Source organism: Hevea brasiliensis, chromosome 4, assembly GCF_030052815.1.
Source record: "Hevea brasiliensis isolate MT/VB/25A 57/8 chromosome 4, ASM3005281v1, whole genome shotgun sequence".
In the NCBI taxonomy this organism is placed as follows: Eukaryota; Viridiplantae; Streptophyta; class Magnoliopsida; order Malpighiales; family Euphorbiaceae; genus Hevea; species Hevea brasiliensis.
The window spans coordinates 12,541,679-12,685,857 of NC_079496.1; the positions used below are offsets into that span (position 1 = coordinate 12,541,679).

A 144,179-nucleotide genomic window follows, 5' to 3' on the forward strand; every position below is an offset into this window, starting at 1 on the left:
AGGAAGCTTCCAGTTTTCTTTTTGAGGAAGCATAAATTAATGATTAATAGCATCAAAATTCTTAAATGACGCAGGAATTGCATCAAATTAATTGAAGTCTAAACCCTATTCTATTAATTGAAAAAAACAAAAAGAGGCTTTCTTTCAGAAAAAGGAAAGAATTCCGTATGTGGGTTTTGGTTGATGTAATGAGAAAATAACAAGGCATCATGAATTACTTGTAGATGCTTGAGGACTTGAATATTCTCAGCTGCCACTATCATTACTTTTAAAACACAATCATTCCTTATAAATTGGGTGATAAAACATTCAGTGATACGCACCCTGTGCAAACAGCACAACATGAATTCCTTCAAATCTCTCCACAAGACTCCCAACTCCATTTACCGCCACAATTTATTTTGAGCTCATGTATTTTGCCTCTTGAAACAGTGTCATTGATTTCTCTTGAGGCATTCTCAATGTCCATACCAACCCAACACAAGTACCTGACAAGGTTCCCGACCCATGTTCCTAAGTACCACCACTTGTGCCTCCCCAGACCTGTGATATGTTCAGCCACCACCACCACCAAATCTAAGCCCAAGCCAACCCAAGTATTAACATATACTAAAAGAGGGCAACCTTTTACTTGTGATATATATATATATATATATATATATATATATATATATATATATATATATATATATATATATATATATCAATTAAAATTATTTTTCTCACTTCAATTTATATTTTAATTTTAGTTGCTTTCAAATTATTTAATTATTATTGAAATAATTTTTAAATTTATTGTTTAATAACAATGTTGTGACAATTTTCCCTATTGCATTTCTTTGTTTTTAGTGTCTTATTTTTAATTTTTTTTTATTTTATTATTGGAACAAATGCTTCTTTTTTAAATTTTATGTCACGACCCAACCTATGGGCCGGACCGGCACAAGGACCTGGGCCAGCCTAAAGCCCCCGAGGCCCGTAATAAGCCTAACTGTTCATTAACTCAGCTCTAAGGCCCATTTGGGCCCAATTTCAAGAAAACAAACGGACAGAATCCGGCCATAAAATGGACTTTCCAACGGGGAGTTTTCGACTCACCCGACCTATAAACACAATAAATACTCAATTGGGGAGCTCAGCTCACCCTCCACATACTCATCAGCATAAAAATAAATAGGAGCTCAGCTCCCTCATCCAATCCCTCAAACATGCATATAATATTAAGTTTACAGGTCCAAAATAATAATTTAGGTTATAGACCCAAATCAAATAAACATTTCTAACACATGCGGAAATTCTAAGATTTAACAAGTTTATACAAACATTAGTAATCGACCTGCGAGGGAGAAAGCAGGTTAACCTCAAAAATATCCTCCTGTGGCCTGGAAAAATTTTTGAACAGGAGTGAGCGTTCGACTCAGAGAGTAAAATATCAATTTTAACCATAATCTCTATAACTATTTAGAACTAATGCAACCTGTGGAGTGAAATGCAACATCAACAACAATTTCACATCATAACATCAAAAAGGTAATTTGGAGCACTCACGCACCCTGTAACATCAATCATAATATATGGGGTGATCCCTATCTGACTCTCTTAAATTCAACACAGTGCAGTGAAGAACTCATTTCGGACTTCCACTTAATAACCAAATCGGGGTCCCTGAAGAACTCAAGCCGTGTCTACCCGAAGGGCCAGGGTCCCAATGAAGAACTCAAGCGTGTCTACCCGTCCTATCCATAGTCCACACCACATCACACGCACGCCAACGCACGCTGCTTGCTCCAAATTACCACAACAACATCCATGGCACGCTAACAGTTATGAATGCAACATAAAACGTGCCTAGAGTTTAACTACATAAATATATGCATATAAGTGATGCATGGGCATGCTGAACATATAATAATATCGAAATTACAATTAAAATTAATATTTTACTCACAGACTTAACAACGGTCACTGTGGCGGCTGGGCGGAGGAAGAAGGCTGTCCCGGCTCACCTGACAATTACATTACATTTATTTAATACAAATGACTCAATACAAATCAAGAAAAGACCAATTACGTCCTAAGTCGTCAGAAAATCGTGAGTCTCCCTATACCTAGGACCTACCCAACCTGCAAAAGGGCTCAAAACACACTTCTATACTCACAATCCATATATCCACAACTCAATCACATCACACAGCCCCTCTTGGGCCAATCAAATCAGCCATCCATCACAATATGTAAAATTTCAATTTAGTCCTTATAATTGATCATTTTTGCAAAAACTCCCCAAACAAGTTCTAAAAATTCTAAAACTTTGCCCCGCGGTCCTTAGCAATATTACTAGGCTATTGCAAAAAGAATCATAATTTTCTAAGCTACCACGAATATTTTACGGATTTTTAATCCTATTTAAGCACTAGAAAATTACGAAAAAGCAAGGTTTGGGTTTACCTTTGCCGATTTCGACTTCGGGGACGCGCTCGGGACGTCTGACAATGGGGGGTAGCCAAAACCTCGGTCGAATTCGGAGACTTTTCCGGTAACGGGTCTGTTTGACCGGAAATTCTCAGACCCGGACAACTGTCGAATTTCTGCGAATTGAGGATACCTACACGAAGCCCATAACACGGGGGTTAGCACATAAATTTTTCAGAATTTTCTAAGCTCATTAAATGCTCGGAAATACAATGCAAAGTTCCGTGGGACCCACCGAAAAACGGTGTCGGAAAAATTCAAAATTTATATCGCCGCGAAGCTCTCGACGAGTGGAGCGTGCTGGTACCCTTGGTTTTCTCGTGGGATTCACGGTTTTCGAGAAATCTAGCCCAAAAGTCGAAATGGGCTAAAAACTTCCCGAGCAAAAATCGGACAAATTGCTCGATGGATTTCGGTGTTCTTGGTGTCTATGGAAAGCTCTCGTCGAGTAGATAATTTTAAACATAAGACCCGGTCCAATTGGTGGTCGGATCGGCCGGATTTTGGCCGGAGAAGTCGAAACGCCTTGCGAGGAGGGAGTTTGCGCGTTTTTGGCGTTTAGGCGGCGGCAGTGGTGGAGGTGGAGTGGCGCCGGTCGGTGGGGTGGCGAGGGAGGTGGTGGCCGTGGCGAGGCGAGGAGAGAGAAAAGAGAGAGAAGGAAAAGAGGTCGGCGCGAGGAAGGAAAGAAGAAAAAGGAAAAGGCCGGTCGATTCGGCCAGGTCCGATCCGATCCGGTTCGATTCGGCGGTCGATTCAAGATACAAAATTTTGAATTTTTACTACGCCTCGGGACCAAAAGCGAGGTCCAAAATTTGAAAAATTCAGAAAACTTCGAGAAAAATCGTAGACTCCAAATATATTTTTAGTTTTGCCACGTGGTCTTTAAATTAATTTTTAAAAATCATCAAAGTTTATATTTTCGAAAAATCGAACCCGATTTTTAAAATCCGAAAAATCTCAAAAAAATCCCTATAATTTAAATAAAATTGAAATACCAAAAATGCTCATAAAATTTAAAATTTTGGGGTGTTACATTCTTCCCCCCTTACAGAAAATTCGTCCTCGAATTTTTACACAAGGCAGAATAAAGCACATGATTATACATTGAACAAATAAGGGTACTTGCTACGCATGTCCCGTTCTGACTCTCAGGTGCACTCTTCCACTGACTGACTCCTCCACAAAACCTTAACCATAGGGATCTGTTTTGATCTCAGCTGTCTCACTTGGTAGTCCACTATGGCTACAGGCTGCTCCTCAAATGTCAAGTTCTCTTTTAGCTCTATCACATCATTTGTAGTACATGAAAAGGATCTGGAATGTATTTCTGAGCATGGAGATGTGAAACACGGGATGAGCGTGAGAAAGGTTGGGTGGTAGCTCCAGCGGTGAGCAAGCTGCTCCAACTCTATCAGTAACCTCAAAAGGTCCAATATACCGAGGTGCCAACTTGCCCTTCTTTCCAAATCTCATGACTCCCTTCATTGGAGAAACCTTCAGGAATACATAGTCGCCTACTGCAAACTCCACATCCCTCCGTGCAGTGCATAACTCTTACGCCTCTTGAAAATGTTTTCAATCGTTCCCTGATCAAAGGAACTATCTCTGAAGTGTACTGCACTAGGTCTACGTCATGCACCCTCGCTTCTCCCATTTCCGTCCAACACAGAGGAGACCTACACTTTCTTCCATATAGCGCTTCATAGGGTGCCACCCTTATGCTGGAATGGTAACTGTTATTGTAGGCAAACTCCACCAAAGCTAGTTGCTCATCCCATTGACCTCCAAAATCCAAAACACTCATGCGAATCATGTTTTCCAGTGTTTGGATTGTCCTTTCAATTTGTCCGATGCATGCGAGGTGGAAAGCCGTACTAAAGTTCAACTGTGTGCCAAGTGCCTCCTGCAACTTTCTCTAAAACCGCGAAGTGAACTGGGGCCCTCTGTCAGATATTATGGAAGCCGGAACTCTATGCAATATGACTATTTCTTGAATGTAGAGTCGGGCGTACTGTGCCACAGAATATGTAGTCTTCACAGGCAAGAAGTGAGCTGATTTGGTTAGGCGGTCTACAATTACCCATATCGAATCATATCCTCGCGTGGTACGAGGCAACCCAGTCACAAAATCCATGGTAATCATTTCCCACTTCCATTCTGGGATAGGGAGCTCTTGCAGCTTCCCTGACGGTCTCTGGTGTTCAAACTTCACCTTCTGACAAGTCAAGCACTTAGACACAAAGTCTGCTATGTCTCTCTTCATACCATTCCACCAGTAGCTATCTTTCACATCATGGTACATCTTGGTGGAACACAGGTGGACAGCATGCAGTGTGTAGTGTGCCTCTCGCATGATTTCATTCCTGAGGTTGTCCACATCGGGCACACATATCCTAGAACCTTGCACTAGGGCGCCATCATTGGCAAATCCAAACTCACCACCTTCACCTTGCAGTACTCTTTCTATGATCTTCATCAATTATTGGTCTCTGTGCTGGGAAACTCTAACTCTGTCCCTCAAGTCTGGCCTCACTGAAAAATGAGCCAACAATACCCCCTCATCTGACAGATCTAGGATTAAACCTTGATCCATCAACTCATGTACCTCCCGAATCAACGGTCTCTTCTCTCTTTGAAATGTCGCCAAACTACGGAAGATTTTACGCTCAAAGCATCTGCTACAACATTGGCCTTCCCAGGGTGGTACTGGATGGTGCAATCATAGTCTTTCAGAACCTCCATCCATCTCCTCTGTCTCAAGTTTAAATCCCTCTGTTGGAAGATGTACTTCAAACTCTTATGGTCGGTGTATATCTCGCACACTTCACCATACAGATAGTGTCTCCAGATTTTTAGTGCAAAGATTACAGCCGCCATTTCCAAGTCATGGGTGGGGTAGTTACGCTCATGCCTCTTGGTGTCTTGAAGCATAAGCCACTACTTTTCCATTCTGCATCAAAACACACCTAGGCCAACTGCAGGCGTCACAATACACGGTGTATCCTTCACCACTCATAGGTAGTGTCAACACAGGGGCGGTGGTTAGACACTCCTTCAGCTTCTGGAAACTCTTCTCATAGTCATCTGTCCAAATGAATGGAACATTCTTCCGAGTTAACTTAGTTAGGGGAGATGCTATCCTGGAAAAATCCTGTACAAAACGCCTATAGTAGCCAGCTAGACCCAGGAAACTTCGCACCTCGGTGGTATTTGTAGGCCTAAGCCAATCGATTCTGACTTCAATTTTCTTGGGATCCACTTGAATACCTTCACTAGAAACCACGTGTCCCAAGAATGAGATGCTTTCTAGCCAAAATTCACATTTCGAGAATTTGGCATATAGCTGGTGCTCCCTCAAAGTCTGCAACACCATCCTCAAGTGCCACACATGCTCTTCCTCGGTCCGAGAGTATACCAAAATGTCATCTATGAATACGATGACAAAACGGTCCAAAAATGGCTTGAACACCTTGTTCATCAAGTCCATGAAGAATTTCTTGGTGCATTAGTGAGTCCAAAAGACATCACCAAGAACTCATAATGACCATATCTTGTCCTGAATGCCGTTTTGGACACGTCCTCATTCCTGATTCTCAACTGATGGTAGCCTGATCGCAAGTCTATCTTGGAAAAGAATCTAGCTCCTTGAAGCTAATCAAACAAATCATCGATCCGAGGAAGTGGATACTTGTTCTTCACAGTTACCTTGTTCAGCTGTCTGTAGTCGATACACAACCTCAATGACCCATCCTTCTTTCTCACAAATAGAACAGGAGCACCCCAGGGTGAAGTGCTCGAACGTATGAAACCCTTGTCCAAAAGCTCCTGTAGTTGCTCCTTTAGCTCTTTCAATTCTGCTGGTGCCATCCTGTAAGGTGGCATGGATATGGGATTTGTACCCGGCACAACATCAATGCAAAACTCTATTTCCCTTCCTGGTGGCAACCACGAAGCTCCTGCAGGAAGACATCCATAAATTCTCTGACAACAGGAACATTTTCCATGCTGACACCTTCTATAGATGTATCTCTCACCAATGCCAAATACCCTTGGCATCCACGCCTCAACATTTTTCTAGCACTTATTGCTGACACCAAATTATATGGAGCCACGCTCCTGTCACCATCAAAGCTAAACTCTTCCACACCAGGTATGTGGAAATACACCTTTTTGTTCCTGCAGTCTAAAGTGGCATAGTGAGTTGCCAACCAATCCATCCCCAAAATTACATCAAAATCCATTACGGGTAGAGGAACCAAGTTTGCTGGGAGGATCTTTCCATCCACTACCACTGGACTACCCGGAAAAACCATATCTACATCTATGTTGTCGCTAAGTGGGGTAGCTACCGACAAAGGGCACTCTAAAGTTTTAGGGTTTCTACCCAACCTCATGGCACACACAGGGGAGACAAATGAGTGCGTAGCACCCGGATCTATCAAAACACGAGCTTCATAGGAACAGACCAGAAGAATACCTGCCACAACTGCATTTGAAGCTTGAGCATCCTGGTGGGTCAGGGTGAAAACCCGAGCTTGACCCCTACCCTGAGTGGCAGAATCTTGATACTGACTTCTACCTCCTGATCTGCCTCCAAATCCACGTCCCCCTTGTCCTCGGCCTGTTGTGCCCAGATTATTTGCTGCCATCTTTGGAAGCACCAGATACAAGCGTCGAGGAACATTTACAAGAACCTTGTGACCCCATCGTGGCTCATTGAACACGGGGCATTCCCTAGCAAAGTGACACAGTTGGCCACACACAGCATACTCTGAACCCATCATACAAGGTCTGAATGTCCTCTTCCACCTTGTGCACAAGGTGCCAAGGAGGATCTGAACAGGACCAGGCTGCTGTACCTGAGCTGTACCCTTCTTTGGATCTGTACCATGGTCTGAATCCTCGGGATTTGTGTCTGAAATCACTTCTCTTATTCTTGCTTCTTCCTCTGTAATTAGTTTGGCCACCACTGTCTGTAGTAGCCATGTGGGGAACACCTGAAGAACCCTCTGCTCTGTTTTTCTTTGCCCTTCCGCTGTCATCCACATCATAGCTAATCTCTATCTGTCTGGCTCGATCAACTACCACGTCAAAAGACTGATCAGACATCATGGCCAGGTTTGCATATCTCCTGTCAAGCCCCTTTAGGAATCTCTTCACCTTCATAGTTTCTGTAGCTACTGCTGTAGGGGCATATCTGCTCAATTCCAGAAATTCTGTAGCATATTCATCTATAGACCTGCCATTCTGTCTTAAAGCCTCAAAGGCCCACTGTTTCTGATCTCTAAAGCTTTCTGGCACAAACCGATTGATGAACAGTTCCACAAACTGAGCCCACGACAAACCCTCCATCCGGGGTAACACGTAGTCATTCATCCATTGTCTAGGCATAGGCCCCATGACATGCTGTATACACTCTATTAGTCTTCTATCAGTCAACTGCAATTACATTTCTGCACATGCAGGAATCCAAAAATCGATATGCATCGTCTGACACATCATAAGTACCAGGCACCAATTTCTTGAAATTTATGATCTATTTGTAAGGTTCTCCTCTTGGTGCGGTGGACTGCTGCTGCTGTGGAGGGTGGACCATATACTGCACCATCATATCGATGGTTCTCTGCAGACCAGCTAGAGTAGCTGCCATGGGGTCCATGGGACCCTGTGCCATAAAAGGCGATCTGTCTTGGTGGCGGTGCTCTTCTACTTGGCGACTCTAGGCCTCTTACCCGCCTCCTCGGGCGGCGCCTCATCTGTCTTGACACCTCGTCGAGCACATGCAGTTACAGTGCGATGGCGGCTCTCACCTTCTACGCATTTTCCTGAAATTCAGCAGCATTAGCCCACAAAATTCAAAACTGCACATTACACAGCTCTATAGACTCATATTTATACACAATATATGGAGCAGGAACTAGAAGCAAAGATGACAATACAAGACGAATGTGGACCCTACTTTCCGCATGTGACTCCTATTAGACTCTTCTCAACATTTTAGACAAACATTCCCTAAGAATCTGGAGCCTAAGCTCTGATACCACATTTGTCACGACCCAACCTATGGGCCGGACCGGCACTAGGACTTGGGCCAGCCTAAAGCCCCCGAGGCCCGTAGTAAGCCTAACTGTTCATTAACTCAACTCTAAGGCCCATTTGGGCCCAATTTCAAGAAAACAAACGGACAGAGTCCGGCCATAAAATGGACTTTCCAACGGGGAGTTTTCGACTCATCCGACCTGTAAACACAATAAATACTCAATTGGGGAGCTCAGCTCACCCTCCACATACTCATCAGCATAAAAATAAATGGGAGCTCAGCTCCCTCATCCAATCCCTCAAACATGCATATAATATTAAGTTTACAGGTCCAAAATAATAATTTAGGTTACAGACCCAAATCAAATAAACATTTCTAACACATGCGGAAATTCTAAGATTTAACAAGTTTATACAAACATTAGTAATCGACCTGCGAGGGAGAAAGCAGGTTAACCTCAAAAATATCCTCTTGTGGCCTGGAAAAATTTTTGAACAGGAGTGAGCATTCGACTCAGAGAGTAAAATATCAATTTTAACCATAATCTCTATAACTATTTAGAACTAATGCAACCTGTGGAGTGAAATGCAACATCAACAACAATTTCACATCATAACATCAAAAAGGTAATTTGGAGCACTCACGCACCCTGTAACATCAATCATAATATATGGGGTGATCCCTATCTGACTCTCTTAAATCCAACACAGTGCGTGAAGAACTCAGCTTGGACTTCCACTTAATAACCAAATCGGGGTCCCAGCGAAGAACTCAAGCCGTGTCTACCCCGAAGGACCGGGTCCCAGCGAAGAACTCAAGCCGTGTCTACCCGTCCTATCCATAGTCCACACCACATCACACGCAGGCCAACGCACGCTCACTGCTCCAAATTACCACAACAACATCTATGGCATGCTAACAGTTATGAATGCAACATAAATTGTGCCTAGAGTTTAACTACATAAATATATGCATATAAGTGATGCATGGACATGCTGAACATATAATAATATCGAAATTACAATTAAAATTAATATTTTACTCACAGACTTAACAACGGTCACTGTGACGGCTGGGCGGAGGAAGAAGGCTGTCCCGGCTCACCTGACAATTACATTACATTTATTTAATACAAATGACTCAATACAAATCAAGAAAAGACCAATTACGTCCTAAGTCGTGTCGAAAATCCGGCAGAGTCTCCCCTATACCTAGGACCTACCCAACCTGCAAAAGGGCTCAAAACACACTTCTATACTCACAATCCATATATCCACAACTCAATCACATCACACAGCCCCTCCTGGGCCCATCAAATCAGTCATCCATCACAATATGTAAAATTTCAATTTAGTTTTTATAATTGATCATTTTTGCAAAAACTCCCCAAACAAGTTCTAAAAATTCTAAAACTTTGCCCCGCGGTCCTTAGCAATATTACTAGGCTATTGCAAAAAGAATCATAATTTTTTAAGCTACCACGAATATTTTATGGATTTTTAATCCTATTTAAGCACTAGAAAATTACGAAAAAGTAAGGTTCGGGTTTACCTTTGCCGATTCCGACTTCGGGGACGCGCTCGGGACGTCTGACAATGGGGGGTAGCCAAAACCTCGGTCGAATTCGGAGACTTTTCCGGTAGCAGTGCATCGGCCGGAAATTCTCGAACTTCGGACAACTGTCGAATTTCCGCGAATTGAGGATACCTACACGAAGCCCATAACACGGGGGTTAGCACATAAATTTTTCAGAATTTTCTAAGCTCATTAAATGCTCGGAAATACACTGCAAAGTTCCGTGGGACCCACCGAAAAACGGTGTCGGAAAAATTCGAAATTTATATCGCCGTGAAGCTCTCGACGAGTGGAGCGTGCTAGTACCCTCGGTTTTCTCGTGGGATTCACGGTTTTCAAGAAATCTAGCCCAAAAGTCGAAATGGGCTAAAAACTTCCCGAGCAAAAATCGGACAAACCGCTCGATGGATTTCGGTGTTCTTGGTGTCTATGGAGAGCTCTCGTCGAGTAGATGATTTTAAACATAAGACCTGGTCCAATTGGTGGCCGGATCGGCCGGATTTTGGCCGGAGAATTCGAAACGCCGCGCGCGCGAGGAAGGGAGTTCGCGCGCGTTCCGTGCGTTTGGCGGCGTGGTATTTGGAGAGGTGGGTGGCGCGCCGATCGGGTGAGGTGGGGAAAGGTGGTGGCCGTGGGCGGAGGAGAGAGAAAAGAGAGAGAGAAGGAAAAGAGGTCGACGCGCGCGGGGAAGGAAAGAAGAAAAAGGAAAAGGCCGGTCCGATTCGATCGGTCCGATCCGATCCGGTTCGATTCGGCCGGTCCGATTCAAGATACAAAATTTTGAATTTTTACTCTGCCTCGGGACCGAAAACGAGGTCTAAAAATTCCGAAAAAATTTCAGAAAACTCAAAAAAATACGTAGACTCCAAATATATTTTTAGTTTTGCCACGTGATCTTTAAATTAATTTTTAAAAATCATCAAAGTTTATATTTTCGGAAAATCGAACCCGATTTTTAAAATCTGAAAAATCTCAAAAAAACCCTATAATTTAAATAAAATTAAAATACCAAAAATGCTCATAAAATTTAAAATTTTAGGGTGTTACATTTTACAAGATATATCTTGAATTTTTTGACATCCTAAAATTTTTTTTGAATTAGTTGAATTTTCTAAACCAAAATAAACGCTTGAATCTCTTTTAAAATTTTATATGGTGTTTTATTTTATTAATTGAATTTTTAAATTTGTATTCATTTATTTTAAAATTTAAACCACTTATATGCTCTTAAATAAATGATTTTTTTTATAATTTTTTCTTTTTATTTTATTTTAATTATTTTTGAATTATTTAATTTGCATTTATTATCATTATTTTTTTAAATGGTTTTAAGATTATTTTATTTTATTATAAAATAAATTTTACTTTATACACAAACATTAAATATCATACTTTCATTTCATTGTAAGGAAAAATATAATAATAAAACATTATTAATATATTTGAACAGTATTTCCTTTCATTTTTTTTTTTCCTATAAACACTACTTTAAAATGGTAAGATTTTAATTAAAATTATAATTCTTTTTATTATAATAATAATAATAATAATTATTATTATTATTATTATTATTATTATTATTATTATTATGTTAAAAATATTAAAAAATAATATTTCAAACTTTTTATAATATCTTTTAGAGTTGTTAGTCCAATAAATGTATAATTATAAATAATAAATAATTAAATTTACTTCAATTTAAATGTAAAAATAATATTAGGCACGTTTTTCTAGATGTGTTAAATAATTTGCTCTTTTTTAACAATTATTATTATTTTCTTTTATACCTAGACTATGCTATTAAATATTTTTTCTTATGAAATTATAATTTTTTTTATGTATTATAATAAGTAAATAATAAATATTATATCATTAATATTAGTTTACCTTAAACTAAACTCTACACACATAACTAATATATAATTTAAAAATTTTATTTCATTTGAATTATGATTTACACTTAAATAATATGTAATATAATTATCAGATGTATTTTTAAAAAAATATATTTTTTTATTAATTATATTAATATAATAAATTTAAAAAGGAAATAATACCGCAGCATGGCGCGGCTTTTAAGAAGCTTGTTAACTACTGAATCTGAACCTAGGCTTGTGAGCCTACCAGCCTTATGCACATCTGTTGCCCCTCCTGTGCCCAGTGATTCTAGTTTGCAATCAACATGGTCTCATCGTATATGGGTGGCAACTAGGTGCACCTCTGTGCTAATTTCCCTGGCTAAGGCCATAGTGGCTCCGGCTGATTCCTAGGGGTGGCCACGGTTCAGGAACCGTCAGTTCAGATTCAATAAAATCATGAACCTGAACCAAACCGTCATGGGACGGTTTGGAAGACGATTCTTGAACCGCCGGTTTCGGTTCGAGCCCTGGTTTAAAACGGTTTAGAGGACGGTTCGAAAAATAACAATTCAAAACGGTTTGAAAGCGGTTTAGGGGCGGTTTAAGAGCAACTTAAAGAAAAAAATTAGAGGAAAATTTTATTAATTTAGAATTTAAGTTATATTTGTAAAAATATTTTAATTTTTCTTAGAAATCTTTCAATCAAAATAAAATAAGAAAAATAAGAATAAAAATAACTTATTTTTAAGAAAAATTTAAAAAGTAAAGACTTGAACTTATTAAAAAACTAGAGATAAAATTAATTTAAAAAAAATTAGAAAAAGGTGCATGAACTTAATTTCGCCTATGTATCCCTTTAGGATTTAGAGAAATCAAAATTTTCAGTTATAAGTTGAGAGAAGGGAGATTGAGGTGATTTGGTTATGTGAAGCATAGACATAGGAAAGCTTCAATTAGACAAGTAGAGAATATTGGGTTGAGGATAAAATGAAAATTGTCACGACCCAACCTATGGGCCGGACCGGCACTAGGACCTGGGCTAGCCATATCCTCCAAGTCCCGTAGTAAGCCTAACTATTCACTTAACCCAACTCTAAGACCCATTTGGGCCCAATTTCAAGAAATCAACCGGACAGAGTCCGGCCATAAAATGGACCTTTCAACGGGGAGTTATTGACTCACCCGACCTGTAAACACAATAATAATCAATTGGGGAGCTCAGCTCACCCTCCACATACTCATATCATCATAAAAATAAATGGGAGCTCAGCTCCCTCATCCAGCCCATCAAACATGCATGTGATAATAATTTTACAGGTCTAAAATAATAATTTAATTTACAGACCTATATCAAATAAACATTTCTAACACATGCGGAAATTCTAAGATTTAACAAGTTTATACAAACATTAATAATCGACCTGCGAGAGAGAAAGCAGGTTAACCTCAAAAATATTCTCCTGTGGCCTGAAAAAATATTGAACATGAGCGTTCGACTCAGAGAGTAAAATATCAATTTTAACCATAATCTCTATAACTATCTAAAACTAATGCACCCTGTAGAGTGAAATGCAACAATAGCAATAATTTCACATCATAGCAGCAAAAAGATAAATTGGGTCACTCACGCACCCAGTAATATCAATCATAATATATATGGGAGCTGATCCCCTATACAGCTCTCTTAATTCCAACTGTGCCAGCGAAGAACTCAGCTCAGACTTCCACTTAATAACCAAATCGGGGTCCCAGCGAAGAACTCAAGCCGTGTCTACCCCGAAGGACCGGGTCCCAGCGAAGATCTCAAGTCGTGTCTACCCGTCCTATCCATAGTCCACACCACATCACACGCACGCCAACGCACGCACACTGCTCCAAATTACCACAACAACATACATGGCACTTTCACAGTTATGAATGCAACATAAAACGTACCTAGAGTTTAACTACATAGATATATACATATAGGTGATGCATGGGCATGCCTGAACATATAATAATATCGAAATTACAATTAAAATTAATATTTTACTCACAGACTTGACAACGGTCCTTTGTGGCGGTGGCGGAGGAAGAAGGTCATCACGACTCACGACAATTACATTACAATTATTTAATACAAATGACTCAATACAAATCAAGAAAAGACCAAGTACGTCCTAAGTCGTGCCGAAAATCCGGCAGAGTCTCCCCTATACCTAGAACCTACCCAACCTGCAAAATGGCTCAAAACACACTTCTATACTCACAATCCATATATCCACAACTCAATCACATCACACAGCCCCTCCTGGGCTCATCAAATCAGTCATCCATCACAATATGTAAAATTTCAATTTAGTCCTTATAATTGATCATTTTTGCAAAAACTACCCAAACAAGCTCTAAAAATTCTAAAACTTTGCCCCGCGGTCCTTAGCAATATTACTAGGCTATTGCAAAAAGAATCATAATTTTCTGAGCTACCATGAATATTTTATGGATTTTTAATCCTATTTAAGCACTAGAAAATTATGAAAAAGCAAGGTTCGGGTTTACCTTTGCCGATTCCGACTTTGGGGACGCGCTCGGGACGTCTGACAATGGGGGGGTAGCCAAAACCTCGGTCCAATTCGGAGACTTTTCCGGTAACGGGTCTGTCGGGCCAGAAATTCACAAACCCGGTCAACTGTCAAATTTTCGGGAATTGAGGATACCTACACGAAGCCCACAACACGGGGGTTAGTACATAAATTTTTCAGAATTTTCTAAGTTCATTTAATGCTCGGAAAAACACTGCGAAGTTTCGTGGGACCCACCGAAAAATGGTGTCGGAAAAATTCGAAATTTATGTCGCGCGAAGCTCTCGACGAGTGGCGTGCTCTGGTACTCTCGGTTTTCTCATGGGGTTCACGGTTTGCGAGAAATCTAGCCCGAAAGTCAAAATGGGCTAAAACTTCCCGAGCAAAAATTGGACAAACCGCTCGATGGATTTCGGTGTTCTTGGTGTCTATGGAAAGCTCTCGACGAGTAGATGAGTTTAGACGCAAGACTCGGTCCGATTGGTGGCCGGATCGGCCGGGAAGGTGAACGGTCGGCCTTGCGCCGTCATAGGCCGTTTCAGCGTTCGGCGGTGGCGCCGTGGGGGAGGGCTGAGGCGGAGCGGCGGGAGTGGGGCGGGAGGTGGCGGAGGCAAGAGGAGGAGGAGGAGAGAGGAGGAGGGAGGAGAGAGAAAAGAGAGAGAGAAGGGGAGGAGGTCAGACGCGCGCGGGGAAGGGAAGAAGAAAAGGAAAAGGCCGGTCCGATTCGACCGGTCCGATCCGGTCCGGTTCGATTTAGGATACAAAATTTTTAAATTTTTACTCTGCCTCGGGATCGAAAACGAGGTCCAAAAATTCCGAAAAAATTCCAGAAAACTCAGAAAAATTCATAGATTCCAAATATATTTTTAGTTTTGCCATGTGGTCTTTAAATTAATTTTTAAAAATCATCAAAGTTTATATTTTCGGAAAATCGAACCCGATTTTTAAAATCCGAAAAATCTCAAAAAAATTCCTAAAATTTAAATAAAATTAAAATACCAAAAATGCTCATAAAATAATAAAATTTAAAATTTTTGGGTGTTACATTCTTCTCCCCTTACAAAAAATTCGTCCTCGAATTTTACACAAGGCAGAATAAAGCACATGATTATACATTGAACAAATAAGGGTACTTACTACGCATGTCCCGTTCTGACTCCCAGGTGCACTCTTCCACCGACTGAATCCTCCACAAAACCTTAACATAGGGATCTGTTTGGATCTTAGCTGTCTCACTTGGTAGTCCACTATGGCTACAGGTTGCTCCTCAAATGTCAAGTTCTCTTTTAGCTCTATTACATCTGGTTGTAGTACATGAGAAGGATCTGGAATGTATTTCCTGAGCATGGAGATGTGAAATACGGGATGAACGTGAGAAAGGTTGGGTGGTAGCTCCAATCGGTAGGCAACTGCTCCAACTCTATCAGTAACCTCAAAAGGTCCAATATACCGAGGTGCCAACTTGCCCTTCTTTCCAAATCTCATCACTCCCTTCATCGGAGAAACCTTCAGGAATACATAGTCGCCTACTGCAAACTCCACATCCCTCCGTCTAGGGTCTGCACAACTCTTCTGCCTACTGAAAGCTGTTTTCAATCGTTCCCTGATTAAAGGAACTACCTCTGAAGTGTACTGCACTAGATCTACATCATGCACCTTCGCTTCTCCCATTTCCGTCCAACACAGAGGAGACCTACACTTTCTTCCATATAATGCCTCATAGGGTGCCATCCCTATGCTGGAATGGTAACTGTTGTTGTAGGCAAACTCCACCAAAGCTAGTTGATCATCCCATTGACCTCCAAAATCCAAAACACTCATGCGAAGCATGTCTTCCAGTGTTTGGATTGTCCTTTCGGACTGTCCGTATATCTGAGGGTGGAAGGCCGTACTGAAGTTCAACTGTGTGCCAAGTGCCTCCTGCAACTTTCTCCAAAACCGAAAAGTGAACTGGGGCCCTCTGTCAGATATTATGGAAGCTGGAACCCCATACAATCTGACTATTTCTCGAATGTAGAGTCGGGCGTACTGTGCCACAGAATATGTAGTCTTCACAGGCAAGAAGTGAGCTGATTTGGTTAGGCGGTCTACAATTACCCATATCGAATCATATCCTCGCGTGGTACGAGGCAACCCAGTCACAAAATCCATAGTGATCATTTCCCACTTCCATTCTGGGATAGGGAGCTCTTGCAGCTTCCCTGACGGTCTCTGGTGTTCAAACTTCACCTTCTGACAAGTCAAGCACTTGGACACAAAGTCTGCTATGTCTCTCTTCATGCCATTCCACCAATAGCTATCTTTCACATCATGGTACATCTTGGTGGAACTTGGGTGGACATTGTACAGTGTATAGTGTGCCTCTCGCATGATTTCATCTCTGAGATTGTCCACATCGGGCACACATATCCTAGAACCTTGTATAAGGGCGCCATCATTGGCAAACCCGAACTCACCACCTTCACCTTGCTGTACTCTTTCTATGATCTTCATCAATTGTTGGTCTTTGTGCTGGGAAACTCTAACTCTGTCCAGCAAGTCTGGCCTCACTGAAAAATGAGCCAACAATACCCCCTCATCTGAAAGATCTAGGATTAAACCTTGATCCATCAACTCATGTACTTTCTGAATCAACGGTCTCTTCTCTGCTGAAATGTGCGCCAAGCTACCAGAAGTTTTTCTGCTCAAAGCATCTGCTACTACATTAGCCTTCCCAGGGAGGTACTGGATGGTGCAATCATAGTCTTTCAGAAGCTCCATCCATCTCCTCTGTCTCAAGTTTAAATCCCTCTGTTGGAACATGTACTTCAAACTCTTGTGGTCGGTGTATATCTCGCACACTTCACCATACAGGTAGTGTCTCCAGATTTTTAGTGCAAAGATTACAGCCGCCATTTCTAAATCATGGGTGAGGTAGTTCTGCTCATGCCTCTTCAGCTGCCTTGAAGCATAAGCCACTACCTTTCCATTCTGCATCAAAACACACCCTAGGCCAACTCTGGAGGCGTCACAAAGTGTATCCTTCATCCTTCACCACTCATAGGTAGTGTCAACACAGGGTCAGTGGTTAGACACTCCTTAAGCTTCTGGAAGCTCCTCTCACAGTCATCTGTCCAAATGAATGGAACATTCTTCTGAGTTAATTTAGTTAAGGGAGCCGCTATCCTGGAAAAATCTTGCACAAAACGCCTATAGTAGCCAGCTAGACCCAAAAAACTTCGCACCTCAGTGACTGTTGTAGGCCTAAGCCAATCAGTTACAGCTTCAATTTCGTTGGGATCCACTTGAATGCCGTCACTAGAAACCACGTGTCCCAAGAATGAGATACTTTCTAGCCAAAATTCACATTTTGAAAATTTGGCATATAGCTGGTGCTCCCTCAAAGTCTGCAACACCATTCTCAAGTGCCACAAGTGTTCTTCCTCGGTCCGAGAGTATACCAAAATGTCATCTATGAATACGATGACAAAACGGTCCAAAAATGGCTTGAACACCCGGTTTATCAAGTCCATGAAGGCTGCTGGTGCATTAGTGAGTCCCAAAGACATCACCAAGAACTCATAATGACCATATCTTGTCCTGAATGCCGTTTTGGACACGTCCTCATTCCTGATTCTCAACTGATGGTAGCCTGATCGCAGGTCTATCTTGGAAAAGAATCTAGCCCCTTGGAGCTGATCAAACAGATCGTCGATTCGAGGAAGTGGATACTTGTTCTTCACAGTCACCTTGTTCAGCTGTCTATAGTCAATGCACAACCTCAATGACCCATCCTTCTTTCTCACGAATAGAATAGGAGCACCCCAGGGTGAAGTGCTCGGACGTATGAAACTTTTGTCTAACAGCTCCTGTAGTTGCTCCTTTAACTCTTTCAATTTTGCTGGGGCCATCCTGTAAGGTGGCATTGATATGGGGTTTGTACCCGGAACAACATCGATGCAGAACTCTATTCCCCTTTCTGGTGGCAACCTTGGAAGCTCTTCAGGGAAGACATCCATGAATTCTCTGACAACAGAAATATTTTCCATGTTGACACCTTCTATAGATGTATCTCTCACTAATGCCAAATACCCTTGGCATCCACGCCTCAACATTTTTCTAGCACTAATTGCTGACACCAAATTATATGGAGCCACGCTCTTGTCACCATCAAAGCTAAACTCTTCCACACCAGGTATGTGAAAATGCACCTTTTTGTTCCTGTAGTCTAAAGTGGCATAATGAGTTGCCAACCAATCCATCCCCAAGATTACATCGAAATCCATCACTGGTAGAGGAACCAAGTCTGCTGGGAGGATCTTTCCATCCACTACTACTGGGCTACCCGGAAAAATCATATCTACATCTATGTTGTCACTAAGTGGGGTAGCTACCGACAAAGGACATTCTAAGGTTGTAGGGTTTCTACCCAACCTCATGGCAAACACAGGGGAGACAAATGAGTGCGTAGCACCCGGATCTATTAAAACACGAGCCTCATAGGAACAGACCAGAAGAATACCTGCCACAATTGCATTTGAAGCTTGAGCATCCTGATGGGTTAGGGTGAAAACCTGAGCTTGACCCCTACAGGTGGCGTAACCACGATCATCGACTTCTACCTCCTGATCTGCCTCCAAATCCACGTCCCCCTTGTCCTCGGCCCTGTTGGCCACTGAACTGACTGCCTGCCATGCTGGAAGCACCCGGATACAACTGACGAGGAACATTTGCAACAGAACCTTGTGACCCCATCTGTGGCTCACTGAACACGGGGCATTCCCTAGCAAAGTGACCTGGTTGGCCACACCTGAAGCATACTCCTGAACCCATCATACAAGGTCCTGAATGTCCTCTTCCACACTGTGCACAAGGTGCCAAGGAGGATCTGAACTGCACCCAGCTGTGCCTGAATCGTGACCACCGCTGGATCCGCACAGTGCGAACCCTCGGGATTTGTGTCTAAATCCACTCCTCTTATTTCTGCTTCTTCCTCTGTAATTAGTTTGGCCACCACTATGCGTATTACCTATGTGTGAAACACCTAAAGAACCCTCTGCTCTGTTTTTCTTTGCCCTTCCGCTGTCATCCACAGCATAGCTAATCTCAATCTGTTTGGCTCGATCAACTACCACGTCAAAAGACTGATCAGACATCATGGCCAAGTTTGCATACCTCCTGTCAAGCCCCTTTAGGAATCTCTTCACCTTCATAGTTTCTGTAGAAACTGCGGTAGGGGCATACCTGCTCAACTCGAAATTGCAGAGCATATTCATCTCTGGACATGCCATTCTGTCTTAAGGCCTCAAAGGCCCACTGCTTTTGATCCCTGAAACTTTCTGGCACAAACCGATTGATGAACAGTTCCACAAACTGAGTCCATGACAAATTCTCCATCCGAGGTAATATGTAGTCATTCATCCATTGTCTAGGCATAGGCCCCATGACATGCTGCATACACTCTATTAATCTTCTATCACCAATCTGCACTCTGCTGTCTGCGCAGAATCCAAAAACCGATATGCATCTTCTGACACATCATAAGTACCAGGCACCAACTTCTTGAAATTGATGATCTGTTTGTAAGGTTCCCCTCTTGGTGCGGTGGACTGCTGCTGCTGTGGAGGGTGGACCATATACTGCGCCATCATGTCGATGGTTCTCTGCAATCCAGCTAGAGTAGCTGCCATGGGGTCCATGGGACCCTGTGCCATGAAAGACTAATCCTGAACTGTTGGCAGCTGCTCTTCTACTTGAGCAGCTCTAGGCCTCCTACCCTGCCTCCTCGGGGCAGGCGCCTCATCTTGTGCTGACACCTCGTCAGGCACATCTGGTTTTGGTGCAGTGGCAGCTCTCCTGCTTCTATGCATTTTCCTGAAATTCAGCAGCATTAGCCCACAAAATTCAAAACAACATGTTACACAACTCTATAGACTCATATTTATACATAATTATATGAAGCAGAAACTAGAAGCAAAGATGATAATGCAAGACGTATGTGGACCCTATTTTTCCGCATGTGACTCATAGTAGACTCTTCCCAACACTTTAGACAAACATTCCCTAAGAATCTGGAGCCTAAGCTCTGATACCACATTTGTCACGACCTAACCTATGGGCCGGACCTGCACTAGGACCTGGGCCAGCCTAAAGCCCTCGAGGCCCGTAGTAAGCCTAACTATTCACTTAACCCAACTCTAAGGCCCATTTGGGCCCAATTTCAAGAAATCAACCGGACAGAGTCCAGCCATAAAATGGACCTTTCAACGGGAAGTTATTGACTCACCCGACCTGTAAACACAATAATAATCAATTGGGGAGCTCAGCTCACCCTCCACATACTCATATCATCATAAAAATAAATGGGAGCTCAGCTCCCTCATCCAGTCCATCAAACATGCATGTGATAATAATTTTACAGGTCCAAAATAATAATTTAGTTTACAGACCCATATCAAATAAACATTTCTAACACATGCGGAAATTCTAAGATTTAACAAGTTTACACAAACATTAATAATCGACCTGCGAGGGAGAAAGCAGGTTAACCTCAAAAATATCCTCCTGTGGCTTGGAAAAATATTGAACATGAGTGAGCGTTCGACTCAGAGAGTAAAATATCAATTTTAACCATAATCTCTATAACTATCTAAAACTAATGCACCCTGTAGAGTGAAATGCAACAACAGCAATAATTTCACATCATAGCAGCAAAAAGGTAATTTGGGGCACTCACGCACCTAGTAATATCAATCATAATATATATGGGAGCTGATCCCCTATACAACTCTCTTAATTCCAACTGTGCCAGCGAAGAACTCAGCTCGGACTTCCACTTAATAACCAAATCGGGGTCCCAGCGAAGAACTCAAGCCGTGTCTACCCCGAAGGACCAGGTCCCAGCGAAGATCTCAAGCCGTGTCTACCCGTCCTATCCATAGTCCACACCACATCACACGCACGCCAACGCACGCACACTGCTCCAAATTACCACAACAACATACATGGCACTTTCACAGTTATGAATGCAACATAAAACGTGCCTAGAGTTTAACTACATAGATACATACATATAGGTGATGCATGGGTATGCCTGAATATATAATAATATCGAAATTACAATTAAAATTAATATTTTACTCACAGACTTGACAACGGTCACTGTGGCGGCTGGGCGGAGGAAGAAGGTCATCGGCTCACGACAATTACATTACAATTATTTAATACAAATGACTCAATACAAATCAAGAAAAGACCAAGTACGTCCTAAGTCGTGCCGAAAATCCGGCAGAGTCTCCCCTATACCTAGGACCTACCCAACCTGCAAAATGGCTCAAAACACACTTCTATATTCACAATCCATATATCCACAACTCAATCACATCACACAGCCCCTCTTGGGCCCATCAAATTAGTCATCCATCATAATATGTAAAATTTTAATTTAGTCCTTATAATTGATCATTTTTGCAAAAACTACCCAAACAAGCTCTAAAAATTCTAAAACTTTGCCCCGCGGTCCTTAGCAATATTACTAGGCTATTGCAAAAAGAATCATAATTTTCTGAGCTACCATGAATATTTTATGGATTTTTAATCCTATTTAAGTACTAGAAAATTACGAAAAAGTAAGGTTCGGGTTTACCTTTGCTGATTCCGACTTCGGGGACGCGCTCGGGACGTCTGACAATTGGGGGGGTAACCAAAACCTCGGTCCAATTCGGAGACTTTTCCGGTAATGGGTCTGTCTGGCCGGAAATTCACAGACCTGGTCAACTGTCGAATTTCCCCAAATTGAGGATACCTACACGAAGCCCACAACACGGGGTTTAGTACATAAATTTTTCAGAATTTTCTAAGTTCATTTAATGCTCGGAAAAACACTGCGAAGTTCCGTGGGACTCACCGAAAAACGGTGTCGAAAAAATTCGAAATTTATGTCGCCGCGAAGCTCTCGACGAGTGGAGCGCTCAAGTACTCTCGGTTTTCTCGTGGGGTTCACGGTTTGCGAGAAATCTAACCCGAAAGTTAAAATGGGCTAAAACTTCCCGAGCAAAAATTGGACAAACCGCTCGATGGATTTCGGTGTTCTTAGTGTCTATGGAAAGCTCTCGACGAGTAGATGAGTTTAGACACAAGATCCGGTCCGATTGGTGGCCGGATCGGCCGGATTTTGGCTGGGAAGGTGAACGGTCGCGCGCGCGCTGCGCGTCACTTCTGGAGCCGTTTTCCGGCGTTCCAGGCGGCGGCCGGCCGTGGGGGAGGGCTGAGGCGGCGCGCCGGCGAGGTGGGGAGGCAGGGGAGGTGGCGGCGCGACAAGGGGAGGAGGGAGGAGAGAGAAAAGAGAGAGAGAAGGGGAGGAGGTCGGACGCGCGCAGGGAAGGGAAGAAGAAAAAGAAAAGGCCGGTCTGATTCGATCGGTCCTATCCAGTCCGGTTTGATTCGGTCGGTTCGATTCAGGATACAAAATTTTTGAATTTTTACTATGCCTCGGGACCGAAAACGAGGTCCAAAAATTCCGAAAAAATTTCAGAAAACTCAAAAAAATTCGTAGATTCCAAATATATTTTTAGTTTTGCCACGTGGTCTTTAAATTAATTTTTAAAAATCATCAAAGTTTATATTTTCGGAAAATCGAACCCGATTTTTAAAATCCAAAAAATCTCAAAAAAATTCCTAAAATTTAAATAAAATTAAAAGACCAAAAATGCTCATAAAATAATAAAATTTAAAATTTTGGGGTGTTACAAATATAATAGGTAGATTTAAACTGACTTGGAGGAGAATAGTATAACATAACCTAGAAGCATTACATATTTTCAAGGATTTAACCCAAAATCGTTTAGATTGGAGAAAAAGAATCCATATAGCCGACCCCAATAAATTTTTTGGATAAAAGTTTAGTTGAATTGAGTATTATTTGCCATTTTTAAAAAAATTATATGATATTTGATAATTAAAAAAATATAAAGAAAAAAAAATCAAAATAGAGGGTATTGAAAATTTTATTGAAGCAATAAAATAATAATAGAGTAATTGAGATTGTATTAAAAATTTCAGTGAGTATAAAAGTAATAAAGTAGGAGAATTGTGAAAGTACTGAGAATTAAAAAGAGTGTAAAAAATAATTATTTAGAAAATTTGAGAAAAATTGAAAGAGTATTAAGAATTAAAGAGAGTGTAGAGAATAATTGTGTAGAAAATTAATAATATATATATATATATATATATATATATATATATATATATATATGAATTAGGAGTAGAGTGAAGTATTTATTAAATTTTTTTGTATTTAAATCGCCGGTTTGGTCCGGTTCAGAATCGTCGGTTCAATCCGGTTTAGAACCGCCGATTCACGGTTTCTAAAAATTATGAACCTGAACCAAACCGTAGAAGAACGGTTTCAGTCCGGTTTGAAGTCGGTTCCGGTTTTGACCGGTTTCAGTTCGGTTTTGACCGAACCGTGGCCACCCCTAATTCCCACATATGGCTCCAGCCCATTTTAGCAGGCTATATTGGGTATATTTTAGCTGACCTTGGCTCTGGGGTATACACTGGGAAATTGACAACTTAGGTGACGCATCAACACCAATTTTTGATGCTTAGATTGAAGCATTTCAAGGTCACCACAAGTGGCCATGGACAATCACTAGGTGTCAATTTGCTAACAACTTACACGCCATAACAAGGGCAGTAACATTCTGTGTATCGCCTACAGATCTTGCTTGTAATGGCCCTACATTCCATGGCCTTGTTGGTGTATGCTCTGGCTGTCTAATGTTCAGCCAGCAGTTTCATGCACAAGCTCATGGCACCAAGAGCTAGTTACCACCATTAGTGGCAGCACTGCAGGATCTTGGATTGCTGGTCTCACGTGCACAACATACTGCTCATCACCGGCCACCTTATAATAATAGCTATTGTACAGCGAATGGCGTTTGGAATGAATTTTTAGATAAGCAAAAGGCGTTTGAGACACTAGAAATGGTCTTGTATTTTCAACTTGGGGTGCGCCCCAGGTCCTGGTGTGAGCCTACTTCTGACAGGGCCGAGGAGGTTGAAGCCCCTTCTCAAGTTGCAGTATAGTGTTTTTTTTTCCTTCCAAGCTGTATGGCATGTGGATAGAATTGTTTACCAGATGCAGGCACACAAAGGGTGGTTTTATATATATATACTTTTTTTCTTTCAGTGAATAGATTGAATTAACAGATTGGCATTTACAGTAGCATAACAAGGAAATAAATATGTTCAATTCCCATTACAGGAAGCAACAGCTCATACAAACACAACTGATTCTGCCAGATATATAAAAAACATGAAATAATTTGCTCATTTTATCTGTTTAATATCCATGATTGAAGTCACTTTCCGATTCAGTTTAATTTACAAGTCTCACATTCACAAGCAGCACACAGTGAATAATTTTTTTGCACCACATTGATCAATTTGGTGACCGGACCTGTGCAAGTTGCATTTCCAAGGAAGAAAACTAGACCAAGATCACGGACATTACAATAAAACTTCCTCGACAACCTGGGTAAAAAGGAGTGAAAGGAAGATCACAAGGAAAATACATCTTAATTATTTAGCAGTTTCAAATATTCAAAGGGTAAATGATTAGATACATATGAGCTTATAACGGTCCAGCTAGAGCGAATATGCTCATTGAACAATTTAAAGCTCAAGCATACATTGTTATTGAATTAGAATCCTATTGAAAGTTTGCTTAGTACCAATACATAAAATTATAAATGAATTAAATTTAATTTCGATTGTTGCATTATCTGAATTTACTAACATTTACAAGCAATCAATTGCTTTTATATATATATATATATATATATATATATATATATATATATATATATATAAACACTTAAAATAAGTGGATTTTCAAGCCCTTATTTTGTTAGATATCCTTGACAGGTATTAAATGCCAGGCTCAAGAAAATAGGAGGGAAAGCAAAATGAGAGGCCCTTATACTAGATTACAGTAATCATTAGCAAATTGCAGCAATAAAACAAATGGGAATTGATTCTTTTACATTTACTCAATTGAAATTTCAATATATTTTATAGTGCTAATTTCACTTCGACACATGTGAATGGAATAAACTAACTTTAAATTAACATTTGTACCTTATGTTATGGGTGCAAATATAAAGTTCATGGATGAGATACCATGTTAAATATCAGCTCCTACTGAAGAGGATATGGAAGACACACAGGGGAACCAATAGCGGCGCTTGCCATCCTTGTGGCCATCATCAATCATAGCAAGACCTTCCTGCATCAACCAATCGAGATTAATGAGTACTATGAATCCCGTTATACAGGAATCAGGAATAGAAAAAACAGGGCAACTTGAAAATGGATAATCAAAGGTGGTGGCAAAAACTTACATCTAATAATGTATCAAGGGCATCAGTAGCACGACCAGATGTCCAAGAAAGTCGCCCCTCTACCTCATCAACAGTGACATAGCCTTGAGCCTAAAAAGAATGAGAGGAGCGAAATGCAATGTAAATACTCATATCATTGAGAATGTCAATTCTTTATGATATGAAACGTAGAAAAACCTGAGCCAGCTCCAAAATTTCATTATGGTCTTTGTTCAATTCAGTTGGAACAGATCGAACAAGCTTTCTTTTTCCAACAGATATCACCTCAAAACCGCTCCCTAGTATCTGAGAAAATTCATAGTCAACTAATAAACAATGCTAGAAAAGTAACCAGTGATATATGATGCAGAAGTTGCATTCAATTTTAGCAATTAATATAATGGCACTAATGCATATTGCATACTCAGAATGAATCTAATAATGACACTTATCTATCTTACAACTGTTAGGTGTATCAAAAAATTTACCAAATGGACATAGATAAATTTAAATTGTTCCCTCAAGAAAAAAGGAGAACAAACATAATGAAATTTAGGGATAATAGGAACATATAACTTTTCTGACTGCCTTCCAACAAAATACCATACAACAAACCAATAATAACCAAAGAATATGCCCATCATGACATTGCGGCATAAAACATCACATGAATGAAGACTTTTAATCTCCCTCACCAACTTGAGAGAGAAAGAGAGAGATATTTGGCTACTAAATTTTCTTAATAAACCAGATAAAGTACCTAAAACTAAAATATCATAAGACTCAGAGTATCAAAATGGTTTCATTCCCCTAAACCCTTTTGCTATCAGTTGTGTCTTTCGAATAAGAAAAATATAGCAGAATAGGAACGATGTTGCTAAGAATTTAGAAAGATGACATAAAACATGTTTGAGTAACCTTGATTCATTAGAAGATTTTCTCCTCCATAATACACCTTATATTTACATCAGTTTCTAAAAATCTGTACAACCATGATGGCACCTCAATTACCAACCTTAAGCTTACTTATAGCACGCAAGCAGTCATCTTCGGAAACAGCTTCACGATCAGTTTTTCGTTTCTGACGAAGTAGCATGCAGAGTTCCTGAAGGTTGATCAAACCTCCATTGTGAGATCTTGTTGCCAAGCATATCTCAACGATTTGCACGCCTATCTAGCCAAGAAGATGAAATCAGAATAAACAATTTACAGCATGCTGAAAAGCACACAATTTAATAACAGGATACTTTTTAGACACGGGTCAAAAGGAGTGGAGCAAAATAACATCCAATTCATAAACATAAACATGAACAAATTTCATTAAATACCTGAAGTCAGGTACAGTCACTTTTCTAGTAAAAAGTGGCACACAAACTCTTAAAACAGTTGTAGCAAATTTACAGGACACAAAAGTTAGTAGTTTATTACTTTAGTTGTGAATTAAGTAACAAACCACCTTCTTCTTCCCCTTTGTGTGTCTGAAACCAATGATGTATTCTCCATCATGCATTAGATAATCTCAATAAAACAGAAAAATAACGTTTTCCATGTTCCCAATACAGCAAAAAAATTTGGAATATGCCATTTTCATTTTAGAACTCATGCGTCAAACATACACTTGAAACATTCATAAAACAAAAAACATGTAGTTCTACACCTAAAGAGAATTTTGCAATCAGAAAAGCGCCATACTTCAAGAAAAACTGTACAAACCAAGTTCGTAATAGAAGTCACCAATCCCTAACAGCTCTGCCCAAAAACCCTTATTTGAGGCCAGTGGATCCACTCCCACTTTAGCACACATCTCGTGGAATTGCGCCCTGAAAGTTGGGTTCTTGCGAATATCATTCTGCACCAACCCAAATCAAGTTTCAATGCAATTTCCCATTTCCAATCATAAATTTTGACAAACATATCGTCCATATTTAAAAGTCAATTTAAAACATAATTTCCTAGCACGGTAACACTATTAAAAGGATGAAATCCAGATATATGTAACATAGGGTTTATACAATAAGAGTACTATCATCATAATCAAATCAATTGGGTAGCGAAAATTCTCGCTGGAAATAGTAATGACCTTGTGTTTGCGGGCAAATTCTTCTAGCTGGGAGCGAAAAGTGGCGAGCTGTTCTTTCATAAGATCAGTTCTTAACTTCGCTACATTTTCTCCTAATAATCGATATTGGTCCTTCCATACAAATTCAAAAATCAAATTATCAATAAACCAGAATAAATAATCAAAAGACATCATATAGTCCAGAAGAAACAAACCCGAGCAGCAGCAGCTGTTTGTAACCCGCCAATTCCAGGCCTCCTTCTCATTCTTCTCTAAAGATTGCCCCTTTGTATTATGGGTTTGGATCAAATGTCTTGAATCGTTGTTTAGTGGTTTAGCAAATGATGCTTTCTTTCAGTTAGCGTGGCCGATGGTAAGAAACAGAGGAAACCAGGAAGGGGGCGGGAGGGATTCAATACGTTGGTATATATAAAAATAAAATAAAAAAAAAATCAAAATCAGAGTGGCGCAGCGGAACCGTGGTGGGCCCATAACCCACAGGTCCCAGGATCGAAACCTGGCTCTGATAAGAGTGGCTTCTAAACTGCATAAATAGTTTTTCTTTTTGTATAATTATTTAATTTTAATTTTATTTTAATAAAGCTGATATTGAATTTTATAAAATTAAAAAAAAAAAATACTAATTGTGCTTTTACAGATTAAAGTTAATAATCGTTCCTCCATTCATTAATAGATGTGGACAAAATTAAGCCTAGTAGAGGTGCGCAATCAATTGGCAAAAAACCAAACAAGCTAATTGATCAGATTGCTAAAGCTGAAATCAATAAAAATAGAATCAATAAAATTATAGGACTTCACATAATTGATAATTTGGTCTAACTGTAACAAAATTTGTATTTCAAATAGAACCAATGTCTTACACATTGTATATGCTGTAGCCAATGATCTACATTGAGAAGTATAAATCAAATTAGCTATATCTTCTGATTTCAGAGTGAACAACCGTGTATTTCAGCCGCTAATCAGCCGTGACAAAAAAATTCAGTGTAAAAAAGTTCTGATCATTTTCTGTCGCTACATAATTGCATTTGGATTCTATATTGAGAATGAATCCCTGACTATGTTGATATCCCTGTAGCATCTTTTGGTATCAAAACTAGAAGGGCAACTGGAATATAAGTGCAGAAGACTTGGATGGCAATGCCCAATAGTAGGTTGTCAAAAGAGCCTGATGAGAGGTTCAAAAATGAAGCTAGTGCAGCACCTGTGAATGATCCCAGCGTTGAACCCAAGTTGTTTATTGACATAAAGAGGGCAAATAAAGTTCCTTCAATTCCTGGAGGGCATAACCGTCCGGATAAAATAAGGAATGGCATGAACCTACAGGTACAATGCCAGAAGAGTAACAGCATGATGGATATTAGTCATTTTAATCAATTGATACTAATGTGGATCATGGAGATGAGTACAAATGTGTAATTGCTTTTGCGTGATTTTTAAATTAAAATATTCAAATTTGCACCAACAAAAGAAAATATGAACATAGCAAAATGAGCACATACTTGAATTGATTAATTGCATCAGCAAGGGCAGATCCACAAAGCACCGTGATCTTATCTGAAATTCCATAGGCAAGACTGATTCGAGATACCAAGATCATATCTAGGAGGCTCATAAAAGACAACCCAATATGAGCTGACCTGCATCATGTATGAAAAGCAGGATAAAATAAAATTAGGCAAATAGAGTTGAAGAACATCTTTACCAGGAAATACATTCTGCAATGTGAACTACTTACAAGAGAATCTTCCGCAGCTTCATGGTCTTCAGATAGCGATTGTAAGTGAAGGTCCCAAGCATAAGGCCCAACCATCCAACAACACGTGCAGTCCCCAAAAAAGATGCATCTAAGTTCAGGGATTCAGTCTGGTAGTAGAACATGACTGTTGATAGGTTTGGAACAGTGACGTGTGCTAGGAAAAACCAAGTCATGGGTCTGGTCTTCCAAGACCAACGTAAGAGCAAAAGCAAACATGATTAGAAGAATAAAACAAGATGCGGCGGTAGATTATGCCAGAGAAGAAAAAGGGGGAAAAATGAATCCTTATAACAGCTAGATTGACATTAAGTATAGGCACATTTAAACTACAGTTATACCTATAGTGACATCACAATACCAACACAACCATAATCTCATATTCTTAATTACAGGCAAAAAATGGCTAAACATTTAAAGAGGGCAAATTAATATCTGACCTTCAATCATTCGAGAATACTAACTAAGCAATTTAAGATCTGTTAGTGGTTACCTCACAATGATTGGCTGCCTAAAAGCGTCTATCAAACTGTAAGTGGCTGCTTTTAGAGAGTGTAACCAATCCAATGTTAAGTAATTGTGCTTCTCAGGTATCCGAGATTTAGTACTAATAGCTGTCCTTTTTGCGTTATGCTTTTGGCTCTTCTTTCTTCTTGATGCACTCCTATTTGACTTCCTTGCTAAGAAACTATCTTCATCCAAAATAATATCATTCCCATTCACTAGATGGGAACTGCTTACAGAACTAGCAAACTCTGGCAAAACTTTACTGCCTACATAATTCTCCCTAACCAAAACACATGATAATAACTGTATGGCTGGCAGCACTGAAAAAAGAAGGAAAATTGTTTCTATCTGTATGTTGGTTAATGCATATCCTCCTAACAAACTGCCACATATTCCACCCAAAGCCATGGATAACCAAGATATCGACTGGAGATCTCCTGCATATGAGGCCCTGTTTAATGACAAAACTAAGTCATTTTCTTAAGGAAATTAACTAAACTATGTAATTCAAAACAACAATCAGTGAAAGATATAATATGTCAATATTTGCAGCACAGATTGAGGTCAAGTGCATGCCAAATAATACGACCCCTGCAACAAGAGAAGCAACACATAATAGATTTATGAATTATCAACTTATGTAGGAGGGTGAAAAGTTAACACTGCTTACTTGGCAGATGAAAATATTTTACCTACCAAATCAATTTTCATAGTTAGCAGATAACCGTTAGGGTTGCATGCCAATTACTGCATTCATAGTCAACAGGCTAAGCATGCATATGGAAATGGAAAAGATACTCAACATATGCACATACCTCCCAAACCTTACGGCCTCAGCAATCATTGCATCCACCACCACATCTGCCATGGCAGAGCCCAAGTTTTGCACTGTCAAGAAGACAATGAGGTGCCATCTGGAACTTCTCAAGAATGCATTTAAGCCTAGAGCAGGCCATGGCACTAGAGAGAGAACAGTCGCAATTATTAGGTATGGTATCCTTTTTCTTCCCTTGATCGGGATGCAGTCTGACAAAATTCTACAGGCAACATGAAAATTAATAATCCAATAAAAAGAAGTGGAAAATTACTAATAAAGAAAAGGACAGATTTCTTAACTATCATTTCATGTTGGGCACCGATAACATGAGCTATTGAACTTATATGACAATATGCATACACATACTTCAAATGTGAATTTTTTGTGCTAAATGATCTGCCATAAAATATTTTGTTGTCATAATTTGTTGTATATATGATTTCAAAATGAATTCAATGTTGTTTCATTAGCATTCAATAGTTTTAACATACTATTCTAACTTGAAACATGAGAAGTGACAATGTGCACAATTTTTCAATAATAATCTGAGGCGCTAGAAAAGTTGCAACTTTCATAACATTGCCATGAAAAGCAGGAAGGAGTTTCTTCATTTCCATCATACGCACAAGACTACATTACAATAGAAAAGCGACTATAATTTCTGTTTCATACAGAAGCACAAACATGGAAACCAAAGTGCCAAGATGTTGTCAATACCATTGGTCAGTGGGTAAATTAGCAAGGCACTGCATTATGGAAAATCTTCTACTACATAGATAGATGTATATAGTTGAAGGCTTGAAGCTACAATGTATTTCTGCATGAGTGTGGGGAAGAATTATATACCCATATAATGGTTTTATGCTCCATGGGAAAAATGCTACTGAAGATACAAATTGGGACGCCGAGGGTGACAACTTAAGCCTGTCTTTTAGGTGGTAGGAAACAGCCGTCCATACAAAGGATCTGAACCCCTACATTCATATTTTCAAGATAAACCATAAAACGATAAGTTGATGTAATTTCAACAAAAGACGGGAAAAAACAAGGGGAAAAATAGAGCAGTTTTGAAACAAGTATCCATAAAATATCATTAACACAATCCAAATTGGACCAAATTTTATATGATATCACACCAGAGGGATGGCTATCAGCGCAGGAACAAGAAAAAGAAATTTTGACTAATTTTCAACTTTAGAATCCAGTCCAAACTACAACAAAAGGTCTGCCACTTAAAAGGGATCGACTAGAAGGAAGAGAAGCTAGCCTAAGACAAGTTGAGTTGGCTTCATGACAAACCACTCCTCTGGAAATCATTTTACAGGAAGACTCAAATCATACTTAAGATTCATATTCCATATCATTGATAAAAGAAAAAAGAAACATTATCTTCATTATTACCAAAGTGCATTAAAATCCTCTATTTGATATTATTTTTGAAGCAGGTAAGATGGGAATTATATTAAATTATTAATTATTTGAGTTCCAAGGTCTCAAATTGGGAAACAATTGCGAAAATCCAAGACTATGAGAAATTAAAATAGGCTATAACACCTTTTTTTTTAAAACAAAAAGGCTATAACATTAGTCAGGCATCTACATAGGTATGCCATACCATAATATATTTGACCATAAAACTAAAAGAAAGATGTCTCGTAATTTGGTTAATATAGCAAAATCACTTATTTTTCTTCATAAAACGAACTTTTTGTTTCTGAACGAAAGAAAACCTACTTCCAAAAGCCTGAAAGAACACCTATAAAGCCAAGCTAAGAAGCAAACGCACATCAACTTAGCCGCTTCTAAGCGATTAAGAAAATGTTAATTTTGATTACCAAAACGTAAAACTAAACAACAACATTATCAAAATTAACAGAACACAAGAATGTCATAACAATATAACTATCAGCTAGACTTCTAAATCAACGAAATCACCCAGAAAAATTTAATATCATTAAATCCTCGAAAGGACAGAAAACCCCAAAGACAAATTCACATATCATCACATCCCTGCACTTTATACCACTTTACAACCCAACAAAAGAGCCCATTACTAAGTAACACCAGAAGATCAATTTGAAACCAATAAATTCATATCGATAGAACACAGAGATGGAGAAATGATTGAAACCTGAGTGAAGTAAATCAAGCAAATAAGCCATAGAAATGAAGCGCCAAAAGCATTTCCTAGCTGTTTAAGCCATCCTATCATTTTGAAACCAAAAAAACAAGAAAACCTCTTTCCTTCTTCTTTAAATCAGAAAATTTTCCATTTTTCTTCTGTGTTTCGTTATTTTCTCCCACCGAAACTCTCGCTGCTTCAAAGGTTTATTACAGGTCTTTTTTCTGTTTGACATCCATGTCCTTGATGTTTCGGTGGCGCGGGACGTAATATATAGGCTGCGGCGGGCATTTTCGTCATTTGAGAATGTGCAGTTGACGTTGGCACTGTGATTGTGATCTTGTCACCGGAACACGTACTACAAACCTATCACATCTCTCAAAGCAAGCTTTGGGGCCCACGAAGGAACATGACAGTCACGAAGGTTATCGGGTGGCCACGGTTCGATTTTGAATCAAAACTGAATCAAAATCGATTTGATTAAAATCAGATCAAAATTAGTTAAAATTGAAATCGACTTCGAACCAGACCAAAACCGCCATTCTGTAGTTTGGTTCAGGTTCATAATTTTTAAGAACAGTGAATCGGCGGTTCTGAATCAGATTGAATCGATGATTTCAAATCGAATTAAATCGATAATTTAAATATAAAAAAATTCAATAAATATGTTACATCACTCCTAATTTATTTATATATATCATTAATTCTCTACACAATTATTCTCTGCATTTTCTTCAATTCTTAATATTTTTTCAATTTTTCTCAAATTTTCTAAATAATTATTTTTTACACTCATTTTAATTTCCAATACTCTCTCAATTTTTCTACTTTATTATTTTATATACTTACTGAAATTTTCAATACTATCTCAATTACTTTATTATTACTTTAAATTCTCAATAAAATTTTCAATATCCTCTATTTTATTTTTTTTTCTCTTTTATACTTTTTAATTATTAATTATTATATAATTTAAAAAAAAAGGCAAGTAATAGAACTAGAAATTTTTATTCCTCTAAATCTTAAAGAGATATTTAAGTAAAATTAAATTCATACATTTTTTGTTAATTTCTTTAAAAAAAATTAATTTCATCTCTAATTTTTTAATCAGGTTCAAATTTTTATTTATTAAATTTTTCTTAAAGATAAATTATTTTCTTTTTTTTATTTTATTTTGATTGAAAGATTTCTAAGAAAAATTAAAATATTTTTACAAATATAACTTAAATTTTGAATCAATAAAATTTTTCTTTAATTTTTTTTGTCTAAGCTACCCTTAAACCATCCCTAAACCACTTCCAAACTGTCCTCCAAACTGTCTTGAACCGTTCTTTTTCGAACCGCCCTTCAAACTGTTTTAAACCGAAACTCAAACCGAAACCGACGGTTTAAGAACTATCTTCCAAACCGTTCCCTGACAATTTGATTCAGGTTCATAATTTCATTGAACCTAAACCGACGATTCAAAAACCGTAACCGGCGATTCCTGAGCCGTGCTCACCCCTAATCGCCATAGTTGCGTACTGGCGTTTAGAGCCCAATCCAGTCACGGAGGCTGGTGAAATACGCAATGTAATAATATTTCTTACTACTCCTTAAAGCTTTTTTTTTTTTTAACCATTTTTACTTAAAAATTAAAAATAAAAAGAACGTATAGAATCATGACTAGAGTTTGCCTTCAGAAGCTTTCTGGATGCAGCAATGAGTAACAACAAAATAAACAATATGCTGAGCTACAGATCTAGTCTATCACAAACAAGCACATTGATATCCAACATGTTTCTGTAAAACATGGGCCAGCCTGTACTCTAATTTGTTCTACACAGAAGATAGAACAAGCACAATTGATAAGTATAATATACATGATAACAGTAGCATCTAGATGCAATAAGTAGGAACACTTGCAGGGCGATAGACAAATGGTCTGACGGTGTGAGAATAGCCTGATGGATGATTATAAGCGAACTTCACTCCTGTACTTCCTTCCCCGAGATGGGTGCAGTGATCATGGAAACTACTGATAGGTCTTGCCAAGCATGCATCCCAACGGTCACTCTCAGGCATGGTTTCTGCCACGGTATATATCCCCTTTGCATTTGTAAATGCTTGGTAATTTAGAACTTCTCCAGATTTTGTTATGCAAAGAACAGCGACTTCAGCACCTGCATCAAAACAAGCAAGACTACCCAACTTCACATCTTATTGAATTAAACATACTACAGAGACAGTTCATTATTGCTAAATCAATTTCTGATCCCATCCTAGCCAGCAGTTGAGATTTTAAATATATACAAATGTAATGGTGCATTCCCAATGTCACAAGAATAAAGTCATCAGGAAATTCCATGAATCTAGCCTGTTTATATGTTTAATTACAAATACAAGCAAATCATAGTCCATCAAAAGAATCAAGTCATCAGGAGGCTCCATAGCCAAGCATATGCCACCCAGAGAACTCAAACTTCACCAATAAACTTTCTCTATATAGTCATATATGATAAAATTTGAAATGAAAATAATTCAATTGCATTGTAAATAAAACCAATAAGATGTTCTCTAAAGCCTAACACCGATTTAAATGGATAGGAAGAAAATTTTCTGCCAAATCAAATCACATTATCCAGCCATATGGGAGACTGTCACAGACTGATGAATTTTCAACATTAATTTTAAAAGTTAAAGACTTCAAGCCAAGAACAGGATTCAAAATCTATAAGTTTCATGCTAGAGTGACTGAAAATCTCATTCCAATTTGCTCAGTGATAATTTCTACATTTTTCAGCTTATGCACCGTTTTGACATAAAAAATTTATAAAAAAACAAAGAAGACGGGTAAAGGTCATTGAACATGAAATACAATAACATAGAATCTCATCATAGCATAATCCCATTAAGTTGCAATTCCGGATCAAGCGAAACAACACCCCCAGAACAAAAGAAACACCAAAGCAAATAACTACAATCATCAAAATTAATTCATTTTCTCTCTCAATCTCTTTCTTTTTCTATTTTATTTTTTTTAATCCAGGAGTAAACAGAAAGGTGGAAAGAGATGATCTAAGATCCATAATCTAATTTTAGCAATTAACAATTCTTACTGTGTTATTGGCAAATCTCTGGACAAATATCTAACTTCAGAGTGCAGACCAATTAATCAAAACAAACATGGAAGATTTAGAAAATGAAAAGAAATCAAACATTCAAACTCCTAAAACATGGAATTGAAGCCCTGTGGCGCAACTTAACCTTAATTGTGCAAATACTGCAAATCAACATCAGTCACATACACTTACAAGGACAATAATAGAACCAAAAAATTTCTATACAAGAAATAATTAAAACAGTTTCATCATTTCCCAATCACAAATCTAAATTAATTTAACCAAGTATACTCATAAGAGCATCAATCACATCAATCGACCAAGGGAAAAATTTTAAGAACTATCAATACAACAACCAACAAAGAAGAACTAGAAACCCATTGCAAAACCCATCAACAGTTACAAGTCCAAAGACGATACCCAGTTTCGAACTAAGGAACATATCATAGACAAATGCGCAATTAAACAAACAGACTAAGAGAGAGATAGAGACCTTCTAAGATATGATCCTCAGGGCCAACGGACGAATCAGCACAGACATCACAAATAACCCTTCCATGGATTTCACCTGTCCAAGCTTTCACAGTGGAGACGAAGACGATTAATAAAAAAAGACCCATCACCAGATTTCTTGTCTCCATGGCTTGCTTTTCAATCTTCCGAGAAGTCCAGACAGCGAATTTTCGACACTGAATATCTTTACAGTTGATGTTTGGCTGCAGCTGTGTCGGTAGAAGGCGATAACTGATAACTAGTTTCAAAGAAGGTGAACGTAAAAATTAATTTCAAGGTTGATGGCCAATAAATTGTACCAATTTTAATCTATTTTTAGGATTAACCCATAACAAAATAATAACATTTATATTAATAAAATTTTATTTATTTTATATATAAATTTAAAATTAGTTGATTTGTATTTTGATGATGGTTATAGGAAATCTATCTCCCAAATTATTTATATGAAATGAATTCCCATGTGATTATATTTGATTTAATTTTTTAAAAATTTTTTTAAAATTAAAATAAAATAATTTTTTTATTTTAAAAATATTAATTAATAAAAAATAAATTAATTAAATTAAAAATCTCATAAATTTTAATCTTCAAACGAAAAAATTTATATAAAATAACCACATTTCACTATATAATTTCTCATTAAATTAGTGGTTGTGTCTCATTATTTTTATAAATATGGTTTTCTCTACAATTTTTTTTCAATATTTTTATTTTTATTTAAAAATATTTATTGAATTGAAAAATAATACAGAGAAAAGTAATTTTTTAAATAATTTTTTATTACAAAAACTAAAATTATATTAATGAGTTTCCCTATAATAATGAGATTTTTGTTAATATATCGTAGGGGCAAACTTATTTATTATTATGAGAGTCTATTTATAATTTTATATTTTTAGTTTTTTAATTTTAATTAAAATTAAAATTTGAGATTTTATAATTCTAAAGAGTTGATTGATATTTTTTATTAAAATTTTTAATTTTAATTTATTTGATTTATGTTTATTCTGAAAGTGAAGTTCAATAAAAAAGATATATTGAGATTTTTTTTGCCATTTACAAATAAATTTTGATTATTTAAAAAATGGAAAAAAAATTGCAAACAGTACACAAGGACCGTATGGAATTATGAACAAGAAAAGGGAAAAAAGGCATATAGAAAAAGAAAATGAAAATTTCCCGCAGGAAATGTAATATAGTAATTTTTAAGGGACTAAAATGTAATTCTCCATCCAGTCGCTTCATATATGGGTGCAGCACCTAACCAAACCTAACCTCAGCGGATCAGCCGCAATTAGCTTTACCTTTAGCTTCTCTTATATGGCAAATTAAATTGGTTGCCGTAGGTTGAAGTTGATTCTCATTTCAGTAGCCGTAAAAATGGGAGAAAGGAAAGGAAAAACGAAGAAAGAATATATCTTTGATTGGTAAACTAATGGGGTTTGATTCCTTTGGTGTTTGCAAATTTTGGCTGTAATTATTGTTTTATCACTTCTTTAATTATGGGTTTTTTATTTGCTTGAGTTTCTGCCCTCTATTGCAGGTATTCACAGCAAGATAAAAGTTTTATCCATCTACCAATTATTTATTTATTTATTTTTTTTTATGCTAATGAGAGTTGTTTTACATACCCTTTTGCTCATTCTCTTCTTCTAAAATTTTGGCTTGCATCCCTATGAAGAATGATGTTTATATGTAAAAGTAGTGGGCTAATCTCCATTGAATTGATGACAAACAAATTCTGAGGGATGCGCTTCTACCCATTTGGTTCATGTTTATTAGCATATCTTTGCGAAAAGATTTGTCTTACAACGTAGATTTCAAATTTCAATATTGGCTTATGGTCTTTCAATATGGAACGGACCTGTTAGATGCCTTTGTGGAGGGCTGTTAGTGTAACTCAGGAAAATTCATGGTTTTCTTTTTTTTTTGGGAAAAAAAGCGGATTTTGATAGTCAAGATATATTACCATTAACAATGCCTGCACCTTTTTTTTTTTCCTATAATTTTTTCCCCTTCCTTTCATCATCTGCCATTTGAAATTTATTTTGCATCTCTATGAGGATTGGATGTTAATTAAAGTAGTGGACTGATCCATTGATGATTAATCTATTCTGAGGGATGCCAATGCTTCTTTAAGTTGGTTTGTGACTTAGTTGCACAAAGTTAAATTGTGCTTTTGTGTATTGTATTTCATTGCTAATTGCCCCTTATGATCTATGATTGGAAATGTGTGCTTTCTACTAGTGCATATGTTGCTCCATCTCAATGATGGTGATACTTGAGAAGATTGATTGTGTAGTAATTTGTGCTAGCAAACTTGGTCAGATTCTTTTTGTTAATGTTTCATCCATATTTGGATCTATCATGGGGATTATAATTGACAAATAGATAGCTTAATATGGGTTTATAATAGATTTTTGCATATTTTAAGTAAATCACTGCAGTGTGTCCTGCAACTACTCAGACTGGTATGATTAGCAAGTTTGCTGCATAACATATAGTGCACATATCAGTGATGGATGTTAATAGAATTTAAAGTAGTGGACTGAACTCTATTGATGATGCAACAATTCTGAGTGATTATGATGCACTTACTAGTTTAGTTGTCCTGAAATTAAGCCTTTTGTCAATCAGACTGGGCATTGTTGTTTGTAAATTGAAGTACCTGGGATGTTTCTCATCCTTATTGGAGGCCTCTCTGTTTGTGGTAAATACAGATTGCGATTTATGCAGAGATTGAAATCAAATGATGAATTTGGATTATAAATTCTGAACAACAGTCGTTAGACTAATGGTTTCCGAGCTGATTCAATAATCAAATTCTTGTGATGGTTTGATGTCTGCATTAGAACTGACTTATCCTAAAAGATTGCAGTGCATTTGCATGTTATAAATTATAATTATCAGTAGTGGTAATAGGAAAGGCCGAACTGGTGATAGGGAATGAGTTAGTTTGGATGGAGTGGTATTGTCCCAAAGTAATCACTTTAAATATCTCGACTCAATCCTTCAAGTAGATGGGGGATGTGAGGAGGATGTTAGTCATAAAATCAAAGCCGGATAGTTAAAGTGAAGACGCGTCACTAGAGTTTTATGTGATCGCAAGATTTCCAATAAGTTGAAAGGGAAAATTACCGTACAGTCATACCATGTTATATGGTAATAAGTGTTGGGCAATGAAGGAATTGTATGTGTCTAAGGAACCTCGCTGACGCATCTTTTTCAAGCAATTCTCATTGCCAAATCTCCCATCAGTCGGGTGGAAAACAGCCAATAATGCTTTAAAACAATTTCAAAATATTTGCCTAAGCTAGATTTGAAAACACCTCTTTTTTTGCCTTGGATTCAATGCCTTCAAAATTTTGAGATTTCCTTCCATAGTTAATTAAACTAGTAAATCGGTGAATTGGCTTTCAAACTGGTTTGGATTTGTAATTGAATCGGATAAGAAAGTGACTAGGCTTGATTCTATTGGCTCGACGGTTGAACCGGTAAACTGGTGTGACCCGATTGGTTTAATTATTCAATAGAATTTATCTTTTTTTTTAATATATATATATATATATATATATATATATTTTTTTGTTATTTTTGATAAAAAAAAATTAAACTCAAAATATCTTAAAGTTTTTTAAATCAAAATTACTTGAGTTAATTTAGTAATTATGTGTTTTTTATTTAAATATATTTATTTTTAATATGTACTTAATATTTTATAAATATTGAAAAGAGAAATTATATATTTATAAAAAATTTTATACATTATATTACTTAAATATTTTTATATAAAATTTAAAAACACTATTAAAATTTATTAAATATAACTCAATTCATGTTAAAGTTTTATTTTAAATAATTAAAATTTAATTAGTTATGTTTATTTGTATTAATAGGTTTTATATTTAATTAATTTTTAATGATTCACTAGTTAAATTATTGACTCTTTAATTGAATCACTGACCGATTCACCTAGTCCCTTCATCGATCAATCTCCGAGTCAGGTTTAATAATAGTTTCCTTGTCTACAAGTAATGCAAGGATTAGTCTCTCCGTCAAGATAGCAATTCGAACATCGAAGAGTTAGCTTACTCTAATTAATATTGAATTTACGTGTTTGGTTCAACCTTAGATGTGGCTAATAGCTTATGGATATTTAAATAATTAAATTAATTTATTTGATAAATTCATTAAAATTACAGCTAATATTAGATAAATTATTCGTATCAATTCTGAAATATGAGCCCTTTTTTATCATTTAATAACTGATTTAATTTTATTTTTTTACATAAACTATATTTATTATAAAATTTTTATGCCTCCAAATTATTTCTTTATATTAACAAATCATTTATAATTATGAGAAATAATAGATAAATATTAAAATATTTTAAATAGTAATTAAAGTAGTTATAATATTTATTCTTATGTGATAAAAAATATGTACACACATACATAAAAAATAATTATATTTTTAATTCTTATATATATCATATAATAAATTAATAATTATATACTATTTATAAAAAAATAAATAATATGATATATATACTCTTAATAATTAATTTTTATATTAATAGCAAGAATTAGACATAATTTTATCAAACACTTATGATATATTAACTAAAATTAGCTATCAGCTACTAACTATATTCTAAGCTAAATCAAACAACTCTTAATCTCCAATTTCTGATGAATACCATATGCAATATACTTTCCCCTTTCCTTTTATTCATTGTTTAAGGTTTTTGCATAGTGATTGAGAAAACATTTAAATCACATAAATTATAACAAAATATTTCTTAATTCGACTATATTACGTTTTAATTAAGAGGGAGATGGGAAAGGAGGTGATAAGATCAGTTTTAGGAAATTGTAGAAATTTTATTATATTTAATAAAGATAAAGGTAAAATTAGAAAATATTAATTAATATTTCTTAATCTTTTTAAAATAATAAATAATTACAGACAAAATAATTTTAAAAACCTATAGATAAAAAGTATTTTGTAGAGGAGTGTTCTTAATTATGACTGTCTATCATCATTTCCTAGATTTTGCACCACCTACATCAACAGGCAAATTCAAAATTTATAGAATTTGAAGTCTGGTTACTAATAATTAATCTTGCATTATTCTCTTTTTCTTTCACTCCTTTTGTCCCCCACAATGCCACAAGAAGACAATTTCCATTTATAGAGCAAGGTTTGAAACAATGGTGTGTGTAAAAGATGGGAAGCAGATAACTATTACTAGTTATGCTAGATTTCTCAAACCATGTGTTGATAATGTCGAAAATAGAATATTCAGGGACGATTTTAATCATCATAATTTATCTATTTTATAGAATTTATCCCACCAGCTTTGTAGCAACCAGGCACCTTAGATAAGATTGCAATTACCCATCTGAACTCAATGAAACAATCAATCGATCTCCAGCTTTTTTATAATGCAATAATTGAATCCATGTGTCAACATCAATATATAGACACTTATATAAATTTTTAGCCAGTTTTAGGGCTGCTCTAACTAATGGGAGACTGATTTTAGAATTCAATTTATGTCATCTAGCAGCCCAGGGCTCACCACCCTTAAGTGCATTTGGAGACTTTGGTACTAAAAGTGGGAAATGGTCAAATGCCCATAGCTACACTAATTGCAGTGACCCTGAAACAATTATTGCTTCCTGAGAAGCACCTGTTTGTTCCTTTAACAAACTCAGGTTCCTATAAAGGCTTGCCAAAACTACAGGGGCAAGTGCCATCTTTTTCCCTTTAGCTAAATGGATTGCTGTAGGAAAAACTTCCTTTCTCAAGGTATCCCCAGGCAGAGAAGAAAAGACATACCTTAACAGCCACAGTGCCAGGAACGCAACATGTTTTATTTTAGTTTTAATATCCATGAAGTGCCTCATCCAAGCAAAGTGGGTGGTTTTCTTTGCCCTGTTTCTTAGCAATTTGTTTCACTTTTCTTCTAATGCTCCTTCTATCTTCATTAACCCTTCTGTTAGAGGACTTGTAATAGGCTCTCCAGTGACTAGAAACCCACCAGTTACCATAACATCTTCAAGAGTGATTATTGTTTCTCTTCGTGGAAAACAAAAGTGTTGGTCTCAGAGCACCAAAACTCTGCTAACCCAAGTATCAAACGGCGATTACAATGAATCTGATAGATAGAGCTCAAGATGGAATCATAGATACTGCTTTGATTCCAAATGGCTCCATACTTCCTTGCCAAGTGATAAATCCATTCCTCCCATTTCTCATGGGGTCTTACTTAACTCTTAGAAAGAAACTTTGAAGGCCATTCTATGCTACAGTGAGAGAAAATTTTTCACAACAATGGAGTATTTGAAACCTTAACAGCTTGGTTGACATTATTAACACATGGTTTGAGAAATCTAGCATACCTAGTTGATTTGAAAAATCTTTTTCTAATAATTTAAGTGGGAGAAATATTCATTAATAAGTAGAGGATTATTTCCTATTTTATTTATACTTTTATTTTATTGTTATTCCTAAATTAAGTGATAATCCTAATCAGATTAGGATTGAGGTAATTAATGCTAAAAAATAGGAAAATGTTAAAAAAGTTATTTGGCTTTCAGCTCATGCTGTGAGGCTATTGTCCATTGTAAAAAGGGATTTTACTAATTACTGAGGATTTGACTCTGCTCATTGATAAGGGGCTCTTGCCCATTGCAATTTTATGAAGAAAAATAAGCTTTGGCCTAAGATGAAGAAATGACATAATCCAAGAGGAGGGGATTATAGCCTATTATAGTTGAAGATACTCCTTTGTGGTCTAGAAATTGTAGTAGTAAATATATTGGGTTATGTATAAAGAAGATTGAAAGGACTAATTAATGTAATTACTATGAGCAATTTGATGTTGTGAGAGTTCTTTTGGGTGTAATTTAGTTAATAGGTAGTATAACTTTGAGTTTGTAATTGATGATTATATTTATTGATGATAGTGGAAGATAGCATGTTCGTGGATGTAACTTTATATTGAGAGGGTAAACTATGTAAATATTATTATTTTGTATATTTCTTTTGTTATATTATTATTTTGTATATTTACTTTGTTTCTTTATACTTTATACGATTTCGTGGTGCACAACAAACTTGGTCGACATTATCAACACATTGTTTGAGGAATCTAGCATACCTAGTAGTAGTTGTCTGCTTCTCATCATTTACAAACACTATTGTTTCAAACCTTGCACTATAAATGGAAATCATCTCTTCTTGTGCCATTTTAGAGAATAAAAGGAGTGAAAGAAAAAGAGAATAGTGTAAGATTAATGATTAGTAACCAGACTTCAAAATTCTATAAATTTTAAATTTGCCTATTGATGCGGTGGTGCAAATATTTAAAAAATGATGATAGAAAGTCATAAATAAGAACTCTCCTTTATAAAATATTTTTTTATCTATAGGTTTTATAATTTATTTTGTCTATAATTATTTATCATTTTAAAAAGATTAAAGAATATTAATTAATATATCCTAATTTTACATTTATCTCTATTAAATACGATAAAATTTCTACAATTTCATAAAACTGATCTTATCACCTCCCTCCCCATCTCCCTCTTAATTAAAGGGTAATTTAGTCGAATTAAGAAATATTTTTTAATTTTACCTTTATCCCTATCAAATACGTTAAAATATCTATAATTTCATAAAACTCGTCTTATTACCTTCCTCTCCATCTCCCTCTTAATTAATTAAAGGGTAAATTAGTCGAATTAATAAACATTTTATTATAACTTATGTGATTTAAATGTCTTCTCAATTATTGTATAAAAATTTTAAACAATGAATTAAAGTGAACAGGAAAGTATATTGCATGTGGTATTTGTGGGAAAATGAAAATTAAGGGCTGTTTGATTTAGCTTAAAATACAATTAACAATTTGTAATTGATTTTAGTTAATATATCATAACTGTTTGAAAAAAATTATGTCTAATTATTGCTATTAATATGAAAATTGATTAATAAGAGCATATATCATATTATTTTTTATAAAAAAAATTATTTTTCTTGTACATATTTTTATTATTTGAAGAAAAAGGTTTAAACTGAACTAAACAAAATCATATAAATTAATTAAATCCATAGTTAATAATAGGCATAACTAGGGAAGAAATCTGAAAATCTAAGCACTTTTACAATGTTAACATTATCTAATTAAAGCACCTTTTAGGATTATTATAAGCTTTTCCCCTGATCAGTTTTCCTATCAATATTTTTTTAAACTGAGATATTTTATCGAAACAAATTCAAGAAAAACTTATATGAACACGTTAAATCCTGATCGATAGACTGCCCCGAAAATAATTAACTTAAAACATGACACGTTAAGAGCTGGTCCATATTTATGTATTTTTATCAGAAAACAATTTCATAAAGTTCTTCCTGAAGCAAATGTCTCCCATATTCATCTAGATAGCTCTTTGGGAAAAAAAAAAATTGAAAATCAAACTGTAAATTTTGGGCTGAAGAAGAAAGAGTCGGCCAGTAGACAGTCGCACCTCTCCTACCTCGATAATTCCTTTTACAAATGGTAGAATCACTCATGGATTGATAGTCGGAAGAAAAGAAAATAACCAGATGTTAGAGTCTCAGGAGGAGCTGAGCACAATTCAAAAGGCTAAGATAATTTTGATAACACTTGTTGATCACATCAAATCAAATCTGATATGGTCATTTCACAGTCATTCTCTATGACGATGGCGTGTGCATCAGCAGATTAATTTTGCAGCTGCTAGAACCCACCCCAGATGTAGGGTTTCATCTGCATCACCTGGAAATTTCCGCTTTCTGGCTGCACTATGAAAAAAGGAGGAGTTTTGATCGCGCAGTTTATCTTTACTTTCAATTAATAATAAATATCAGTTTATATATAACATAAGCTAGGTTACCAGGCCATTTTGGACTGGGTTTTGCATGAGGAACACAAATATCAAATTGCAATTGAGAATTTAATAAACAAATTGTTCCATGTTTAGATGCCACGTTCACCTATCTTCAAATGTGGTTTCACTTTCATTGAACTCTGCAAATGAGCAAGAAATTAATATATTATAAATTGTAGTCATTTGGGCAATTCATTCTTCACTAGTGTAAGTTACTTTCAAACGATTTACAGCCATCAACAAATCCAAATTGCTTTCTAATTGAAATAATTAATATAACTCATGATATAATCTCAAGATTTGAACATGATGAACAAGATAAAACTATATTCACTTGGCAGATGCAATTAATTGACATAATAATTTTGATAATGTTGCAGTTAACGTGCGCACCAAGTGAACAAAAAGAGGCAGTCAAAATAATATTCATCTTTTCAAAAACTTTTACTGAAAAAATCTTATGGGTTCATTTTTAGTTTGCATTCCAAACAATATATATATTTTTAGAGCTTATGAACCCTTTCTTCTAGCTTGAGTTTTGGAGTGTTGCTTGTAGTTGTAGATGTTCCCACATAGTCATCAACATCTATGGGATCATCAAATTAAAGAAATTCCGGCAGTGTTTGTCTCTCTATTTTTAGATCCAAGTGATACTTCAGATACTTTGCTACACTCAATGTCCTTCCTAGTATCATCGAAATATATCAGATTTTCTCAATCGAAGGGCTTTTTCTTCACTTCTTTAGCTGCCTTGTTAGCACCCCTTATGCGGGATTTTTTTTGCACTTCTTTGGCAACCTCAATGACTCCTGCCATTGTGGAAATTTTGCTTTTCCCCAATGATGTTGGCATCCTTCAAAGTTGGAGGTGCAAGATTTTCTTATTGATTGTGTGCATCTACTTCAGGAATGATGGCTGCTTTTGCAGTAGCAAGAGGAGATATCATTATTTTTGAAAGAGGAATATCATCATCATCACCATCATCACTAAAATCTTGTGACAACCTTTTCTTGCTCTTGGGAGAAGAATTAAGATGGAGAGTGGTGTGGCTCTCTTCTGTAATCTTTATCTCATCTTGAATAAGGCAGCCATCCTTATTTTTTCCTGCTCTAGTTGATTCTGAAACTTCAACAATTCCTGTTCCGTCAACACTGATTTGATCATATTTTGAAGCAACTAGGCCATGGCTTACCTCCTCTGAACTTGATGACAAAAATAAAATCCTGCCATGAATTTGGGGTGATAATTTAGTATTACTCTCCTTGACTGCATCTTTACAAATTATTCTTGCTTGTCTGCACCAACTGAAATACCTTTTTGAAACACCGAGCTTAAAGGATCTTTATGGAATGATCACCAGGAACACTGATTACAACATTTTTGTCCGCAATGTAAAGACCAGAATGATCACCAGGAAGATCCTGATCCAATCCAAATTGCCTTGCTACTCAGTGGCAGATACTTTTCTTGACAACCTAATCCCACCAGCTCTGTAGCAACCAAGCACCTTAGATAAGACTACAATTCGCCATCTGAACTCAATGAAACAATCACTCGATCTCCAGCTTTTTTATAATGTGATAATTGGATCCACATGTCTATGTTAGCATCAGCATATGGATGCCAATAAAAATTTTCAGCCATTTTTCGGCTTGATCTAACTAATGGAAGACTGATTTTAGGATTCACTTTAATCCATCTAGTAGCTCAGGGCTTACCCCCTTGAGTGCATTTGGAGACTTTGGCACCAAAAGTGGGAAATGCTCAAATGCCTATAGCTGCACTAATTGCAATGGCCCTGATTGTTCCTTTAACAAACTCAGGTTCCTATAGAGGTTTGCGAAGACTATAGGGACAAGTGCCATTTTTTTTTTTCTGTTTAGCTAGATGGATTGCCATATGAAAAACTTCCTTTCTCAAGGTATCACCACGCAAAGAAGGAAAGACATACCTTGACAGCCACAATGCCAAAAATGCAATATATTCTATTTCATTTTCAATATCCATGAAGTGCCTCATCCAAGCGAAGTGGGTGGTTTTCTTTGCCCTAGTTCTTAGCAATTTGTCTCGTTTTTCTTCCATATCTCTTTCTATCTTCACTAATGCTCTTGTCAAAGGACTTGTTACAGGTTCTTAGGTGACTAGAAACCCACCGATTACCATAACATCTTTAAGAGTGATTGTTGCTTCTCCTCATGGAAAAACAAAAGTGTTGGTCTCAGAACACCAAAACTCTGCTAATCTGAGTAACAAATGGCGATTACAATGAATATGATATATAGAGCTTAAGATGGAATCATAGATACTACCTCCATACTTCTCTGTTAAGTGATCAATACATTCCTCCCATGTCTCATGGGGTCTTACCCAGCTCTTAAAAAGAACCTTTGAAGGCCATTCTATGCTACTGTGAGAGAAAATTTTAGACAACGATGGAGTATTTGGAACCTTGACAGCTTGATCGACATTATCAATACATGGTTTGAGAAATCTAGCATCCCTAGTATTAGTTGTCTAGTTTCCATCTTTTACAGACACCATTGTTTTAGACCTTGCTTTATAAATGGAAATCTTCTCTTCTTGTGCCATTGTGGAGAACAAAAGGAGTGAATGAAAAAGAGAATAGTATAGGATTAATGATTAGTAACCAAACTTCAAAATTCTATAAATTTGGAATTTGCCTATAGATGTGAGCAGTGCAAAGATCTAGAAAATGATGATAGAAAGTCATAATTATAAGGCAAATTCAACAGGCAAATTCTATCATCATTTTCTAGATATTTGCACTGCCCACATCAATAGGCAAATTAAAAATTTATAGAATTTTGAAGTATGGATACTATTCATTAATCCTACATTATTCTCTATTTCTTTCACTCCTCTGGTTCTCCACAATGGCATAAGAAGAAACGATTTCCATTTATAGAGTAATGTCTAAAACATTAGTTTCTGTAAAAGATGGGATGCAGACAACTATTATTAAGTATGGTAGATTTCTCAAACCATGTGTTGATAATGTTGACCAAGCTGTTAAGGTTCCAAATACTCCATTATTGTTTGAAATTTTCTCATTATAGCACATAACAACCTTCAAAGGTTCTTTTTAAGAGCAGGGTAAGACCCCATGAGAAATGGGAGGAATGGATTGATCGCTTGGCTAGGAAGTATGGAGCCATTTGAAATCAAAGTAGTATCTATGATTCTGTCTTGAGCTCTATATATCAGATTCATTACAATCGCCATTTGATACTTGGGTTAGCAAAGTTTTGATGCTTTGAGACCAACACTTTTGTTTTCCATGGGGAGAAGCAACAATTACTTTTGAAGATGTTATGGTAATTGATGGGTTTCTAGTCACCAAAGAACCTGTAATCCTCTAACAGGAGCATTAGTGGAGATAGAAGGAGATATGGAAGAAAAGCAAAATGAATTGCTAAGAACCAAGGCAAAGAAAACCACCCACTTCGCTTAGATGAGGCACTTCATGGATATTGAAAATGAAATAGAACATGTTGCATTCCTGGCAATGTGGCTATCAAGGTATGTCTTTTCTTCTCTAGCTGGGGATGCCATGAGAAAGGAAGTTTTTCCTATAGCAAACCATTTAGCTGAAGGGAAAAAGATGCCATTTGCCCCTACAATTTTAGCAAGCCTTTATAGGAACCTGAGTTTGTTAAAGGAACAAGCAGCTACTTCGCAAGAAGTAATAGTTGTTTCGGGGCCATTGCAATTAGTGCAACTATGAGCATTTGAGCATTTCCCACTTTTAGTACTAAAGTCTTCAAATAGACTCAAGTGTGGTAAGCCCTAGGCTGCTTGATGGCATAAATTGAATCCTAAAATCAGTATCTCATTAGTTAGATCAGGCCTAAAATTGGCTAAAAATTTTTATTGGAGTCCATATGCTGACGGTAATATAAACATGTGGATTCAATTATCGCATTATAAAAAAGTTAGAGATCGAGTGGTTGTTTTATTGAGTTTAGATGGGGAATTGCAATCTTACCTAAGGTGCTTAGTTGCTATAGAGCTGGTGGGATTAGGTTGTCAAGAAAAGTATCCGCCACATGGAGTAGTAAGGCAATTTGGACTGGATCAGGATCATCCTAGTGATCATTCTGATCTACATACTACAGACAAAAATGTTACAGTCCTCATTCTAGAAAGATCCTTCAAGCCTAGTGTTTCAAAAAGGTATTTCAATTGGTGGAAATAAGCAACAGTGATTTGTGAAGATGCAGCCAAGGAGAGTAATACTAAATTATCACCCCAAATTCATGGAAAGATTTTATTTTTGTCAACAAGTTTAGAGGACGTGAGCCATGGCTTAGTTGCTTTAAAAAGTGATTAAATTAGTATTGATAGAACACGAAATGTTGAAGTTTTAGAATCTACTAGGGCAGGAAAAAATAAGGATGGCCACCTTATTCAACAAGGGATAAAGATTACAGAAGAGAGCCACACCATTCTCTATCTTAGGAGATTACAGAAGAAAGCCACACCATTCTCTATCTTAATTTTTCTCCTAAGATCAAGAAAAGGTTGTCACAAGATTTTAGTGATGATAATGATGATGATCTTCCTCTTTCAAAAATCTTGCACACCATCATTCCTCAAGTAGAAGCACACAAACAATTTGAAAATCTTGCACCTCCAACTTTGAAGGATGCCAACATCACTGGGGAAAGCAAAATTTCCATAATAGCTGGTGTAACTGAGGTTGCCAAAGAAGTGTAGCAAAATCCTGCGTTAGTGGTGTTAACAAGGCAACTAAGAAAGTGGAGAAAAAACCCTTAGAGGTGTTAACAGAGCAACTAATAAAGTGGAGAAAAAGTCAGAAGTATCACTTGGATCTAAAAATAGAGAGATAAAAACTGCCGGAGTTTCTTTTGATGATCCTATAGATGTTGATGACTATGTGGGAATTTCTACAATTACAAGCAAAGCTCCAAAACTTGAGCCAGAAGAAAGGGCTCGTAAGCAAGAAAAAATATTGTTGGGAATGCGAACTATAATTGAACCCTCAAGGTTTTTTCGACAAAAGTTTTGAAGGAGATGAATATTAGTTTGATTGCATGTTTTTGTTCACTTGGTGTGCACGTTAACTGCAACATTACAAAATTATTATGTCAATTAATTGCATTTGCCAAGTGAATATGGTTTTATCTTATTCATCATTTTCAAATCTTGAGATTATATCGTGAGAGTTATATTACTTATTTCAATTAGAAAGCAATTTGGATTTGTTGATGGTTGTAAATCGTCTAAAAGTAACTTATATTGATGAAGAATGAATTGCCCAAGTAATACATCAAAATACATTAAAACTCATAGGAAATTGCACTATTGAAAGGAGTAGTGCTGATATGAATGGCAATTTTGTAAATCTTTGGCATTTTGGGTTAATATGGCATGATAAATTTGGAAATCTTTGTTAATTTAAGGTTAAGTGAAAAGGAATGGCAATGTCCCTTCTAAAAAATTGGGACTGTTTAGTTGTTGTAGGTAAAAAAAAAAAATTATTGCATCTTTGCGTTCGATACTTTGTTCACTTTCATTATCCCATAAAAATTAAGTTATTTTTAACCAATATTTGCTGTTTTGCCTTCCAAATTCATCCAACTTTCTCCCTTCAAGCTCATGTACTTTTTATGCTTCAACTTCATTTAACCAATTTTTTCTTACAAGCTTATGTACTTATTCTTCAATGATTCCTTTCAAGCACTTTAAAATTTCCATTTATTTTTTGCAAGCGTATGTACTTTTTCCCTTCAATGATTAAAGCACACTGACACCATAAAAAGGTCACTGTTTGACCCTACGGATTGCCATTTTGAAGGCTTTCAAGCTCAAGCAAACTTTTATGTACTTTTATGTGCATGCATCCACCTGAATGTTGTTTTCATGGTACAAAACCATAGAAGAACTTTTCTAACTTCAACTTGCAAAAGCATAAAAGAATTTTCATAAAGCTTGGTACCAAAGCCTGTGAGAATCTTCAAGCATGCATACACGTGAATGCTACAATTTTCTTCAAGCATGTTGCCTTTTAATGTAGAGATGCCAACTTTAAGTTAAAAAGTAAAGAAGAACTTTTCTAACTTCACCTTACAAAAGCATAAAAGAATTTTCAAAAAGCATGATACCAAAGTCTTGAGTTTTTTTATACATACTTTTGTAAGTTTGTGTCATTGCTCCCTACGGTATTTTCTCTTCCTTCTTATATTTCTATCTATTGTGTTTGCTTTTGTTCTTTCGATTTCTTCCTTCATTGTGTCTCTAACGTTTGTTAATTTTATGCCTTTTGTTGATTTGCTTTGAATGGTTTTTGAATTGTTCATGTTCACTTTATATTTTCTTTTTTAAAATTTATGATGTTTAATTTGTTTCATTTTCTTGGAGGTAACCTTTGTTGTTTTTATCATGTATTTATATTCTATGATCATATGTTTTGCACATGCATGTTTATTTTCTTCCTCATTCTCATATTGTTGTTGAAAGTTGTGGTGATTATTATGAAACATTATTCAAAAACTTAAAAGGAAAATGCACCCACGAAAAATAAATGAACAGAAAACAAACTCTCACCATCATAGGTTATAGAAATCATGAACATGACACAAATTCCTTTCTTTTCTTTTTGCTTTGCTTTTGACTATTGCTCAATACTATTTGTTATTTTAATTTTTTTTTATTGATTAAATAGATGCTATTATGGAAGTATTATGCATTGTGTTTCCTTAGTTTATTAATTTTTAATATAAATTTTATTTCATTATATATTAATGTTGTGTATTATATTATTTACATTGTGTAGATGAACTTTTGTTTCTATTTTGTTATTACCACCGTAAAGGAGAAGATAACAGTTATAAATTTTTTAATGCCTCTTTATAAAGTTTTCTTTTTAATAATTAATCTTTTCTATTTTTTTATTACCACCATAATGGAGAAGATAATAGTTATAGATCTTTTAATGTCTCTTTATAAAGTTTTCTTTTTAATATTTAAACTTGGAGATAAGCTTTGTTTTTTTGATCAAGTATTTCTATTCTAGATTGAGATTGTTTTGCATATGCATATTTGTAGCTACCATATGAGCTCTATTTTCTTCCTTGCTCTCATATTATTATTGAAAGTAATGGTCATCATATGCAACACTGTTTAAAAACTTAAAAGGAAAATATATCTTAAAAATATGAACATGGCGCAAATTCCTTTCTTTTTTTTCCTTTTTCTTTCGCTATTGACTATTGTTTAGTATTATTTATTATTTTAATTTTTTCTTTTATTGATTAAATGTTATTATAGAAGTGTTATAAATTATGCTTCCTTAATTTATTGACTTTTAATATATACTTTTGCATTATATATTAATGTTGTGTGTGTTATACTATATATATATTTTTTAGATGATCCTTTGTTTCTATTTTATTGTCACCACCATAATGAACAAGATTATTATTATAAGTTTTTTAATGTCTCTTTATAAAGTTTTCTTTTTAATACTTAATGTTTCATAGTTATTTCATTATTAGTAGTATTATAAAAAAGATAATAAAGAACTGAAAAATATGAAATGGGAAAAGTTTGGTTAAAAAACTTAAAGAAATAATAAATCCAAGAAAATATTTTTCTTTCATAAATTTTTTATATTTTACTATTGTTGATGCTTCTTTTATATTATTTTCAGTTTTTTTTTATGATGTGTTATGTAATATTTTAATCATTTTATTTAATATTATTATTTTTTTATTTTAATGTCCTGTAACATTTTGTTTTTGTAGGTTTGTTTGTTGCTTAAGCATTCATCTCTGTTGTCTAATATTATTATCGTCATATCAAGGTTATATTATTTTTAAATTTTATGTTTTGTTTCTATACAATTTTTTCAAATATTGATTTTAATAAAAATATTATTTACACTTGTCACATTTTTATTTATATTTTTTCGGATGTAGTTATTTATGAAAAATTTAATATATCCTTTTTAATTGTGATGTTTCATTAATATTCTCTTTAGATTTTTTTTTAATGATTTGTTTGCTTCTTTTTTATATATGGATATATTTTTTTTAATTTTGTATTGTTTGTTCTTTGGTTTGCTTTTGAAGTTTCTGATATATTATTGCTGACATTGTACAGCTATTAATTTGTTGTTTAGTTTAGTTATGTGCTCTATTTGTTTACAATATTTTTTTTCTGAAGTTCAATGGCGTAATTTTTATATTGAATTATTGCATGTTAATAAGTGTTATAAATTATAAAAGATTTAATATATTCTGTTCTTTTTTTTTTGTCATTTTTTTAAATTTTTAATTGTTGTGATTTTTATGTTTTTTGGTTGCTTTATTTATATAATTTTATTTTCTGATTGTTAATTTTAAAAATATTGTTTATAGTTGTTATACATTTTGTTTATATTTTTATGGATGTAATTGTTTACAGAAAATTTAATATTTTTTTTTAAATTGTGTTTTCCTATGCATGGATGAACAAGAAATTATGTCGAATGATGTTTTTATCAAGTATGAGGAATTTTAAATATTCACTAAAAATTTTTCATTTGGGAATTTCATCTTCTAAATAGAGGTTAAGATAAAAATCTAACAAACCATCTATCAATAAATGATAGCTCTTTGGAGATAAAAAAAAATGCAAAATACACAGTACTTCAAAGAATAGACTACAAATTAGAACTTGAATACGATTACCTGAATGATCAGATGTTGTCGCCTAATGTTGCTTGTCTTTCCATTTCGCCCTAACTGAATAAAATAAATTAGGAATTACAAGGGGAAAAAAAAAATAAAAATGGCACTAAGCAAAAGAAAGCAGAAATTACAAAAGGAAAAAAAAAAAAAAATCCTTTGTCCTTTTCGCATTGATTGAACAGAAGAAATCAGATATTACAAGGGAAAAAAAATAAAAAGGGCATTGAAAAATAGAACTAAATACTTAGTATAAAAATAATAATAATCACTATAATTATAAAAATAATAATATTTATATATGATAAGTGCCACGTGATAATATCAAGTGACAATTTGTCCACATAACAATATCATGAAAAAATATGCCACATGTTAGCACTTTAAGAATACCTGTCTGCATTATACAATAATTAGATATTATTTTATCAAACGCTTATGATATATTAACTAAAATCAACTAAAAGTTATTAGCTGTATTCTGAGCTAAACCAAACAACCCTTAATCTCCAATTTCCCATGAATACAATATGCAATATACTTCTCCATTCACTTTTATTGATCATTTAAGTTTTTGCATAGTGATTGACCAAACATTTAAATCACATAAATTATAATAAAATTTTTCCTTATTCAACTAAATTACCCTTTAATTAAGAGGGAGATGAGTAGGAGGTGATAAGATCAGTTTTATGAAATTGTAAAAATTTTATCATATTTAATAAAGATAAAGGTAAAATTAGAAAATATTTCTTAATTTAACTAAATTACCCTTTAATTAAGAGAGAGATGGGGAAGGAGATGATAAGATTTGTTTTACCAAATTGTAGAAATTTTATCGTATTTAATAGAGATAAAGGTAAAATTAGAAAATTTTAATTTATATTCTTTAATATTTTTAAAATGATAAGTAATTATAGAAAAAAAAATTTTTAAAAACCTACAAATAAAAAGTATTTTGTAGGGGAGAGTTCTTAATTTTAACTTTTTATCATCATTTTTTACATCTGTGCACTGCCCACATCATCAGGCAAATTCAAAATCAATAGAATTTTGAAGTATGGTTACTAATCATTAATTCTACACTACTCTCTCTCTCTCTCTCTCTCTCTCTCTCTCCTCTTATTCTCCACAATGGCACAAGAAGAGACAATTTCCATTTATAGAGTAAGGTTTGAAACAATGGTGTCTGTAAAAGATGGGAAGCATACAACTACTACTAGGTATGCTAGATTCCTCAAACCATGTGCTGATAATGTCGACCAAGCTATTAACGTTCCAAATACTCCATTGTTGTCTGAAAATTTCTCTCATAATAGCACATCATGGCCTTTAAAGGTTCTTTTTAAGAGCTGGGTAAGACCTCATGAGAAATGGGAGGAATGGATTGATCGCTTGGCAAGAAAGCATGGAGACATTTGGAATCAAACCTGTATCTATGATTCCATCTTGAGCTTTACATATCAGATTCATTGTAATCGCAATTTGATACTTGGGTTAGCAAAGTTTTGGTGCTTGGAGACTAACACTTTTATTTTTCCATGGGGAGAAGCAACAATCACTCTTGAAGATGTTATGCTAATTGGTGGGTATCTAGTCACCGGAGAGCCTGTAACAAGTCCTCTAACGAAAGCATTAATGAAGGTAGAAGGAGCTATGAAAGAAAAGCGAAACGAATTGCTAAATACCAGGGCAAAGAAAACCACCCACTTTGCTTGGATGAGGCACTTCATGGATGTTGAAACTGAAATAGAACAAGTTGCATTCCTCGCATTGTGGCTGTCAAGGTATGTCTTTCCTTCTCTGCCTGGGGATACCCTAAGAAAGGAAGTTTTTCCTCTAGCAATCCATCAAGCTAAAGGGAAAAAGATGGCACTTGCCCCTGCAGTTTTGGCAAGCCTCTATAGGAACTTGAGTTTGTTAAAGTAACAAGCAGTTACTTCTCAGGAAGCAATAATTGTTTCAGGGCCACTACAATTAGTGCATGTTGGAGTAAAAGTGTTTAAACGATTGGAATTTCTAGTTTTAGCAGTAGGCAAGAAAGTTTGCAATTTAAAAAGTTGAAAGATAGATAAAGCAACTGATCTGATTTTATTTCATTCAAAGTGCAGAATTTATACAAGAAAAAATTAACAAATTACTCCTACTTTTATGGTTTGTTACAACTGAAATCATAACAAATGTAATCTAAAGTCCAGCAAAAACCAACAAATCTTCATACTTGAGAGATTGCAGCAACAACCTTCAAAGACCAAGTCTTCAGTGATTGGAACCTGGAATGTCAACATCTGAACTCCTCCTTCACATCTAGGTGACAAACACCTATCTTTTGTTTAAGAACTTCAAATCTTTCTTTTGGCAATGGCTTGGTAAACATATCAGCAAATTGATCTTCAGAAGAACAATGAACAAGCAACACTTCATTGGATTGTTGAACTTCTCTAATAAAATGAAACTTGATCTTTATATGCTTTGTTTGACCATGAAACACTGGATTTTTTGAAATTAAAACTGCAGAAATGTTGTCAATCATAACTTGAGTTGCCTAAACTTGTTTTTGCCCCAAATCTTCCAATAATTTTCTTAACCAAATATCCTGATTTACAGCAGCTGCAGCAGCAATGTATTCTGCTTCTACTGTGGATTGTGCTATAGTTTCTTGTTTTTTTGAGCTCCAAGAGAAAAAACCAGAACCTAGAGAAAATAAGTACCTTGAGGTGCTTCTAGAATCATCAACACTGCCTCCCCAATCACTGTCAGAATAGCCTAATAGCTTCAGGTCTCCTTCTGCAGATTTGGAAAATTGAACTCCATGGGAAATAGTTCCCTTGATGTACCTCAGTACCTTTTTAGCTGCTGAGAAATGTTTTTCACTTGGAGAATGCATGAACCTAGAAAGCAGACTAACAGCAAAAAGTATGTCAGGTCTAGTAGCTATGAGATACAAAGGCTACCAATTAAACTTCTATACAAGCTTTCATCTATTTTCTTGGAGTCATCATCCTTGCTTAGCTTCTCACTTGTTGTCATAGGAGTAGATACAGGTTTGCAGTCCTGCATTTTGAATTTTTTTAGCACATCCATGGCATACTTCTTTTGACATATGAAGATACCTAAACATGATTGCATCACTTCCATCCTTAAAAAATAATTCATAACTCCAAGATCAGTCATTTCAAAGACTTTCTTCATCTTATCCTTGAACTCTATAATTAGCTCAAGATGGCTTCCGATTATGAGTATGTCATCTACATAAATGGAGACTATTAGAAGTTGACCTCCACTAGATTTCACATACAAAGTTGCTTCACTTTGGCTTCTGCAAAAACCTAGTTGATGTAAATGACTGTCCACTCTAACATACCAGGCCCTGGGAGCTTGTTTCACGCCATACAAGGCTTTTTTTAGCAAATACACATTATCTTCTTTGCCTGGAGCTATATACCCATATGGTTGCTCTACATATATTTCTTCATCAAGAAATCCATTCAAGAAGGCAAATTTGACATCTAATTGATGAATTTGCCAAGAATATTGAGCAGCAAGAGCAATAAGGAGCTTGATTGTATCATACCTTGCCACAGGAGCAAAGGTCTCTTGAAAATCCACACCATACTGTTGGGCATAGCCTTTCACCACCAATCTGGCTTTGTGTTTGCAAATTGTACCATCAAGATTGAGTTTTGTTTTGAAAACCCATTTGACTCCTATCACCTTGTGATTTTTAGGCCTTTTTACCAATCGCCAGGTTTCATTTTTATTGATCATCTCCAGTTCTTCTCTCATTGCTCTCCTCCATTCTTAAAAATCCTTTACTTCAAAATAACTTAAAGCTTCTGAGATTGCCAAGCTGCAACTTTGATAAATGTCCTGCAAGGATCTTGTGCCTCTTATTGGTATGTCATCAAAGTTTTCTTCATGAATTTGATCACCAATAGAGACATTTGGTTGCATATTATTCTGATTTTGCCAATCCCAGGTTATTGCCTCATCAACCTTCACATCCCTGCTCAAGATAATTTTATTAGTTTGAAGGCAATAAATTCTATAACCTTTAGTTGATGAACCATAGCCAATGAGAATTCCCTTTTGTGCTCTACTGTTAAGTTTGCTTCTTTTTTGTTCAGGCACTTGATAGTAGCATATGCTCCCAAACACCTTGAGATGATGCACTGAGGGTTTGACATCATTCCAAGCTTCATATGGTGTATGGTTCTTCAATGCCTTTGTTGGTAATCTATTCAGCAAATATACAGAGGTATTGACAGCCTCTGCCCAGAATTTGTTTGACATCTTTTTCTCAAACAATAGACACCTAGCCATCTCCATTACAGTTCTATTCTTCCTCTCAGAGACACCGTTCTGCTGTGGTGTGTATGGTGTTGTTAATTGATGTTCTATGCCTGCAATGCTACAAAACTCAGCAAATTGAGTGGAAGAATATTCGGTGCCATTGTCAAATCTCAAGATTTTAATCTTCATGCCACTTTGATTCTCTATAAGGGCTTTGAATCTTTTGAAAACTAAAAAGACTTCACTTTTGAATTTGATAAAATACACCCAGCACATTCTCGTATAATCATCAATAAAAAGAGTGAAGTATTTCTTACCACTCAATGATTCAGTTCTCATGGGGCCACACATATCTCTGTGAATGAGTTGAAGCTTCTCAATGGCTCTCTAAGATTGATTCGTCGGGAATGGCAATTTTTCTTGTTTGCCTTGTTGACAAGTCTCACATATTTGAGCCTCTTTAGAAATTTTATGCATGTTTTCAACCAGCCCACACTTCTTTAAGTTTGCTAAACTCCTTTGGTTGAAGTGTCCAAACCTTTTATGCCACAAGTTTGAAACACCTTGAGTGATGCTACCAAAAGCATGTTCAGCAGCTTGCTCCCAATCAATGGTAAAACTCTTGTTTTTCATTTTTACATAAATTAATTTTCCTCTAGAAGGATCAAAGATGGTGCATTAATCGTCTCTGAACTGTAGAGAATATTCCTTTCCAAGCATCTGACCTACACTCAATAGATTTTGGCTAATGTCAGGTACAAATAACACATCAGGGATGTATTTGATACCTGAATTTGTTTTGACCGCTGCTGTGCCTCTTCCTTTAACTTTCACATATACTCCATTGCCAATCTTCACCTTGGAGCTATAGGTTTCATCAAGATTTTTGAACATTGTAGCATTGTGACACATGTGGTGTGTACATCCACTATCAATGAGCCATGTATTGCAAGTAGAATTGCTATGCAAAGATGAAGCAACAAAAAGTTCCTCCTCCTGAGATTCAAAGATCTGTCTGTGCTTGTTGATTACTTTGAGGGCCCTTATTCTTGAACTTGCACACTTTGGTGATGTGTCCAAGTTGCTTACAATTGCCACACATTGCATCAGGCTTCCACCAGCAGTACTTCTCTAAATGAGTATTCTTCTTGCAATGTGTGCAAGGTGGATATTTTGAACCTTCATTACTACTGCTTACTTCATTTTTGCCTTTGATCTTCTTATTGAAGAGTTTTTTTCCTTTGCTAGGCTGCTGGTTTTGCACATGAAAGGCACCTTCAGTTTGTTTATCTTGTCTCAAGGCCCTCCTTTGCTCTTGTGCCTGAAGAGCATTCATTAATTCTGCAAGAGAAATGGTGGAGAGATCCTTGGACTCTTCAAGAGAGGAGATTTTAGACTCAAACCTTTCTGGAAGTGTCACAAGAACCTTTTCAACAATTCTGTTATCAGGAAAATCTTCACCAAGCAACCTGATTTTGTTAACAATCAAGGAAATTCTGTCAGAATATTTGGCGATGGATTCATCTTCTTGCATGCTTAGAGACTCAAAGTCCCTTTTTAGGTTCAAGATTTGCATCTGTCTAGTTCTATCACTTCCTTGGTACTCAACTTTTAGCCTGTCCCATGCTTCTTTAGTAGTTTGGTATGCCATGATCCTAGGGAAGACTGAATCTCCCATAGAATTTTGAATAAGTGTCTTGGCTTTGAACTTTTTGGTCTTTTCTTCAGAGTGGGCCTTGATTTGTGCCAAGGTAGGGTTTGGTGGTAGTGGAGCCACTGGCCTATCTTCAACTACAACCTCCCATAGATCAAATGCCTCCAAGTAAGATTGCATCTTCACTGACCAAATTTGATAGTTTTCACCAGTGAAGACTTGCGGAGTTAACAAGGAAAGGTTGCTGGTTGCCATTTCTGGTTAAAAGGGTGAGGGTTTTAAAGCAACTCTTGGTTTTCTCTCAAAACTCACAAGTCCTATAAGACCAACTAAGGCTCTGATACCTCTTATTGGAGTAAAAGTGTTTAAACGATTGGAATTTCTAGTTTTAGCAGTAGGCAAGAAAGTTTGCAATTTAAAAAGTTGAAAGATAGATAAAGCAACTGATCTGATTTTATTTCATTCAAAGTGCAGAATTTATACAAGAAAAAAAAAAACAAATTACTGCTACTTTTATGGTTTGTTACAACTGAAATCATAACAAATGTAATCTAAAGTCCAGCAAAAACCAGCAAATCTTCATACTTGAGAGATTGCAGCAATAACCTTCAATGACCAAGTCTTCAGTGATTGGAACCTGGAATCTCAACATCTGAACAGTGCAGCTATGGGCATTTGAGCATTTCCCACTTTTGGTACCAAAGTCTCCAAATAGACTCAAGGTTGGTCAGCCCTGGGTCGCTAGATGGCATAAATTGAATCCTAAAATCAGTCTCCCATTAGTTTGATCAGCCCTAAAATTGGCTGAAAATTTTTATTGGCATCCATATGTTAATGGTAGTATAGACTTGTGGGTTCAATTATCGCATTATTAAAAAGTTGGAGATCGAGTAATTGTTTCATCAAGTTTAGATGGGGCATTGCAGTCTTATCTAAGGTGCTTGCTTGCTACAGAGCTGGTGGGATTAGGTTGTCAAGAAAAGTATCAACCACACCGAGTGGCAAGGCAATTTGGATTGGATCAGGATCTTCCTGGTGATCATTCTGGTATGCATATTGCAGATAAAAATATTGCAGTCTTCATTCTAGATAGATCCTTCATGCCTAGTGTTTCAAAAAGGTATTTCAATTGGTGGAAACAATCAACAGTGATTTGTGAAGATGTTGCTACGGAGAGTAATGCTAAATCATCACTCCAAATTCATGGCCAGATTTCAATTTTGTCATTAAGTTCAGAGGATGTGAGCCATGGCTTAGTTGCTTCAAAATGTGATCAAATTACTGTTGATGGAACAAGAAATATTGAAGTTTCAAAATCAGCTGGAGCAGGAAAAAATAAGGATGATGGCCTTATTCATGATGAGATAAAGATTACAGAAGAGAGCCACACCACTCTCCATATTAATTCTTCTCACATGATCAAAAAAGGTTGTTACAAGATTTTAGTGATGATGGTGATGATGTTCCTATTTCAAAAGTAATGAGATCTCATCTTGCTACTGCAAAAGCAACCATCATCCTTCAAGTCGATGCACACAAAGGATCTGAAAATCTTGCACCTACAACTTTAAAGGATGCCAACATCACTGGGGAAAGCAAAATTTCCTGCCATAACAGTAGTAGGGCAGCTAAGGAAGTGGAGAAAGAGCCCTTTGATTTAGAAAATCTGAGATGTATCGATGATACTAGGAAGGAGGTTGAGTGCAGCAAAGTATCTAAAGTATCACTTGGATATGAAAATAGAGAGATAAAAACTATCGGAGTTTCTTGCGATGATCCTATAGATGTTGATGACTATGTGGGAACTTCTACAACTACAAGCCAAGCTCCAAATCTCGAGCTAGAAGAAAAGGTTCGTAAACTGGAAAAAATATTGTTGGGAATGTGAAGTACTCTTCAGGTTTTTGGTAAAAGTTCTGAAAGAGATGAATGTTAGTTTGATTGCATCTTTTGTTCACTTGGTGTGCACGTTAACTGCAACATTACCAAAATTATTATGTCAAATAATTGCATCTGCCAAGTGAATATAGTTTATCTTGTTCATCATATTCAGAACTTGAGAATTATCATGAGAGTTTTACTTATTTCAATTAGAAAGCAATTTGGATTTGTTGATGGCTGTAAATCATCTGAAAGTAACTTGTACTAGTGAAGAATGAATTGCCCAAGTAATTACAATTTATAATATATTAATTTCTTGCTTATTTGCCGAGTTCAATGTAAGAGAAACCACATTTGAAGATAGGTGAACTCGACATCTAAACATGGAACAATTTGTTTATTAAATTCTCAATTGCAATTTGATATTTGTGTTCCTCATGCGAAACTCTGTCCAAAAAGGCATGGCTTAAGCCTAGTTTTTGTTATATATAAATTGATATTTATTATTAAATCAGAGTAATGATAAACTGCGATAAGAACTCCTCCCTTTTTCATAGTGCAGCCAGAACTGAAATTTCCATGTGATTCGGATGAAACCCTGCACCTGTGGTAGTTTCTAGCAATTGAAAAATTAACCTGCTGATGCACACGCCATAGACATAGAGAATGACAGTGAAATGACTGTATCAGATTTGATTTGATGTGATCATCAAGTGTTATCAAAATTATCTTAGCCTTTTGACTTGTGCTTAGCTCCTTTTGAGACTCTCGCATCTGTTTATTTTCTTTCCTTCCGACTTTCAATCCATGAGTGATTCTACTATTTGTAAAAGGCATTATTGAGGTAGGAGAGGTGCGAGTTGTCTACTGGCCAGCTCTTTCTTCTTCGGCTCAAATTTACAGTTTGTTTTCAATTTTTTTTTTCAAAGAGCTGTCTAGATTAATATTGGAGACATTTGCTTCTGGAAAAACTTTATTTTATGAAATTATTATCTGATAAAAATACAGAAATATGGGCCAGTTCTTAACATGTCATGTTCTAAGTTAATTGTTTTCAGGATGGTCTATTAATCAGATTTAATCAGAATGCGTTCATTTTAAGTTTTCCTTGATTTAATCAGGAGCAAAACTTATAATAATCCTAAAAGTTGCTTTAATTAGATAATGCTAACATTGAAAAATTACTTAGACTTTCAGATTTTTCCCTAGATAAGCTTATTAATAACTATGGTTTTAATTAATTTACATGATTTTGTTTCAATTTAGTCCTTTTTCTTCATGTTATAACAAGCATGTAAATCTAAGGCATACACACAAATCATACACTCACACAGTATAAAAAAGAGAAGAAGAATAACACATGATTTAACATGGTTCAACCGTAAGGTCTACGTCCATGGGTAAGACAAGAAAAAAAAGTTCCACTATGATGAAAAGAGTAAGATACAATCACTCAGAACTCTCAAACCCTAACCCCTATGTGTTTTCTGAATATCTCACAACTTTACCACAAATGATAGAATATTACAATATTTATACTGGTCCATATCGCAGGGGCGTTGCCCCCGCATCCCCAAGGAGATCAATGATAGGCTATGGGCACGCTACCACTATAGATCTCACTTTTTATCTCAATCGTGTCACAACGCGAAACTTTTGAACGGGTTACAATTCAGGTCCATGCAAATATATTCAAAATTGAAGCCACAAAAAATAACAATTCTTCCTCTTGGCTTAAATTTCCTCCATTATAAAAAAAAAAAAAATACAGACACTTTGTCTTACCATATGCCCTTGCAAGGGTACTAATGAGCACTACAAACACCAACCAAGTCTAGGCAATGCCTAAACTTGCTGACTGAGATTCCCTTGGTCATCATATCTATTGGATTATCATGTGCAGAGACTTTCTGCACAACTACAGTCCCCTGAGATACAATGTCCCGAATGAAGTGATATCTGAGATCAACGTGCTTAGTTCGCTCATGGTACATCTGATTCTTTGTGAGACGTATTGCACTATGGCCGTCACAAAACATTGTTGGCTTGTTTTGTATCAACCCAAGATCACCCACCAAATCTTGTAACCATAAGCTTCCTTTACTACCTCTGTTAAGGCCATATATTTAGCCTATGTGGTAGACAAAGCAACTGTAGCTTACAATGTTGCCTTCCAACTGATAGCACTTCCAAAAAGAATGAACAAATAACCTGTCAAAGATCTCCTCTTGTCTAAGTTCCCTGCAAAATCTGAATCCACATAGCCAATAACTGAATCACTCATCTTGGCCCTATCAAATGTCAGACCAACGTCTGTAATACCCTTTAAATACCTCAAAATCCATTTTACTGCTTGCCAATGCTCTTTCCTAGGAATTGTCATGTATCTACTCATAACATTAACAACATGTGAAATGTCAGGTCAAGTTCACACCATAGCATACATGATGCTACCAACAACACTCGAATAGGGAACACTGGACATGTATTCCATCTTCTCATCTGTTTTTGGTGACATTTTTGTCGATAACTTAAAATGGGTAGCAAACAAAACAGTCACAAGCTTAGCATTATTCATGTTGAAACGCTTAAGTACTTTCTCAATATAGGCCTATTAAGACAAGAAAAGCTTCCCAACACTTTTAGCCTTAGTAATTTCCATTCCCAATACCTTCTTTACAGCACCCAAATCTTCCATCTCAAACTCATCACTCAACTGTTTTTTCTAAATGTTAACTTGTGACATGCTTTTAGTAGCAATAAGCATGTCATCCACATACAACAGCAAATAAATAAATGAATCATTTGAAAGCTTTTTGTGATACACACAATTATTATATGAACTACGATTAAAGCCATTACGAATCATGAATGTATTAAATCTTTTTTATCATTGCCTAGGGGATTGTTTTAGATCATATAAATATTTGTTATGCAAGCAGACATGGTTTTTCATACTTAGAATGACAAATCCCTCAGGCTGACTCATATAAATTTGCTCCTCTAACTCACCATGCAAAAATGCTGTCTTCACATCTAGTTGCTTAAGTTCTAGATCATGAAGAGAAACTATAGCAAGTAAGACTTTGATAGAACTGTGCTTCAAAATTGGAGAAAACACTTCATTAAAGTCAATCTCCTCCCTTTGAGTAAAGCCTTTTGCTACCAACCGTGCCTTATATCGAGGTGCTTCAACCCTTAGAGTGCCTTCTTTTTTCTTGAACACCCATTTACAACCTACCACTTTCTGTCCCTTAGGTAACGTTACAAGCTCCCAAGTTTGATTCTTGTGAAGAGATTTAATTTCTTCACTCATAGCACTAACCCACTGATCTACATCTGAATAAGAAATAGTTTCTCTATAATTGCTGGGTTCATCACATTAATTGTCTTAGCAACTGACAAGGCAAATGCAACTAGATCTGCATATGTATACCTCTGCGGTGGTCTAATATGTTTTCTCTCTCTACCAGTTGCAATGCTATATGATTCCTATTGCTATTGCTCAGGTGCATCCTCTTATTGATCAGGATCTTGCACCTTATCCTTTGAATCACTGGATTGAATTGCTGAAGTATGAATACCAAGCTCCACCTATTCTCTAACACCGTGATCTGATTCTGCTATTGACTTCTCCCTCTAGCTATCCAATGAAGCGGACTCATTAAATGTCACATCCTTGTTGATAATTAATCCTGGAGACTTTGGATCATTGCATCACAACCTATAGCCTTTCACTCCAGATGCATACCTTAGAAATATGTATTTTCTTGCCCTCGGCTAAAGCTTATCATCTCTCACATGAGCATAAGCAGGGAAACCAAACACTCTCAGCTGAGAGTAATTAGTAGGGGAACCGAACCAGATCTTAAAAGGAGTTTTGCACTCAATAGCTGTAGATGGAGATCTATTAACTAGGAAATAGGATGTATTAATTACTTTAGCCTAGAAATCCTTTCTTAATCCTGAATGTGAGAGCATGCTTCTTGCTTTATCACAAAGCGTTCTGTTCAAGCGTTCTGCGATACCATTCAGTTGTGGTATCCTTGTACAAATGCAGTTTCTCACTATACCTTTATTGCTGTAGAATGCATCAAACTCACGATTGTAAAATTCCAACCCGTTATTAGTTCTAAGATTCTTGACCTTCTTTTCTGTCTGCTTCTCAATCATCGTCTTCCACTTTACAAAGGTTGAAAATGCCTCATCTTTTATTTTCAGAAAATACACCCACACCATCTGAAAGTAATCATCAATCAAAGTCATGAAGTACCTAGCATCGCTCTTAGAAAGGGATTCTGTTAGGACCCTATAGATCTGAGTGGATATAATCCACCATTCCTCTTGTCTTGCACACTGCCTTTTTATCAAACTTCACCTTGGTCTATTTGCCAAACACACAGTGTTCACAAAAGTCCATAGATCCTATTTTTTGCCTGTTCAATAAATCCCACTTGCTTAACATAGATAAGGCTCTTTCACTCATATGACTAAGACGCAGATGCCACGATTAAGTCTGATTCTGATTATTACTTTTAGATGCTACTGCGGCTTCCCCTGAAACTGTACTGCCCTGAAGAAAATGCAATCCTGAAACCAAATTGCTCTTCATGAGTACCATAGAGCCCTTGCACACTTTGAGAACTCCATTCTCTAGATGGTATCTAAATCCATGAGAGTTAAGAGTCCTAAGATAAATCAGGTTTCTCTTTAGTCCTGGAACATGCCAACACTCTATAGTTTAGACAACGCCATCAAATATCCTCAATCTAATGTTACCAATTCCTTCCATAGATAATGCACGATCATTGCCCAGAAACACCTTGCCACTCATCTGTTTCTAAGTGACAAACCAGTTTCTGTATGGACACATGTTATAAGTAGCACCAGTATCAAGAATTCAAGAATTTTTTCCATGATCTGAACTCACAGATAAAATTTTCCTAGCACTATCATCACCATCAGAATCAATAAAATTATCAACTACATTCGCAAAACTTTCTGCTTGTTTTCCCTTTTTATTTTTCAACTTGGGATAATCTCTCTTGTAGTGACTGTAACACCCCTTACCCGATCTATGGTGTAGCTGAAAAAGGAATGCTACATTTTGCACTAGAGCACCTTCTCTTATCTTGCTTTATTAATTATTAATTTTAATTCTATTGTATTTTAAAACACAAATTTTAAATGGAGAAACTGACAGAGTTTTCCCTGTTTTATTAATATTTGACCAGTTAAAAAAAATCAACAACCTATATAAATAATTTCATATTTCCATCATCATCTCATAATTTCAAGAATCATAATCTCATTCATATCAGAATTTTTCCAAGCATTTTCTCATATTGATCCATATCAAGTTCAACTCCTTTCATCCATGAAATTTATCAAATCCATTAATTTACATAATGTACCAATTATTATACAAATTTAAAATTTACATTAGAAACTCAATTATTAATTTAAAATGTACAAAAGATACACTAATATGGCTCAGCGGACCCTACCAAAATGTACTGCTAAGAGAAGGTGACACAACACGACACTACTGCAGATTTGATCTCCAAATCCTAGTCCGATGTCTACTGAACTTTACCTTTAGTACTTATGCGAGGAAAATCCATCGTGCTAATCATATTGCTTAGTGGTGCAATAAGAAAAAAAATGAACTATATAAATAAAAGTAAAGATTTCATGTCTATATTATCATAAAAAGATGCATTTTTCAATGAATTAGGAGTCACTTCACATTACGTAAATTTTTAGAAACAATTTAGTTCATTTGGGGTCTTTTCCATTCGTTGTTTAATATCCAACATTCTTAATTAATTTCAATGCCTAAGTAATCTACAATAGACTGACTGGACTGGATACGCGGGTATTACAAGCACTGGACACATTTGTGCCTCGGGTCGTCATACCATGGGACACATAATGTCAACCAGTTATGCAACAGAATAGCTATAAAAGCCATAATAGCAACAGAATGGTTTAAAACCATAATTGGGCATAAAGCCATATATAATAAAATGCAACAGAATGGCTAGAAGCCATAATCAATAGAATGGCTTAAAAGCCATATATAGTATTGCTAAACTCATCCCTTCTTGGCATGCCAATCTATCCAACTCATACACAATGTTTAGGCATACATGGGCAACTAGTATCATTAAATATTCACAATTCTCATTATTTCACTTCATGTACTATTTATTGTTCATAGCTTTGTCATTCCATTTATGATGGGAACATAAGTCTCAATGACATATTAATATGATTTATGTGTTCATCAATCTATTTATGTTGAGTACAAGTTACATTCCAAGTCATTTTATGAAGATTTCATGAATTCTAGAATTTATACTTTAACTTCCCCTAGCAATCTAGCCAAGATGCAGAATCCTTTTTTCCATACTTCCTTCATGGAAGTTGTTCCTTATTGTCTTAAATTTAATTTTCTTTTTGAATCAATCAATTTGAAGTTTTGTAACTCTAGTTATGGTCAAATTACCAAATATTGTTCCGAAGCACTAAACCCTGCAAGTCTACTATTGTCAGGATTTTTACCAAATTTTGCATCCCACATCCGAGCATCTTAGGCTTAGATTTTGATTGAAGTCCCTTAAACAAAGTTTTAGACCTTTGTCTTAGGTTTCCAAATCAATTTGATTCACTTCAATTGGAGTTTTTTAGAAGAAGTTATGACCTGTTAATTATCCGAAGGTCATAAGGTAATTGTGCTGGATTGCAAGAATTCCAGCATTGTCATTTCTAAATTGTTCTAACAATTTCCCTAAGTTGCCTTAAGATCTGGGTTCTGGTCAAAGCACAAAAATTGTAGTTCTATATCTTATGAGAATTTTGGCTTTGGAATTACTATATTTGCAGTTTTATAGCTTGAGTTACGGGATTTTTGCCAAAACTAGTTGGATACCTAAATGTTCAGGATTTTTAGATTTGGTCCAAGATCAGGGCAGATTTGGTGGACCAATTTTGCCTAGCAATTTAGTTGAGTTAGGTTCATAATTTGGCTTTAAGTTCTTCATATGAATTGTTCTCCTATGTCTCAGGTTTCCATAGGTTCAAAGATCAGGTAAATTGGAGTTTCCTAGAATGAGTTATACTTAAATTACTAAGTACTATTCATACAGTCATTCTGCCCAAGTTTAGATTTTCCATTCTAGATTCAAGGCTTAATTAGGGTAACTTATAGTCATTTTCTAGGCAGGATCTCTTCATGAAAATTGTAGCATTATGTCTTATGTTTCATCTCCAATTGGTTTCACACCAATTGAAGCTATGTAGCTCAAGTTATGAGCATTCAAACCTTCTGGATTCAAGTGCTCAGAATTCTAGCACTAAGATTCAATCACACTTCCATTAATTACTTCCACCAACCAACTTCATTTCACATTCATTACATCAATTAGTCATTAATTAACCTTAAGAGCATTAATTGCATATAATAGCACAAAATCGCCAAATTTTCTAAAACCCTAATTGCTCAACTCCCAAATTCATACAAATTCAACACACCTATTTAGAGCTCAACCCTAATTATTCACTGACTGAAAATGGCACTATTCAGAGCTCATAAGTTCGGGATGTTACAGTGACCTTACTCCTCGCACTTAAAACAGTTGGTCTTTTTCATTTTTGACTCAGATCTGGCCTTAGATTTCTTCCCGCTAAAAGAACCCTCCCTTGAATGTGTTCTTCCCTTGCTCACCAAACTTTCCCCCTCAAATCTTTCTCTATTATCTAGAAAATTCTTTTTCAACTCATTCGATTTTAGAGAATTACTAACATCATCTAGTGAAATACTATATTTCCCATACAACAGAGTGATAATAAAAGTCTCATAGGAGGGTGGCAAAGAACATAACACAATAAGGACCTGATCCTCACTATTTATATCAATATCAATATTCTTCAGGTCTATAATGATTGAATTAAATTCATCTAGATATTTTTTAATGGGAGTATCTTTGCTCATTCTCAGATTGTAAATTCTTTTTTTTTTCAGATATTGGTGGTTGGTCAGTGATTCAGTAGGGTATAACTCCTCCAATTTCTTCCATGCCGCGGACACTGAGCTTTCACCAACAATCTCGCATAGGACATTATCAGTTACACTCATAAATATCGCACTCAAGGCTTTCTCTTTCAGATCAACCTTCTTCACTTCTTTCATGCCTTCTGGAAAGTTATCTTTAATTGCCTTCCATAGACCTTGCAGGATCAAGGAACATTTGATTTTAATCTTCCATAGATTGAAACTCAATCCACCATTAAACTTCTCTATCTCATACTTCGTTGAAGACGATGCCATCCGTAAACCTTAGGTTTGTGCACAAAGCTCTCATACCAGTTTGTTATAACAAGCATGCAAATCTAAGGTACATACACTAATCATACAATCACACAATATAGAAAAAAAAAGAATAACTATAAGTTCTAAGTCCACGAGCAAGACAAGTGAAAAAAGTTCCACTATAACGAAAAGAGTAAGATACAATCACTCAGGACTCTCAAACCCTAATCCCAGTATGTTTCCCTAATATCTCACAACTCTATCAGCCCGTGCCCTCCTCTACCACCACAAATCTCACTTTTTATCTCAATCAGGTCGCAGCACGAAACTTCAAGTTGGGTCACAATTCGAATCCATAAAAATATATCTAAAATTCAAGCTACAAAAAATAACACTTCAAATAATAAAAATAAATACAAGTAAATAATTTTTTTTTATAAAAATATAAAATCATTAATAATATCAAGACTATAAGTATTACAAATAATTGATTATTGAAAAAAGTATTGCAAATAATTACAGGAGGGATAAAATCACACTCCTATATATGAGGTATAGAACTTATTATTATAGTTAATTAAATTCACTGATTTTTTAATAATATTAAATCTTTCTGCTTGAAAATGATATTAGACAAAAAATATAAATCTAATAGATGCAAAAAATTAGTTAATAATGAATTATACTAAAAATTTTGTAACAACGTTTGACAATATAATAGGAAATTATTTATTAATCATTTATCACAAAATAAAAGTAGAATTATATCCTTATTAATTATAATTGTACAGGTATAAATAGCATTAGCTATTAATATAATTTACCAAACATTTGCAATATATGTGTTTCTTTCAATACCTATTAAAATCTCAAATGATTGAGTATGTGGGGCAAATTATCTCTGAGTTGGACAAATTTTCCTCCATACGATGTATTTAGAATTAAAATTTAACCAATTCATTTTATCAATAAGGAAATCTGCTTAGACGTGATTTTAGTTTTGTATTTTAATTTTTTTAGTGCCTCAAATGGTGGCCGAGAGTGAGATGAAGAAAGATGCTTCTACTGATTCTCCAACTTCGGTTCTTGAAGAAAATTCTCGTTTTCTCAGTTCATTTTTCTGCCTTCTCCCAGCTGTCTCATTTCATCACCTTCTGCCCAACTCCAAACACAAGGTAATTAGTTAATTTCTCCGCAATTTTCTTCACAAATAGTGATGATGTATGCATGTTTTTTTGTGCCTTTTGATTTGATTATTTATCTACTTAAGGGTTTCTATGATTCCGTTCTTTTGGTATATTTTCTACAGCACAATATGTACATGTGTTATTTATGGTAAAAGAATTTTTGTGTTCTTTTGGTTTTGTTTAGTCATTGACTTGGGCAGTGATAGTGTACACCATGTGTTTGAGAAATATACTGTGTGAAGCAGTCGGTAATTTAGTGCAGTGATAGTGTGTACAAATGAGTACAAAGTCATCTTAGATTGAATATGCTATTAATCATTATGTAGAAGTAGTATAAATAGAAGTGCATTAATTTAGGGTAATGCGTTATGTATATGCTTGCTGGCTATGTGTTAAAAATTAATGGTGAATAGCTTTCAGAATACAGCAAAAAAAAATGGGTAAAGAACAGTTTGTTCTTTGAGACTTTGCAGCTGTAAAGTGCTTTTGTGCGTTGATTTCCTAATGTGATAGTTCCCGAATTTGGCAATTGGTAGCGTGGGGAAGGATGAGTATGTGTGATGCTCAAAGGAGCATCCTAGCAATGCAAAACAGATACCTAGTTTTTTTTTTTTTAATTGTTTAACTTTCAGGTCATGTCAGCCACTTCATTTCTGGAAGAATCATGCCCCTGTCCATGTAAGTTTATTATTATATTGATATTTACTTATTTAGCTCCATTTTTGATATATTTGCTTCACTTAGTATGCTTTCTGTAATGCCCATTAACTTACTTAAATAACATTTTTCCTTTAGTTTTGGTTTAGTGCATTAATCAAGCTTTGAGATTTTTTTTTTTCGCACAAGAAAAAAGTCTTACTGTTTACTATAAAAGAACAACTTGGTCTTTTATATGCAGTCCAAGTTTTTTATGGTTAGGAATTATAACGTTATTGCCTCCTGTACTGATTGGCCACTCATTGTTAAATAATTGAGTTTGTAATTTTTCCCATATGAGCCACCTATGTTTGGTTCAGAGAATCAAGAAGGATAAGGTTTTCTAATTTACAGTTTATGGTAGAAGCACCTACATAGCACCTCCTATGTGGGTTTATAAATTATTGGTACTAATTCACTAAAAAACATGTATGCATATTTTATTTTGTTTTTATTTTGGAATTTTCTTGTCTCTTTGTAGTTCCACTTTAATCATTCTACCATCTTATAGGTTGATCTTTGACGTTTCACGCATCAAAAGATTCGAAAGTTTCACGCATCAATATACTTGATAGTCCGGGTGGAGCAGAAGCGTTTGAATTAGTTGCAAAGTTTTGTTATGGTGTAAATGTTGAGATTACACTATCAAATATTGCTAAACTTGTTATTTGTATGGTTAATTTTATATTTTTATATAATATATGGTATTTTTATTTACCAATTATTGTAAATTTTATTATTATATTTATTTATGCTTATTACTAATTATATAAATATATTAATTCTTAATTCATTATTATTTGTTTATTATTAAAAAATTAAAATATAAAAAAAATTAAAAAAATTAATTTTGTGACTAATTATAATCCATCACAAATTTGTAACAGATTAATCCCTGATAATAGCTTTCCGTCACGAAAAAAATTAGTTACAATTTGTGACGAACAATATTTTGTGACTGATTTGTCATAACTAATCCGTCTCAAATTTGTGACGGATTCGTGTTTTGACTGGCCAACATTTTATGATGGATGAATGAATTCTGTTACAAATTTTAGCAGATGTTTTGTCACAATTCTGTTGTAAATTTGTGACGGATTTTTCTTATCTATTCTAAAAATTTGTGACAAGTAAAATTGTGATGTTAATTTTTTTCATCACAAATTCGTCACAAAATTGGATTTGTGACAAATTTTTCCATCACAAATCTGATTTTTTCTTGTAGTGAGGTGAGCACAATATTTCACATCTATATAAAAATACTTTTTTCTAGCATGTATTTATGAAATTGATCATTATTAGAATCCAAGTTAAATTGGAATTAGGAAATTGGATAAAATAGAAAGTTTAATAAAATTTAAATTATGAATTTTAATAATTAAAGTCTTAAAAGAATTAGATTTTAGTGACTTATATATATGAATAGTTGGTTGGCCATTATATTGTATTGTAGAGCTCACAAAGTTGAGAAGTATATCAAATTCTATGAGTTTTATTTTAGTGGCTTGTAAAAGTGAGAAAAATAATTAGTAGTTGTAATTATTTTTGCTTGATAGTGAATTTGTTTGATAAAATAGGTTTATGCCAAATCATGTTAAATTTTACTTTTTTTATTTTATGTGAGTGTTTTTCACAACGATCACTGTTTTACAACCAACAATTTCAATAATATACTCTATTCAACTATTCAAATATACATACATAATTTAGCTGGGAACACTATTAAGGAAGTGACAAATTGGAGGTCCTCCTGGCTTAACCTTAAGGACTTGGAAGGCATAATGCTTTGGGCTCCAAGCTGATGTATCTGTGTGGCAAACAACAATTGCTTTAGCCTTGGAACCATCATCACCCACCATTGGAACCCTATAAACCTTTGTTAATTTGATGGTATGATAATAAAATACAGCATATACACATATCTCCTTATGGCACACTATCTGATCATCTCCAATCATTTTGATTCCCTTGAGAATCGTATACTCTTGTATCTTATTCTCTTCTTCTCCCTCATTCAAAAGAGCTTTAACATTTTTTCCAAACTTTCCAATGGCAAAATCAACTAATGATTCCAAAGATGTAGCATAATATTTGTCTTGTCCTCTAATGTTTGGTGCTTCACATCAATTTGTGGTTTTCATGATTTGAGCTTCTTTTGAACTGGGTTTTATTGAGAGATGGTTTAAATTTTCTGGCAGTTTGTTGCTTGAAAAGGTTATGGATTCCGTAATTTTATGTGGCAAGAAATATGACCCATTTGTAGATTTAGTGAAGATAAGTTTCATCTTGTTGCCTGGGAGGAGATCTGATTATAAGAAGAATATGGTAGTTGCATTTTTGGGTATGGCATTTTGCTTTGATATTTTTGTCATTTTTTCCCATAACTAACTTCATAACATATCCTTGCTCCAACAACATCCTCTGAGAATGAATAAGTGATTTTGTTTTCTTCATCTGCTTACAATACAATTGCAAATCAACAAGAAAATACTATAATTTACAAAGTACAAATCCTTCTAGGAAATTATATGCCCCTAACAATAAATCTTTGTTTGGATTGAGGGAAATGAAGTGAAAGCAAAGAAAAGAAATCTGATTTCTCCAATTTCTATTGTTTGGATATTAAATAGAAAAGAGACAAGAGAAAATAAAAGAGAAATTTAATTTCCCAAATCCTCTTAATAATGGACGCAATATATTTACATCCAAATTAGAGTGAAAAGGAAATGTGGGAACAAGGCCAATACTATTAACGATAGAACTTGGGGGGCCAATCTGATACTATCTCCTAATCCTAATTGAAATCTACACTGTTGCTTCTATAAAGATCATCAAGTATGCACGTCAATCTCTTAATCATTCCTATTCATTTATAGTCAAGTTCTCAATATTGACTTAAGCATTAGAATAGTGATTAATTAACCCACCCGGTACTCTTTTGTGCTACATTGTAGATTCCATATCCAACGTCCAAACCCAAATAAGAGGAGAACAATATCAAAAGTGTCATTTATATTAAAATTACTTACATGCTCTTCTATACTAGGAAAATAAGGACATTTACCCTGTTTTATTTCAAAGAGAAATTATTTTTCTTTCCTATTCTAATATTCTATTCAAAAACATTAATAAATTTTTTTTTTCCCTTCATTTTTTCTTTTCAATTTCTCTTCATTTCCCCTACATAGTTAAGATCCAAAGAAAGGGTAATCAATCAAGCTTCTTTGCATAGGTCGAAAAAGGAAAAGATAAACTAAACTGCAGGCCGTAAAAGATCTTGTAAAGCTTTTGGTAAGGGAGCGTTTGGTAACTTGGATTTCCAATACACCTCTGCTGGTAGGAGGGAAGAATGAATTCCTTCTAAAACTTGCAGCTGATGAAAGCAATACAATTAATTTCCTTTTTTTTTTTTTTGTAGCTTCTCATCAATATAAATACAAAAAATTAAAGCAAAAAGTTAACCAAGGAATTTAATGCTCACAAAGAATACAGCAAAGAGGAAGAGATGAAACTCCATGTAAATTTTGGTATAGTGGAAAAGTCCATGGAAATGGGATGCTATGAAAAATGAGAAACATATATGCACAAATATACTAGCATTTTTCTTTTAATTTTCAATTTTCTTTTTTTTAATATATATATATATATATATATATATATATATATATATATATCTCAATTTTTGATTTTTTTTAATACGCCAAACTTTATTAAATATCAAAACGTGGAAAAACTTAAGAAAACAAATCCAAACTAAACCTTATCAATAGACCAAACCCCAGCTAACCCAACCTATCAATGTTTAAATAATATTATTTTGTTGTAATTGATTTGGATTGTGATGTGTGGAATTGAATTCAGCCGCCTCTAACTCTCTCTGTTTGAAAACTAAAATTTTTTAAAAATTCAATTTAATAGATTTTTTTATAGTTAATTTTTATGTTTAGAATAATTTTTTTTAACTTAACAAAATTTTATTTTAAAAGAAATAGAAATTAAGTATGATTGTATGAAAATTTAATTATTATTATTATTATTATTATTATTATTATTTACTAAACCTTATCAATAGACCAAACCCCAGCTAACCCAACCTATCAATGTTTAAATAATATTATTTTGTTGTAATTGATTTGGATTGTGATGTGTGGAATTGAATTCAGCCGCCTCTAACTCTCTCTGTTTGAAAACTAAAATTTTTTAAAAATTCAATTTAATAGATTTTTTTATAGTTAATTTTTATGTTTAGAATAATTTTTTTTAACTTAACAAAATTTTATTTTAAAAGAAATAGAAATTAAGTATGATTGTATGAAAATTTAATTATTATTATTATTATTATTATTATTATTTACTAAACCTTATCAATAGACCAAACCCCAGCTAACCCAACCTATCAATGTTTAAATAATATTATTTTGTTGTAATTGATTTGGATTGTGATGTGTGGAATTGAATTCAGCCGCCTCTAACTCTCTCTGTTTGAAAACTAAAATTTTTTAAAAATTCAATTTAATAGATTTTTTTATAGTTAATTTTTATGTTTAGAATAATTTTTTTTAACTTAACAAAATTTTATTTTAAAAGAAATAGAAATTAAGTATGATTGTATGAAAATTTAATTATTATTATTATTATTATTATTATTATTTACAAATGATTTGTTCCAAATGAAGCCTAAATGCTTGATAAAAGAAAAGGCTTGATTAATTCTTAATTAGACTTGACTAGCAATAATTAAGATTTTCCTCTGTTGACTAAGGGAGCAATATTTGGATTTTGTAAAAGGAATTATCAGCAATGGGTGGTTGGTAACAGCAAATTGTCAAAACAATTTGTTAATTACCTATCATTAACGATGCCTAAAGATGACTTACGCTGCTTTGGATAGAGAAAGGGAGAAAAAAAAAATCATAATAAATTGAAATTTTCTTTCTTAAATCAGATTTAATGGATTGAATCAATTGTCTTGCAACTTTTTATATTGTAAGGCTATTGATTTAGTCTGCGTATAAGAAATTGTAGAAAAGAGAACATATAATTAATGCTATCCTCTCCTAATTCATATTAATGCTAAAAATTGAAATTATAATTACCATAATAATTAAAAATATTATTTTTATATAATTAATTTAAAATTCTAAAATTAAAATAATTATAATAATAAAAAATATAAAAAATAATACTTTTATTTTTTCATATAAATAATTAAAATTAAAAATTATAATTATAATTATAATTAATTATATTTAAAATTAAAAAAAGTAAAAATATAATTTTTATATCTTCATATGATAAATTAAAATTAAAAAAATTATGAATATAATTACTTATAATTATTTAAACTAAAAAGATAAACATATATTATTTTACTTAACGACAACACCAACTAATTGGTTTGTGATATGCATGAATGCATGCATGCATGGTTAATTAAGCTAATAAGCTCGATTTTACTTCAACGGGTGTTGCTACTGCTGCAAGTATAATAAACATCACCTGCAAAAGAGTCCTCACACACACATTGTCCTCTTCTTCTCTATCACTTTGCGCTAAACCAATTGCTTCTGGAACACTTGCTGGCAATGAGTTTGCAGAAGCAATCCTAAGCTGATGACGCTCCACATGCACTATAGGAGGAGCCTGAATTTGCTGCTGCTTATGCAAAGCTGCGAAAGCACTTGCTATTAGTGGGACTTGAGGTGGTGATGCTGCTATTGATTGAGAAGGACGATGAAGAATAAGACGCTGCTGGATATGTTTCGATGATATTGGTTGAGGCACTCTGAGAAAACTCAAATTGTTGTTCTTGAATATATGAGATGGTGGAGGTCCACACATACAGGTGGCATTGCCGTTCGGTGGCAGGACAGGTGGAAGAACACATTCTCTCGGATGATGGGGTAAAGGTTTGAGAGTTCTGAGTGATTGTATCTTGCTCTTTTTATCATTGTGAAATTTTTTCTCTTGTCTCGCTCATGGATGTAGACTTTACGGTTGAATTACGTAAAATTCTATATTATTCTTTTTCTCTTTTTCCATATTGTGTAATTGTGCGATTTGTATGTTTGCCTTAGATTTGCATGCCTATTATAACAAAAAGCTTCTCAACACTTCTATCCCTAGTAATGTTCATTCCAAAAACCTTCTTTGCAGCACTCAAATCCTTTATCTCAAACTTATCACTCAACTGTTTTTTTACAATATTAATTTGTAACATGCTTTTAGTAGCAATAAGTATGTTATCCACATACAATAGCAAATAGACAAAGGAATCATTTAAAAGCTTCCTATGATACGCACAACTATCATATGAACTATGAATAAAACCATTACAAATCATGAATGTATCAAAGACTTTTTTAACAAGCAAATATGGTTTTCTATACCTGGAATGACAAATCCCTTAGGCTAACTCATATAAATTTTCTCCTTTAGCTCACCATGCAAAAATGCTATCTTTACATCTAATTGCTCAAGCTCTAGATCATGAAGAGCAACCATAGCAAGTAAGACCCTAATAGAACTGTGCTTCACAACTGGAGAAAAAACTTCATTCAAGTCAATTCCCTCCCTTTGAGTAAAGCATTTTGCTACCAACCATGCTTTATATCGGGGTGCTTGACTCCTGGAGTGTCTTCCTTTTTCTTGAACACCCATTTATAACCTACTACTTTCTGTCCCTTACGCAATATTACAAGCATCCAAGTCTGATTCTTGTGAAGAGATTCAATTTCTTTACCCATAGCACCGACCTACTGACCTGCATTTGAACAAGAAATAACTTCTCTATAATTACTGGGTTGATGCACATCAACTGTCTCAGCAATTGACAAGGCAAATGCAACTAGATTTGCAAATGTATATCTCTGCGGGGGTCTAATATGTCTTCTCTCTCTAAAATTTGCAATGCTATATGGTTCCTATTGCTCTTGCTCAGGTGCATCCTCTTGTTGATCAGGATCTTGCACCTCGTCCTCTGAATCACTGGACTGAACTGCTAAAATATTAATCTCAAGCTCCATCTGTTCTCTGACACTGTGATCTGATTCTATTATGGACTTCTCCCTTTGACTATCTAATGAAACAGACTCATTAAATGCCACATCCCTACTGATAATTAATCTTAGAGACTTTGGATCATTGCTCCACAACCTGTAGCCTTTCATTCCAGATGCATACCCTAGAAATATGCATTTTCTTACCCTAGGCTCAAGCTTACCCTCCCTCACATGAGCATAAGTAGGGCAACCAAACACTCTCAGTTGAGAATAATCAGCAAGTGAACTGGATCAAATCTCAAAAGGAGTTTTGTACTCAATAGCTGTAGATGAGGGTTTGTTAACTAAGAAACAGGCTGTACTAATTGGTTCAGCTTAGAAATCCTTTCCCACTCCTAAATGTGAGAGAATGCTTTGTGCTTTGTCACAAAGCATTCTATTCATGTGTTCTGCAATACCATTTTATTGTGGTGTCCTTACACAAATGCGGTGTCTCACTATGCCTTCATTGTTGCAGAATGTATTGAACTCACAATTGCAAAATTCTAACCCGTTATCAGTTCTAAGACGCTTGACCTTTTTTTTTTTTTTTTTTTTCTGTCTGCTTCTCAATCATTATCTTCCACTTTATAAAGGTTGAAAATGCTTCATCTTTTATTTTCAGAAAATACACCCATATCATCCGAGAGTAATCATCAATCAAAGTCATGAAGTACCTGGCACTGCTCTTGGAAGGGATTTTATTTGGACCCTATAGATCTGAGTGGATATAATCCATCATTCCTCTTGTAACACCCCAAAATTTTAATTTTTATGAGCATTTTGGTATTTTAATTTTATTTAAATTTTAGGAATTTTTTTGAGATTTTTTGGATTTTAAAAATCGGGTTCGATTTTTCGAAAATATAAACTTTGATGAATTTTAAAAATTTATTTAAAGACCACGTGGCAAAACTAAAAATATATTTGGAGTCTACGTATTTTTCCGAGTTTTCTGGAATTTTTTCGGAATTTTTGAACCTCGTTTTCGGTCCCGAGGCAGAGTAAAAATTCAAAATTTTGTATTTCGAATCGAACCGGTCGAATCGAACCGGACCGGATCGGACCGGTCGAATCGGACTGGTCTTCTTCCCTTTTTCTTCCTCCCGCGCGCGACGTTCCCTCTCCCTTTTCTTTCTCTTTTCTCTCTCCTCCCCTCCCCTGCCGCTGGCCAGCCGCCTCCCCTGCGTCCCCACCTCACCGGCGCCGCCTCCCAGCTTTCCCAGCCGACCGGCCGCCGCCCCAAACGGCCGGAAACGCGCGCGAACGCCCCTCTCCTGCGCGCGCGGCGTTTCGGCTTCTCCGGCCAAAATTCAGCCGATCCGGCCACCAATTGGACCGGGTCTTGTGTCTAAAATCATCTACTCCACGAGAGCTTTCCATAGACACCAAGAACGCCGAAATCTATTGAGCGGTTTGTCCGATTTTTGCTCGGGAAGATTTTAGCCCATTTCGACTTTTGGGCTAGATTTCTCGAAAACCGTTAATCCCACGAGAAAACCGAGGGTACCAGCACGCTCCATTCGTCGAGAGCTTCGCGGCGACATAAATTTCAAAGTTTTCCGACACCGTTTTTCGGTGGGTCCCACGGAACTTCGCAGTGTTTTTCCGAGTATTAAATGAGCTTAGAAAATTCTGAAAAATTTATGTACTAACCCCCGTGTTATGGGCTTCGTGTAGGTATCCTCGATTCGCGGAAATTCGGCGATTGGCCTGTGAAATTCGGCGGACATACGTTCTGGAAAAGTCTCCGAATTGGACCGAGGTTTTGGCTAGCCCCCCATTGTCAGACGTCCCGAGTGCGTCCCCGAAGTCGGAATCGGCAAAGGTAAACCCGAACCTTGCTTTTTCATAATTTTCTAGTGCTTAAATAGGATTAAAAATCCATAAAATATTCGTGGTAGCTTAGAAAATTATGATTCTTTTTGCAATAGCTTAGTAATATTGCTAAGGACCGCGAGGCAAAGTTTTAGAATTTTTAGAGCTTATTTGGGCAGTTTTTGCAAAAATGGTCAATTATAGGGACTAAATTGAAATTTTACATGTTGTGATGGATGATTGATTTGGTGGGCCCAGGAGGGGCTGTGTGATGTGATTGAGTTGTGGACATATGGATTGTGAATATAGAAGTGTGTTTTGAGCCCTTTTGCAGGTTGGGTAGGTCCTAGGTATAGGGGAGACTCTGCCGGATTTTCGACACGACTTAGGACGTATTGGTCTTTTTCTTTGTTTGTATTGAGTCAAATTTATTAAATGATTGTAATAAAATTATCAGGTGAGCCGGGACAGCCTTCTTCCTCCGCCCAGCCGCCTCAGTGACCACCGTCAAGTCTGTGAGTAAAATATTAATTTTAATTGTAATTTCGATATTATTATATGTTCAGCATGCCCATGCATCACTTATATGCATATATTTATGTAGTTAAACTCTAGACACGATTTATGTTGCATTCATAACTGTTAGCGTGCCATGGATGTTGTTGTGGTAATTTGGAGCAGTGTGCGTGCGTTGGCGTGCGTGTGATGTGGTGTGGACTATGGATAGGATGGGGTAGTCACGGCTTGAGTAATTCGCTGGGACCCGATCCTTCGAGGGGTAGTCACGGCTTGAGTAATTCGCTGGGACCCTCGATTTGGTTATTAAGTGGAAGTCCGAAATGAGTAATTACCGGCACCAGTTGGATTTAAGAGAGTCGTATAGGGATCAGCTCACATATGTTATGATTGATACTACAGGGTGTGTGAGTGCTCCAAATTACCTTTTTGATGTTATGATGTGAAAATGTTGTTGATGTTGCATTTCACTCTACAGGGTGCATTAGTTTTAGATAGTTATAGGGATTATGGTTAAAATTGATATTTTACTCTCTGAGTCGAACGCTCACTCCTGTTCAAAAATTTTTACAGGCCACAGGAGGATATTTTATTCTGGGTTAACCTGCTTTTATACTTCGCAGGTTGTTTATCAATATTTGTGTAATTTTATTTACTCCTAGAATTTCCGCATGTGTTAGCAGTATTTATTTGAATTTGGTCTGTAATATTATTATCATGTTGGACCTGTAAACTTAATATTCTATGTCTGTTTGATGGATTGGATGAGGGAGCTGAGCTCCCATTTCTTTTATGATATTATGAGTATGTGGAGGGTGAGCTGAGCTCCCCAGTTGAGTATTATTGTGTTTACAGGTCGGGTGAGTCAAAAACTCCCCGTTGGAAAGTCCATTTTATGGCCGGACTCTGTCCGTTTGTTTTCTTGAAATTGGGCCCAAATGGGCCTTAGAGTTGGGTAAAGGAACAGTTAGGCTTACTACGGGCCTCGGGGGCTTTAGGCTGGCCCAGGTCCTAGTGCCGGTCCAGCCCATAGGTTGGGTCGTGACACCTCTAGTCTTGCGATTACGTTTTTATCAAACTTTACCTTGGTTTATTTGCCAAACACACAGTGTTCACAAAAGTCCACAAATTTTATTTTTCGCCTGTCCAATAAATCCCTCTTGCTCAACACAGATAACCCTCTTTCACTCATATGACAAAGACATAGATGCCACAATTGAGTCTGATTTTGATTATTGCTTTCGGATGCTACTATAGCTTCTCCTAAAACTATATTGCCCCAAAGAAAATATAATCCTGAAACTAAACTGCTCTTCATGAGTACTATAGAGCCCTTGTACACTTTGAAAACTCCATTCTCTGCATAGTATTTGAATCCTTAAATCCCAAGAGAAATTAGGTTCCTCTTTAGTCCCGGAACATGCCAACACTCTATAGTTCTAACCACGCTATCAAACATTCTCAATCTGATGTTACCAATTCTTTCCACAGGTAATGCACAATCATTGCTTAGAAACACCTTGCCACTCATCTGTTTGTAAGTGACAAACCAATTTTTGTGTGAACACATGTTATAAGTAGCTCTAGTATCAAGAATCTAGGAATTCTATCCATGATCTAAACTCACAGATAAAATTTCCACAACACTGTCATCACCATCAGAATCGATAAACCTGTCAACCACATTTGTAAAACTTTCTGGTTGCTTTCCCTTTTTATTTTTCAACTTGGAATAGTCTCTTCTATAGTGACCTTGCTCCCCGCACTCAAAATAGTTAGCTTTTTTCATTCTTGACTTAGATCTGGCTTTAGATTTCTTCCTGCTAAAAGAACCATCCCTTGAATGTGTTTGTCCCCTACTCACCAAACCTTCCCCCTCAAATTTTCCTCTATTATTTATAAAATTCTTTTTCAACTCCTTCGATTTTAGAGAATTACCAACATCGTCTAGTGAAATACTGTTTTTTCCGTACGACAAAGTATCAATAAAAGTCTCATAAGAGGGTGGCAAAGAACATAACACAATAAGGGTCTAATTCTCATTATTAATATCAATATTAATATTCTTTAGGTCCATAATGATTGAATTAAATTCATCCAAATGTTCTTTAATGGGCATACCTTTGCTCATTCTTAGATTGTAAAGCCTTTTTTTTTTTTCAAATATAGGCGATTGGTTAGCGATTTGGCAGAGTACAACTTCTCCAATTTCTTTTATGCCACAAACACTGAGCTTTCACCAGCAATATCTCATAGGACATTACCAGTTATGCTCATGAAAATTGCACTCAAGGCTCTCTCATTCAGATCAGTCTTCTCTGCCTTTTTTATATCTTCTGGAAAGTTATCCTCAATTGCCTTCTATAGACCTTGTAGGATTAAGGAAGATTTGATTTTAATCTTTCACAGACTGAAACTCGATTCACTATTAAACTTCTCTATCTCATACTTTGTTGAAGACAACACCATTTGTAAACCCTAGATTTTGCACACAAAGCTCCAATACCAATTTGTTATAATAGGCACGCAAATGTAAGACACACACATAAATCGCATAATCATACAGTATAGAAAAGAGAAGAAGAATAATACATGATTTAATGTAGTTTGACCGTAAGGTCTACATCTTCGGGTAAGACAAGAAAAAAAGTTTCATTATGATGAAAAGGGCAAGATACAATCATTTAGAACTCTCAAACCCTAAGCCCAGTGTGTTTCCTTAATATCTCACAATTCTACTATAAATGGCAGAATATTACAATATTTATACTGGTCTATACCATGAGGGCATTGCCCCCGCACCCTAAAAGAGAGCAATGGTGGGCTTCAAGCCCGAGCTTATCAGCCCATGCCCTCTGCTACCACCACAAATCTCACTTTTTATTCCCAATCGGGTTGCAGTGTGAAACTTTCAGGTCAGGTCACAATTCGGGTCCATAAAGATATATCCAATATTCAAGCCACATATAAATAACAATATATATATATATATATATATATATATATCACAATTGTTCTCTTTTTAAAGACAATTAAGCATATACAGAAACTTTGTTATTGAATTTAAGGTACACATATAATCGCACAGTATAAGAAAAGAGAAGAAAAATAGGATTTACATGGTTCGACCATAATGTCTACGTCCACAGGTAAAATAAGAGAAAAAAGTTAACTATGATAAAAAAGAGCAAAACAAAAGGTGAATGAAGTCCTCCACTGAAAAAGACTCTAGCTATCTATCTTGGACTTCTTTAAAGATTTTTCTTCACCGAAGGATGCTATTTTAGATTAAGAATTTTTTTTTTTTCCTTATGTAGATGGAGTGGTGGGAGTCCAACTAAATTTATGTGGGTGCGATTGAGTCAATATTTCATGTGGAGAGTGTAAAATAACCCATCAATCTCTATTTTATATAAATCTTTCAAGAATTAATGAGCTTGTCTTTGGATAACAAAGAAAATTTGCAAAGAGTTTAATGGGATGGAGCTGCCTGTTAATGTAACATGTAAATTAATTTGCACCGACAATTTGTCTGGAATTTTTACTTCTTTTCAAGCCTTTACTCATTTAGCTCAAAATAATTTACCTAAATTATCTGATTTCATATGGAATAACTTTCGGTCCTTAAAAAACTTAGCTCAAAATAATTAATTCAAACCATTCTAATTTTTGGACTATATAAATCCTTTACTATGATTTTTCCCATCGATGTGGGAATGTTACATTATTATACAAAATTTCTCTAATTAAATACATACTCATGCCTACAGAATCTAATTAGTGGAAATCCAGACAACGGCATCACTATTAAGGAAGTGACAAATCGATGGTCCTCCTGGCTTCACATTAAGGATCTGAAAGGCATAGTGATATGGGTTCCAAGCTGATGTATCCATGTGGCAAACAACAGCTGCTTCAGCTTTAGAGCCATCAAAACCCATTAGTGGAACCTTATAAACCTTCGTGGTTTTGATTCTATGGCAATAAAACACAGCATATGCATATCTCTCCTTATGGCACACCATGTGATTTTCTCCCATCATTTTGATTCCCTTCAAAATTGTATACTCTTGTTTCTTGTTCTCTTTTTCTGCCTCATTAGAAAAAGCTTGAACATTTTTTCCAAACTTGGCAACCACAATATCAACTAAAGATTCTAAAGATGTAGCACAATGCTTGTCTTCTCCTCTAATGCCAGGAGCCTCACATTCTTCAATTGTCTGTTTCATGATTTCAGCTTCCTTTGATGTGGAATTTATTGAAAAATAGTTCAGAATTTCTGGGAACTTATTGCTCGAAAAGGGAATGGATTCTGCTATTTTACGTGGCAAGAAATTTGACCCATTTGTAGATTTAGTGAAAATAATCCTCATCTTTTTGTCTGGAAGGAGATCATCATACAAGAAGTATACAGTAGTAGTTGCATTGGATATGGAATTTTTGACAAATTTTCTGTTGTCAGGCCAATATCCAACTCCATAGGTCGCCCTTGCACAATTTTGTGGCATGTAATCTTCTGATAATGAAAATGTGATTTCCTTTCCTATATCTGCTTATAATATATAATTGGAAGTCAACAAAAAGAGAATGCTTTAGACTAAAATCACTTACAAATAAATAGTAAGATTTTCTGAAATTGTTATCCACAAAGAATATCATATGGAATTAAGTGACTATTTAATATCCTATTAAAACAAAGAAATTAAATTGATCTTCTCTCTAATGGGTCATGGTAAATTTGCTAAAACTATTTAAATTAAAAGAAAGAAAGAAAATTGAAGAAAGCTAACTAACCAGCAGGATGCAAAAAATCCTGTAAAGCTTTTGGAAATGGAGTGTTTGGTAACATGGATTGCCAATACACCTCTGCAGGTAGAGAAGCATCATTTCCTTTTAGAACAATCTGCCATAAAGTTGATTATGAAAGTAATATCAATATTATTTCTAATATGAAAAAATTGATGCAAAGAAATAACCATAGAATTTAATACTCACAATAAATAAAGCAAAGATGAGAAGGAGATGAAAATCCATAGAAATTCTAGTAGAAATCTATTGAAAGTTGGAATATTTATTAAGTTTCTATGGGGATGGGATGCAGTAAGAGTAAGAATATGAATATGCAGGCATACAAACTGGAAATTATAAATGGGATAAGATTGAAATGGACAAGATTAAAGAAAATTTGATGTTACTTTCTTTGAATTGTCAAGAAAGTTGAGCTGTGTGTTCTCATGGACAAATCCTTGACAGAGATGGCCTGGAATTGACTTGGTTTATAATTAACATTTTCCCTTGACAAAGGTAAGTAGCATTTGTTAAAGAAATTATCAAATTAATACATCAAATTGTAAATAATATCTCCTCTTCAGTTTGAAAATTTACTGTTTGATTTGATTTTAATTTATTTTTTTCAAAGTGCTGTAGATAATAATAATGAAGGAACTTTTCGTTGGCTACCAAGAAAAATCAAAGTTTTCTACTCATCATAAAATACAACTCCTTAACTCCCCACCTGGCCATATGTCACTATCGGTTCCTGGACCCATATATAATTACTTTGATTGACTAGTGAACTTGTTCAATTTAAGACCAATGTATATAAAATCAGAACAACCCTATCAATCAATTCAGTCAATTTGATTTAGTAAAAAAATTTATCTATTGCCAATGCTCTTTTGGTTATTGCTATAATTTTTGGCTGGATTGATGGCCCAAAGTTTGATCCTTCAACTTCTTAATATGCAAATACATTAAATAAATGAAGTGCGCTGAAATTGATGGCTAAAGAAAATGAAGTGTCCTAGTTGAGAAAGAAACCTACCCAAAGAAAATGCATTATTATTATTATTATTATTATTATTATTATTATTATTATATACTTCTTGTGTATTGACTTGATTTGCAAATAACGTAGCAATGAAGTCTTTTTTTTTTTTTTGATAAGAAATTTTTTATATAAAATTAGAGGGGAAAAACCACCAAATAGAAATCTCCAAGAAAAGGAGATAACGATGAGGTGATGAAAAAAACCCTCAGAGAGGAAAACAACCTAAGAATCAAGTTCTAAAAACAAACAAACAGAAACTAGTAAAACAATTAGAAGGACCAAGGAAAAAAAAAATCATCCAGAATATCGAATCCTGCAAACTTGAAACATCCAGAACGGCAGGAAGAAAGAAGTGGGGAGAGAAATAGTAGGAAGTAGAAGCTGGCAACGCGATACGCTGTGTTTTCGAAGCTGACGTCAAGGAGTTTCGCTAGAGATAAACGTAAAAATCAATTGATTGAAACCCAAAACACAGTTTAGATCAAAATTAGAGCTAAGCAATGAAATCCTGATTCCTCTCCACACCTTTTTTTTGCTAAAAAATTTGCAATCGAATTCTTTTCACGAAAAATGTGAGAAAAAGACACATTGTTGATATGAGCTCTTAAATTGTCAATGGAATTGAACTCATTTGAGAGATGCCACGGCCTTTCATCAGAGGGTGAGGAGATCCAATTGATGGCATTTGATGAATCAAATTCCACGATCAAATCCAGTCTTGCAATGCAAGGGTGGTCAAAAGATAGTTCTTTAAGGATAGCTGCAACTTCTATATCATTGGAGTCTTTTACACCACAAGGACAATAGAACAAATAGAGAAAGCAACCATCTAAATTTCTTAGAACCCCACCAATGCCGCAGGACTAGGTTTACCAAGCGCTGATGCATCTACATTCCATTTTAAACAAGTGCTAGTTGGAGGTTGCCAAAGAAGCCTTGGGCGCCTAGGTCTGACCAACGAGAAGGATTTAATGCCATCGATAGATAAGAAAAGGTCCTGACTAGCAAATGGGAAGCAGGGAATGGAAGCCTTTAACCAAAGAGATGTCCTTTGGAAAATAAAGAACAGAAGGTTCTCAGCATCTGCATTAATACCCTCGAAAATAAGCTTATTCCTACATAGCCAGATGGACCATATGGTAGAGAAAAAGAAGGACATCTATTCTTTCTTCTGTAGCTGTCCATAAACACTACCTTCCCATTGTGCAAACAAATCCTTTAAAGTTTTTGGCACACACCAATCTAGATTCCACCATTTTAATATAGCGCACCAGATGGACCAGGAAAAGGGACAAAGGAGAAAAAGGTGATTATTTGATTCAAGGCAAGTGTTACAGAAGGGGCAATTAGCTAGATCAGTGGAAATAAAGCCCCTTTTTAACAAGAGATCCTATAGCACCCCTACATGCATAATCCTGTATATTTTACTATTCCAGTAACTAGTGTCGGTCTGGACAGTTAAGAGGCTTAGAACCATAATTAAGTCATCTAGAAAAGTCATAAACAAAAATTAATAGCAATTACATGAAGGTTAAATGTAAATCAAGAAAACAAGGCATAATGGGTTAAGTCATCTAGAAAAGCCATAAACAAAAATTAATAGCAATTACATGAAGGTTAAATGTAAATCAAGAAAACAAAGCATAATGGGTTAAATAAGATAAGGCTAATAAATAATTTCTTTTAATTTTTTTTAATCATTACAACTTACTTGCATCTTATTTTATAAAACAATTAATAGAAAATTTGACAATAAAATATTTATTTCATGGAAAATAAAAAGTTAATTAGTCATGCTTAATTATGAACAGTGTGAACAGAAAAATTAAAATTTTTCATCTATTATATTATAATTGAGAAATATTATCATGAGAATAAAAAATACTACACTAAGATTATTATATTGAGACTAAAAATTTTAACTCAAAAAGTTATTTATTTGTTTTTATATATTTTTAGAGAGTTATAATCATTTGTCTCATTTAATGCTGTCCCTAAATATAATTAGAGATAAATATGAAGACAAATATATATTTGACATTGATTTAATATTCATAAATAAATATATTTGTCTATTTTAATAACTTATAAAGACAAAAAAAATTATCTTCCCTTCTATTTTAACAAACTTTATTATTTACTCCTAAATTTGTTTTTAAAGATAAATTAAATTGACTTTAATTGTCTTATTAATAATTTCTAAATTTACTTTTAGAATCAAATAAATTTACCTTTAATAACGTAATATTTATTTACTACTATAATTTAAATAAAATTTATTTAAAATACTAAAAATAATAATATAAATATTATTTAAAATAAGTAAATATAATTTAAAAAATAAACTGTAATTAGAGTGTCGTATTTAGACTCCACTTTTTGCTTGAAATGTCAAGCGAGGAAAATTATCCTTTATAGAAAAACCATCATTTTTCAAATCTTTAAAATTTCTTTTACAAATTATTATAATAATTTTAGTATAGTGTGTTTTAAACTAATATTATATATTTATGTATGTTTTTATATTTTAATAAAATCATTAAAATTTTAATAATGAAAAGTAATATTTTTTTTTAAGAGAAAATTATTTTTATTAAAAGTAATTTAATTTTTTATAAAAAATTATTTTGTATTAATTTATTTTTTTAATGTCCGTATAAAACACACGAAGTATAAATTATACATTTTTTTTATTATGCTCTAATTAAACAATTCTTTGGTATGCTCTTAAATTCCAAGTGATGCACCCCTCTGCATTATGCTCCCTTTGAATTGGCCCATAAATTTACAAGTGCGTTGGAATTTGCAGATAAGAGCCGACCCTGAGAACAATGAAAATAGGTTCTATTTTAATATAATATAATAATTAGTAGAGAATGGCAATTAATCAATATTAAGGAAGTGATCGGCCACAGTCTTCCACGAAGAAACACGTGTTTTACCAAAGCAAAAGGCGAATGAAGTCCTCCACTGAAAAGATTTTTCTTGACAAAAAGGGATGCTATTTTAGACTAGGATTTTCCTTTTTCTTTATATAGGTCCAGTGCGGTGGGGTTGGTGTGTTGGGCGGTGGGGGTGTTGGTTGTTGTCGAATCCAACTAAATATATATGTGGGTGCGATGGGGCCAAAACTTCATGCGGAGAGTTTTTTTTTTTTTTTTTTTTTTTAATTAATTAATATATATATAAATAGGTTGAGTTTATGGATGATCTGGGTTTCGCTGCTTAGTGTGGGATTCATGTATTTAGGGCCTTAGCCTAAGTGTGATCTTGTATTGGGCTTAGTGGCCCACACTCTTTCAGTAATAAAATTTTATCTCTAATAAAAAAAAAAGTACTTTATAATTGGATGACCTTTAATGTGTCGAGCAAGTATGTGGACTTAGTATAATACATAACGATTGACCCATAATATTACCTAATCACAATAATCTATATAAAATTATAAAATTAGCCTCAAAATAATCTTTTCCAAAAGTGACAAGTGATGTTTTATTAATTTTTTTTATTTGTCTATTTTATCTTTAATCTCCTAAAAATTTTACAATATTAATTGATGACATTTGTGACATGTAAATATAAATAGATCTATAAAATATTTAATAAAAAATATTATGGCAATAATTATAAATTAATTAATATTAAGAAAATTAAAGGTGATAGTTATAAATTATATAAATCAAAATAACTATTTTTACTATAATTATAAAATTATGTATTTAATTATTTATAATAAAAATTTATAACAATAGTTATAATTTAATTAATACTAGAAATACTAAAAGGGCAAATGTTTGAAAAAAAATCCCAAACTTTGTGGGTTTTTACAATTGTATCCCATTTTTTTTGAACAAAAATATCTTAAACTTTTAACTTGTTTATATTTATGCCCTTTCGTCTATTTCACTGTTAATTCTAATAATGAAAATGTCCAAAGTTTAAAGTTTAAGGTATATTTGTTAAAAATAATAATATTTAACAGAGTAATTAGGTGGGGTTTAACTATAGTAAAGTTCAAAGTTTAGAGTATATTTATTAAAAATAATAGTTTGGGGTGCAATTATAAGGAAAAAAAAAAAAAGACAAAATTTAGGGTTTTTTAGACATTTTTCGATTGCAAAATCCATTAAAATTAATGACAAAATAGATGGAAAGCCAAGTTAAAATTAAGTGCCAAAAATTCTTAACCCTCACTTCAAACACTCAAATGAATTGCCGCACAACATCAGCTGTTCTATAGTTAAGTTTTATTTATAATAATACATATATACAACACTATAAATTATAATCCTAATTTAACAAATATTTTTAGAGTCTATCCTATATTAATGAGATTCTACCAAAGGAAAATTTGTGCATACACATTTTCCAATTAATATAAAAATATTCCATTTATATTCAATTAATTAAAATATATGCATGATTTGTTTTATTTTTAATCTCAAGTATCCCATCTCAACTTCAGTTTATTAAATCAAGTTCACATAAGACTCCAATTTAGTGAATCCTTTAACCACGGTAACCATCTCATGTATTGATATTTATATGACCTAAAATTTGGGATTAGCTCCATCTTATCAAGTTAGTTGAGTATAAACTTAGGATTAGTTCCACCTTATCAAGTTAGTCGAGTATAAAAAATCTATTAGAATTTCTATTACTAATTATTATGTGTATTTTTAACAATGCAATTGTTTCCCTTTCCACTTATATATATATATATATATAAAATAGCTCAAACAATTAATATAATAATTTAGCACTAACTTGAATTACAAATAATATGGCGCGGAACTCTTTGGTCAAAGTCCTTAACAAAAGAAAGCCTTCATATTATTATTTATTAGACTTTTTTTTATATGCCTAACAATTTCAAAAGCTCAATATTTTGTGCATTTTATGATCTATTTCAAAACTTTTAATTTTAACAATTAAACTTAATTTTAAAAATTAATTATAATTTTATACAATCATTAAAATAAATTTGAAGAAATATATATACTTCAGCTAAAGTGGCATGTTGACTATTTTATTTTAAAATACTACAAGGAAATGAGTCTATCTCAACCCTTTTTTTCAATGCAAATTGAAAGCATTGACAACATAACTTGAGATGTAATTATTGACTACGCATGTCACACCTGTTCCTAATCTATAGAAACTAATGTAACTTAAAAAACTGATAGAGTTTCTCCTAAATCTATAACTAAAAGAAATCATGAAACCTGTTAAAATACATCTGATATATAAAATATAGCTCTATGCCCATTAAACATATTTAAACACACAAATATTCATATATCCTTTTTGTGGGGATCAAAAGAAGATATTTACAGATCAGAACTTCTAGCTGTCTTTACGTATGTAAATAAACTAAAATAAAATAAATATCCAAAAGAAACATATTGGCCCGACCTCCACTAAATTCTATGGTTAGTGAAGTGGATGGAAGGACAATACTAAAAGAGAGGCTGCTAGTAGTGGAATCAGCACAAGAATCTGAAATATTAAAAAAAATTAAGAGAGTGAGTACAACTACTCAGTAAGCGGATAAATAAATAACAAAGGGAAAACAGATAAGATTTTGATACTTAATAATACCAATTTTGCTATGTTAGAACAGGTCAACTGAATAGATATCATTTAATCTAAATCATTTAATTAAGTTAAAATAAAAATTCATGCTATAATAATATTGCTGAAATAAATATATTAAAATCATAAAATCTGCAATATCCTCATACACTCGTAATATGCTTCTTGTAGATATTGCTGGCATCTCAGGTGCAATAATAAACTTAAGCAGCCTGAGAGTAATGCTAGTATCTTGGGCTCTATAATGACACAAAACTAACCTAAGAGCAATAAAAATACTGGTCATACATATGTGCAAAGCTACCCTCAAAAGGCGACCACCTGATATACGCTCAAAAGGCTATGTGTATATCGAGTGCTATCCCAAAGATAATATAAGTATAAGTTGATCTGAAAATAAATCACCCATCATTAAAGTGTTATCTATTCGGCACATATATTGAGTGTATTCAGCCATTTATTCAGCTGTAATTGTAAATTTCATTTTATTTAATAATGAAACATAAAATTACCATTATCTATTCTCATTTTCATACTTAGAAATAATAATATAAATAATTTACATTTAATAAAATACCAGTGTTATGTATTTATCCACTCACCTATACTGAAGACAAACTGAGGCCTAGACCGCTGGAGCACTCATAGTATCTACTATAGGAGCTGGATACGCCCCAAAGGCTGTGTATATCGAGCGCTATGCCAAAGATAATATAAGTATAAGTTGATCTGAAAATAAATCACCCATTATTAAGGTGTTATCTATTCGACACATATATTGAGTGTACTCAGCCATTTATTCAGCTGTAATTGTAAATTTCATTTTATTTAATAATGAAACATAAAATTACCATTCTCTATTCTCATTTTTATACTTAGAAATAATAATATAAATAATTTACATTTAATAAAATACCAGTATTATGTATTTATCCACTCACCTGTACTGAAAAACAAACTGAGGCCTAGACTGCTGGAACACCCATAGTATCTACTATAAGAGCTGGATCATTTCCTAAAGTTAAAGAAAATAAAAGTGCATCAAGTAAGGAAATTTAGATTCTAGAATGAGAGTTGTGAATTATAAAATACATGATTTATGTACGAAAATTTTAGAAGAAAAAAATCGACAGTACTCTGCCATAAATCGAACATTCCCCAAAATTTCAACAGTTCAACGAATTCTCCACAATTTACAATACATCACAAATAAACTTAAAATGTCCATATGTGGCCTACACAAAATAATATAATAAATTCCATATTTTTTTCCCATTTATTTCTCCTTCTTCATTTAATATATTTTTCTTCTCCTTTAGCATTTCATGCTAAAATTCCTTCACTTTATTACATCAAAATTCTTGCTAGTTTAAATACAATTAATCGCCATTAATAGCTCTAAAATAATCACATCTTACTTTAAATACTTCATTTTCTACCTAGCAATTAAGATATAAAACTTAAATCTACTTCTCCATATAGAAACACCAACTTAAATCCATCTTTCCCTATAGAAACACCAACTTTCAATTCAACCTATTAAAGAGCACCCACCTAATAGGTAGAAATTTCACATCTCTATTAACCTAGATAAATTTTGATAACTGTCACTGAACTTATCTAGTTGTAACATTACAGTCATTGTACTTAAAAATGTAACATAAAATTCCATCAATTTTTAATTTTTGCACAATAAAATCCCTCTAACATCAAATTACCGGTTTTTCAGTTAGATGCTGATTTGGACAGTTTCAGCATAAAGTTTAGTCATTATTTCTCTCTTCTCTCTCAAGCCATGTGTAAATTGAATCCTTATTCTTTATGTACATAGAATAATTTTTCATGTGTAGAGAGAATAATTTTATACTTTGCAGAAGATAGGAGAAAGAAACGTTGACTAAGCCCCATGTGAGAGCTGTTCACATTAGTTTCTAATTGAAAAATCAATAATTGAAAGTCAGAGGGATTTTACTGTGCAAAATTTGAAAGTTTAGGGGGTTTTATGTTACATTTTAAAGTTAAAGGATTGTACTGTTATAACTTTATAAGTTCAGAGACAGTTGTTGAAATTTATCCCTATTAACCCACATAAACCTATTATTTCAAAATAAAATTTATCTCCCTATTAGTCTTATGCCATAAAAATTATCATAGAATAATAGAATATCAAATTAAACTTGAGAAATTGAGAGGAAGAAAAGAAGAATTTACTCACTTAAAAGAAATTATTATCTCTTGTGGCTGGAAGATGGTTTTTAAGTTAGGGTTTTTTTTATTGAAAATGGGTGTTTAATTAAAGCTTGAGTGGGTTTATGATTAATTATGTAAAAAAAAATGTGAATGAAGGGAGGAAGATGGTTGAGTGCTCTTCTTTTTTTTTTTTTTTTTTTTCCTGCTCACAAAAGGGACGGGAAAACTTTGGCTCGTTTGAGCTTCTTTTCTATTATTATTATTATTATTATTATTGTTGTTATTATTATTATTATTAGTCTAGAGATTTCTCAAAGATACTAAGATATGGCCTTCATCACTTTGTGTCATGGGCTCTCACAAATTTGGGTTAATGGGCTGAGTATTACAACGCAATTCAAAAGCGTTGGGAAATTTTACACTCATCTAACGCTAAGCAAAATGCCTTAGCATTTAAGTGATACATACTAATTTGGTAATGCTCATTTTATTGCGTTGTCATTTTTCAACATATTACTGACGCTTTGTTAAAAGTGTTTATCAACGCTTTTTTTAGTTGCCATATTTTAATTTATTTGTTATTATCTTTAAAAAAAATTATTAATATCATTAACTTTTTATTTTTTACATTTATAAATATTTTTAATTTAAAAATTCTGGATATATGTAATTCAGCATTTAATTATAAATTTATTATATATGTTTTAATTTTTTATTATTAACAATAATGAAAATAATTTCTGTAAATAAAAATTAATATAAATATTAATAATATCAAATAAAATTCTCAATTGTATAAAAAAAAAAAGTATCTTAGGCTCCAATTTTTTTTAATCAATTCAGTCGTTTGTTTTTACTCTTAGCCATAATTTAATCAATTCCCAGAAACCAAACAGTTTTCTTTAACTAAACCCAAAAGAAGCTCCATGGAACAGTTTTCTTAGTCCTTGCGTTTTCTTTATCGAATTGCAATTCAGTCCCCCTATCATGACGTTGTTCTGATTCTCAAAGAAGCATGTAAGTTGGTCATTTGATTCCTTGCTTTTCAAAGGTTTTAGTCAAGGCACTTTAAACACCTGCAAATTCTTCTTTTAGTTTTTGGAATCAATTTTTTTTTTCTCCCTTCAAGGTGGTTTTATGATATCTGTATTCACATTGTTATTCTAAGACTTCTTTTTTCTTTTGATCATTTGCACTTATTTTTCAATTGATTTTCGTTAATTTTTTTTTTAATTATTTGATTTTTAGTATTTGAACTCCCGCACATCTTTACTCTCTTATCACAATTAATTCGCTGCATTTGTGTAGTCAATAATTATATCTCAAGTTATATTATCAACACTTTCAATTTACATTGAAAAAAAAAAAACATTGGGATAGACCTATTTTCTTGTAGTGTTTATTATCTCTTTTTACATTTTACATAATCATATTAATATCATTTTTTTTTATTTATAAATTTAGAACATATTATTTTTAGTCAATATAATTTTGATATAGATAAAATAGGTTATAAAAATAATATATGGTTAATTAATTAAAATTAAAATGATATTTATTAAATATGTTAATATATATTTAAATAATAGAAAAATTTTAATTAAGTATATAAAATAAATCATTGATTATTATACAAAGCATAAGAATTTAAGTCTATATAAAAATATGTACAATTTGAGAAAATAATTTTTTTTAATATTATTTAATTTTTATAGTTTATTATGCCATTTTTTAATCACTCGATACAAAGATTTAAAGTCCATTCCTTAAATTTTTTTTAAAGAAAAAATTTAATTGATACGTGCAAATTTATTTTAAAATACATTTAAGTATAAATATTAAAAAATTAAAATATAATGAAAAGATTAAATATAAAACAAAATATTAATAATAATGTTGTGAAAAACAAAATACATTTAAGTATAAATGTTAATAATGCAGTGGAAATGAGAGGAATTAGGCTTGTGTATATATAAAGTAAGCTAAATTCTTTTAAAAATTTGTCATAGTGACGATCTAAATGGTAATTTATCTATAAAATATAATTAATTTTATTTTATTAAATTTTTTCTTTTTTGATTAATTAATTATTCAATTATTTTAAATTATAATGAACTTACTAATTTCCCCAATTATATATATAAGTTACAAATGATTAAATGATTACTTTTTTAATGCTATAACAAATAGATATTGTTGTTAGTTAAGTTACAGTATATATATATTAACATATATATTTATTTCATATGCCTATAATTTTATATAGTATATTTATGTAATTTTATTTTAATTTTTTTTTCTCTTATGCTATTTTTATGCGCCTTTTTTTATTATTAATATTTTTTTTTAGAATAATAATAATATAACTAGATAAAGATAATATATGAATATATTATATTTTTCTAAATATTAAAGGGTTATAAAAATTTGATATTTTGAAATAATGAAAATATTATATAATTTAATTGATCTTAAATTATTAATATTTAATATTTTTATTATGTTATTATATTTTTTATTATTTTTGTTATGAAATCCCGATTAAAATAGCGTTAAGGCTGCGCATATCAACTTAGAGGTGAATGTCAACTAAGGGGGTGTTTGGTTTACCTGTTGGGTGCAGCTGATAGCTGATAGACACCCAAACAGGTAAACTATAGTGTTTGGCAAGCTAAAAAAAATAGAGCTGATAGCTGATGGGCAACTGATATGATACCCATCAGCTGCAGTTTGTATCAGCTCTATTTTTAGAAATTTCTTATCGGTGATAGCTGATTTGGTTTTATTTTTTATTTTGACCATATTATCCTTTTTTATTTAACTAGAAAATTAATATTATTAATATTTTTATTTTTTCATTTTAAATTTTAACATTTTAATTAACGTATTTTAATTTTGATAAAATATTTTTTATTAATGACATAAAATATAAAATATTTATTTATATCTAAAAACTTAAAATTAATTATAAATTTTTCTATTAACAATAATAATTATTTTATTATTTTATTTATATTTTTAAAATTATTTAATTATCTTAAAAAATAATTATTTTCTTATTTCAATAATAAAATAAATGATATAATATAAAAGATTAATAATTATATATTTATTTAAATAATATAATATATTAATTTAATAATTATATATTTAATATAATGTAATAAATTTATAATTTTATATTTATTTAAATAATAAAATAAATTATATTATATATACCCTTATTAGTCATTTCACATATCAACAGCAACAGCTAAATATAATTTTACCAAACACTTAACATAAAACAGCTATCATCAGCTATCGATTATCAATATCACTATTGCCATTTATGATAACAATTATTCCAAATTAAAACAGGCTCTAAGTAGGAAACTTATACATCAAAATTGACCCAAAACACCACGCAGTCACAATAATATAATAAAAAAACAAAGGTGTTACATTTAATAACTCACAAGACCAAATACTTAGGCTGTAGGGTAAAACCAAATTATTAAAATCACCGGCAATGACTCGATCTGTTAAGAGGCTTGACTTGACAAACAGACAATAACAGTGAAATTGACATTTTATTTCTTTGCTTCACTCAGAAACAAACATTTCCATGTTCATATGACTCTCAAGTGTTGGTGGAATTAAAATCCTAAACAAAATAACAGTAATGTATTGTTCATGTAAAGAAATTTAATGGGAAGCAATTGTATATTGAATATCATTCACTTTACTTGCCAATTCAGTTGTAGTTACTTAAACTCAGATGTGAAAGGTCAAATTAATTTTAATCAGAGTTCTGCGGAAAACTCATGATGAAGATGACAATAACATTATATTACATTTTTATACAAGGCAAGCAAAGAGTGCGAAGCATGAAAAGTAAAAAGGAAATTAATATCAAACATGCATACATACACACAGTATTACAAACACGAGATCAAAGTCTTAGCTACTGACACCTCCTTGAAAAAAAAAAATTTCTCCCAAATTTACTTCTGAGAATGGCTTAGTCAATGGATGCCATTTATTTATCAGCGATGAAGAAACTTGTTTCATGGTTGGCCGAGATTGCGGATTGGCACTCAAGCAGGCAAGTGCGAGCTGTGCAATATGTATTACTCCTTCAGCAGCTTTGTTTTGAGGAGTTGGGAGACGTTGATCAATCACATCCTTAAGTAGTGTATACTGATCCATCTGTGAAAGAGAGGAAATGAAATCACCTGGATGTCTTCCCATTAGAATTTCAAGTGTCACCACACCAAAACTGTAAACATCATATTTTTCATTGACGATCATGGTGTAAGCTAGCTCTGCAAAAATGTACAATCACGCATTAGCTTGCAGGTTTGCAGTGGCATTGCAAGGCATATAAAAAGCATGATCTTAGATCATTTATTGTGGTACTGCATTGATCTTAGTTTGCATGATTATGACAATTGACAAATTTGGATTTAATTTAGGAAAGAAATGGAATTCTTACAAAATCATATTAGCTAATCTAGACAGAGCGAGAATTTAACAAAATTGCTTAACAATCTAGACCGCATTTTCCCTAACAATGTTTCCAGGAAGGGAACCATGGCATTACATGTGTAATGAAATTTCAGCAGAACAAATTATGTTTAGCAATTGCACAGAGTCTAATTGTCTTGCACTTCATCAGTCTGCACATGAGGATGCCTTTATCTGTGTGTGACCCATTTATAGGCACCAGCAACTATATCAAGGATGTTATGAGTTTGAGTTCATTTGCAGAAGAGGTTCAGCTAAAAGGTAAAGTTTTTAAGATTACATTAAAAAAATGGATTAAGAAAATTTATTAACCTTATTATGATAAATAAATGAAGCCAAAGAAAGTACCTGGTGCCGAGTACCCAAATGTGCCTGCTAATGAGGTCCAATTTGACGAGTCTGGCATTAAGATCCTAGCTGTTCCAAAATCAGAGACATGAGCCTCAAACTCTGAATCCAATAGAACATTGTTACTGGAAATGTCTCGATGGATGATTGAAGGAGAGCAGTCATGGTGCATATAGGTCAATGCATTAGCTATTCCCTTAACAACATTTAGCCTCCTAAACCAAGCCAACTCCACTGCTTGTTCTTCATTGCTTAAAATATTTCTTAAACTTCCTCGTTCTATGAATTCATAAACCAAAAATGAGAGTTTGGGGTGCGAACAAAAACCATGTAACTTCACAATATTTCGATGACGAATGTTTATCAATGCACAAATATCACTTTTAAACGCTTTGAAATCAGTCATCTCTCCATTTGGTGACTGGTGAAGTTTCTTTACAGCAACCACTCGACCAGTTGGCAGCACAGCTTTGTAGATGATTCCATATGCTCCTTCCCCAATGCAATACTTGGGGTTGAACTCCTCCGTAGCCTTAACAATGTTTTCATATTGCATATCCTTATCACGACCCCACATTGCATAAATATCTTCACCACTCGGCCCTTCCTCTGACTTAGCTTTTCTGTTTCTAATTCTTTGGCGGAGAAGAAAGAAACCCCCAACCAAGACAATAAATAGAAACAGACTACATACGGTGGGAATGACAATAACAGCAACCAGTTTACTACCCCTTTTTCTGATAGTTTTGTCGATTGCAACTGAGGCACATGCCTTTAGTCTAGTGTTATTGCCACACAGGCCTCTGTTGTTTTGAAGTGCTTCAAATGGAGCCTGCTGAAAGGCTTTATTGTGGGGAATTGGGCCCTGTAAATCATTATAGGATATATTCACCACTGTCAGGCTCGATAAATAATCATCAAAAGTAGTTGGAATCGATCCTGACAGCAAATTGTGGGAGAGGTTCAATGTCTCCAGTCTTTGCAACTCTCCCAGTTGTGGTGGTATCTCTGCTATTAACAAATTTTGACTAAGATCAAGACTCTCAAGAGAGCGTAAATTGCCCAACTCTAAAGGAATACTCTCTGCCAATTTGTTCTTGCTGAGATTCAACAACAATAGCTTTGAGCAATCTCCAAGCTGTTTGGGAATTGCTCCACTTAGATTGTTAGCTGCCAAGTTAAGACGCTCAAGATCAGATAACAATCCAATTTCTTCAGGAATGCCACCTGAAAGTTCGTTATCATCAAGAGAAAGTACAAACAATGTTAACTTCCCCAATTCCTTTGGAATCTTCCCTTCAAGGTGATTTGATGAGAGATCAAGTAAATGCAATTGAGCTGCCATCCCGATGTCAGCCGGTATTGTACCAGAAATATTATTATTCAAGATTTTCAGTGTCGACAAATTGCCGAAACCTTCCCATTTCCATGAAAGCTCACCATAGAATTTGTTATCACTCAAATCCATGAAGTTCAACTGTGGGTATCTGCCAAAATCTTCAGATATATTTCCAGTGAGTTGGTTGGCCTCAAGATGGAGTCTCAATAACCTGCTACAATTTCTCAGGCTTCTTGGGATGGGACCCGTGAAGTCATTTTCATGAATAGCAAAAGACTTGAGACCTCCACCAATGCATATGTCTTGTGGTAACTGGCCAGTGAATCTATTTGAATATATTATGAAAACTTCCAAAAGAGTGAAGTTGTTCATCTCTAAAGGAAGAGTTCCAGAAAGGTCATTCATTTCAAGGAAGAGTCTAGTTAGCTTTGTCAACTTCCCAATTTCTCTAGGTAAGGAATTCGAAAGTTGGTTATCAGTAAGATAAAGATAAGATAACGTTGTCAAGTTTCCTATAGAAGTAGGAATTGGACCAGTGAGATTATTATGTGACAAAGCAAGTTCTGTAAGTGATCTGAGCATGCCAATTTCTTGAGGTATGGAACCAGAAAGTTGGTTGCTATCAAGATAAAGAGCCCAAAGATTTGTCAAGTTACCTATGGAAATTGGGATTATACCAGTGAGACTATTTTCTGAGAAAAAAATCTCAGTGACAAATTTCAACATTCCAAGTTCTTGAGGTAGGAAGCCTGAAAGTTGGTTCCTTTGAATGTAGAGAATTGGCAATGCTGTCAAATTCCCTATAGAAGCTGGTATTGTACCAGTGAGAAAATTGTCTGATAAATCAATGTACGTGAGAGAATTCAACATCCCAATTTCTTGGGGAATGGAACCAGAGATTTCATTGACAGAAAAATCAAGGATTTTGAGCTTGGATAGATTGCCAATATGGGAAGGAATGTTCCCATGGAAAGAGTTATTACTAAGGTTAAGCTTGACAAGATTGGGAAATGATGGAAAGCTGAAACTCTGAAGCGTACCTTCCAAACCAGAATCTGTAAGGCTTATATTGGAGACACTTCCTGCCTCATTGCAGTGGATACCGAACCAATTGCAGGGTCTGCCAGCAGTAGTATTCCAAGAAGACAGGAAATATTGGCTTTGATTATCAAGAGAAGCCTTCCATCTCAGAAGAGAATCTGCTTCTGCTACTTCAGTTTGAACAGCAGGAGGGGATGCAGAAGAAAGCACATGAACAGAAAATACTAGTAAAGGAATAAGATGGAAAAGGAGTGAGGAAAATAAGCGGAGTAATTTCTGTAGTATGGAAGCCATGAACTGTGAGGATGGAGCGATGGGTAAAAAAGAAAATGGGGATTGAGAGGCAATGACCGAAGAAGATATGCAGATAAGTTTCTGCCTATACCTATAGTGGGTGTCGTGGTCGTCATCATCATGCTACAATATATATTGAGATTTATATATAAAATAGAGAAAATTTATATATTTATCTCTTAAATTTATAATAAATTAAACTTAAACAATTTTTTCCCATATATTAATTGGTGTTGGACTGTTATTGAATTCACAGCCTCAATGTCGGATTTTGTTAGGATTTTTTTTTTTTTTTTTAATTTACTTGACAATGAAAGCAATGCAACTTGCAAGCAAGTTTCAGAGAAAACAACAAGGTGTTTTGACTTATATTCTATAATTTATTGTGTGAGAAAGAGTTTTCTATATAATTAATTTTTATTAATGCCACTCAAGGATTTTTGTTATTATTATTATTATTTATTTGAAGGGTAGGCCTGTATAGTGAAAGAGTCAAAGGAGAATTGTGGATTTGTATTTGTCATCGTAGTGACTCCCGTAAACTGTAATCGCAGGGGATTAATGGGAATCAAATAAGTTGAGTAACGTTCCAGCCGATTTCAATTTATACTCGATTTTGATTGGATTTTGATTCAATTTAATTCTGGTTATAATTCTAATTTTTTATGGTTTCAATTAAAAAATGTTTTGATCCATGTGGTGTCTTCTAAATGATTTATTTATTTTTTAAATGATTTGAATAGACTGAAATTGATGACTCAAACCACTAGTTTTTTAATTTAGAATGTCTTTTGTGATTTCTTAATTTCATGTAAAATAAAATTATTTTTTTAAAAAAATACACTGATTTAATATAAATTTACAATTTATCTTGTAAAATTTTTATGAAATTATACCTTTTTTTTGGTAAAGTAGTTAATTATAAAATATTTATCAACTTTAACAGAAAAAAATAAATTTTTTTAAAAAAATACATATAGTATTTTTTAATAATATTAAAAATATTAATTATAGATAACAATAAATAAGGTATATTCATATATTATTTCACATTTAAAATATATGATTTTTATTAAAATTTATGATATTAGAGAAAATATTATAGTTTAACACAATTTTACAACTAACCTCACAATATTTAAACAAAATGATATTATTTTTTATAAAGAAATTAATTATGAAAGATTTATTAAGTTAACATAAAAAAAAAGTGTTTACCGTAAAATGAGAAAAACACAGCTAAACATTTTTTTAGTGATACTATAAAAATTTATTAGTTAAGATAATAAAATTTCCCTATTCGATGACTTGAAAATGATTTGTTTTGTTTTTTTCAATCCGTAGGGAGATTAAATTGAGCTGTTCAAAGGGTTTACCTACCAAATTACAAATAATTTAACAAAAAAAAAAATTAAACTGGAGACTTTTCAATTTTTTGAAACTTACAAAAAAGTAGATCAGAAAATTGAACGAGACTTATTTAAATGATGCAAAAAAGTAGATCTCCCTGACTTCCTCTGCTGGACCTCTTAAAACTCTTTTTTCGCTGTATCTCCTTTTCTGCTTAATTTCTACTTTGGAACGTCGACTAAGCTACCCGTATGAGAATGGGATGTGCAACGATTGTGAGAACATTAATCTACGCGCAACCCACAAACTAAGTTATATAGAATGACAAGCACAGGACTGAGTAATTTGACGGTGACACTTGCAAACTTGGCTTGAATTTTCAATGCATGCATTTGTCGGTTCTGTGGCCAGAGTCTTCCACGAAGAAACATATGTGATTGTTAAATTTGGAGAGAATATTAATTAAATTATAATTTAATTTATTTTAATTTAGATTTATATAAGTGATTAAATTATTTTACATATTAAAATGATTAGTTAAATTAATTTTGTAATCTCATCACTTATTTTTACCTTTTAATTTTTGTTTATGCCCAATGTGGAGCTTCAATTCCCAACGGTGTTTACTCAAAACAAAAGAAGAACGAATATTCCTTTACTGAAAAAGAATGTAGCTAAGATTTTTCTCCACAAAGGGTGCTATTTTTCTACTAGGATTTTTTTTTTCTTTATATAGGTGGAGTGGGAGATTCCAACTAAATATATGTCACACCCATCCCTAACCTATAGAGACTGGTGTAACCTGGAAAACTGACAGAATTTCCCCTAAATTTATAGCTAAAAGAAACCACAGAACTGTTGAAATACATCTGATATATATAATATGGCTCTGTGCCCATCAAACAACAATAGATATTCAAATGTACATGAATCCTCTCCATGAGGATCAAAATAAAATATTTACAAATTAAATCTCCTAACTATCTTTACTTATGTACAATAAATTAAAACAAAAGAAATATCCAAAAACAACGTATTGGCCCGACCTCCACTAGACTCTGGAGTTGGTGAACTGGATGAGAGGATAACACTGAAAGAGAGGCTATTAGTAGTGGAGTCAGCAAAAGAAATATGAAATATTGAAAAAAAAAATGAGAGGGTGAGTACAACTACTCAATGAACAGATAAATAAATAACAAAGGAGAACCGATAATGTTTTGGTACTTAATAGAACTAATTCTGCTATATTAGAACAGGTCAGCTGAATAAATATCATTTAATCCAAATCATGTAGCTAAGTTGAAATAAGATTCATGTTGTAATAATATTGCTGAAATAAATATATTAAATCATAAAATCTGCAACATCCTCATACACTCGCAATATGCTTCCTATAGATAATGCTAGGATCTCAGGCGCAATAATAAACTTTGGTAGCCTGAGAGCAATGCTGGCATCTTGGGCTCTATAATGACACAATAATAACCCAAGAGCAATAAAAATGCTGGTCATACACATGTGTAGAGCTACCCCAAAAGGGCTACCATCTGATATACACCCCAAAGGCTATGTGTATAGCAAGTGCTGTCCCAAAGACAATATAAATATAATTTGAGTTGAAAGTAATTCACTTGTCATCAAGGTGCTATCTATTTAGTGCATATATTGAGTGTATTTGGCCATTTATTCAGCTGTGATTATAAATCTCATTCTAGTCAATAATAAAACATAAAATTACCATTCTCTGTTCCCATTTTCATACTTAAAATTAATAATATAAATAATTTACATTTAATAAAATAACAGTGTTATATATTTATCCACTCACCTGTACTGAAGACAGACTGAGGCCTAGATCGCTGGAGCACCCCTAGTATCTACTACAGGAGCTAAATCCTCGCCTAAAGTTAAAAGATAATAATGCATCAATAAAGGAATTTAAATCCTATCTGAAATTGTAGAATATAGAATGCATGATTTGTGTACGAAAATTTTAAAAGAAAGAGGGCAGCATCTCGGCGTAACCTGAACGTTCCCCAAAATTTCAACAGTCCAACTAATTTTCAACAAAGTCACAGCACATCACAAATGAATTTTGAATGCCCATTTGTAGCCTAAACGAAAGAATATAACAAATTTCACATTCTCTTCATTTCTTTCTTCTTCTCCATTCAACATGTTTTCCTTTTCCTCTAGCATTTCATGCTAAAATTCCTTCCCCTTATTACATCAAAATTCTTCTTAGTTTAAATACAATTAGTATACACCAATAGTCCCAAAAATCAACCACTTCCTATTTAATTTCTTCATTCTCAACCTAGCATTTAAGATATAAAACCTTGAATCCAAATTCTCCCTTGTACATACACCAACTTCCAATTTCACCCTTTTTAAAGAGAGCACACTACTAGGTAGGAAATATTTATTTTTATTTATTTTTTTATTATTATGATTATTATGATGATGATGATTATTATTATTATTATTATTATTATTATTATTATTATTATTATTATTATTATTATTATTATTATCATAAATAAAATAAATATTCATTAATAGCTCTAAAATCTACCTCATGGTATCTCTTAAAGAAAACTTACCTAGTAGCTAGAATCACCTATTTACTAGTCCAAGAAAATCTATTATTCCAAAATGAAACTTTATTCACTAAGTTAATATAAAACTTATCTTCCTCCTATTATATGCCATTATATGCCATAAGAATTATCATGAGATAATGAAATAATTGTTGAACTTAATAACTAAAAAAAGAAAGAAAGAAAAGCTTACCAATTGAAAGTAATCACCAGTTCTTGCAAGTGGGAAATGGATTTTAGATTAGTGTTTTTATTGAAATTGGAGTTTAGCTAATACTTGAGTGAGTTTATGGGTTGATTTTTAAGAGAAAAAGTTATGAATGAAGGGAGGAAGAAGAAGAATTTTGGGTGTGAATTTTTTTTTTCTGCTCTTGAAGGAAACGGGAACAATTCCCCCAAATTGATTATGCTGTGTCTTTTTATTACTGTTATTATTATCTAGAGATTTCTTAATTTTGGGCTCTTATTAAGTTAATTTATGGGCTTTTATAAATTGGGTTAATGGGCTGATTGTTACAATTCTCTCCTCCTAAAAAAAATTTCGTTCTTGAAATTTACATACATGGTGGAGCAAACAAGTGTGGGTACTGAGCCCGCATATCCTCTTCTCTTTCCCAAGTACCTTCTTTTCTAGAGTGGTTGCTCCAATGAACCTTAACTAATGGAACCACTTTGTTCCTCAAGACTTTCTCTTCTCTGTCAATAATCTCCACTGGTTCTTCCTCATACGTTAAATCTTCTCTCAACTCAATAGGTTGCTTCTGGAGAACATGAGAGGGATCACTTCTGTATCTTCTTAACATAGATACATGAAAGACATCATGAATTTGTGATAACTTTAGAGGTAAAGCTAAATGATAAGCAACTGGTTCGATCCTCTCTATAATCTCATAAGGTCCTATAAACCGAGGACTCAACTTCCCACGCTTACCAAAGAGTATAACTCCCTTCCAAGGAGAAATCTTTAAGGATACCTTATCACCAACGTAATACTCAATATCTCTTCTCTTCAAATCTGCATAACTATTTTGTCTATCTTGTGCAGCCTTTAATCTACTTCTAATCATCTGGATCTTATCAGCAGTGTGTCATACCATTTCTGGGCCTTCTAGCTTCTCTTTTCCAACTTCAGTCCAACATACTGATGTTTTACATTTTCTACCATATAGAACCTCATAAGGGGCCATGCCAATACTAGTATGATAACTGTTATTATAAGCGAGCTCCATCAAAGTTACATACTTCTCCCAACTTCCCTTAAACTCTATTACCCATGCCCTAAGCATGTCTTCTAGAGTCTGAATGGTTTGTTCAGATTGGCCGTCTGTTTGTGGATGGAAGGAAGTACTAAACTTCACTTTAGTTCCTAAAGCATTCTGCAAACTAGGCCACAACCGAGATGTAAACCTTGAATATCTATCTGAAACAATGGAAACTGGAGTACCATGGAGCCTCACAATCTCATTAACATAAATCTTTGCTAACTTATCCAAAGAAAAATCCACCCTCATAGGCAAAAAGTGCACTGATTTGGTCAATCTATCAATTATTACCCACACTGCATCATGCCCATGTGGAGTACGAGGTAATCTAGAAACAAAATCCATAGTGATATGCTCCCATTTCCATTATGGAATAGGAAGTGGCTGCAACTTTCCCGCTGGATACTGATGCTCTGCCTTAACTTGTTGGCATACTAAGCACCTTGAAACAAATTCTATTATTTCCTTCTTCATGCCTGGCCACCAATAATTTTCTCTAAGATCCCGATACATCTTAGTGCTACCCGGATGCATAGAATAGGCAGAATAGTGAGCCTCTTCCATGATCTCTCTTTTTAGGTTTTCCACATTAGGTACACATAACCAGCCATCAAACATTAAAGTCCCATCTTCACTAAGTGAAAAATCTGTACGAGTGTCATTTCTCACCTCATTGATGATTTTGTTTAATTGCTCATCTTGGCTTTGAGCTTCTCTAACCCTTTCCACCAATACTGGCCTAACTTTGAGAGTTGCTAACAATGCCCCTGAAATATCCGCTGCTAACTTTGCTCTTAGAGATCGAAACTCCAACAATAATGGAAGTCTAACTGTTTTAACATATGCCAAATTACCAAGGAACTTTCGACTAAGGTCATCAGCTACCATATTAGCCTTGCTTGGATGATATTCAATGGTGCAATCATAATCCTTAAGTAATTCGATCCATCTTCTTTGCCTTAAATTTAATTCTTTCTGTGTATGGAGATACTTCAGGCTCTTATGATCTGTATAAATCTGACAAGTTTCACCGTAAAGGTAATGCCTCCATGTCTTTAAGGCAAAAACCACTGCAGCTAATTCTAGGTCATGAGTAGGATAATTCAATTCATGTGGTCTAAGTTGCCTAGAAACATAAGCTATCACCTTTCCATGTTGCATCAAAACACAACCTAACCCCTTGCGGGAAGCATCACTATATACAACAAATCCACCTACTCCTGAAGGTAGAGTAAGAACTGGAGCTGAAGTTAAACATGTCTTAAGCTTCTCAAAACTCTCTTGGCATTCTTCTGTCCATTCAAACTTTGCATTCTTTCTAAGCAATTTTGTCAATGGTGCTGCAATAATGGAGAAATCTTGGACAAAACGCCTATAGTACCCTGCTAGTCCCAAGAAACTCCTAACCTCTGTAGCATTAGTCGGAGGATCCCATTTGACTATTACTTTAATCTTCTAAGGATCAACAAATACTCCCTCTGCTGAAATAAAATGTCCTAAGAAGATGATTCTATCAAGCCAGAACTCACATTTACTCAACTTGGCATACAATTGCTTGCTTCTTAAAGTTTGTAATACAATCTTCAAATGCTCCTCATGTTCTTCCTTACTACAAGAATACACCAAAATATCATCGATAAATGCAATAACAAAGTTGTCCAAATAGGGTTTGAACACCCTAGTCATAAGGTCCATAAAAGCAGCTGGTGCGTTGGTTAACCCGAAAGGCATAACAAGAAACTCATAATGCCCATAACAAGTTTTAAAAGCTGTCTTAGGTACATTAGACTCCTTGATCTTCAATTGATGATACCCAGGCCGTAAATCAATCTTAGAGAACACCTTAGCACCTTGGAGTTGATCAAAGAGATCATCAATGCAAGGCAAAGGATACTTATTCAGCACTGTGACTCGATTTAGCTGCCTATAATCGATGCACAACCTTAGAGTGCCATCCTTTTTCTTCACAAATAAAACAGGAGCTCCCCAAGGTGATACACTAGGCCTTATAAAGCCCTTATCAAGCAATTCTTGCAATTGTACTTTTAACTCCCTTAGTTCTGCTAGAGCCATCCTATATAGTGCCATTGAGATAGGTGCTGTACCAGGATTCAAATTAATGGAGAACTCAATCTCCCTATTAGGAGGTAGTCCAGGAAGTTCATCAGGGAAAACATCAGGAAACTCACACACAACTAGAATGTCCTCCAACTAGGGCACTTTTAGGGTAGAATCAATCACATGAGCTAGGTATGCTTGACAACCCTTCCTAAGCATCTTCCTGGCAGTCATAGCAGAAATCACAGAGGAACGAAGAGAACACCTTTCTCCATGAAAGATAAACTTGGGCCCCCTAGGGCAATTAAACATCACTGTTTTCTCAAAACAATCTACTGTGGCATGGTGGCAGGATAACTAATCCATGCCTAGGATAACATCAATATCCTGGAGATGTAAAGGAATCAAGTCTGCTAGTAACTCATGATCACCCAATTTAACAACACAATCCTTGTACACATGCTCACATACAATAGAATTCCCAACTGGTGTCCCCACAACTAATCCACAGTCTAGAGGTTTCAATTCTCTATCAGCATGCATAGAAAATGATTGAGACACAAAGGAATGAGTGGACCTAGGGTCTATAAGAATGCATGCATCTCTACCAAATATGGTCAACATACCCGTCACAACTTCTGGAGATGCTCTTGCCTCTTGCTATGTCATAGCAAAGACTCTGGCTTGAGTCTGAGGCCTACCAAGTTGTGTTGTGGGTTTAGACTGAGCTGATGAAGTTTCCCCAGTAGTCTTACTTTCACTAGGTCTCGTTGTAGGTTTACCTCGTGCTGGTGCTGTACCAATCTGTGGATTCTGAGGTGTCACGATCCATAACCAGAACCACTATCTTTAATCACAAGTAAAGGACAATCCCTCTTAAAGTGTCCTGGAGCACCACACTCAAAGCAACCTCGATCAAACCTCCTACACTCCCCATCATGGTACTTACCACATGTGGCACACTGAGGAAAATTTCTCTTCTTCTGTTCAAACCCAGAATTGTCTCCTTGTCCCTGTCTCTGTCTCTGTGCCCCAAAGGAACTACCCACTGACTGTACCACTGAACCTTGACTAGCTTGAAATTGAGCAGGTTGTTGTCCTGTACTCACATAAGAACCGCTGCCACTGCCACCATAATCAGTTCTAGACTGAGATGAACTACCCCATCTTTTAGCTGGTCTCTCCCTGAACCCTTGTAAAGAACTTGGCCCATGCTTCCTACTCATTTTTTGCTCATATTCTTTCTCTTCTTATCTCACTTTTTCAACGTTCAAAGCTGCTTCCACTAATTCACGAAAATTGCTACCTCTGAACTAAGTCATGGAAGATCTAATGCCAATATGCAAACCTTGCCTGAACCTATCACATTTAGCTTCTTCAGAAGGCAAGATGTCTGAAACAAAACCATAAAGATCTTCAAACCAATCAACATACTCCCTTACTGAGAGACTTCCTTGAAATAACCTGAAGAAGGCATCTTTCTTTCCTTTTCTGTAACTTTCTGTCAGATACTCTTGGTGAAACTCAATCACAAATCTGTCCCAAGTCAAATCAGATCCAATTCTGCGACGTATACCATCAAACCAACTATCTGCCTTACCTTGTAACAACGCATGTATATTATCCACCCTATCTGCATTTGTTAATTTCATCAAATCAAATACTTTTATAACTCTTTTCAACCATTTATCTGCAACATCAGCATCAGAAGAACCCTCAAAGTCATAAGCCCCCAAACGTCTAGCACGATCCACTACCTCCCATGGATCTTTCGGCTTAGCTGTGATAGCTGCTGTAACTACTTGTGCCATAAATGCACCAAGATCTATATTCAACTGAAAAGGAATAGCTGGTGCTTTAGGTGGAATAGGAGGTGCATCTGTAGGTGCAATAGGTGGTGCACCTACAGGTGGAACAGGCAGTGCAACTGTAGCTGCAAGTGGAACAGGCGGTGGTGGTGCAGTTGGATATGCCCCTGATACTACATCATGAGAAACAGTAACATCATGTTCATCTCCACCCTCAGGTAACTCCTGGTTTGCCACCTCTTCAGGAGGTGGACGTGCTGCTATAGGATCCCTATGAGGTCGGCCAACATCAGCTAATCGAACTCTATGAACAATACGGCCGCGGTTGGCACCACGACCTCTACCCCCTACTACTTTGGGTGGCATTGTCCTACAAATAAGATAAGGAATGGAACATCGAGAGATAATTAACAACACTGACACTAGAAAGGTCTATAGAATCAATAAACCTGTGCTCTGATACCACAAAATGTCACACCCATCCCTAACCTATAGAGACCGGTGTAACCTGGAAAACTGATGGAGTTTTCCCTAAATTTATAGCTAAAAGAAACCATGGAACCTGTTGAAATACATCTGATATATATAATATGGCTCTGTGCCCATCAAACAACAATAGATATTCAAATATGCATGAATCCTCTCCGTGAGGATCAAAATAAAATATTTGCAGATTAGATCTCCTAACTGTCTTACTTACGTCCAAAAAATTAAAACAAAAGAAATATCCAAAAATAACATATTGGCCCGACCTCCATTAGACTCTGGAGTTGGTGAAGTGGATGAGAGGACAACACTGAAAGAGAGGCTATTAGTAGTGGAGTCAGTAAAAGAAATATAAAATACTGAAAAAAAATGAGAGGGTGAGTACAACTACTCAGTGAGCGGATAAAAAAATAACAAAGGAGAACCGATAATGTTTTGGTACTTAATAGAACCAATTCTGCTATATTAGAACAGGTCAACTGAATAAATATCATTTAATTCAAATCATGTAGCTGAGTTGAAATAAGATTCATGCTCTAATAATATTGCTGAAATAAATATATTAACTCATAAAATCTGCAATATCCTCATACACTCGCAATATGCTGGCATCTCAAGAGTAATGATAAACTCTGGCAGCCTGAGAGCAATGCTGGCATCTTGAGCTCTATAATAACACAATAATAACCCAAGAGCAATAAAAATGCTGGTCATACACATGTGCAGAGCTACCCCAAAAGAGCTACCACCTGATATACGCTCCAAAGGTTATGTGTACATTAAGTGCTGTCCCAAAGACAATATAAATATAATTTGAGTTGAAAGTAATTCACCTGTCATCAAGGTGCTATCTATTCGGTGCATATACTGAGTATATTTAGCCATTTATTTAGCTGTAATTATAAATCTCGTTCTAGTCAATAATAAAACATAAAATTACCATTCTCTGTTCCCATTTTCACACTTAAAAATAATAATATAAATAATTTACATTTAATAAAATAACAGTGTTATATATTTATCTACTCACTTGTACTGAAGACAGACCGAGGTCTAGATCGTTGGAGCACCCCTAGTATCTACTACAGGAGCTGAATCCTTGCCTAAAGTTAAAAGATAACAATGAATCAACAAAGGAATTTAAATCCTATATGAAATTGTAGAATATAGAAATGCATGATTTATGTACGAAAATTTTAAAAGAAAGTGGGCAGCATCTCGGCACAACCTGAATGTTCCCCAAAATTTCAACAGTCCAACTAATTCTCAACAAGCCACAACACATCACAAATGAATTTCGAATGCCCATTTGTAGCCTACACAAAAGAATATAACAAATTTCACATTCTCTTCATTTCTTTCTTCTTCTCCATTCAACATGTTTTCCTTTTCCTCTAGCATTTCATGCTAAAATTCCTTCCCCTTATTACATCAAAATTCTTCTTAGTTTAAATACAATTAATATACACCAATAGTCCCAAAAGTCAACCACATCCTATTTAATTTCTTCATTCTCAACCTAGCATTTAAGATATAAAACCTTGAATCCAAATTCTCCCTTGTACATACACCAACTTCCAATTTCACCCTTTTTAAAGAGAGCACACTAATAGGTAGGAAATATTTATTTTTATTTATATTTTTATTATTATGATGATGATGATGATGATGATGATGATGATTATTATTATTATTATTATTATTATTATTATTATTATTATTATTATTATTATTATTATCATAAATAAAATAAATATTCATTAATAGCTCTAAAATCTACCTCATGGTATCTCTTAAAGAAAACTTACCTAGTAGATAGAATCACCTATTTACTAGTCCAAGAAAATCTATTATTCCAAAATGAAACTTTATTCACTAAGTTAATATAAAACTTATCTTCCTCCAATTATATGCCATTATATGCCATAAGAATTATCATGAGATAATGAAATAATTGTTGAACTTAATAACTAAAAAGAAAAGAAAGAAAAGCTTACCAATTGAAAGTAATCACTAGTTCTTGCAAGTGGGAAATAGATTTTAGATTAGTGTTTTTATTGAAATTGGAGTTTAGCTAATACTTGAGTGAGTTTATGGGTTGATTTTTAAGAGAAAAAGTTATGGATGAAGGGAGGAAGAAGAAGAAATTTGGGTGTGAAATTTTTTTTTTCCTGCTCTTGAAGGAAACGACAACAATTCTCCCAAATTGATTCTGCTGCCTCTTTTTTATTACTATTATTTTTATGTAGAGATTTCTTAATTATGAGCTCTTATTAAGTTAATTTATGGGCTCTTATAAATTGGGTTAATGGGCTGATTGTTACAATATATGTGGGTGCGATGGAGCCAATATTTTTTGTGGAAAGTGTGGAATAACCTATATACCTCTTATTTATATAGAATTTTCGATTAATAATTAATCTAATAAATTTTATTAATTCAATCTATTGCTAAGTATTATAATCATTTTAAAAAACATCTCTTTCTTTCAAGATAATCAGTTTTTAAAATACTTTTTATATTATTTATCTGTATTTTTATGTTATTTTGTGTCTTTATCTGTATTTTTATGTTATTTTGTAATGTCTTTCTTTTTAGAAAACTATTATTATTTGTTTTGTGTTGTTTTTTACTCTAGTTTTTTTTTTTAAATTTTTTTGTAGTGATAAATGGTATTCTAAATGTTTTTATTATTGTTTAATATTTCATTATTTAATCTATTAAAGAATAATATTGAGAATAATTTTTTTTTAAGTGTTTTATTGCTATTTACTGTTATAAATAGCTTGTATGTTAGACAGTATAGAGAGAAAGAATTCTTATATTGTTAAAATATAAGAAAGTGAATGAATGACAAGAGTGAAATATGTATAGAATTATATATATATAATTCAATATATATTATTCTATTATGGCACTTGACACGTATATGTGTGAAATAAAATAATTATCATATTATAATTTTCGTAAATAAATTATGAACATATGTGTTTATTAACAAGTAGATATGTCTGTTAATAAACAGACATGTCAATTCTATACAAACAGTTATAACTGTTTGTATAGGTGTCTGTTAATAAACAGACATGTCTATTCTATATAAAAAGTCATAACTGTTTGTATAGGTGTTTGTTAATAAACAGACATGTCTATTCTATATAAAAAATCATAACTGTTTGTATAGGTGTCTGTTAATAAATAGACATGTCTATTCTATATAAAAAGTCATAACTATTTGTATAGGTGAATTTGTATAGGTAGCTTTTAATAAACAGACATATCTATTACACAAATAGTTGTATCTATTGGAGATAGACAGATGTGTCTATCTAGTAAAGGTGCCATGACTTTTCATTCTTTATAAATATGGATGAGTTTTTCAATCCAGATATATACTACTTCTACTTCTTCTTCTTTTCTTCTAGTCTCTCTAAATTCAGTTCATATAAAGAGTTCTTAAGGGAAATCTTCAGGAGTTGTTGTTTGCAGATTTCAGGCTTTGTTGTATCCTGGAGGTATATTGCCATAACCTTGCAGCAATTTAGTGAGGGCAATTAATACCTTAAAGATAGTGATTCATCACGCCTCAAAGCCTATTCTACACCCACAGCCTCAACAATTTTAAGGTATTATTCGCAATAGAGTCTAAGGTTATTTCTGTGATGAATCAAGAGTTCGTGAAACTTGATCATTTTAAGGAACAAATTATGTTCACTGAGAAGGTGATAGCAGATCAAAAAAAGAAGATGAATTGCCATGTAGAGGTCATATTCTCAATAACTCATCAGATAGGCTATAAGATTTGTTTACTTCTGTCAAGTCTCCAAAGGAAATCTGGAATTCGTTAGAATTCGAATATAATACAGAAAAAAAAAGGTATGGATAAATTTCTCATTATGAAATATTTTGAATTCTAAATACTTGATAATATGCCTGTTATGGATAAGTCAATGAGTTGCGTATCTTTGTTTCAAAGTTTAAGGATTTGAAAGTGATAGTTCCTAAATCACTAAAATTAGAGGAATAATAGCACATCATATTTCTAGTTTGAATGATTATAGGAAGAAATTACTGTATGTCACATACGACTTTTCTCTTAAACAGATTCAGAAACACTTACATATTAAAAAGTTTTTTATGTGATAATTTGTTTTATGTTGATGACATGCTTATAATTATAAGAAATATAAGGTTATATTATGATGCTAAAGCTCACGGTGAATGTGTTAAAGAAGATAATAAGATTTATGTGCATAAGTCGAAAAACACTTTTATATGCATAAATTCTAATTCATATTAATTGTGTCTATCACTAACTAGGTGGGTATATTATTAAAAATATTAGTAATAATAAAATTTGTCTCATTTTGAAAGAGTTATGTCTGTTCATTAAAAGACATCAAAATGAACTATTTATTACCGATAGTTATATCTATTGTAAAAGGTATAAGTGAACAAATATAATTGTTCTAAGAGATACAAAGTGAATGGTTGTATCTGTTCTAAAAGGTATAAGTGAATGGTTGTATCTGTTCTAAGAGGTATAAGTGAACGGTTGTATATGTTCTAAGAGGTATAAGTGAACAAATGTAATTATTCTAAGAGATACAAAGTAAACAATTGTATCTGTTGTAAAAGGTATAAGTAAACAGATGTAATTATTCTAAGAGATACAAAGTGAACGATTGTATCTATTGTAAAAGGTATAAGAGAATAGATGTAATTGTTATAAGAGATACAAAGTGAACTGTTGTATCTATTCTAAAAGGTGTAAGTGAACAGATATAATTATTCTAATAGATACAAAGTAAACTATTGTTTATGTTTGAAGAGATGCAAATGCTTTATAAATAGCAGTTTGGAATAAAAATCTATTACCTTTTCTTTTTTGTCTCTTCTCTTCATTTTTACCTACAATTAATATTATTATTCTTTAATTTATTCTTGGGAGAATTTTAAAATTACTGTCTAGATTTATATTTTGGTTATTATCCTTGAGGGATCTGCCTAAACTACCTAGCTGTAACATAGTGGGGGTTTTACTCTTTGTCAATTTCATTATATTGAGGGAAGCAAATACTCCATATGATATTTATTGCAAATTGACTTGAAATTTTAGTAGAATAATTACTCAAATTGAGTATACTAATGCTATTGATAGCTTAATATATGCTATGTATTGCATTAGACCTGATATTGCTTTCGTAGTATTTAAATTATCAAGTTATACTAGTAATATTAGTATGAAATACTGAAAAGAAATTTTAAGGATTTTTGGATATTAAAAAAAAAAAAAGAGAATTATAAACTATAGATTATTCTGTGATAAATTTCTAAATGTGCTAAAATCATATAAAGAGTTGTATTCATGCAAAGAGTTGTGTCTCTTGGCCAAAAGATGTAACTAAATAAAAAGATGCAATTCTTCTTAATAGTTACATGTATGAAGAGATGAATTTATTGGCCAAAAGGTTGATACATTTTGAGTAGTAAATATAAGAGCCTTAAAAGTCATTTGTAAGAAGTGACAAAAGGACAAATGAGTATGCATTTGTGTGTATGTACAAGTTTAGCTTGGTTCTTTATTGTTAGATACTCTTATTTTAAACAAGTTATGAAGTAATTTATTTCTACAAATCTAGACTATGAATTATTTATGTAGTTCATGTTATAAACATGTGATTATATGGTTGACTAGTGAAACAAATATGGTGGAGATCCTAGGGTGTTATAAATGCCAATTGGATAAGTAGTACTAAGGATAATAAGTCAACCTTTGGTTGGTTGTCCACTTTAGGTGGAGGTTTTGTTTCGTAGGCATCAAAAAAATAAACTTGTATAACTTATTCTACGGTAGAATCCGAATTTATAACTTTGGCGAATGTTGGTAAAGAAGTAGAATGGCTGAGAAACTTGTTATCGGATATTAAGTTGTGGCCACAACCTGTGCTATCTATTTCTTTATATTGTGATAATCAAATCACGATGGTTTAGCTTATAGTAAAATATACAATTGAAAGTATATACATATAAGCTTAAGACATGAAAATGTAAGACAATTAGTCTCTAATGGTGTTATTACCATGTTTATGTTAAATCCTATAATAATCTAGCAAATCCTTTAATAAAAGGGCTCTCGAGAGTTATAATCATAAGTACATGTGCTGATTAGGATTTAGAATATTCCATTAAATTTACTAATGATGGGAACCCTACTTTATAGTATTATTACTAAATAAAGTTTAAAGGGTAACAACAAGTCATTAGTAAATGTTGTAATTACAGTACTTAATATACTAAGTTAATGGAATGAGGATGAGTATTTTTACTCTTAATAAAGTTTAAAATTATTACAAAGGAAACTTCACCTATATGGACATAGGAAGTGGTGCCGCTTCAACAAAAGTGAGAATAACTTTTGCAAATGTTCATGAAAACAGGAGGTAGCACAAGGCCATATTCGTGCTAAAATTCTGATGAACTTTTTAAGTCGAACTAATTGATTCGTGTGTGTAGTATTTCCGGTTCTATTTAATAGGAATCTAGGTTTAAGCTAAGGCCACCATGATTTCTTTAGAACTTTGAAGTACTTACACTAAGGAAAAGTTTAAATCGAAAAATACTTTTCATTATGCATGAAACAATGGGATCTAACAATACAAGCTAAGTGGGGGATTGTTATAAATAGCTTGTATGTTAGATAGTATAGAGAGAAAGAATTCCTATATTATTAAAATATAAGAAAGTGAATGAATGATAAGAGTGAAATATGTATAGAATTATATATATATAATTCAATATATATTATTCTATTATGGCACTTGACACGTATATGCGTGAAATAAAATAATTATCATATTATAATTTTCGTAAATAAATTATGAACAGATGTGTTTATTAACAAGTAGATATGTCTGTTAATAAACAGACATGTCAATTCTATACAAACAGTCATAACTGTTTGTATAGGTGTCTGTTACTAAACATACATGTCTATTCTATACAAAAAGTCATAACTATTTGTATAGGTGTCTGTTAATAAACAGATATGTCTATACAAATAGTCACAACTATTTGTATAGGTAGCTTTTAATAAACAGACATGTCTATTACACAAATAGTTATATCTATTGGAGATAGACAGATGTGTTTATCTAGTAAAGGTGTCATGACTTTTCATTCTTTATAAATATGGATGAGTTTTTCAATCCAGATATATACTACTTCTACTTCTTCTTTTTTTCTTCTAGTCTCTCTAAATTCAGTCCATATAAAGAGTTCTTAAGGGAAATCTTTAGGAGTTGCTGTTTGCAGATTTCAGGCTTTGTTGTATCCTGGAGGTATATTACCATAACCTTGCAGCAATCTAGTGGGGGCAATTAATACCTTAAAGATAGTGATTCATCACGCCTCAAAGCCTATTCTACACCCACAGCCTCAACATTTACTATTTCTCATACAATTACATACAATTTTAAATTTCCGTCTAAAAGAAGAGCATCATTTGGATTTTTTAAAAAATATTGATGAGCTACATGGAGTGATTAAATGAATTAATAATTTACCTAGTACATACAAAATAAAGTTAATATCATCATTAATATATTAATAAAAAAATATATTATTTAATTTTTTTTAGTTTTTAGATTTGTATTTAAAAAAAAAAGGTTGTTCGCCGGCAGCATCGCATGGGTATATCACTAGTATAACATTATTTTCGTGCACCATGTTCCCTGTTCATAATACAGTAACTTCCCCGTGACAAATGTTGTAAATACTCCAACTCTCAAGTTTTCTTTCCCTTTTCTTTGTCCCATTGAGAAAAAATAAAAATGCAGCCACCATGTTCCAATGCATAAGTACAAATGGCGTCCTTTTATTCTTCAGCTTCTCGTTTTTATCATTTCCCATGCATCATTCATGCATGCGTTGAGATACTCTTTCTTAGTTGCAGCATGCTTTTGTACCCTCCCTCTTGACTTTTTCCCGCATTTCTTTTGTTCCCATAAAATATTCTCTTCTCAAGTCATCCCAATTGACTTTCAAGCGTACCTATCTAAGCATCTCCTTGCACACTTGCTAGCCATGCTATTGTACCATTTTTAGCATTTCCTTGCATCTTTGGCTGTCATGCTTTTGTACCATTTAAAGCATCTCCTTGCATCCTTTCCCACTTGCATACCATGAGAGTGTGTTCTCCTATCGGTATTTTTATTTATTGTTGGTGCTTCCATTCTCTGAACTTTTCACTTTCAAACTTTTCATTTCTAAAGTCCAAACTGTTGATATTCACTTTCCACTTCGAAAGTTTGCACTCATGCATTTCAAACTATTGGCAATAAAATTTCTTTGTTCCTTTGTTGGTTGGTGAAGTTTAAAAAAATTCCATCGATACACCATTACTTGACTTCTTTCTTTTAAATTTTATTTTAATTTTTATATATTCGCAATTCCCATTTTATGATATTTTTACAATCTCTTTCGTTCTTTTCAATGTTTTTATCATAAAATGCTTCTTTTTATTGCAGTATTCTAGGGAAAAAAAACTCAAGTATTTGGTATGAACTTTTCCAGTGAATATTATAGATCCTATTATTTTGTTACATTTATTCCTATTATTGTGATTCTATATTTCGTTAGACCAATGTAATATCACCCATTCATTATCCTGCCCTTCCATTTTGTGTTGTGTATGTTTTTGGTGATGAATTCTTAGGACTTGGATTTGTGGATATTGATATGTGTTTAGCCCCCAATGTACACAAATCGATGTTGATATAAGGTGTAAATGGCTTGATATAGATTATACATATTTTTAATTGCCTTTTTTCTCAAAGCAACTTCAAAAAAAAAATGAGAGAGAGAGAGAGAGAGAGAGAGAGAGAGAGAGAGAGAACATTCACACTTCAAAGAGAGAGATAGAGAAGGAGAGAGCAAGGGAGAGAGAGAGAGAGAGAGAGAGAGAGAGAGAGAGAGAGAGAGAGAGAGTTCTTTAAACAGTTTGAATAGCTAAAAAAATGAAGGGATAATTAGACCATGGATATTTGACAAGTTATTAATAAAAATACCTTCTTGTGAACATTAAAAACATATAAATATTTATTTAATATTTGAGAGGGAAAGAGATAGATAGAGAGAGAGAGAGACCATGAGGTAGAGATAGAGATAGAGAAAGGGGGATAGAGAGAGTTTTTAAACCAATTTAAACAACTAGAAAATGAATGGCTAATTGCGCCATGAATATTTAACAAGTTAGCTAATAAAAAGTACCTTTCTTGGAACATTAAAAACAAATAAATATTTATTTAATATTATTTTAATGCAAAAAAAGTTGTTATTTTAAAAGGAACTTGGGAATTGAACTTCATATGCACATTTTCTAAGTAGCTTTTAATATTGAAAAAATTTATAACTTATGTGAAAAATTCATTAAAATGTCTTATAAATCCCTTAAAATTTTAGATACACCTCCAATAAGTGAGAATAATTTTTTCAGGTGTTTTATTGCTATTTACTATTTCTTATACAATTACATATAATTTTAAACTTCCGTCTAAAAGAAGAGCATCATTTGGATTTAAAAAAAAAAACATTGATGAGCTGCATGGAATGATTAAATGAATTAATAATTTACTGAATACATACAAATTAAAGTTAATATCATTATTAGTATATTATTTAAAAATATATATTATTTAATTTTTTTTACTTTTTAAATTTGTATTAAAAAAAAAAGTTCGTCTGCAGCATCGCACAGGTATATCACTCGTCTAATTAATTTTTATTAATGCTACTCAAGGATTTTATTATTATTATTATTATTATTATTATTATTATTTGCAGTGTAGGCCTGTATAGTGAAAGAGTCAAATGGGACTTGTGGATTTGTATTTGTCATCGTAGTGACTCCTATAAGCTGCTATCGTAGGGGATTAATAGGAGTCAAATAAGTTGGGTAACGTTCCAGCTGATTTCAGTTTATACTCTATTTTGATTAGATTTTGATCCAATTCAATTCTGATTATGATTCTGATTTTTGATGGTTTCGATTGAGAAATGATTTACTCTACGTGGTGTCTTCTAAAGATGCCATTTTTTTTTTAATTTATTGGAATCGACTAAAATTGATAATTCAAACCACTAATTTCAATATAATTTTAATTTAAGATGTCTTTTATAATTACTTGGTTTTATATAAAAATTTATTAGTTAAGATAATATAATTTCTCTATTAGATGACTTGAAAAATGATTTGTTCTGTTTTTTTAATCTGTAGGGAGATTCAATTGAGCTGCTTTAAGGCTTTACCCCACCAAATTACAAATAATTAAAAAAAAAAAATTTGATGGACGATAAAATAAAATTAAACTGCAGACTTTTCAATTTTTTAAAACTTACAAAAAATTAGATCAGAAAATTGAACCGAGACTTATTTAAATGATGCAAAAAAGTAGATCTCCCTGACTTCCTCTGCTTGATCCCTGACTCTCTCTTTTCGCCATATCTCCTTTCCTGCTTAGTTTCTACTTTGGAACGCCGACTAAACCACCGTATGAGAATGGGATGTGCAACGATTGTGAGAATATTAACTTATGCACAACTCACAAACTAGGTTATCTAGAATGACAAGCACAAGACTGAGTAATTTGATGGTGCAACTTGCAAATTGGTTTGAATTTTCAAGGCACGAATTTGTCGGTTCTGTGGCCAGAGTCTTCCACGAAGAATCACGTGTTTACCCAAAACAAAAGAAGAATGAATATTCCTTCACTGAAAAAGACTTGGCTAAGATTTTTCTTCAAAAAGGATGCTATTTTTCCAATATGATTTTTTTTTTCTTTATATAGGTGGAGTGGGAGATTCCAAGTAAATATATGCCGGCGCGATGGAGTCAACATTTCTTGTGGAAAGCGTGAAATAACCTATCTACCTCATATTTATATAGAACTTTCATGACTTAATGTGCTTGTCTTTGGATGACTTAATGTGCTAAGATTTTTCTCGACAAAGGATGCTGTTTTTCTACTAGGATTTTTTTTTCTTCATATAGGTGCAGTGGGAGATTCCAAGTAAATATATCTGGGCGCGATGGAGTCAATATTTCTTGTGGAAATTGTGAAATAACCTATCTACCTCCTATTTATATAGAACTTTTGTAACATCCTCCCTATACGTATTCTGTACGTTCTGTTGCTCCAGTGGCCAAATATTAGTTCAGGCAAGTCAGGATGTCTGGAACTACACTTCGGTGATAGTGAACAGACATGTAATGATGAAATAAATAAAAAGAAAATACAAGAAAAATCAAAGAAAAATGAAAGAGAGAAAATGAAGCTAAGTTAAACGAGCTTCAAGACTGATGGGTGATCAGACCGAGAAGGCCGTTGATTTTCAGATCATGGGGAACCCGCGGAATTAAATTTCGAGACATAAGTAAAGATTTATTGAAATGTAATTGACACTAGAAATATCAAAGAAAAATTAATAAATTAGTACAAAGAAAAATGAAAAATCGAGAAACAGACAAAAATCGGGAATATAACCCGAAGTGGGGCATTTTGGTCATTTGACACCAAGAGTTGCCTTTTGACCTCAATGTCCATTAAAAATAAATGATATTGCACTTAGGAAATGTCATGAAAAAATTAAAATAGGATACAATATGTAAATAGTAAAAGAATTGAGCTAAATGTGCAAATAATGGAACTTAGTATAATTAATCATTAAACTATTGTTAAGTGCTCCACTAATTCAGAAACTTGGACACCTATATAAGCCTTGGGACAGCTGAATCATCATCTTCAACCTTGCTACATAAACCAGCCGAAACTCTCACCATTGAAAGAACTCCATAGCCGGCCATGGAAGGACCTCCATGCACTCTCATTCCAAGCCTCCTTTCCAATTGGTTCCTTCATTAAAGCTTGCCTACTTACCTTGGGGAAGATATTGGCAACAAGAAAAACAAGATTTGGTGAAGTTTTGATAAGTTCCAAAAGTGGTAAGTGTCCAAATCCTCTCCCTTGCTTTAGTAAACCTTGTGTTTAGGTTGAGGTGAGTATTTTGGTGAAGAGAAATGAAGAGAATAGGGAGATATGTAATCGTCCATTTTCGGAAGCCATGAATATTTGTTGTATTTGAGTTTTTCTTACCTCTAATGGATGGAAATTATGGTTGATTAACTCAAATGGAAGATGTAGTAAGTTAAAATCTAAGTATTTGCATGTTAGTGCTTGAATTAAGGGTTTGAAATGGGACCTTGATGCTTTGGCAAACTGCCATGTTTGGCAGCCTATAATATCATGAATTTGTGTGTGAATATGAAGTTTATTAATAAAATATGATAGTATTAAATTGTGGACAGCATGTGTAATTGATATTGAAGTATGAGTATATTGAAGTGTATGTGTAATATTGATATTGAGATATGTTGAATTTTGATAGAAGTGAATGTTGAACTTGAATGGTGAATTGTGTGCATTGAGCACTTGAGTGTTCTGCCCAATATGCTTGCTAGAATTGTGTACAATATATATATGGAAGTGCCATTGATTGATTATTGAAGTAATGAGGAGGAGAAGGAATATCAAATTGGAAGTGTAAGTGTCTTGTGCAGGTTGTGTATTGATGGCAATACCTAAATTAGTCATAAGTGCCAAACTGTGAACCCAATTGGTATGAGGCCAATGGGGGGTGAAAATAGACACCAAATAGGCCAACTTTCATGTAGAAATGTTACCAAAATTCTGCCTAGAAACTGACCTTAAAAATGACCAAATCCGGAATGGCAACCTTGCAACCCAGATTTTTGACCATATGAATAGTAATCATTTGGATGACCATAACTCACCCAAAACAAGTCCAATTGACCTGAAATTTTTACCATGGATAGATTAGACATAGAGCTAAAATTCTTATGAAGACACCTAAGCCCAGAAATGACCAGAACCAAGTCAAATAGCTTGCAAAAATTCGGGTACCAAAACTGCCAGAACTAAAAGTGACATAAAATTGACCAAATTTTGCACTAAAGTTGCAATCTGTCCAACTTTAGTAAATTGATCATATCATGGTCTATACAACTCAGAATGACCTAAAATTTTGCCTTGAGTGCAATAAGACATAGAGCTACAATTTTGCTTCTTTGACCAGAAGCTAAAAACCAAGGGAAATAGGACTTTAAGCTAGACCAATCTAGCACACCAAAAATTGAGAATTTGACATTTACATACAATGATGCTTGAAGCAATTTGGCAATGAATGCCAACTTGTAAAAATGGTAAATTGCAATATATTGGTAGCATATTGAATTACAATATGTGACATGTTGATGCTAGAAACAACTTATCCATGGTACCTAAAAAGGTTAACATACGCATTGACTTATGAATTACATAATAGCTAGTAAACTCAAAAAAATTGATGAATTAAACAATTAATTTATAATGTGCCCTAGTTTGCCTAGTTGACTAGTTTGGATAGGTTGACATGCCAATAGGATTCTGACAGCTGTTCTGTAAATGACTTCATGCCATACTGTGTTTTTACGGCTTATTATGCAGCACTGTGACTTTAATAGCCTACGACTATACATATTGTGTATTTATTCTTGGCTTATCACTAGATTGACTATATGGCTTTTAGACACACTGTTGCACACCGGGAGACACTTTGTGACCGATGGTGTGACGGCCCGAGGTACTAGGTACCCAAAGGCCGTGATATCCGCTTATCCACCGTCAAGATATAGGCTACACGGGCAGTAATTCAAGTACTATTAAATTCAAATAGCTAAATCCAGTCTACTGACATATAACACTACCAAAAATTAGCAAATATTGAAATGTTAGCAAATAAAAGTAGAATCAGCAACTGCAAAGTATATCGATGTTATAAATTCATAAACACTTCATTTACCTTATTTTAGTGTACATTTCTTTATATTTAGCACCACTAAGCAAAATTGCTTAGCGTGTTGCTTTTGTAACGTGTAGGTATTGGAGACACAACTGGGGAGCCCAGCAGACCTACGACCGGGTGAGACATCAGATCTGCACAAGAGTCTAGAGTCATCTGCACTGCATTGCATACATGGTAGGACTTAGGATATCTTGTATTTTGTACTTTTGTTGTATTTTTGAAATTCGGCCTTGTATTTTGTAATATTATGAAAGCTCTAAAATTTGTAATATTTTGTACATATTAAATAACATAGAGATTTTCTGGATATATTTAAATTATTATGGACTGTATTAAGGAACTGTTTAATGACTGTAAAAGTCTATTGACTTTACTGAGAAATCGAGACTGTGAAATATTTGAGATTTTGATATTATCATATTAAACTATTTTCAACAGGTTTGGAAGGACAGTTTGTCTGAAATACAGACGGCACCATGCCAAATTTTTATTACTATTTTTGAAACACTGATTTTATCAAAGTATGAAAATAGTATCAACATGATATGAATATTACATAAAAGACTTCTTAAAATCAAATTGAGTTCAAGAAATGAAATAATCACAGACTAGGTATTCCGGCACGCCGTGTAGCACGCCTAGCTCGGCTATACTATAGACGGGTGAGGGGTGTTACAACTTTCACGACTTAATGTGCTTGTCTTTGGATGACAAAGAAAAAATGCAAAGATTTTAATGGGATCGGGCTGCTTCCTTTTTTTTTTTTTTTAATAAGTAAAATATATTAATTAAGAAATTAGGAAAAACTTAGTATAGATATCATCGATTAAGACCAAGCAATTGTTAGAAATAGTTAGTAATAGGAAAAGTTATCTCATATTGAAAGAGTGTATCTATTCTAAGAAGTATAAGTAAACATATATAATTATTCTAAGAGATATGAACTAAACAATTGTATCTTTTTTTCTTTTTTTCAAGTAGTAAGTGAACATATATAATTGTTCTAATAGATATAAAGTGAACTGTTGTATCTGTTTGAAGAGGAGCAAATGCTTTATAAATAGCAACCCTTTTTCATCTAACTTGTTTCGCTGGTTTTACAACCCCGCAAGTGCACGGATCGCTAACAAGTAATAAAGTGATAAATAGAATATCATTCCCACGAGGAATTTGATTAGTAAGTACCAATCTACACAGTAATTTTGACTGTCTAGGCTATCGAATACTTAGAGAATGAAGTTTGTTAACCTTAAACACTAGAATGGTAAACTTAAAACGAAATAATTTATTTGAAACAATTCTGGAATTAAGATTTCACACTTGAATCTTACTAGGGATGTTATCTCGTTTATTTACTGAATTGAGGATCATTTTCCTTGATGGAAATCAGTCCTAAGTTATCCTAAATCCTCTCTTAAGGCATCTAGGGTGTATTCTAATTAACTCAAACCTGACTTTCGTGGTGATCAAATTAATTAAAACCCTTTAAGATCTTTGACCAATTTTGAAGTTCCACAAAGGTATCAGCCTATGTCTAGGTCAGAATTCCTAGATTCAAGATCTTGATTTTCTAATATTAATCTTCACCTTTCAGTCCTTCAATTAACATCTACAATCATGGCTAAGAGGTACCAGCACATAGCATGCATTAAGATCACAAGAAATTAAATCAAGGAAGGAATCTCAAATCCAATAAATAAAACTTAGTGTTCATCCATAATAATAATTGCAAGCATTACTCTCCCAAATCCAGAATAAGAAAACTACTCACTCATGGTGAATTTAGCAAACATCATGATAAAAGATAAAAATAGTAAAAAGAAAATCATGTAGAAGAAATAAAACAATAGAAATCTATCTAAGGAGATGAAATGAAGGAATCGAAGAGAGTTTGCAGCTTTGATATTGTGAAGCTTCAGCTGGAAAACTTCTTTTGGTACTGATGTTTCTCTCCTCGAGATAGCTGGAGAGAGTGCAGAGTGTGGATTTCTCTCCTTCAAAAAATCCTTAAAAGTGCTATCAAAAGATAAAAGAGAGCCCCTTTTCTGATGTTCTCTCTTCTATTTATAATGGTTGCTCTAGGGTTAGGTCATTTTGAGTCCAAAAGGCTTTAGGAGTCTCATTTGAATTAGAAAACAGGAGCGGGAATTCGAGTTATAAACTGCGCCGTGATAGTACACTTAATTGTGTGTCACTACATGGCCCAGGGCCATGTAACTTACTGGAGTGGAACTGCAGAGTCTTGCATTGGCACAGAGAGTTACACGGGTCTGCGCTAACTACATGGGCCTAGTTACCCGGGCCGTGTACTTTTGTTCCCATAAGGTTCTTCAAGCTTGTGCCCGGCAGAGACTTACACGGGTCCCTACAGATTACACGGGTCTAATTACACGACCCGTGTACTTTTGTTTCTCCATTGGCTATCTGGTTTTCTTCTGGCAGAAGGTTACACGGGTCTGGGGCTTGGCTTACATGACCTGTATACTTTGTGTCAGTAGCAATACTCAGTCTCTTGACCTCTCCAAGCTTCTTTTTGCACTCCTATACTGTGGGGCTTCACCCAAACACCTGAAATGATGCAGAAAACATACAATTAAGGGCTTGATAATAGAAATTACAAAAACTAATGAAATCAACTACTAAGCATGAAAATACTTGCTTAAATGCTATGAGATAGTATACAAATGTGTTTAAAAATATCTATACAATTCAAGTGTATCAAATACCCCCAAACTCAAACTTTTGCTTATCCTCAAGCAAAGCAAAACTCTGTTTTAAAATACATTTCAGGGGATATTTAGGAATATAACCAACAATTTAATAATCATAGAATTGAACTCCTCTAACCCTCATACTAATTTCCCTCTTTCAAGGCATAAGGGTTCTATTAGCTGCTTGTTTGGAACTTCACCTCATTTCATGGTGTTTCAACTAATTATTTCTCTATACAAGACCATTAATAAGCCACAAATAACCTGTTTTATCGGGATAGATTTGAGAAACACTAACTCCCCCAAATTTGCCCCTATTGTGAGTAATTTTGAGGAAGAGACTCAATTCCAACTCCATAGGCATATCTTAATTTTTTATCTCCACTAATATAGCATGCACTTTTCAAAAGATCAAAGGGTCTTTAAAAAGGGTTGTAATGGGGCTAAGGGGATAATGACTTGATTGCCAATGAAAGGTTTTTAGGGAATGCAAATATGAAGATAGCATGTATGCATAAAATACCAAGCATACGAAGTTTGTTTTTACATATTTTGTCTGGTGAAGAGGGGCTTTTGGTTTTTTTATAGTGCCAAGCATGCTTCCATGATACTTATCTTGGGACTTCTTCTCTTTTTTTTTTTTTTTTTTTTTTTTTATTTATGTCTCTTTTGTCCTCTCCCCCAAACTCATTACTTTTGCTGGGTTAGAAAGGCAAATTTTTCTTTGATTTCAATTGCACACTTGCACTCGTTCTTGAGTTTTACATCCTCTCTTCATTTTTTTTTTTACACTTAATGCTGTTTACTTATGCATTTTGCTTCCTCAAAAGGGTATAGTAGGCGTTTAGGTTAGGGGCTAGGTAAATAACATGGGTAAGCAATAAATTCTAAGGGATAAGTATAGGCTTCAAGTTGGCTACAAGGGATATACATTTTAATTAGGGGTGGCTAAGGCTTAGTGAGGCTATAGCAAAGAATGCCTTAATCATTTCTTCATCAAGCATATGCTAGGATTTCGCCTTGATAGGTCCAAGAGATATGTTCTAGAGCTAGTGAGGCATTTTTAGGTTTGCTTGTATTTCAAAAAATATTCTCCTAATTTTACAAGTTCAATGTGATAAATTAATAGTTATGAAGAGGTTTAACTAGTCTAGTTACATTAAAGAGATTAGTTTCTTCACAAATAACATGTTAGAATCCCTTTTTGCCTATCTAGATATGTTTATTCCTCTAACCCGTGGAGTCCAATTATTAACTTACTACAAACTGGTTATAGTGCTAAGTTTCACAATTTAAAGTCCAAAATTAAAATTTTCAAAAATTTTCAAAAATTTTGATACACAAAAATAATGTAGCTGAATTTAAACAATGTAATGATGTGCATGTAATGATATGCAAATGTAATGATATGCAATGCACTTGTATCCCCCCCAAACTCAAGCCAGACATTGTCCTCAATGTTAAAATAATATGCAAAATCAGAGAAAATGTTCAAAGATTATAAGGAAGCATATTATTTATTAGGCATTGAAAAGTTTGGACATTAAGCATATAAAAGAGATCTATGATTGCAACCTAGGACTAAGGCATGTAAGATATTACAATAAAGATCCTATCCTATAGTCCTAGCTCTAAAAGGTCTCTGGTGGTGATGATGGCGATGCTGGCTCCTCCTCCTCCTCATATAGCTTCTCTATTAGCATGTCCAATTTATTGTGGGCTTTCTGGAGGCTGTCCTCGATTGCTTGCATTCTGCTGTATATGGTGGTCTCCATGCACTGTAGGTATGCGAGGACCAGATCTGTTAGTGGTGGTGTGTATGGAGGCACTCGAACGAGGGACTCTTGGAACATCCGCTCTTGGCCTTCTTTTTGAGGCTGCGAAGTCTCGCCAGGTCCTTTTCATGCTTCGTCTCTCCGCGGGATGGCGTTCCCTTCGGCATCCAGTAGGTAACAGGTGTTGCCCACCTTCTTACATATCCCCATGGATATGCAGATAGTTTGATCTATTCTTGACGTTCCAGTGACAGAGCGCAGCCTATGATGTCCTGGAACGAAGCCGAAGTGGAGGGCAATGGTTGTGACGAGGCCACAAAGTACGATGTGCCCGGTAGACTGATGACAGAGGCAACGGAGATGGTTGCACAAAAAGAAGCCAGTGCTGCAGCGCTGTCTGATAACCATACACCACAAGAAGAATAGCTCGTTGGCATTTACAACGCCAAGGCTGTTGCCATAGCTCATGATGGTGTAGGCAGCGAACCGATGCATGCAGCGCAGGGCTGGACTTGTGATGCCTATGGATTTGGACTTGCTGGAGTTATATGGCTCAGTGTTCGAGGCAATAGAACTCCAGAAGTTGATACTGTTATAGAGCATGTGGTTCCTAGGGATCTCCTGGTGGCCGACACTATCAAAGCTGAACATGGCATTAAACTCATCTATGTTCATCACCCGGTGGACACCAAGGAGGCAAAATTCAATCCTGCCTCTATTCTCCCTGTCGATAGGCCATAAGGTGGCCTTGAAACTGCCCAAAAACTCCAGTGTGGTGTCCCGGTATGCTGGAAATTAGAGTTGGGCGAACCTTGTCCACCCGATGCTATCGAGTAGCCCATTAATTTCATTCTGCAGCCCGATTTGCTCCAGCAGTGGAAAATTCATGTATTTGGTGGAGCTTATTTTCTGGGTGTAAAGCCGAGTGCACATTGCCTTGTGGGCATCATCACAGAATCCCCAAGGAATGGAAGTTTCGGGTTATGGAGCGGCTTGTGGTTGGGGTTGCGGTGGAGGATGGGCTAGTTAGGGAGAGGCTACCCTTGTTCTTGGGTGTTGGGGTGGCGGCTGAGGTGGAGAAGATGAGGATTCTCCTCTTTGCCTCAAGGAAGAGCCGATTCTTCTTGCAGATCACTTTGCAGGAGCCATTAATGAGTTTTTGGAAAGGAGAACAGTAGGGTTTAGTGAAAGGAGGTGAGATTTGAGGGGTTTTTATAGACTAGGAGAGGTGGAGATGAAGGGTTTTGCCTTTATGAATAGTTTTAATGTGAGGGGTGCATTTAAAGAGCCATTAGGACTCTTCGTTTTGCGCATTTCGTGCCCCAGGAGTCCCGTCTGTGACATGATACACAGGTCGTGTATCACTACACGGGTCTCGACATGCAGGGCCGTGTAAATTTCTGCCTGAAAATTTCAAATTATGTCGTAGTACACGGCCCGTGTAAATGAGTTGTGGGACCCATGTAACTTTTCGTCTCTCGAGTTGCTTTACTGGATATGTTACATGGCCCGTGTCAAATATAAGGAGGCCCGTGTAACTCCCTGGTGCTTGAGACATTACATGGTCCGCGTAAATTTTGCTATGGACCTGTGTAACTTTCTGTCTTCCTCAGAGTTAAAAAGTGCAAGAAATTTATGGACTTTCAGAAAGTTACACGGGGCATGTGAAACCAATACACGACCCGTGTAATTTTCTGATTTTCCAAATTTTTGTCAAATGAAAAATTTTTATCATCACAACACTTGAAATGGATGTAAAGTTTAGCAATAGAGCTACTTCCCTGGTTTTATCCAATTTTCCCTTTTGTGGTTTTGACTTGGTGATTCCTCTCCTCTCTTGTTCTCTACTCCCTTTTCCAAAAAATCCTACAAAATGAAATGCTAATGAGTACGAAACAAAAATCAATATGAAAAAGGAGAAAAAGAAAAATTCAGAAAAATTTTTGGGTTGCCTCCCAAAAAGCGCTTATTTATAGTTTTTAGCTGGACTTTGCTTATTTATGGTCTGTCGGTAGGATGGTCGAGGGTGCAATTGACTCCCATTTCTATGGGTTTTCCTTGAAAGTAAGGCTTCAGCCTCTGCCCGTTGACCTTAAATGCACCTGAGGTTTCACTCCACACTTCTACTGCTCCGTGTGGGAAGACTTGGGTGACCTTGAAAGGTCCGGACCATCTTGATTTTAGCTTCCCTGGAAAGAGTTTCAATCTAGAGTTGAATAAGAGGACAAGATCTCCTTCTTTTATTTCTTTCCTTGCTATGCGCCTATCATGCCATCTTTTGGTTTTATCCTTGAAAATTTTAACATTTTCATATGCATCCTGTCAGATTTCTTCCAACTCATTCAGTTGTAGGAGTCTTTTCTCACCAGCAGCTTTGAGGTCAAAGTTTAGGATCTAAATTGCCCAGTAAGCTTTATGCTCAAGTTCAACAGGGAGATGGAATGATTTTCCATAAACCAGTCGGAAGGGTGTTGTGCCAATTGGGGTTTTATATGCAGTGCAATATGCCCATAGTGCATCATCTAACTTCATGCACTAGTCCTTCCTGGATCTGTTTACAGTTTTCTCCAGAATCTGCTTTAGTTCCATGTTTGAGATTTCTACTTGACCGCTGGTTTGAGGATGATAAGGTGTGGCCACCTTGTGAGTCACTCCATACTTTTTCAGTAGTGTTTCGAATTGTTGGTTGCAGAAGTGACTTCCTCTACCGCTGATTATTGCTCGTGGTGTGCCAAATCTTGTGAAGATATTCTTCTTAAGGAGCCTTGTGACCACTCTAGCATCGTTGGTTAGTGTTGCAATTGCTTTTACCCATTTTGACAGATAATCAACTCCAACCAGAATATACTTATTTCCACGGGAAGAGGGAAATGGGCCCATGAAGTCAATTCCCCATACATCAAACAATTCTATCTCAAGTATACCATGCAGTGGCATTTCATTCCTTTTTGAACTGTTACCTATTCTTTGGCATTGATCATAAGCTAGCACAAAGGATCTTGCATCCTTAAACAAATGTGGCCTGTAAAACCCTACTTGTAAAATCTTGGTTGCGATTTTTGAGATGCCGAAGTGTCCTCCATAGAGTGATGAATGGCAGTGATGAATGATACTTTCCATATCTTCCTCTGGTATGCATCTTCTTATCAGCCCATCATTACACCTCTTGTATAGTAGAGGTTCCTCCCATATGTAATATCTCACATCATGTAGGAATTTCTTCCTTTACTGATAAGTCATGTTTGGAGGTAGTACCCTGCATACAAGAAAATTAACAAAGTCAGAGTACCATGGAGCCTTGGAGAATGCAAGTAATTGCTCATTAGGAAATGAATCATCAATTGGCAAATCTTCGAAGTCCCTTGTGTACTCCAATTTTAGTCTGGAAAGATGGTCAACTACTATATTTTCAGATCCTTTTTTGTCCTTAATTTTGAGGTCAAATTCTTGCTGAAGTAGAATCCATCGAATCAGCCTTGGTTTTCTTCCTTCTTGTTTAAAAGGTACCAAATTGCAGCATGATCTATGAATACAATGAATTTTGACCCAATTAGGTCAGATCTGAACTTGTCCATTGCAAACACCACTTCTAGGAATTCCTTCTTTGTGGTGGCATAATTGATTTGCACATCATCGAGTGTCTTGCTAGCATAATAAATAGCATGGAGTTTTTTATCTTTTCTTTGCCCGAGCACTGCTCCAACTGCAAAGTCACTCGCATCGCACATCACCTTGAATGGTAGCTCCCAATTTGGTGGCTGCATTATTAGTGCTGATATCAGGGCTTCTTTGATCCTGTTAAAGGAGACAAGGCAATTTTCATCAAAATCAAAGGGAACATCTTGACTTAACAAGTTGGTAAGTGGCTTAGCTATTTTGAAAAAGTCTTTAATGAATCTTTTGCAGAATCCTACATGTGCCAAAAAACTTCGCACTCCCTTGACTGATGTAGGTGGCATGTTTTCAATGATCTCAGTTTTTGCCTTATCAACTTCAATTCCTCTTTCTGATATCAAATGTCCCAGAACTATGCCTTCCCTTACCATGAAGTGGCATTTTTCCCAATTTAGGATCAGGTTTGATTCTTCATATCTTTGCAACACCTTAGATAAATTAGCTAGGCAATCATCAAAAATAGTTCCATAGACAGAAAAATCATTCATAAAAACTTCCATGATATCTTCAATATAATCAGAAAAAATAGCCATCATGCATCTTTAAAAGGTAGCAGGGGCATTACAAAGACCAAAAGGCATTCTCCTATATGCAAATGTTCCATAGGGACAAGTGAATGTTGTCTTTTCTTGGTCTTTTGGGTGAATAGGAATTTGAAAGAATCCCAAATACCCATCTAGATAATAGAAATAAGAGTGTTTTGCTAACCTTTCTAACATTTGGTCGATGAAGGGGAGAGGAAAATGGTCTTTTCTGGTAGCACTGTTCAATTTCCTATAATCTATGAACATTCGCCAACCAGTGACTACTTTAGTAGGGATTAGTTCGTTGTTTGCATTTTGGATAATAGTTATCCCACCTTTCTTAGGAACTACATGTACTGGACTAACCCATTTACTATCAGAAATTGGGTATATGATACTTGCATCTAATAGTTTTAAAATTTCTTTCTTGACTACTTCTTTCATGTGTGGGTTAAGTCTTCTTTGGTGTTCGATAGTGGGTTTACTGTTTTCTTCCATGGGTATCCTATGCATGAAAATCGAAGGGTTGATTCCCTTCAGGTCTTTTATTTTATACCCTATGGCTTTGTTATGGATCCTAAGTTCTCTTAACAAATTTTCCTCTTCTAACTTAGACAAGCTAGCATTGATTATAACAGGATATTTAGAATTTGAGTCCAGAAATGCGTACCTTAGCTAGGAGGGGAGAGGTTTAAGCTCTACCTGTTTGGCATTTTCCTGGAGGTTACCTTTGGTTTGTTCCTCCTTCAACTTCTCCATCTCGGAAGCCTTAGCTAGGGGTAGGGGTGGATGAGCTGCTAACTGTTGTGCACAGGCTGCTATTTCTGAATTTTCATCATCCACCATGTGGTTGTGCACAATACATGCTTCAAGAGGATCTTTAGGATGTGTCTTATGAAATTTCTCTTCAACTTATTTATCAATTATGTCAACCGTGAAACATTCATCAGGTTCAAATTTGTGTTTCATTGTGTCGAACAAGTTAAACTCCATTTCTTCTTCTCTTACCTTGAGAGTTAGTCGCCCATTTTTGATGTCTATGATGGCTCCGGCTGTTGCCAAGAGTGGTCTTCCCAAGATGATAGGAATTTGAACATCTTCTTCCATCTCAAGGATAACAAAGTCTACTGGAATAAAGAATTTGCCCACTTTGATAGGGATGTTCTTAAGTATGCCCACAGGATATTTAACAGATCAATCAGCCAATTGCAATGAGATTGTCATGGGCTTCAGTTCTCCAATCTCCAACTTTTTGCATATTGATAGAGGCATTAAACTGACACTTGCCCCAAGATCGCATAGGGCCTTGTCTATTTTCTTGTTATCAATGAGGCAGGGTATGGAGAAGCTTCCTAGATCTTTTAACTTTGGAGGCAGTTTGTTTTGCAGTATGGCACTACATTCCTTTGTTAGAGCTACTGTTCCATAGTCTTCTAGCTTTCTTTTCTTTGATAGAATTTCCTTAAGAAATTTGACATAGGATGGCATCTGAGAAAGTGCTTCAGTGAAGGGGATGTTGATATAAAGTTTCTATAAAACTTTCAAAAACTTCTCAAACTGCTTGTCCAATTTGGCTTTTTAAAATCTCTGAGGAAAAGGTAGGGGAGGCTGGTATGGCTCTGGTAATTTCTTTGTCTTCCCTGCTTCCTCTTCCTGATCTTTCTTAGCTTCTTCCTCCTTTTTCTTTGCTTGGCCTTTAGATTTTTCTATGGTTTCCTTTGTCAGTTTTACCTCTAGTTGCACTAGAGTTCTCCCACTCCTCAGTGTAACTACCTTAAAATGCTCCCTTAGGTTCATTTCTGGTTGGCTAGGCAGTTTGCCAGCAGCCTTACTTAGAGAACTTGCTTGCTGAGCAATTTGATTCTCTAGCATCTTGTTATGAGTAGCAAGTTGGTCCATTCTGGAAGTCAGCTGCTTAATCAATTCATTTTGTTATTGTTGAGCTGCTAGGAATCCTTCTATCATGGTTTCCATGGTCATCTTTAGTTCAGGTTGTTGAGGTTGGAGAGGTAGTGATGGCTGTGCAAAGTTTTGACCTCTGTTCTGAAATCCAGGGGGTGCTAGTGGTTTGTACCCTTGTTGCTTTTTTATTGGCTGGTTCTGCTGATTGGACCATGAGAAATTTAGGTGGTTCCTCCATCCAGGGTTGTAAGTATTTGAATATGGATTGTTGGGCTGCCTCTAGTTGAAGTTTCCTCCATTATTCACATAGCTCATCTGTTCTGTGGAAGGTTAATTGAAATTGCTGTATTCTGAACTCATGTATCCTCCTCCATAGCTGTCCTCATATTGACTGTTTGTACCAACTGTGTTGGCTTGTATTCTTTCGAGTCTCTTTATGAGCTGATCAAATTGAGCATTTATCATGCTTAGGGCGTCTACTTCCAGGATCCATGCAGTTCTCCTTGCATTTTCTCTTTCATTTGACCACTTATAATTATGGTATGCAAGCCTTTCTAGAAGTTTAAGTGCTTGAGTCACTATTTTCTCAATTAGATCATCCTCTACAACTGAATCAACTGTGTTCCTTGTAGAGGGTAGTAACCCATTATAGAAATTTTGCACTAATAGCCAATCCTCTATGCCATGGTGTGGACATTCCCTTTGTAGGTCTTTATATCTTTCTCATACGCCATAGAGTGATTCTCCTTCCTTTTGTTTGAAGGTGTTGAGCTCAAGCCTCAGTTTTACAGTCTTTACAAGTGGAAAATACCTTGCTAAAAAAGCTTGAGAGAGGTTTTCCCAAGTGGTGAATGTTCCAGCCGGTTGAGAAAGTAACCACTTCCTTGCTCTGTCCAGAAGGGAGAATGGGAATGCTCTGAGTCTTATTGCTTGATCAGACACTCCATTCATCTTGAATGTGTCACATAGGGCAAGAAAGCACTGGAGGTGATAGTGTGGGTCTTCTGTTGGTGAACCTGCAAACTAGGTTTGTTAAATCATTTGGAGCCATGCTGGTTTTAATTCAAAGTTATTGGCTTCCACTGTGGATCTAGTGACACTGGGCTGAAATCCTTGGACTGATGGAGCTCCGTAATCTCTCAAGAGTCTTGGTCTGTTATTATTATCGGCCATGGTTGGAATTTCAGGATCTCTTTGATCGTGCTCTTGATGTTTGCTTTCCCTCCTAATGGCTCTTAGAGTTCTGTCTATCTCCGGATCACAATCCAAAATTTTTTCTTCTGGCCTTGTTCTGGTCATATACCAGATCAGGTACCTGAGAGAAAAGAAAAGAAATACAACCAGTAAAATAAAATTAGATAATAAATATAATTGCCTAAATCAGCTAAATTGCCTATCGCTTGATATTACTAAAGCTAAAAATCCCCGGCAACAGCGCCAAAAACTTGTTTCGCTGGTTTTATAACCCCGCAAGTGCACAGATTGCTAACAAGTAATAAAAAGTGATGAGTAGAGTATCATTCCCACGAGAAATTTGATTAGTAAGTACCAATCTACACAGTAATTTTAACTGTTTAGGCTATCAAATACTTAGAGAATGAAGTCTGTTAACCTTAAACACTAGAATGGTAAACTTAAAATTAAATAATTTATTTGAAATAATTCTAGAATTAAGATTTCACACTTGAATCTTACTAGGGATGTTATCTCCTTTATTTACTAAATTGAGGATCATTTTCCTTGATGGTTATCCTAAATCCTCTCTTAAGGCATCTAGAGTGTATTCTAATTAACTCAAACCCAACTTTCGTGGTGATCAAATTAATTAAAATTCTTTAAGATCTTTGACCAATTTTGAAGTTCCATAAAGGTATCAGCCTATGTCTAGGTCAGAATTCCTAGGTTCAAGATCTTGATTTTCTAATATTAATCTTCACCTATCAGTCCTTCAATTAACATCTACAATCATGGCTAAGTGGGTACTAGCACATAGCATGCATTAAGATCACAAGAAATTAAATCAATGAATGAATCTCAAATCTAATAAATAAAACTTAGTGTTCATCCATAATAATAATTACAAGCATTACTCTCCCAAATCCAGAATAAGAAAACTACTCACTCATGGTGAGTTCAGCAAACATTATGATAAAAGATAAAAACAGTAAAAAGAAAATCATATAGAAGAAATAAAACAATAGAAATCTGTCTAAGGAGATGAAATGAAGGAACCGAAGAGAGTTTGCAGCTTTGATCTTATGGAGCTTCAGCTGGAAAACTCCTTTTAGTACTGATGTTTCTCTCCTTGAGATGGCTAGAGAGAGTGCAGAGTATGGATTTCTCTCCTTCAAAAACTCCTTAAAAGTGCTGTCAAAAGATAAAAGAGAGCCCCTTTTCCTGATGTTTTCTCTTCTATTTATAATGGTTGCTCTAGGGTTAGGTCATTTTGAGTCCAAAAGGCTTTAGGAGTCTCATTTGAATCAGAAAATAGGAGCGAGAATTCGAGTTATAAAACTGGCTGCCGCATAGTACATGGCCCGTGTGTCACTACACGGCCTAGGGCCGTGTAACTTACTGGAGTGGAACTACAGAGTCTTGCATTGGCACAGAGAGTTACATGGGTCTACGCCAACTACATGAGCCTGGTTATACGAGCCATGTACTTTTGTTCCCATAAGGTTCTTCAAGCTTGTGCCCGGCAGAGACTTACACGGGTCCCTGCAGATTACACGGGTCTAATTATATGACCCATGTACTTTTATTTCTCCATTGGCTATCTGGCTTTCTTCTGGCAGAAGGTTACACGAGTCTGGGGCTTGGCTTATACGACCCGTGTACTTTGTGTCAGTAGCAATACTCAGTATCTTGACCTCTCCAAGCTTCCTTTTGCACTCCTATATTGTGGGGCTTCACCCAAACACCTGAAATGATGCAGAAAACATGGAATTAAGGGCTTGACAATAGAAATTACAAAAACTAATGAAATAAACTACTATGCATGAAAATACTTGCCTAAATGCTATAAGATAGTATACAAATATGCTTAAAAACATCTATACAATTCAAGTGTATCACTAACTCTTTCTCTTCTATCTCTTCTCTTCATTTCTATTTACAATTAACATTATTATTCTTTAAATCGTTCTAGAGAGAATTCTAGAATTACTATATAGAATTCTATTTTGGCTTTGTTATACTGAATGGATCAGTCCAAACTACTCGATAGCGACATAGTAGGGGGGCATAATTCCTCTAAGGAGAGTGATTGTATGATCATCAAAGCTTATTGTTATTGTTATTGTTATTTTTCTAACAATCTTAAGGGAATTATTCAACAATGGAGGCTTCTGGTACTAGTGTTTTTGATTCTGTCTTCAACAAAATTATCAATCCTGGTCTCTTCAAATTGAAGCATTTTGATGGAACCAATTTCACTCGCTAGAAGTATAAATTATTATTTTTGCTTACTAAATTGGCATTTCACAAGAAATGTGAAGAATATGAAGTTCGATGTAGAAGATTTATTTTAAATTCTCTTTCTGATAGATTGCATGATTTATTTTGACCTATCAAATCTCCACAAGGAATCTGATAGGCCTTAGAGAATAAGTATACTTCTAAAAAACAAGGTACAAATAGATTTCTAGGCATGGAATTTTTTTAGTTTCAAATGTTAGAAAATAAACCTATTATGAATCAAGTAGACGAATTACTTGTTTTAATATCTAGACTCAAAGATTTGAAAATAGAAGTGTCTGAACAACTTCAAATGGCTGCTATGATTACAAAATTACTCACCACTTGGAATGATTATAGAAAGACATGGGAGAAGTGGATACTATCTTAGGTATCAAATTTAAAAAACATAGTGGGGGTTGTACTTTTGAGTCAATCTCATTATATTAATAAGATTCTTTCCAAATATAATCATTTGAGTATTAAAAAAGCTAATACTCATTTTGATATTTCTAACAAATTAATTGAAAATTCAGGAAGATCTGTAAGTCAATTAGATTATGCAGGTGCAATTGGTAGTTTGATGTATGCTGTGCATTGTATTAGGCCACTTATTACTTTTGTTATTTGTAAACTTTCAAGATATACTCATAATCCTAGCACTGATGATTAGAAAGCTGTTGGAAGAGTTCTCAATTATGTTAAAAGGGCAAAGTCTTTTGTTACACCCTTACCGTAGGTAGTCCATATATTCTACTGTTCTGACTACTAATGTCTGTTCGGACAGTCAGACTATTTGGGACTACACTTAAATTATAGTGAGGAGACATAAATTGAAGGAATAATTGTTAAGAAAATATAGAAAAATAATTTTGGGACTAATTAAAGGTTTATTTAGGTAAAAATGACATTAAAGATGTTAAAGAAAATTTAGAGAAAATAAAATAAAATTTAGGGAATTTGTTAATTGGTATAAAAAAAATATAATAATAACCTGATGAGCATCCCGAAGGGTATTTTGGTCATGTCACCCATAGAGGTGAATTTTGACCTAAATATCAAATTAAAAATTGAGAGAATTAAAATAATTAAAATAAATTAAAATTATAAGTTTATGAATTTGAATTAGGAAAAGAAAAGAAGAAGAAAAGAAAAGAAAAGAAAAAAAAAATGAAAAAGGCTTATGACATAAAATAAAAATAAGTTACAATAAAAATATGTACATAAATAGACATAAGAAGACAAATCCCACCAACCAAGTCTTCTTCTTCCTCTTCTCTTTCTCTTTTTGAGCTGGCTGCCATGGTGTTCTTTTCCACCATTTTTTTGCTCAAGCTTTGAGCTTGATTCCTCCCTCATTTACCCATCAAAACCCATAGCTCACTTCACAAAAAATTTAGCCCACACCATAAGGAAGCTTTAAATACCCATAAGAAGAAGAAAGGTTAAAGTTTGAAGTGGGTCACAAGAGGTTAGTGCACTAATCCCTCTTCTTCTCTTTAATAAACATGAAATGTATGTTTAGCCAAGCATAAATATCATTAAAATAAAAAGAAAATCTTGAGGAAAGAACCCTTGAATTTTTGGCAGCCATGGAACTTGAAGTTTGTTGCTTTTAAGTGATGAAAAATGGTTTCATGAGAATGTGTGATGAGTTGAAATGTTTGGGTGTTTAATTGTGTAGTGTTTGTGAAAATTTAAAACTTTAAAAACTAGGGTTTGTGTAAATGCTTGAGGAATTGGTTTAAATGTTGAAATTGACCTATTGAGTTGAGATTGTTGCTTATAGAAGTGTATTGCATGCAAATTGAAGTAAGGAAGTTGAAGGAATTGAGATATTGGGAGTGTTCAATTTTCAGCAGGTTTGGACTCAATGAGTCCAATGGGTTTATTGACCCATAACTGAAAATGTGTGACTCCAATTAGTATGAGGCCAATTGGAGGTGAAAATAGACTCAAAATAGCCCATTTTTCATGCAGACACCATGCCCGAATTTTGCCAAAATCATGACCAATTCTCTGCCCAAACCTGGATGACCAAACATTGAAACCCAAAAAATAACCAAATGAACAGTACGTGTTCATTTGGTCATAACTCTCTCCATACTGGTTCAAATGAGCTAAAATTACATCAATGGAAAGCTTAGACATAGGGATACACTTTTCATGAAGACCACTTGACCCAGTTTTGCTTTAACCAAATCAAATTATTAGCACAAGTTGAGTCACTAAAACTGCCAACCTAGAAAATGACCAAATGAACAACACGTGTTCATTTAGTCATAACTCTCTCTATACTGGTCGAAATGACCTAAAATTACATCAATGGAAAGCTTAGACATATGGCTACACTTTTCATGAAGACCACTTGACCCAGTTTTGCTTTTAACCAAATCAAATTTTTAGCAAAAGTTGAGTCACTAAAACTGCTAACCCAGAAAATAACCAAATGAACAGTACGTGTTCATTTGGTCATAACTCTCTCTATACTGGTCCAAATGACCTAAAATTACATCAATGAAAAGCTCAGACATAGAGCTACACTTTTTATGAAGACCACTTGACCCATTTTTGCTTTTAACCAAATCAAATTATTAGCACAATTTGAGTCACTAAAACTGCCAACCTAGAAATTGTCCAAAATACTGTTCCTTTGGTATGCTTGACCAGTTTTGGTAAAAATGCCATAACTTGGTCTCCAAAGCTGCAAATCGAGTGAAACTAGTGCCAAACGTTTTATAAGACATAGCACAACAATTTTTATGTTTTGACCAAGCTCTAGAAACCATCGCATCCTAGGGAAAATATTAACCAAAGTTAGGAATTGAAATCTGGAAAATGTTAAGTTGAACCCAGAATGCCATTTGATACTCGCATGTTCATTTGGCCATAACTCCCACTAGGAAATTCCATTTGAGATGTGCCAATATGATCTGGAAACATGATACTTAGGGCTATAACGTTGATTTAGACACCTTTGCCAAATTCTAAGTGTAAAGATCCTAAAAAGAGGGTCAAACATACTGCCCTGAAGTTGGTTATTGTCCTTACAGGACTGAGAGTCTAGGTTAATACATTGACTATAACTCACTATACCAAGCTTGAAAAATTATGAAATTGTATCTGGGAGTCCCTAAGACATAGAGGAACATATCTTGTGGAGGAACCTCAGTCTAAAAATGACCATAAAATGATCAAATGACTGGTCAAATTTTATTGACCAGGAATTATAAATTCTGGATAGCTTAGAGGCAAAGGGATCAGTTATGGTATTTTGACCATAACTTGAGTTCTATAACCACAAATTTAGTGATTCAAAAACTGAAATTCAAGTTTAAACATAGAGGAGCAATTGTTATGAAGGAAGTGTGACTAAATAGACATCCTAACCTAGTCAAATTCCTAGATAAAGATAATATATCAAAATGAACCTAAAGAAAAGTTCATGGGAAAAAATGTTATATATGATAATTAAAATACTCATGAGGATAATTAAATATTAAAAATGATATGAATATGTAAATTGGGACTAATGTCCTATTAATATGAAATTAATGGTACCAATGAACAGTACCAGAAAATAGTAACAGTGAATAGTGCTAAAATAATTAAAAATGTTTAATTGTCCATAGTATATCTTGACTTATTTATTTAGTTTGGATAAATTGGTATACCAATTAGGAATTACAGATAGCAGTACTGCCT

At 34.3% G+C, this 144,179-nt stretch overlaps 9 protein-coding genes, 1 long non-coding RNA gene, 2 other non-coding genes and 1 pseudogene across 14 annotated transcripts; 7 read left to right on the plus strand and 6 right to left on the minus strand.

Annotated features, from left to right (window-relative positions):
* The first annotated feature begins 461 nt into the window (after positions 1 to 461).
* On the plus strand, positions 462 to 24,575 carry LOC110658550 (fatty acid desaturase 4, chloroplastic-like; annotated as a pseudogene).
* Positions 24,576 to 24,794: 219 nt separating this feature from the next.
* On the minus strand, positions 24,795 to 28,303 carry LOC110658560 (vacuolar protein sorting-associated protein 22 homolog 1). Its single transcript, XM_021816214.2, has 8 exons — positions 28,145 to 28,303; positions 27,951 to 28,061; positions 27,584 to 27,719; positions 26,886 to 27,040; positions 26,069 to 26,176; positions 25,892 to 25,981; positions 25,671 to 25,776; positions 24,795 to 25,022 (listed from the first exon to the last, which is right to left on the minus strand). The coding sequence occupies exons 1-7, from the start codon at positions 28,193 to 28,195 to the stop codon at positions 25,675 to 25,677; spliced, it is 753 nt and encodes a 250-aa protein (XP_021671906.1). The 5' UTR covers positions 28,196 to 28,303; the 3' UTR covers positions 24,795 to 25,022; positions 25,671 to 25,674.
* A 456-nt stretch (positions 28,304 to 28,759) lies between these two features.
* On the minus strand, positions 28,760 to 33,398 carry LOC110658559 (probable folate-biopterin transporter 4). Its single transcript, XM_021816212.2, has 7 exons — positions 33,162 to 33,398; positions 31,877 to 32,004; positions 31,029 to 31,250; positions 30,200 to 30,664; positions 29,689 to 29,886; positions 29,453 to 29,590; positions 28,760 to 29,270 (listed from the first exon to the last, which is right to left on the minus strand). Exons 1-7 carry the CDS (start codon positions 33,240 to 33,242, stop codon positions 29,009 to 29,011), a joined length of 1,494 nt encoding a protein of 497 aa, XP_021671904.2. The 5' UTR covers positions 33,243 to 33,398; the 3' UTR covers positions 28,760 to 29,008.
* A 1,496-nt stretch (positions 33,399 to 34,894) lies between these two features.
* Positions 34,895 to 37,064, minus strand: LOC110658558 (uncharacterized). Its single transcript, XM_021816211.2, has 2 exons — positions 36,747 to 37,064; positions 34,895 to 35,314 (listed from the first exon to the last, which is right to left on the minus strand). Exons 1-2 carry the CDS (start codon positions 36,892 to 36,894, stop codon positions 35,031 to 35,033), a joined length of 432 nt encoding a protein of 143 aa, XP_021671903.2. The 5' UTR covers positions 36,895 to 37,064; the 3' UTR covers positions 34,895 to 35,030.
* Positions 37,065 to 38,062: 998 nt separating this feature from the next.
* Positions 38,063 to 39,549, plus strand: LOC110658557 (uncharacterized). Its single transcript, XR_002495601.2, has 2 exons — positions 38,063 to 38,196; positions 38,313 to 39,549. It is a non-coding gene; the product is annotated as an uncharacterized LOC110658557 (long non-coding RNA).
* Positions 38,438 to 38,520, plus strand: LOC131179788 (small nucleolar RNA R21). Its single transcript, XR_009148674.1, has one exon. It is a non-coding gene; the product is annotated as a small nucleolar RNA R21 (small nucleolar RNA).
* LOC131179789 (small nucleolar RNA R21) lies at positions 38,821 to 38,893 on the plus strand. Its single transcript, XR_009148675.1, has one exon. It is a non-coding gene; the product is annotated as a small nucleolar RNA R21 (small nucleolar RNA).
* A 9,072-nt stretch (positions 39,550 to 48,621) lies between the features above and the next one.
* On the plus strand, positions 48,622 to 50,280 carry LOC131179389 (uncharacterized). Its single transcript, XM_058146221.1, is given in 5 exon segments — positions 48,622 to 48,726; positions 48,917 to 48,980; positions 48,983 to 49,059; positions 49,164 to 49,430; positions 49,512 to 50,280. Coding segments are annotated over 5 exon segments (909 nt in total). The 3' UTR covers positions 49,908 to 50,280.
* Positions 50,281 to 55,536: 5,256 nt separating this feature from the next.
* On the plus strand, positions 55,537 to 56,377 carry LOC131179391 (protein MAIN-LIKE 1-like). Its single transcript, XM_058146222.1, has one exon. It carries the CDS (start codon positions 55,537 to 55,539, stop codon positions 56,329 to 56,331), a length of 795 nt encoding a protein of 264 aa, XP_058002205.1. The 3' UTR covers positions 56,332 to 56,377.
* Positions 56,378 to 71,353: 14,976 nt separating this feature from the next.
* On the plus strand, positions 71,354 to 73,143 carry LOC110658556 (uncharacterized). 3 transcript variants are annotated; one of them, XM_058145369.1, is made up of 4 exons: positions 71,356 to 71,475; positions 71,565 to 71,719; positions 72,364 to 72,409; positions 72,939 to 73,143. In XM_058145369.1, exons 1-4 carry the CDS (start codon positions 71,385 to 71,387, stop codon positions 72,941 to 72,943), a joined length of 297 nt encoding a protein of 98 aa, XP_058001352.1. In that variant the 5' UTR covers positions 71,356 to 71,384; the 3' UTR covers positions 72,944 to 73,143. The 3 variants fall into 3 exon arrangements, with proteins under 3 accessions (XP_058001353.1, XP_058001352.1, XP_058001351.1); XM_058145368.1 differs by having other exon boundaries at positions 71,357 to 71,475; positions 72,909 to 73,143; XM_058145370.1 differs by lacking the exon at positions 72,364 to 72,409 and having other exon boundaries at positions 71,354 to 71,475.
* A 12,305-nt stretch (positions 73,144 to 85,448) lies between these two features.
* On the minus strand, positions 85,449 to 87,040 carry LOC110658838 (BURP domain protein RD22). The gene is made up of 3 exons (XM_021816594.2): positions 86,797 to 87,040; positions 86,596 to 86,704; positions 85,449 to 86,350 (listed from the first exon to the last, which is right to left on the minus strand). The coding sequence occupies exons 1-3, from the start codon at positions 86,833 to 86,835 to the stop codon at positions 85,575 to 85,577; spliced, it is 924 nt and encodes a 307-aa protein (XP_021672286.2). The 5' UTR covers positions 86,836 to 87,040; the 3' UTR covers positions 85,449 to 85,574.
* Positions 87,041 to 99,223: 12,183 nt separating this feature from the next.
* LOC131179220 (MDIS1-interacting receptor like kinase 2-like) lies at positions 99,224 to 103,046 on the minus strand. The gene is made up of 2 exons (XM_058145371.1): positions 100,274 to 103,046; positions 99,224 to 99,723 (listed from the first exon to the last, which is right to left on the minus strand). The coding sequence occupies exons 1-2, from the start codon at positions 102,945 to 102,947 to the stop codon at positions 99,359 to 99,361; spliced, it is 3,039 nt and encodes a 1,012-aa protein (XP_058001354.1). The 5' UTR covers positions 102,948 to 103,046; the 3' UTR covers positions 99,224 to 99,358.
* A 2,595-nt stretch (positions 103,047 to 105,641) lies between these two features.
* LOC131179392 (uncharacterized) lies at positions 105,642 to 107,964 on the minus strand. Its single transcript, XM_058146223.1, has 2 exons — positions 107,474 to 107,964; positions 105,642 to 105,762 (listed from the first exon to the last, which is right to left on the minus strand). The coding sequence occupies exons 1-2, from the start codon at positions 107,962 to 107,964 to the stop codon at positions 105,642 to 105,644; spliced, it is 612 nt and encodes a 203-aa protein (XP_058002206.1).
* Between the last annotated feature and the right edge of the window lie 36,215 nt (positions 107,965 to 144,179).

Bases quoted from the DNA above. Each gene is read 5' to 3' on its own strand.
- LOC110658560 (XM_021816214.2), bottom strand. From the start codon at position 28,195: ATGAGAAGGAGGCCTGGAATTGGCGGGTTACAAACAGCTGCTGCTGCT. The intron at 27,720-27,950 runs GTCATTACTATT...GGGTTGGTGCAG, and splicing joins AATTTGCCCGCAAACACAAG to AATGATATTCGCAAGAACCC. The intron at 26,177-26,885 runs GTTGGTAATTGA...GAATTTTCTCAG, and splicing joins GTGCTATAAGTAAGCTTAAG to ATACTAGGGAGCGGTTTTGA.
- LOC110658559 (XM_021816212.2), bottom strand. From the start codon at position 33,242: ATGATAGGATGGCTTAAACAGCTAGGAAATGCTTTTGGCGCTTCATTT. The intron at 31,251-31,876 runs GTATATAATTCT...TGTTGCCTGTAG, and splicing joins AGCATAAAACCATTATATGG to AATTTTGTCAGACTGCATCC. The intron at 30,665-31,028 runs GTATGTGCATAT...GTCATTAAACAG, and splicing joins GAGGCCGTAAGGTTTGGGAG to GGCCTCATATGCAGGAGATC.
- LOC110658558 (XM_021816211.2), bottom strand. From the start codon at position 36,894: ATGGAGACAAGAAATCTGGTGATGGGTCTTTTTTTATTAATCGTCTTC. The intron at 35,315-36,746 runs GTCTCTATCTCT...GTTTTGATGCAG, and splicing joins TGAGGATCATATCTTAGAAG to GTGCTGAAGTCGCTGTTCTT.
- LOC131179391 (XM_058146222.1), top strand. From the start codon at position 55,537: ATGGCACAAGAAGAGACAATTTCCATTTATAGAGTAAGGTTTGAAACA.
- LOC110658556 (XM_058145368.1), top strand. From the start codon at position 71,385: ATGTGTTTCTTTCAATACCTATTAAAATCTCAAATGATTGAGTATGTG. The intron at 71,476-71,564 runs GTATTTAGAATT...TAATTTTTTTAG, and splicing joins CAAATTTTCCTCCATACGAT to TGCCTCAAATGGTGGCCGAG. The intron at 71,720-72,363 runs GTAATTAGTTAA...TTTAACTTTCAG, and splicing joins TGCCCAACTCCAAACACAAG to GTCATGTCAGCCACTTCATT.
- LOC110658838 (XM_021816594.2), bottom strand. From the start codon at position 86,835: ATGGATTTTCATCTCCTTCTCATCTTTGCTTTATTTATT. The intron at 86,705-86,796 runs GTGAGTATTAAA...ACTTTATGGCAG, and splicing joins TCATCTTTGCTTTATTTATT to ATTGTTCTAAAAGGAAATGA. The intron at 86,351-86,595 runs GTTAGTTAGCTT...TATTATAAGCAG, and splicing joins GGATTTTTTGCATCCTGCTG to ATATAGGAAAGGAAATCACA.
- LOC131179220 (XM_058145371.1), bottom strand. From the start codon at position 102,947: ATGGCTTCCATACTACAGAAATTACTCCGCTTATTTTCCTCACTCCTT. The intron at 99,724-100,273 runs GTACTTTCTTTG...ACATTTTTGCAG, and splicing joins ATTTGGGTACTCGGCACCAG to AGCTAGCTTACACCATGATC.
- LOC131179392 (XM_058146223.1), bottom strand. From the start codon at position 107,964: ATGATTAGAAGTAGATTAAAGGCTGCACAAGATAGACAAAATAGTTAT. The intron at 105,763-107,473 runs GTTTGCTCCACC...GTGTCATTATAG, and splicing joins CGGGCTCAGTACCCACACTT to AGCCCAAGATGCCAGCATTG.